This window comes from Primulina huaijiensis, chromosome 6 (assembly GCF_012295235.1).
Source record: "Primulina huaijiensis isolate GDHJ02 chromosome 6, ASM1229523v2, whole genome shotgun sequence".
Classification (NCBI taxonomy): Eukaryota; Viridiplantae; Streptophyta; class Magnoliopsida; order Lamiales; family Gesneriaceae; genus Primulina; species Primulina huaijiensis.
The window spans coordinates 13,978,399-14,081,925 of record NC_133311.1 but is presented as its reverse complement, the minus strand read 5'-3'; the positions used below and the strand labels follow the sequence as shown (position 1 = coordinate 14,081,925).

At 34.3% G+C, this 103,527-nt stretch overlaps 8 protein-coding genes and 1 pseudogene across 14 annotated transcripts; 4 read left to right on the top strand and 5 right to left on the bottom strand.

Moving 5' to 3' along the window:
* Positions 1 to 5,153: 5,153 nt before the first annotated feature.
* Positions 5,154 to 16,517, bottom strand: LOC140979561 (protein transport protein SEC23 D). The gene is made up of 13 exons (XM_073445005.1): positions 16,003 to 16,517; positions 15,055 to 15,114; positions 10,285 to 10,338; positions 10,038 to 10,210; positions 9,707 to 9,893; positions 9,385 to 9,530; positions 9,155 to 9,309; positions 8,868 to 8,949; positions 8,679 to 8,794; positions 7,622 to 7,720; positions 6,371 to 6,494; positions 5,740 to 6,232; positions 5,154 to 5,533 (listed from the first exon to the last, which is right to left on the bottom strand). The coding sequence occupies exons 1-13, from the start codon at positions 16,325 to 16,327 to the stop codon at positions 5,319 to 5,321; spliced, it is 2,229 nt and encodes a 742-aa protein (XP_073301106.1). The 5' UTR covers positions 16,328 to 16,517; the 3' UTR covers positions 5,154 to 5,318.
* A 5,339-nt stretch (positions 16,518 to 21,856) lies between these two features.
* On the top strand, positions 21,857 to 29,450 carry LOC140979559 (double-stranded RNA-binding protein 1-like). 3 transcript variants are annotated; one of them, XM_073445004.1, is made up of 5 exons: positions 21,857 to 21,896; positions 22,613 to 22,839; positions 26,260 to 26,522; positions 28,324 to 28,723; positions 28,823 to 29,450. In XM_073445004.1, exons 2-5 carry the CDS (start codon positions 22,638 to 22,640, stop codon positions 29,182 to 29,184), a joined length of 1,227 nt encoding a protein of 408 aa, XP_073301105.1. In that variant the 5' UTR covers positions 21,857 to 21,896; positions 22,613 to 22,637; the 3' UTR covers positions 29,185 to 29,450. The 3 variants fall into 3 exon arrangements, with proteins under 3 accessions (XP_073301105.1, XP_073301103.1, XP_073301104.1); XM_073445002.1 differs by having other exon boundaries at positions 28,324 to 29,450; XM_073445003.1 differs by having other exon boundaries at positions 21,857 to 21,930; positions 28,324 to 29,450.
* A 1,007-nt stretch (positions 29,451 to 30,457) lies between these two features.
* On the bottom strand, positions 30,458 to 79,222 carry LOC140979388 (uncharacterized). 2 transcript variants are annotated; one of them, XM_073444758.1, is made up of 2 exons: positions 79,219 to 79,222; positions 30,458 to 31,147 (listed from the first exon to the last, which is right to left on the bottom strand). In XM_073444758.1, the coding sequence occupies exon 2, from the start codon at positions 31,119 to 31,121 to the stop codon at positions 30,663 to 30,665; it is 459 nt and encodes a 152-aa protein (XP_073300859.1). In that variant the 5' UTR covers positions 31,122 to 31,147; positions 79,219 to 79,222; the 3' UTR covers positions 30,458 to 30,662. The 2 variants fall into 2 exon arrangements, with proteins under 2 accessions (XP_073300859.1, XP_073300860.1); XM_073444759.1 differs by lacking the exon at positions 79,219 to 79,222 and adding an exon at positions 31,628 to 31,777 and having other exon boundaries at positions 30,458 to 31,127.
* Positions 36,955 to 39,317, bottom strand: LOC140978180 (large ribosomal subunit protein uL1z). Of its 2 annotated transcripts, none has more exons than XM_073443027.1 (6): positions 39,234 to 39,317; positions 39,058 to 39,095; positions 38,165 to 38,384; positions 37,907 to 38,072; positions 37,526 to 37,731; positions 36,955 to 37,304 (listed from the first exon to the last, which is right to left on the bottom strand). In XM_073443027.1, exons 2-6 carry the CDS (start codon positions 39,060 to 39,062, stop codon positions 37,251 to 37,253), a joined length of 651 nt encoding a protein of 216 aa, XP_073299128.1. In that variant the 5' UTR covers positions 39,063 to 39,095; positions 39,234 to 39,317; the 3' UTR covers positions 36,955 to 37,250. The 2 variants fall into 2 exon arrangements, with proteins under 2 accessions (XP_073299128.1, XP_073299127.1); XM_073443026.1 differs by having other exon boundaries at positions 39,058 to 39,098; positions 39,234 to 39,290.
* Positions 42,465 to 46,335, bottom strand: LOC140978768 (cytochrome b-c1 complex subunit 9-like). The gene is made up of 3 exons (XM_073443992.1): positions 46,116 to 46,335; positions 45,817 to 45,864; positions 42,465 to 42,780 (listed from the first exon to the last, which is right to left on the bottom strand). Exons 1-3 carry the CDS (start codon positions 46,233 to 46,235, stop codon positions 42,733 to 42,735), a joined length of 216 nt encoding a protein of 71 aa, XP_073300093.1. The 5' UTR covers positions 46,236 to 46,335; the 3' UTR covers positions 42,465 to 42,732.
* LOC140979293 (zinc finger protein WIP3-like) lies at positions 71,055 to 73,163 on the top strand. Its single transcript, XM_073444638.1, has 2 exons — positions 71,055 to 71,584; positions 72,437 to 73,163. Exons 1-2 carry the CDS (start codon positions 71,138 to 71,140, stop codon positions 72,878 to 72,880), a joined length of 891 nt encoding a protein of 296 aa, XP_073300739.1. The 5' UTR covers positions 71,055 to 71,137; the 3' UTR covers positions 72,881 to 73,163.
* LOC140979105 (protein ADP-ribosyltransferase PARP3-like) lies at positions 78,851 to 82,874 on the top strand (annotated as a pseudogene).
* Positions 82,875 to 82,916: 42 nt separating this feature from the next.
* LOC140979556 (beta-1,6-galactosyltransferase GALT29A-like) lies at positions 82,917 to 84,825 on the bottom strand. The gene has a single exon (XM_073444997.1). It carries the CDS (start codon positions 84,458 to 84,460, stop codon positions 83,282 to 83,284), a length of 1,179 nt encoding a protein of 392 aa, XP_073301098.1. The 5' UTR covers positions 84,461 to 84,825; the 3' UTR covers positions 82,917 to 83,281.
* Positions 84,826 to 92,079: 7,254 nt separating this feature from the next.
* Positions 92,080 to 98,768, top strand: LOC140979555 (protein HIRA-like). 3 transcript variants are annotated; one of them, XM_073444994.1, is made up of 10 exons: positions 92,080 to 92,739; positions 93,335 to 93,610; positions 93,837 to 94,088; positions 94,183 to 94,580; positions 94,715 to 95,690; positions 96,048 to 96,258; positions 96,393 to 96,618; positions 96,903 to 97,025; positions 97,712 to 97,829; positions 98,040 to 98,768. In XM_073444994.1, exons 1-10 carry the CDS (start codon positions 92,632 to 92,634, stop codon positions 98,430 to 98,432), a joined length of 3,081 nt encoding a protein of 1,026 aa, XP_073301095.1. In that variant the 5' UTR covers positions 92,080 to 92,631; the 3' UTR covers positions 98,433 to 98,768. The 3 variants fall into 3 exon arrangements, with proteins under 3 accessions (XP_073301095.1, XP_073301096.1, XP_073301097.1); XM_073444995.1 differs by having other exon boundaries at positions 92,623 to 92,757; XM_073444996.1 differs by lacking the exon at positions 92,080 to 92,739 and having other exon boundaries at positions 93,395 to 93,610; positions 93,834 to 94,088.
* The last annotated feature ends 4,759 nt before the right edge of the window (positions 98,769 to 103,527 follow it).

Below are 103,527 nucleotides of genomic sequence, written 5' to 3'. Positions count from 1 at the left end.
ACAATCATAACCACGGACTTATCCTCTCGATGAATGATAACCACTTGGAAAGTCCGAGGGAGGGTTGTTCAGTATAATCATCATATGACTACCCATCTGTATGTTTGGACATCTCTATGCCCTTACCAAGAAACGCAGTACACAACATCACAGATGCTAGTCTCGAGCTCGAGCGACCTTTATCCCTGTTTTAGGCGGCTGAATCGACTAGGAACGAATTTAGAATATGCAGTGTTTACAAATGAGTTTCAACATCGAATTACGATTCATTTGTATTAAAGCATAATCAAGGACTTTATCTATGCTGCTTGCATGGGTATACAGATAAAGTACAACAAAACCATTAAAAAGTAAATTATATTAAAATAAAGATTGTTTATTACAACTGAGTCAATAAATTCCTTAGCCAACAGTTGGCTTACAGGGCATCTACTCTAACATCAACAATAAAAACGAAAATAATATCATGATATCAGATTTTTCATGCAAGAATATATATTCACAAATAATACGGCTTGAATGATGAGAAAATGAAGGTATAAGGCGTGCCTTTACTTGATTCATGCACGAATAATCGAGTCTAGACACGTAGGAGTGTTGCCGGAGGGACGTGCAACCCTTTGCTGTGATTTTTGCCTTCAAAACTAGCATGAGACACCCTCTGAACGTGAGTGTGTGTGCGGCTGATGCTAGGGAAGAGAGCCCTAGTTTTATTTTATTTTTAACGTGAGATTTGTGGGGGGAAATAGGCTTGGGAGTCAAGGAATTTGATATAAATATACTTAGGTAGACATCTAGGCCCAATAGTCCTAGTATAATAGGGCCATTAATGCGTAGAAAAAATATCTCGTTTAGGAAAATTTTCGAAAATATTATCCAAATCTCCAAAAAGTCCTTATTTTAGTCGAAAATCGATTACCGGTTTAAAATATGACTCGACATGTAAAAGTATCTCAGAAGACATTATTTCGAAATTTACACATTAATTATACCATTTATTAAATAATTAAAAATAATTATTTAATAAAAATATTTTTCATTCAACACACTACTACAAAAATGGCAAACGGAAAACTGTTGTAACTGAGGGTGTTGTTGAAAGTCCGTTCAACGACAACGGTTTTTATCCGTTGTGGTAGATTATATTTGCGACGGTTTTTAAAAATCGTCGCAAATAAAAATAGCGACGGGTATGAATAAAACTGTCGCTAATTCAAAATTAGTGACGGTTATATAAACCGTCGCTAGTTTAAATCAGCGACGGTTTAAAATTAGCGACGGGTAGCAATCACGACCGTCGCTAATTTTAGCGACGGTCAGCTGTCAAGATTTCCGTCGCTAATTTGTTTCGAAAAATAAAAAAATACTTTTAATAATTTAATAAATCTAAAAGAAACTAATAATCCAAACTAAAATCGTGTAAAAGAAAAAAAATTTAAGTGTTGTGTAGTAGTAAAATCGTGTAAAAGAGAAAAAATATTAAGTGTTATGAAGTGGTTAGAAAAATTTTACGTGTTGTGTGAAAGTGATAAAATTGTGTAAGAGAAAAAAATTTTAAGTGTTGTGTTAAGTGATGAAATGATGTAAGAGAGAAAAATTTTAAGTGTTATGAAGTGGTGAGAAGAATTTTAAGTGTTGTGTGAAGTGATAAAATGGTGTAAAAGAGAAAAATTTTAAGTGTTGTGGAGGAAAATGGAACGAAAATGGAGATATTTATAGACAGTTTGCGACGGATTTTGGTTAAACCGTCGCTATTGGCGACGGTAAATGATAAACCGTCGCATAGTTTTATTTGGCAACGGTTTGGATTTAAACCGTCGCTAAAATTAGCGACGAGTTCAAAACAATGTCGCTAATTTTAGCGACGGGTTAGTGGAAACCGTCGCTAAATTTAAAGATGTGACGGGTTTTTTAAAACAGTCGCTAAAATTAGCGACGATTGTTTCAAAACCGTCGCTACTTTAAACTTAGCGACGGTTTTGACAAACCCGTCGCTAAAATTAGCGACGGTTTTTGAAAAATCGTCGGTAAATATTGCAACGTTTTCCAAAACCGTTGTCAATTGTCCAAAAAAACACGCTAATCGACAACAGTTCATAGAACCGTTGTCGTTGACCCTAAAAAAACGCTCAAAGACAACGGTTCTATAAAACCGTTGTCATTGATCCCAAAAACCGTTGTCTTTGACCCCAAAAAGACAACGGTTTTCGATAAAACCGTTGTTAAAAAACATACGACAACGGTTTTTGTGAAAAACCGTTGTCGTATGTGCGTTGTTGTATGCAGAATTTCTTGTAGTGACAATCTCCGATCTCCGTTCCTAGGTGAAGCCTCATATAACTCTAGAAAACACTGATTTATGTATTCTAATAGAAATTCCTATTTTTAACATGTAAACATGTCTACTAAATTTAATTAATGCAATTAAAATAATTTAATTAGGTATTTTCTATTTTTCTTAGATTTGCATACAGTTTGATTACGTTATCGCATATTGGACCTTATAATTCATGCCTCTCTTAAATGTAACTTTGTCCTCGAAATTAAGACTTATCGAATAACTTCGGGTAGTGACTCTTCACGTCAGTCTCAGTTTCTCAAGTAGCTTCCTCCTCCGAATGATTTAGCCACTTGACTTTGACCATTTGAATAACTTTGCTCTGGAGCCTTCTCTCTTGCCTATCCAGAATCTGTGTAGCATTTCCTCGTAAGACATATTCAGTGTCAACTGCAGAGGCTCATAATTCAGTACATGTGAAGGATTCAACATGTACTTTCGCAGCATCGAGATATGAAACACATTATGCACTCCAGTCAGCATCGGTAGCAAAGCCACTCTATAAGCTAATGTTCCAATCTTCTCCAGAACCTCAAATAGTTCTATGAACCTCGGACTGAGTTTGTCTTTCTTGTCAAATCTCATAGCACCCTTCATAGGTGCAACTTTCACGAACACGTGGTCACTTACTGCAAACTCTAGTTCCCTTCTTCGCTTATCAACATAGTTTTTCTAGTGACTTTGAGCGGTCTTCATTTTATCTCGAATTTTGACTACCAAATCTGCTGTATATTTGACCAAGTCCGGCCCTAACTCACCTCTTTCACCAACCTCATCCCAATGTATCAGTGATCTGCATTTCCTCACATAAAGTTCCTCGTAAGGAACCATACCTATATACAATTGGTAACTATTATTATAGGTGAACTCAACTAGAGGTAACCTGAATTCCCAACTCCCCTGGAAATCGATCGCACAAGCTCGGATTAGATCCTCCAGAATCTGAATCACCCTTTCGGACTGACCATCGGCCTGAAGATGAAACATTGTACTGAACAACAACTTCGTTCCCATAGCCGAATGCAGACTCTTCCAGGGAGACGATGTGAACCTCGGATCTATATCTGAAACAATAGATACTGAAATTCCATGCAATCTGACTATCTCTCGGATGATCAATGCATGTAAATTTATGACACTCAAATTCAGAGATGAGAGATATTTTTCTTTCAACTCCTCCTTGAATGGTTGTACCCCCCGAGAGTTGACAATATTATATATTCCTAGGAAGCCACACATGGTCTCATCTTCAAATTCTTCATGTTGGTATAAAGGGTTAGTCCTCACATGCACATAATTCATCGTAGGCTCTGCGTTTTTATTGATGTTCTCTTGCACAGTTGATTGTTTCGTTTCATCAAGCACCTCACCCTTTCTTTGTGGTAGTGTGAACCATTTCTCCAGATTGAGGAATATAATTTCAGGGCAGTGAAAATCACCTGCCATTGAACTTCTTGAACCTTTTTCTGGATTCTTGGGTTGGTCACTCCTTTGATTCACCTCTTTGTCATTAGCAGATAGCACTGAGATTGAACAATTGATGTTACATGTCTTAGAACTCCCTATACCTTTTCTCATATCCTTGCGGTGGTTACTCTCATGATTAACTTCATTGCCACTCGCTTCTTGGTATCCCTTGATGAATGAATTTTTTTTTTTTTGCAATAGCTTCTTCATTTGTGTGACGTAGTATGTATATGTTGTCATGATCGTGGAGTGTTAAAGTTGGGTGGTGAGTGCCACCTCTCTTACCATTTTTGGGTCTTTTTTCAATCTCATTGGGATAGTTGCTCCCCCGACTTGCCTTCACATATTTGATTGTTGTCTGCTTCACCACTGCTTTCACCTAGGCTAGACTACCATCGGCCAGAATCTTTGACACTTTTACTTTTTGCTTTGGTTTGAGGCTTCTGCATTCCCTTGAATGTACCATGACCATGATGTTGGCCTTCAATCTGTTTAACTATGTCTTGAACAGAAATTTTCTGTGCACTTTCTTCAATCATATCTTATTCAAGGTTTGGTGGAACTTCCACTCTCTTCAGGATTTTCTCGTCTTTGACGGCATATCTCCGATCCCACTAGGTGTGCTAATTTTGTTTGCACAATTTCTTGAGTTGCGTGTGTGTCAGGTACTACAAGTACCATAGACAACAATTCAAAGTTGAATCATAAACCATCGATTCTTGTTTTGAAAAACAACATGTTGGGGTTCATCAAAGTATCATATTCTTATGGTTTGAGTCTTTTTTTGTATTCCATATGTTGCTTGATTTTTAAGTCTTAGGAAAATAAGACGTGTTTCATTGTTTTTATTTTATAAAACGATGTGGTCTGAGTCTTGTATCAAACATAACTCAGTTCTAAGGAAATATTTGGATGGATAGATTAAAAGAATAAATAATTTCATATTATTCAAAAAAAAAATCCACTCAAATTGTGTGTTTATTTTCTAAAATTATTGGTCTCGTTTGCATATGTCGTGAGCATGTCCAATCAATTTTTTTAAAAAAATACTCTTGTTAAAAAAATTGAAATTAAAAATAAAATTATAACTTCTCTGAGTTTTAACAAGTTTNATTTTTTGAAAGGGATACATGGATTTTAAGTCCTTTTTCGTATCCTTTTTTTTTTGGTTATTTTTAAGATAATAATGATTGATTACAAATTTTCGTCAAGTGGAGCCATATAAAAAATATTTGAGATTAAAATCTTATGAAGCTACGTTTTTAAATAACTATATATTTGCTGCATTTATGTTTTCCACTTTCACGAGCAATATAAATTCTAAAATACCATCGTCTTGGAAGTGAATTGAAGCCAGATCAATAGCCTTCTAAACAATATTTTAACAAATTACATTCAAAACTTTTGAATTCGATCCGATTGTCCATTCAACATCATTTCTCAAATGATAAAAATCCTTTCCGTGAAGGCAACAAAAGAGCTCCAAACACACGACCAAAGGTATATATAGCATCTATTGCTTTTTGTAAACTAATACACTATGACTTATCTCATCAAGAAAAGAAACAAAGCCCAGTACACTCGTGAAGCCACTTCCCTCAACATCTTGCTCCTCTATAAGATAGTTCTCGAACACCGTCGCATCGTCCTGCCCTCCCCTGATAAAAATGAGCTTAGGAGTTATACTCCTCTCTTGCTTTAGCTTGTTGATCGTGGTTCTTAACAAGCCTGTGTTAGAGAGTAGTAAAATTGTTAGTGAGCACCAACATGTTGAAAAGCAAGGCATAAAATAGATTTCGGGGATGGTTACCATATTGGGAACATTAAAAGCTAGATCTTCAAAAAATTACACACAAAAATTTGACTTTTAAAGTCGAGTGAGGGCACCGCGCTCTTAGTGTACCGATGGTAAAGTGATGAATGAGATGACTTACAGTCCTGAGGTGGAGGAAAAGCAATTGCAGGGTCAGCTGTGGTTGAATAAAATACAATGAGAGTTGTAAATGCATCGAGGAAAAATATTGGGCTGCCACTTGTTACGAGTGCTGCACGACTCAAGGAATGGCGAGGAAACGCTTGTTTATCTGGAGTTTCATACGATGTCAACAGCGGATATATAGCACGGCTAAGTGACGAAGGTTCAATAACACTGAACAGACACTGGAGATATATTCTGTAGTCTGGATGAACTCCTTCTTCATGAAGGCGAAGAAGTGGGTTCCTTAGCAAGGCAAAGACTAAGCGGGGTAAAGGTTGCAGCTGAGGGCATTGGGTGAACGCAATGTCAACATTAGCGGTCGTCATACTTCCTCTCGGGTATTCAGAAATCTTGCAAGCATCATCGTACTGAGCTGTAAGATTTACAAGCCACTCTTGAAGTGAACTCCGGCCCTCTCGAACTCCTTGCTCCAAAGAGGCCAAAATCACCTGAGAATAGTTATGCCGGATAAAAATGATAGGACCAACTGACAGTAAACACTAAAGCTAAAAGAACAGAAGTAAACTTGCCAAAACACAATCAAACTGGCTTGAAGCAAAGAAGAGTTTTTAGAGGCAGAATTTTACCTCGTGAACAAGGATAGAAAGAACAACTTCAGGATCAACACTATCATAAATCTCGTTGATGTTCCGTGCTGTTCCAAATTGTATGGTTCTGATTCTCAGTCTCCTTTTCAGGGAATATTTAGCTCTGTACACATTTAAAATGTTCAAACTCGAACTAAAGAAATGGAGGTGTAAGAAGTGTAAGATTTGCACAATTCTCCACAGGCAGAAGGTGCAAGTTTAGCTACAGTAGGGATAACGGAAATTGTCCTAGCAATTGCAATTACATCAGATCAACTTCAAAACTCCTGACCCAAAAATAATTGAAATTTCATTTGATTTCTCAGAAAGCTTTAGCACATTTCTAATTCAAAGATAGAAATTGCTGAACTCTTCAAGTTAGTTTCTTAAGCCATAAACTTGGATCAAAACAAATATTCAGCTTGTGTAGTCCAGTAACACTCACAATTTACTCAAGTATTTGTTAATTTTTGTTACATTGTACCACTCGTTCTGGGGTGGCACAGAAGATGAAAATATATGAAAAGTACATGATCATGTGCGCTGAGCCATATGGTGATACAATTTATTTTCTTGTTTCTAGCTGGTCAAGCACCTCTAGGTACATTCACTTTTTTTTAATCCGGAATGATTTCGGGCCATATGAATGTTTCCCATAATTTGATTTTTTACGGTTACACTTCTGTACCTAAGAACAGCAGTTTGGAGAGAAGATTTCACTGAAACGAGCAGAGATGGTGGATCCAGAAACAGAATAGCCCAAAGCTCCTTGATTCTGTCTTTTTAAATTCTTCGCAATTTTCTGTGTTTCTGAATTTCGTTTTGGGCTAATTTTTTTTATCTGGGAGTCAAGTAATGCTAATTCAAAATTATAATTTGATTGTTTTATATAACATTTTGATACTCTTTTCCAGTTATAGGCATTGTTTCCCAATGGTGCGAGCGGAGCATCATGCAAAATCATGCACACCCGTGTTGTGCTTACAAACGTCCTGCTTTTTTGTAGGGATTGGTTCAAAGTTATATTTTCCGAGTTGCTGTAATTGGAACACATGCCTAATAATTTAGTTTAATAATAAGTTGAATACAGCTAAGATAAGGATCGAATTTGGCTTCTATTTTGTGAAGCTAGAATTTTAACACCAAACTCCTGAATAAGCAGGTATATAAAGGACTGTATCATGATTAGACAACTCAAATGCACTTTAACATAAATGTACAAACTAATAAAATGCATCAACAGAAGCATACCTACTTGTAGGGCTTGAACCTGAAATTGACTTTTCAATGGGTGGCACAACAACAGAGTATTGAAATGCAATCTGCAATGTAGGCATTTCTTGGCTGTGTCTGCAGGCAAAATACGTACTAATCTATTTGCATCACACTGTTTTAAAAAAAGAAAAGAAAAGAAAAAAGAAAACAAAGAAGAAACCTGACACAATAAAATTGAGGAACCAATTACAGTTTTCCATCCATTCCAAGAAAAACATCATTTTATATGGTCCAAAGTTAGCACATGATAGCATCTATGGCACGATAAAATGTCGTAAAAACTTTAGAAAGGTTTTTCTTGTTTCAGTGTTCGGGAAAGGACACGGTGGGTGGGGATTGGTATAGTGACAAGAGTCTAGACATTTCAAGGCTTTTTCATTAGCCTTCCCTTTCTCCTGAAACTCACACATTGCTAGAATAATGCTTGCCACAGATCATAGAGGCACATGCTCCATTTATGATTGATAGAATGCAGGTAAAATTCCCTTGGCATTCCACTCTAACTCCTCCCCACCTTCACCAATCAGAACTACATGGTGAGCATCTTCTCCATCTAAACATACCGATGATAATAGAATGGTTACTCTAAGGATGACTGTCTGTCCTACCAAACTGCCATCCATCTAAATATGGGAATACAAAAAACGAAACCTTGGTTTCAGTAGAAAAACACACATTGCAACAACTCAAGCTTATTCAAAGTGGGTAAAGGGATTTTCTTCAGAACACTAGTAACATGTTCATGATGGGAGGGACTGGATAATGTGCTGTTTCTGGATTGTTACTGTCTCATTTTTTGGTTCTCGGTACCGTTTGCTAGTCAAATCGTACTGTTAAGCAAAATAATCTATCAGGCATTTGCTATCATCTGAAAATCAATCACTCATCGGGAAAAAAAATAATCTGCACTCTATTGCAGCATTGTTTTAAAGAACCAAGGAATAATCAGCTGACTTTGATTGTTCCAAACACAACCAAAATCACTATACCAGAGGAATAATGAACAGGACAAAGAATAAAGTATTTCTTTTACCTGGGGAATCCACTGTCATTCACGAAATCAAAATCATATGCATATGTGGCAAATGAGTCACAGCAAATAACATGCTGAACGTTTTCATACTGTGGATCAGGAAAGAAATGCCCATACTGCAGCATAAAATTGCAAGTATTAATATCTAAGTGAAGGACAAGAAATAAAAGTCGAAAGATTCAGACTTACCAAATGGCCAAGCTTAAATTCAGAAGATGTCCTTAAGCGCATAACACAATTGAACGCATATGGACGACTTAACATACGGTACCTGCAATCAGATCATGAATATAATATGAGTTGACAAAGAAGGTGAAAAAGAAAATACCTTAAATCTAGAACAGGTAAATACAAGGATTTAGTTCATTTTGTACCAAAAAAATCTGGTGCATCAACCAAGTATTTGGACAAAAACGTACTTATTATACCCTTCCCAAGTTGCAAAATAATTCTTGAAGTAGGTTTTCAACACTCACATGTCCTGAGGAAGTGTAGAATCATCGGTATTTGAATATAAAAATAAAGAGCCTCCACTGTCAATACTAAGAAATTTCAAAGATGCCAAATCAGTGTACTCATTCGTCACAGCAAATAGATCCACGCAAATGCCAGCTTGAACAGCAACAGCAGCCTGTTTGATATACGTCAACAATTAATTTCCAACAAACTTGGCAACAAAATATCTCCATTAGATCACAATAAGTACCAAATCCTTATAAAATGGAGTCTGCTCTGGGAGGAGAGCACAATCTGCGTCTTCTCCTTTGCTAGCATATTGCTCACCATAGCGTCTTGTGTCTAGCTGGCCAAGACCATAATCTGGAGGGCCAGATAGAAAGGCAAAAACTCTGGCTGCTCTTCAATTTAGTGAAACAAACAAAATGAAAATATTAGCGAATCTTTTAGCTGCTCAGACAGATAAGATATAATATAAAAATTCTCAATTGAGAGACATCCATGAATAAGAAAACTAGCCAATTTGTGACAATATACAAAGAGATTCAAAAGAATCTACATTGCCATGGTACCTAGTGCATAGGTATTTCCATATTCCGATCCAAGATATTTCAGGAGAGCTTCCATTGCAACTCCAAAACCTCGCCCACCAAGTAACACCCCATCTACTACTTGACCCGCAGCTGTTGTCCGTTCCCATGAAGTAGTCGGTTTTAGAGTTTCAAGAGCAGATGCAATACGATCCTTGCACGTGTCAACCTACAACAACGTTAATTGAACATCGGCTTATCGCATCAAAATTTTGAGCTGCAAGTAAAAGAACTAACAATATAAAGCCAACACTAAATAACCATTAAAAAACAAAGAGAAAGCTTCATTGCATGGAAAAACCAGCTAACATACAGGAGCCAAAAATGAAAATAATGGCATGACATCTTCAAGTTCCATTGCGAGCCCAACATGAGAATCAGGGTGAATAAATACATTCTTCACCATTGGTATGGGACCCTGAACATCATATAAGCCTATTTTATGGCTGAACGTTGCAAGACCAAAAAGCGATTCAGGTGCTAGAGCTGTTAAAAAAAAAACAGATATATCAGAATATCTACTTACTATTATAGCTCATACATGCAAGAAGATGACATACCTTCCAATGCCGCTAAGAGGGCACTTTTAGTAAGTTCCAAAAATTCTTCAGACGCTGCAAATTTTACACAATTCAGTGAATTAGAAGAGGCAAATAGTTGGTTAGCGGTTCATGGATTAAGTTAAAAACCACAAGCACTTTACTTTCACTTCTAGCACTGATATCTCATTTCATGGATACGGGATTTGTCCCAAAATTAGGTCCCACGACGAAATGACTGGTCATTGAAGCCCTATGATTAGGAATGTAAACGAATCAAACCGCTCACGAGTTATTTGGAGCTCGGCTCCGAAAAAAGCTCGTTCGAGATCGTTCGTTAATATTATCGAGCTAAGCTTGAACTTCAGGATATTCGGCTCGCGATTTCGGATCGTTTATCTTGTTCGAGCTTGGCTCGTCTACATATTCGTGAATGTGCTAATTTATATGGCTCTCAAGCTCAAGCTCCGCTCATTTGTTGAGTTGATGAATAAAAATAATAACACTAATGTATTTGGAATGATTTGAACACCAGATCTTGTTAAAAAAAGATGAATTTACGCTATTTAGCTACAATTACATTTTTAAATTTAATTTGCAGATCATTATACTAAAATGCTCTTTAAAACACAATAAATAAAATAACATAACAGAAATTCACCAACTTATTATGTTTTTCAACCCAAAATTTACACCACTAAGCCATGCGCTTGAGTGAATTTACACATTATTATAATAAAATATTATTTAAAAAACTAGCATAATCAATAAATAAAACTCAACAAAAACATACCAGATAATTCATTTAAAAGGACTGTACACATTAAAATAACATGAACTTGTAATATTAAGACGATTGCAAATTCAAGTAAACTTGTATATATTATGTCGAAACATTCTTTCAAAAACTAACATAATAAAGAAATAAAATATAATAAAATCTTATAATGAAATATATCGCATTGACATATCTAGAAAAATTAATTACATAATTATATATCATCAGGAGAATTCATAGAATAATAATATAACTTTATAGGTTTAGAATAATAAAATTAGACTTATCATTAATCAAATAAATTGTAAAACTAAATTTTAGTATGATTTATGAACCATTTACAATAAATAATTTTAAATCAATAAATTTGCTAAAACTAAGATATTTTAGAATAATATTTTAAATAAAGTATATTGAATTTATATTGATAAAAGAACTAAAATCTAAATTCTAAGATGGTATATTATGATGGTTAATTAAACATTTTATATACTAAATTGATACGTCATTTGACATTACCAAATATTTTAAGCTAATGATATCGAACTTATTATGATTAAAAATTAGAAAGAATTCATTCTTTTTTGATAAAATGAATCTTATTACGTCATGATTGGAATGATTAAAACAGAACAAAGGTAAGAAACGAATTTTATGATAACATGATAATAGTTTTGTGTTTAATATGTCTAATGAATGATTATTCAATCACTAAATGTTCTAATGCAATGAAATAACTGTTGGAGTGCAATAATTGTCCTTGCTGGGTAGAGCAATAGAAACGTAGCACTTGAGCTGTTGTTGTGGTTTAAAATATTTGAGTTGCACAATTACCACAAAATATAGGTTTTGGTAAAGCGGCAAGTACTCAGTCCTACAATTGTTACCAGAGTCAAAGTCATGTGTTCGATTTTCATTGATTACAAAGAGTGCAATTACTGGGAGAGAGATTGTTGGGGTGCAATAATTGTCCTTGCTGGATAGAGCAATCGAAACGTCGTGGTTAAGCTTTTGTTGCGATTTAAAATATTTGAGTTGTACTGTTACCACCAGTTATAGTTTTGGTAGAGCGGCAAGCGCTCGTTCCTACAATAACAATTCAATTTAAAACATCTAAAAAGAATAGAACTATATATAATGAATGATATTTTAAACTTTTAATAAATGAAATTATCTAAATGAAACCTATTAATGTATTGAAAATAACTACTGGGATCATACTTATATTTTTATTTATGAATGAAATAACAATTTAATTTTAAATATACAAAAAGAATTAGAATCATATACAATGAATTATTATTTTGGTAATTAAAATTAAATTATCCAATATCAATAGTTAAATACTAAAAACAAAATGAAATTATCGAATTCAAGCCAAACTCGAATATGTTCGAACTTTTTTTTTAGCGAACTCAAGCCAAAATTATTTTGATCTATAGTTCGTGAACAACTCGTGAACTTCTATTTAATATTTTTATGTTTCTATTATATAATATAATAAATATATTTTTAAGAATACTTAACTAGCTCAGGCCCAGCATTATCATCTTTTTTTTTGTTTGGAAACTATAATATTATTAAAATAGAAAAGTCGCGGTTACAGAGATAGTGGATGAGTCATCCACGGTACATCAACCTAATAATTAGTATTATAATTTTAGAGGTAAATAAAACGTCAATCCCTAACTAGATCTGATAAAAGTAAGTGATGAAACACTGGCACATTAGTCGTCCAATTTGTTACCCTGAATCTAATCTTCTCCCATAAATCATCCGACGAGTCTGCTTTGTCACTGAAAATTCTGTTATTGCGTTCCATCCATGTCGACCAAAAGATACAATGCACAATGATGTACCAGAAAATCCTTGCTCCCCTTCCAAATTTAATTCTGTTTTCCATGACAAACATGTCTCTGGAAGATGCTGGAAAAACCCACTCGAAACCCAGGTGTTGCATAACCCTATTCCAGATGCGTCTCGTAAAAGAGCAGTGTATCAGAAGATGATCTTGATTCTCCTCACTTGACTTGCACAATGTGCACCACTGTGGACCTAATACCTGACTCGGTTGTCTCTTCTGTAGAGTGTCACAAGTTTGCAATCTGCCCAGAGCAACTATCCAAGAAAAAACCTTTACCTTTTGTGGGATCGGTACTTTCCAGACGTTAGTGAAATAAGCTGAGAAATGATTATTAATATCTGGGAGAAAAGAAGAGTAAAGAAATTTGACAGAAAAAACACCCGATGAATCCCCTAACCACACCCTTGCATCAGCCGAACCCACACTCAAAGGAACTGACTCTAAAATCCCTAAAAGGGTAGTGTACTCTCCCAACTCGACGTCATTCAACCCTCTTCTGAACCTCACATCCCACTGAACAGCCGAATCACCCTGAGTACCAGAGACCGAGTAAAAATGAGCAATTGGTTTATTGATAAACGAAGAAAGTAGAAAAAGGTGAGGAAACCTATCTTTGAAAGACAACTCACCCACCCACCTATCCTCCCAAAACCGCAATAGATTCCCTCCCTTTAGCACCGTACCAATCAAGTGTTGACAAGAAGAATGGGACCGAGAAATAAACTTTCAAGGGCTTCTGAAAGTCGAATTTCTTGCCTCCCTTACATCCCTTCCATTATTCTCAATCTCACTAACGTTTTAAAACTCTAAACCCTGAAGAGTGAGCGCCGCTTCTTCTTCTCTGTTCACGCGGCCTCTCTCATCGCCTTTTACATTGTTCTCCGCCACTTCTCCTTTAGAGTTCCAAACATCTCTTCATTGTTTGGTGTGCTCTCTGCTGATTATCATAGGTCAAAACTCAAAGCTAAAACTCACATTCGTCACCAGCGATTTCACCGATCTTTGCTTCACAATTTACATGATTTCAGAGCATCCAACAGTTTTTTAGCAATTTTTTTGACAGATTTGATGGAAAACATGCTTGAAAATTCTCTTTTTATTATGGGCTGTCCGATTGTTTAACAGATTTATTGTTAATTGGTAGTATATCATCGTATTTCTATGTAATTGTGCTTTTTATAATTATTCTGGATCTATATTCTGAACCAAAATCGAGCTTAAAATGGAGTTTTTGTTTTCGAGCTGTTAACCTAGCAATGGCCGAAAAAGCTCAAATTCGAGCTTGAAAATTTCGAATCGAGCTCGAACTCGATTCGAATTCTCTTACGAATCAAACTCAAGCCGAGATAGAGTCGAACTCGTTAAACATGATAAACGAGCTTTAAACGAACGAGCTCGAGCTATTCGCAAGCTTAATAATTTCAAAATGAGCCGAGCTCGAACCGAGCTCAACCTATATAAATCTTAAATGAGCCGAACTCGAGCCGAATAGCCTCGGCTCGGCTACATCCCTACCTAAATGACTAGCTTTGAAGCCAAGACTTGTTCCCGATGAATAGGAATTTCTAGAATAAGATTCAATAGATGGGCAAAGAGCTCTAATAGCAAAGTCCCAAATATAACATCATATTAGTCCTAGATTCATCCCCATATGGAAAAGCTGGAAAAGGTAAGATTACCAAGAAGAAGGGAACAACAATCGTCAGCTAATCGAAGATGGACATTCAAAAGGAGTTTATATATGTCAGATTCATGTTCCGTAAAAACCGAACCAATACACTTGGATAAGTGCAATTTTATTTCTGTCACCATTCATTTTTATATTTACAATGAAACTCAATTAACATTAATGGATATAAAGGACTTCCAATAACAATGTAGGTATATTCCTAACTCTTCTATCTTCTAGCCAAAAAATGAGCACATAAATATGACAGATCTAACATATGGTTTTCATAAAATAAATTTCCATCAGCATAATTGCTCTCATCATTACTGTACATTCAAGCAATCAACAAGAAAATCCTCGTTCACACATTCAGTTCCAAACCATATCGAAGAGAGTAGAATCTCAGTGTTACCAAAAGATAATGAATAGGAAATAACCTAGAGCAGTTATACATTACCACAACTTAAAACAAAATCTTACAAGAGAGGTCAACTGCGGCAACATAGACTGGCCTTGGCTGCATTTCTTCTGATTCTTCCACTGCCACCATAAAACAATCAATAAAAAGTTGATCAACTACAAGACTTAATACATGGCTACTGTTGTAGGGTCATCTCAACAATCAATCTCAGAAACCCCACATGCAAGGTGAGCATGCGCATATTCATGCAGCTCTTTCCAATAATATCATTAATATATTACTGTATCCAAATCTTTGTACACTATATCAGCACACGCCAATCAATTTATGCATGTGAAATACGCTCTCCCCAATGACAGAAATATTAGAGCCAACCTACTGTCTTCCTTAGCAATGCAAATTGTTGCCACATCGTTCAATGCCTTTACAAATAGATAACATTGCAGCACACAAGTGAACACCAAGAAGTACCATAGATTCAAACCACCAAATATGTCCAAAAAACAAGTATAAAACACTCTGATAATGTAAACCCTGTTTATGCTAGATCAATATTGACAGAACAATATGTACCTTATCAGATCTCATCAAGCCAGAGCAACAGACTGATAACACAGTGACACTTAATGAACATCTAATAAAATGATACAATCCCACACTACCTAGTGGCAAACAAGCATTAAAATGGAGTTAAAGTGATCAGCTATAAAGCTGAACAACTATTCGTGGGAAAGAGATGCAGCGTTGCATCTGCCTTTCAAACGACAAAATGTACCAATGCTACAGAACCATGAAAATTTTTTTCCAGCAAGCAGCACAACAGATTCCTGGGTCCACCAGAACAATTCACACCTCACCCTAACGGAATAACAAACAATTAACTCTGCATATAGACCCAACACTATGAAATTGCACCCTCATTTGTACTGAGCAACACTCGTAACCAGCTCAAATTACATAAAATGAACTGAAATAAAGAGTTGCAAAACGAATGATGCAGCAATTACGTGGTATCTCGAGGTCAACAAAAGACGACATATTTTCTGGGCATGAGTCCGGAAGTGAGTATCTAGCTATAGACTGAGCTGAAAGCCCATTTAGTGTGCCGCAGAGTATGCAGCTCCATGACCATTGATCCTGATCACAGTAGGTATTGTAATAGCCCCAGCAATTCTCGCAGCGCGGTAACAACTCCCCGCCGGACCCGTACACCGGCGGGTTCCCGTTCTCATCCTTCGCGGCGAAAGGCATCAGCGTGATGCCCCACGGCAAGCCGCACTCCTGCTCCCTCGGGTCGGCCGGAAACCGGGTCATAGTCGCCCGAACCGCCATTGCCGATCCGGATTGTCTAGAACTAGTATATCCGTAAAATTGTGAAAAGCGAAATTGAATCCAAGGTAGGGTTTATTCCAGGTTTTAATTGAATAGAGTTGGATTGGATTTTGAAGGGCACGATGGCGCAATATGGTTTATAAAACGACGGCACTTCACAACCTGCAATCGGGAGAGGAGGGCGACCCAAGTCGCCCGTACACATAAGAAGAGCCAATAGTAAATCGCCAACTCGGTGTCAAAATTTTTTTTTTTAAGAACACCCACAACAATAAACATATCTCCCAAATATTTTAGCACTTGACATCTAGTTATGAACCAAAAATTTCACTACTCAAATATTTAAATATTTAATTAATTTTATAAGTTTTATAATAATTTGTATAAAAAAAATATGTGTTGAATAATTGTATTATTTTTGTTATTTTTACAGATTCGATAAAATAAGAATAATTTTGGCTGGAAAAATGATAATGAGATTATTCTTAAACATGTATAAAGTTGATTTAATGTCCACAATATTGAAGAAAAACATGAGATAAAATTATTCCCACAATTAAGCTCAAATTAAGCAACAAAGTGAAAGTGATGCCAATAGAATTATAGTTTTACCAAGCTTGAATATTTTGACCATATTTGTCAAAATCCTTGGTAAACGAATAATAAAATTTACCACAATTCAGAAAAATCAATTATGAACAACATTTGTTTTATGTGGAAAAATCAAATCAGTTGGGAAGATTGCCAAAGATGAAGTGCAAGATGCAATAAATGTTTGAGTCATTCATGAAGAAAAATTGCATCGATTATATGTATAAAATAATATTTTGTTTTCTCTTGTCTCCCCAAATTAACATATAAATAAGAGTGTATTGTGATGAAGGAAAGCATCCCTCATTCTATGAAATAAACTTTGATTTCATAATTTTCTTTCTTTATTTCTTCACTTTAATAAAATTATCATGTTAAGAACATATTTCAAGTTCTTCATTTCTATCATGAGTAGCTAATCTCTCAATGTCGAAATGAAAAGGTGAAGCTCTTGATATGATAATAAAGTAATTATCTTTAGTTACATTATTTAATCTTTATTTATTATTTATGTTATTTTTAGTATCTTTTATTTAGGATTTTTATATCATACTTATTAGTGGGAGTTTTGATTTATTGATACTATATGTTACACTAAATTTTGGTACCACTTAAATATTAGTTTGGTATTAACAACAATGTAAAGTGATTATCTTGATTTATTATATATGAATATTATCATAATATTAAATTTTCGATATCATTTAAATGTTAGTTTGGTATTATCAACTATTTAAAGTGGTTACCTTGATTCGATGTTTACAGAAGATATATAGTTCAATAAATACTTGATAACATTTATAAGCTTTGGTGTATTTAATATATGAATAAGAGAATAATATATGATAATAATATAAATAATGATTGTTTAATATATTGGAACCATTTTACAAGTGGATCCCAATTATATTCATTTATTCTAACTTTATTTAAATATCAATAGTGAATCCTCTAATATCGACTATTTAATTTAAAATTTTGAACGTATAAAAATCATCACTTAAGGCTAAAATATTTTTAAAAAAAAAAAACAAAAAGACATCATATTGCCCTTCTAATTACCTTAATTTTCATGTGGATATGACATTCAGACTCACTGAATTATACTACTTGTGGACAACCTGCTCTTGGGAGTGTAACAATCAAATTGTGGCACTCATCAACAAAGTCTTTAGATATAAAATTAGCCACGATGTGGAAGTATATGTGGACGACATTATGGTCAAAGCAAGAGCATCCTAGGAGCTTATCGCTGATTTGGAAGAAACCTTCTCTACTCTTCAAAATTACCGACTGAAGTTCAATATGAACGAATGCACTTTTGGTATACAAACAGGTAAATTCTTGGAGTGTGTAATTACTCGAAGGGTTATTAAAGCCAATCCGGAGAAAATTCAAGCTCCGGCCACTATAGGATCACCGCGAAATATTAATGAAGTGCAAAAGCCGAGGGGGCGGATTGAGCTGTTCTTTATATTTACTTTCTGGTCGGCTAACATGTCTTTATTTTCTTCAAAATTTTCCGAAAAGCCTCTAATTTTGAATAGAGCCCAAAAAGTGAACAAACTTTCCTTATATGTTTATTTGGTTGTCACATCCTAAGCAGTTAGCTTGGTCTTGGTTCGAATAGAAGGCTCTGATCACTAACCAATATACTTTGTCGGTCATGCTCTGAAGGAATCCGAGCTCAATTACACTACCAAAGACAAGTTGGCTCTAGCTCTTGTCTCGAAAATCGAGGTTGTATTTTATATCACACTTATCATTTTGCTCACCAACAGTACTTTGGGGAGGATTGCCTCTCATCCAGATACTTCCAGAAGATTGATCAAGTGGGTAATTGAAATCAACGAGTACGATGTGAAGTTTGAGCCCCGAATAGCTATTAAGGCCCAAGCATTGGACAATTTCATAGCAGAAACTATTTAAGTGGATGAAGAGGAGCAGTGAAAAATTTATGTAGATTACTCTTCTTTTTCAGTTTGGCAGTGGGGTTGGCATTCTCATGATTTCACCTTTGGGAGAAGAAAAAAATTTAACTATCAAGCTAAATTTTAGAGCGTCGAACAATGAAGCAAAGTACGAAGCCCTCTTACTGGAACTGAATGCCACCCAAAAATATGGGAATTTACTGAGCCATTCTCTACTTGGACTCCCGATTCGTGATTTAGAAAAGTAATAATAAGTTTGAAGTGAAGAATGACAAGACGGTCAAAAATTCCCAAGCCTTCAACTGAGCCCAGAAAAGCATTTTTCGAGCTCATCGTTCTGCACATCTCCTGAACAGAGAATGGGAAAGCATATCAATCGGCAAAAATAGCTAGTTCTGCGGATGTTGTCAACCAAGAGCTAGTCTCTTAGATAGAGAAAATTGAGAAGATTGAGATGTAAATAAATGAAAATGATTGAAGATATGATATCCATCAACATCTGACCCAAGGGACCCTCCTTATTGAGTAAAAAAGAAAATATGACATCAAGAGAAGGACTATCCGTTTTCTCCTTCTACACAATACTTTGTACAAAATTTCTTTCTCTCGACCTCTCTTAAAATATTTATAAGATGACGAGATCGACTGAGTGTTGCGAGAAATCCATGAGGGTTTTTGTCGAAAACATCTGGGCAGCATGGCTCTAGCCCAAAAAGCCCTACTGGCCAGGTTTTTCTGACCTACTATGAAGAAAGATTATATGTCCACGATGAAGAAGTGTCAAATTTGTTAGCGACATGCTAATTTGCAATGGTAACCAGTCAAGCTCATGAAGGATATGGTGTCGTCGTGTCACTTTGATCAATGAGGTTTGGAGATTGTGGGACATTTTCCTATTTCGACTGAGCAAAGAAAGTTTTTGTTGGTAGCAGTCGATTATTTCTCCAAGTGGATAAAAGCCGAGCTAAAAAGAAGTGTTAAGTTTCATCTAAAAAAACATTGTATGTTGATTCGGCATACCAAGAAGATTATCTCGAACATTGGAATGTAGTTCTGTGGGTAAAAAGTACAAGTGTGGTACAGAGAAATTAAGTTCGAGCATGTCTTCACGTCAGTAGCCTACTCGCAGAGAATCTTATGTCATTGACATTAAGATACATAGAGACATAATTCGAGGTATTCTGGATTTGTCAAGAAACCTATATCAACAAGTTTTAGAGAGATATCAGATGAAATATTTTTCACCAAGTGTAGATCTCATTGTGAAAGGTGATAAATTCAATTTTATCCAATACCCAAAGAATGATCTAGAGCAGAAACAAATGAAAAACATTCCTTATGATTATATTGTCGAAAGCTTGATGTATGCTCAAGTTTGCACCAGATCTAATATTGCATTTGTTGTTGAGATGTTGGAAATATATCCAAGTAGTCAAAGTTTAGACCACTAGAAATTTGCGAAGAAAGTAACGAGGCACCTTCAAGGGACCAAAAACTATATACTTATGTTCATACGAGTTAAGAACTTGAAAGTAACTGACTACTCTTATTCAGACTACGTTGATTGCATTGATTCACAAAAATCCACTTCATGATAAATTTTCATGCTCTGATGGAGTTGTATCTTGGAGAAATGCGAAGCAGATATTGAATGTTACTTCCACTATGGAGTTGAGTTCGTATCTTGCTTTGAGGCAATCTCACATGGTGTACAATTGAAGAGTTTCATATCGAGACTTCGAATTGTGGATTTTATATCTAGACCATTAAGAATATACTGTGACAATTCAACTGACGTTTTTATGACTAAAGATAATAAAATTGTTATTCGAAGCAAGCACACTGACATTAAATATTTAGCCATACCAATAAGAAAACATGTTAAAGATAAGACAATGGTTATCGAACACATTAGCACTGAATTGATGATTATCGATCATTTGACTAAAGGCATGCCATTATCGAAATTTAAAGATCATACAAAAAGAATGAGGCTTAGTTCTTTTATGCAGTTTTGTTGTAAGAACGAATTAATGAAACTACGATGTGATATTTTCTCATATTTATTTTGTAAACTTTCATTGATTTGAGAAATAACAATAAAATTGGAGCCCGAATAAATATAAGGTTTATTCATTAAGTTATACATGCTTGAGAAACATAATATATTGTTATACATGAAAAATAATGCTCGTTTTTGGAGGACCTATCATCATTATTCATGTATTTTGTTTTATCTTATTGTGAATGATGAATGTAAGAAAAATTTAAATTTTGACAAATCATGTTGTGGCCCAAATCGAGACAAAAAGAATGCATAATTGAGTCGACGACGACTGCATTCAGAACTCTGGACGAAAGATGCAAGTGTTGTCTCAACTTTAGACTTTTGAGATATTCATGATCATCTATTTTTTGACCACCAGGCTCCCTCATTTACTCATTGATGATATGAGAGTGTCTATAAATACCAGCATTTGAGGTCCCTAAACACACACACCTTAAAAACATCACACCATCTATGGAGGTTTGGAGTACTTAGAAAGCCTCAAACCAAGAAGAAAGCACGGTACTTACAAATCATGATCAATCTTCTCCCGCATATTTGTTTATCATGTTCATTCGAGATTGTAATTAATATTTTACAACCACTGTATACGTATGAGGAGTTATTATGAAACAAAATAATAATAAAAATTTAATATATTATTGTATCGGAATAGAACTAGATTAAAATGGTTCTTGAAAACCCAATCCGATTTAATATTGATGTCCAATTTAGTTCATTTTGAAACTGATTAGATCAATTCCAAATTAAACCAAATTAAACGGACCGGTTCTAGATTAATCCGATCCAATAAGGATTCATTTTCTCCTCAAATTGTTTAGGCAGTACCACTATGTTTTGTGTCCAAAAGTGAACGAACTCAGGCCCAAATTCAGTTGAACTCAGGCCCAATAGTTATTCCTCCTCCAGAATCCACTCCACCATTTTCGATATATACACANATTCTGTGGCACGCCCTTTTACCATATCGAACCTACGGGTCAGTTTTCGGCCTTGTATTGATTTAATTTTCGGTAATAATTTTCTTTGAGCTTGCTGTTAGAATTTTATGTGTATATGAATGGCTAATTTTTTTTCTTTTTTATTGTTTTTCCTGCGGTTAAATATAGTTCTTAGTTTTTCAGCAACAACTGAAGATGATTCTGGAATTGGGTTCCTGTAGTTGTTGATACAGCAGAAAAATCCTGGTTTTAGTCCTTTTTCTTCAAGAAAGAGGATAATAGCTGAAAGTCCGTGTTTAAAATGAAATAGATTTATTTTGATAGCAAACAATGGAAAGTGGAATGTCGGATAGGACCCCAAAAGTATTTTGGTTTTCTATGTCAATGCGTGTGAAAAAGCAGCCAAAATGATTGCTTCACTTGTGAGAGATAAAAGGTGCGAGCGGGGGAAGGTTGTTGGGTCACTTGCTCTTGAGCTCAAGATATGCTGACTGTTGTGATTTTTTGTTTCGGTTCAAATGAAACGATGTAAACAATTAGCATTTTGTTTGGACTTGAAGTAAGATTTAGATGGTCAAGAATGATGTTTATGCATTCAATGGAAATATGAATTCATGTTATTTCTCTTGAATTGGATGTAGAAGAGATTTTACTTTTGTTTGCCTAGTCTGTTTCTTTTTCCTTGCATGATTCGATGATGGTATATGTGGTTCATTGACTTTTGCCCAAATTAATTGAGTCAAGAATAACATAGGTTGGAGAAGCTGTTGATAGTATAAATGGAATCTGGCCAGCTTGAAATTGGTGGTACTGCCAAGAGTTTAGTGGGAGCATATCCTGTGGTTGCCAACCCTTCCATCCCAGTTGCCCAGGAAGAACATTATGGAAGTCCAAAGGTTGCCCCTCAACTGGCATCACCTGCAAAGAAGAGGACGAGCACAGTTGACAGTCATTTTCCAATTGAGAAAAATACACATCCAAGTAATAGCTCATTACTCTTCTGTTTCCATTATTAGTCTATTCTTTATTTTTAATAATGTAATTACAGACATATGTTATATCTGTCATTAGCTTTACCTTTCTTGTTTTATATATTTCTGTCTTTAGAGCAGCAAATATAAAAGGAAGGTCTATGATGGAATATGCTTAAAATTTAAATATAGTAGAGGACCTATCAAAGGTGTAGAATGGAGACCTATCGATGTCGATATGAGGGCTGAAATTGAACAACCATTTCTCGAGGAAGAGGTTAAGAAGGCTATTTTCGACTGTGACAGATGCAAAGCACCGGGGCCTGATGGTTATACATTTGCACTATATCAGGATTGTTGGGAAGTGGTCAAGGGGGAGTTAATGAAGGTTTTCGAGGAATTTTACGAAGGGGGATCATCTACGGAATTACTAATGAATCGTATATATGTTTGATACCAAAAAAACATGACTCACTAAGGGTTAAAGATTTCAGACCCATGAGCCTCACAACGAGCTTATACAAGATAATCGCTAAAGTGTTGGCTACAAGGATGAAAAAAGTTTTGTCACATACTTTGTCCGAATCTCAAAGTGCATTTACGGAAGGAAAACAAATTTTGGATTGTTGTTTGATTGCTAATGAGTGGGTGGAAGAAGGGAGGAAGAAGAAAAAGAAAGGTTGGTTTTTGAAAATTGACTTTGAAAAAGCATATGACAGTGTGGAGTGGGATTTCTTGGACTTCGTGCTAGGCAAAAAGGGATTCGGAGAGAGATGGAGAAGATGGATAAGAGGGTGCGTATCTAATGTTTCGTTTTCCATCATGATCAATGGGAGACCGAGGGGGAAATATAAAGCAAGTAGAGGGCTTAGACAGGGAGATCCGTTGTCACCTTTTTTGTTCAACATGGTAGTTGATGTTTTGGGGAGTTTGATTGATAAAGCAAAAGATGCGAAATTAATAAAAGGGTTCGAGGTGGGCCGAGATAAGGTGGAAGTATCGCATACACAGTTTGCGGACGACACATTGTTTTTCGTTCAAAAAGAGGTACACTTACAATTTTTGGTGCGAATCTTGAAGTTGTTTTGTGATATGTCAGGACTTAGGATCAATTGGGATAATAGTGCATTATTGGGCTTATGTTAGGATGAAGTTGAAGAAGAGGATCTAGCCCAGCGGTTTGGTTGTCGAAGGGATAAATGGCCAATCACTTACTTGGGAGTTCCTTTAGGGGGCAATCCATTGAAAGTGTCTTTTTGGGAACCAATCTTGATCAGGATTACCAAAAAATTGGCAACGTGGAAAAAAGCTTTTTTGTCCAAAAGAGGAAGAGTGATATTGATTGCAGCGGTGTTGAATGCTTTGCCTATATACTTTCTGTTACTTTTCAGGGTACCGAAAGGAGTGGCGGGGAAGATTGAAAAGATAATGAGAGATTTTCTGTGGGATGGAGACGAGGGTGAATCACATTGTCATATGGTAAGGTGGGAACAAGTTTGTAGACCGAAAGAGAAAGGACGATTGGGTATCGGAAATATTTGCTTGAGAAACAAAGCGCTTTTGGGAAAATGGTGGTGGAGGTTTAGCGTTGAACACGAACCGTTGTGGAAAAGAATAATAAGGAGCAAATATGGGCTACAAGAAAATGGTTGGCATGCAGGTTTGGCAATGAATGTGACGTTTAAATGTCCGTGGAAATTTATCTCAAGCACTTACCCGACTTATCACCAACTATTGAGATTAGTGGTTAGAGGGGGACTAAAGTCAGATTTTGGGAGGATATTTGGTGGGGGGATGTAGCTTTCCGGGATTTGTTCCCTTCTTTATTTTGTATAACCTCGGCTCGTAACTTGCAAATATCATATTTTTTCACTTTCGACAATGTGAAATGATTATTCCTGGGATTTGCATTTTCGTCGGCCTCTTCGAGAGGAGGAGGTTGTTCATTTGTCTTCGTTGTTAGGTATTTTAGAAAGGGTTAGGTTGGTAGAAGGGGTTGATGATTTTAGAGTGTGGGAGGGGGATCCGTCTGGTAAGTTCACGGTCAAGTCGTTTTTCCATTCATGCTTCTCCGCTAATAATGGTGTCCAAAATTTCGAATTTTACAACATCATTTGGAAGACTCCTATTCCTTCAAAGATTCAAATTTTCTCTTGGACGACAATTCTTGGTAAGTTACCAACATCAGAGTTGATGCAAAAGAGATGGCCTAACTGTGCTCTTTCTCCCAGTTGGTGTGTGTTGTGTCGTAATGAGCTGGAAACGCAAGATCATTTGCTAATTCACTGTAAGCTTGCTAATGAATTGTGGTCAAGGGCTTTGAATGAATTGAAATTTGTTTGGGTTATACCGAAGACAACAACTGATTTGTTCAATACGGGCCAATAAGTTGGAAAAAGAGGACGAGTTTTTTGGAGGGTGGTGATCCATGGCATATGCTGGGGCATCTGGCTAGAGAGAAATAGAAGAATCTTTCAAGACTTGGAAGACAGTGCAGAAGAGTGTTGGGACAAAATCAAATTCATGATAGTCAAATGGATTGGAATTAATAAAGATTTTCAGAGTTTATCAACACTAGATCTTTTAAGGGACTGGACTTATGTGTATTGCTAATTTAGTGTTTCATATTTGTTCTTAGTGGACCACTAGTCCACTTCTTGTAACTGAAAAACTATTTCATATTAATATAAGTAAGTTTCTTATCAAAAATAAAAAAATTTAAATATAGTTGATCCAATTTCATTTAGAGTGCTTCTTTTTCTTTGGGGTGTATTAATTTGGGTGCAGGTGCGGTGTAATATGCTTCTTGGAATCTTGGAAATAAGGATCAACTATGCAACTTTATCTGCCACTCTTTTGAATTCTGAAAATCTGTATGAGAATAACTTAAAATAATGACTTCATGGCACTTCCGGTGACTGTGGTTGTAACATCATTGTGGTTGTGTCATTGATGACTTCTGATTGATTAAGAGGGCTACAGATTTTTATATATTCCCTATTTTGCCTTAAGTAATTTTTTCTAGCATGTGAGGGAGCAGGCTGAATATCTGACGTCGTATGCGAATGGTTTCTTATGTGTAGAGTGTTGTGTTTTAATGTTGCAACTGAACATACTGTTAAAATGTCATTATTATATTTTCAAACACAATATAAATGAGTGCACATTTTTTGTTTATCCTTTTATTGTAGTAATATTTTGATTGTTATTTTTGTTTATTTAATATGGAAATCTTCTAAAAATGATATTGTGCATACCTGAGTGAATTTCTTGAAATCAACAGGATATTCTTCCAATGCAAGATTCTTCATGTTGGCTTTCTTGAAGAAAATATCCTTAGGAATTTGTCCTTAATGATCTTACCGATCCTTATGTTGAATGTACATATATACTTTGTTATTAGAGTTTAATACTTATCAATGCATTTCAGGTGTCTCAAACTGTTATTTCTTCAAGAGTCGCTTGCAAGAGTATGCTCAGAAAGCAGGTATTCGAACACCAGTTTATGAAACTATCAAGGAAGGTCCTTCTCACGAGCCTTCCTTTAGGTCAACTGTGATTGTGAATGATGTTAGATATGATTCTCTACCTGGTTTTTCCAACCGCAAAGCAGCAGAACAATCAGCTGCCGAAGTTGCACTCATGGAACTTGCCAACTTAGTCGATATGAAATTTGGCATCTCTCAACCAGTGGTAATCATCTTCAATTGATTTGCTATATTTATTAGTTTCTGCTAGTAGATAAAGCGGGGCTAATATGCCCATTTGCTTATTTCTTTAATTAACGCTATTGTGGCTAGACACTGCAGTCACTGCTTCAGCCGTTCCCATCAACCCATTGATTTTTTTGGGTTTATGTTCTTGTTTCATCTCATTCATACCTGTTGGAATTAGTTTGAAATAAAAGGTAGGTCGATTGGATAGCTTGGAAGTGAAAAATCAGTGTGTAGGATGTAGGGAGCTCTTTTAATTATTTTTTATCCCTTATGATGTTATTGAGTGATGAGATTACTAGAGATCGTACAAGAAAGCACTGTTTGAAGATCAAGCTTCATTCTGGTAGGATGTCTTCAGTCAACTCACGTACTTTGTTATTATTATTGACTTATTTCAGAAAAGCAAGATTGAAAATTATATTATGTCGTGCTCCTTGGCCCTTGCTTAACCAGTTCACCCTCTCCTTCTAGAAACACGTTGGCTGCATAATTTGTTCAAAAAATCTTACATGAAGGTGACCATGTGGATATATCCACTTGAATACTGCCACTTTGTTTAATTCAGAATTACTACTTTTCCTTTGCATTACTTTCTACATATAGTGGAGTGTAGTGACTCCAATCTACTATTTCGTGTCACTGTCATATAGGTTGGATCTTCTCCAGAAAAAAAACATAGCTTTTTGAGTTATGAACCAACAATTATATACCTTAATATATGTATTGTAGGTTATACATTACTTTGTGCATCTGAATGTTTTGTTCTTGCAAGAAACTTGTGATGTTTATAATGAAAATCGGATCATTGAACTTGTGAGATGATGCTAAAGAGGTGGCTTACTTGTGCTCTTTGTCCAAATTGGTGTGTGCTATGTCGGGAAGAAGTGGAGACTCAGAACCACATGCTTTATTCATTGTACTTTCGCGAGCTGTCTTTGGTTCAAAGCATTGGAGGAGATGGGTTTGGTATGGGTAGTTCCAAGATCTTCGCACAAGCTATTTGCTGTAGATCTTGGGCGTGAAGTTAGCTGGAGGGGTATAATTTTTTGGACATTGGTAGTTCGTTGTATTTGCAGTTCTGTTTGGTTGGAGCGGAATAGAAGGATTTTTTTACAATCTAGAAGAGTCGGTTGAAGAATGTTGGGACAAGATTAAGACTCGAGCATCTAGCTGGATTGGGAAGCATATAGAATTTAAGTATTTCCCGATCTCAAATTTATTAAGATATTGGAGATATATATGTTGTTAATATAATCGGGGCTTATATTTTTCTTTTTTTCTGTGCGGATCACTTGTCCACTCCTTGTAATTAATAGCTTTTAATTATTTAATATAATATTGTTTCCTAAAAAAATTTTGATCTTTCACAATCATCGGTGATACAGCTGTAATGAATAAAAATGGAATAATTTTCCTCTTCATAATCGATAGTCCTTGAGTATTTTTATTCTCCCCTGTGGTAATTAAAAGGTTTCTTCTAGTAGTTTCATTGGCTCAAAGAATCATTTCAATTGGAACCTAAAAACTTGGACCCGTGTTTTTTATGTCTATTAAAGTAGTGCATTTTATATCTGAAATTTTTGTGTGTACATTCCATCAGGTAATCCCTTGGCACATAGATATCATAATTCATAAATGATTAAATTTCTGAAAAAGATAAGATTGATCAACAAAAGATCACTTTATACCTTAACTCTGATGCTCATTCCTTTCCATTTTAGTTCTCCTGATTGCTAGTCGCAAGGAGTGTGAACTTGATATTTGGTTGTATATTTCAGCATGATACAGGCTTGTGTAAAAACTTGTTGCAAGAATACGCCCAAAAGATGAACTATGCAATCCCGCTGTACGAGTGCCATCTGGATAACCAATCGGGCAAAAAGCCCATGTATTCTTGTGTTCTTGACATTGGGGGTATCAAGTACATCGGGGCTTCTGCAAGCACAAAAAAGGAAGCTGAGATTAAAGTTGCCAGGACTGCCTTGTTAGCCATCAAGTCTACAACTTCTGCCTTTGAAGATGAGGTTGGGTACCACACAGTTCTTCCACATAAAAAGAAAGTGACTGATCTTGGAATCAGCACTCAGGAAACTGCTGCAGCGCTCAAACCAAAGAAAGGGCGTTTCAAGAAGCAGTGGAAGAAGAAACGTGCTATCGAGAAGTGTAACTTTGTTAAAGGTAAGATGGCTGCTGGATTGGAGGCGAATTTGAATTGTCAAACCAGGGTTGAATCTGCTGTAACTGGTGCTGTTAATTCCCAACATATTGTGGTTACAGATAACTTGGAAGTCAACATGGACAGACAGGAAGTACTACAAGTGAGTGTTGCTGATGCTGTTAGCTCCATTGTTGAGACACCTGTCGATTCCCAAATTGAGACTTCTGTTACCCATATAGGGATGCCTGTTGTTTCTGAGATAGAGACTCCTGCTGTTTCCCATGTTGAAACCCCAGTTGGATCAGGTGTAGCCAATGCTGATAGCTTCCAAGAACCAGACTCTGGACTTGCACTCATGGAAACTATGTCTAGTTTTACTCGTCCAGAAACATGCAACAAGAATCTGGAAAAGCCTGTGGTTTCATCTGATGAAGGACTTCGAAAAGACGGAGGATCCGTCGCCATGTATGTGGAACCCTGACATGGGAATCTGTTAAGGATCATGCACTCTTCTTGGGTATGGTTAATTAATCATCTAAATTTATTGCTTTTGTTTCTCTGCACATTGTTTCCAAGAAATTCGGTGATCAAAAGGATATTTTGAGGATTTGTGGATCGATTCAGAGCGGGGATTTGATTCATCTAATATTGGACTGTTTATTGGATACAGGCGATGCTACTGGAAATGACACATTGTAATGTTATGTGATGCAACATAATTTAAATTTCAGATTGTTTCTGCTTCAATAGTAATCCTAAATCTATCTTAAATGCATACCTCACTATATTCTCATACTTGTGATGTATTAGGTTATGATGGGAGTCCAAACCTCACTCACTCTCGAAGCCATGATATTTAACTATGATAGTCCACTTGTCTGTTTGGTCACTTTAGTTCTTGAATCATCAATTTGATGTTGTAATAAATGAAAAAAATAAAATAAAATAAAATCTAAAATCAAATGATGGGAATTTCTACCATACTTAAATCATTCAAGAAATGAAAACGATTTGGGAGCACTAATTTCTTAATATAACACAAGTAAAACATAAAAATGATTTGCTAAATAAAAGAATGCGACATGCAAGAATTTAAGAATGGACTTGGATGTAATAATGCAAAATCGTAAATCATGTATCGTTAAAAATCATTTTAAAGATTAAATAAGTAATTTAACAATTTAATAAATGCATGATTTTTACGTGTACTGATTTTGGGTTCTACAAACACATTTACAGAGCTGTCCGAATACATAAATATCTGAGTTATTTCATAATTGGCTACAATAGCTCAGATAATTAAAGCATCCTCGTGGGGTCGCATACCCTTCTCATATATTAAGGTCCAAATGATGTCAGCAACTTAGTCCAGACCTTTCTCTCCTCAATCTCCAAGTTATTCATCGTCCGAATGCTAGTCTTCCTTGCTCGGTTGGATTCCTCAACAGTAGGTCCTCCAGAAATCATATTTATAACTCCTCGAGGTGGAGGTGGGGAGCTTAAACTAAGGAAATTAGTAAAGGATGTGAGAAGTGTCGGATGAATTTATTGATTAAATTGTCCTTGTGATTTTTGCTCCTTTTCTAGTTGTTGGTTGTGAGTTCCCAACTCTCCACTATTTGAGTAGTTCGATGTGTATTATCCACTGCATGGTAGTTGAAGGACATGGCTTAGTGTGTGGTTTAATTGGTTAAAATCGGTTGCCAAAGTGTGGGCAATACTTTAATTTTGACCCAAACAGAGAGCATCCACAGTTTATCATAATGTTTGCCATGCTAGAGAATCGGTATCAAATCAAAGAAAAGAACATGCAGATGCTAATTAAACGGCTAGATAGCATGAAAAACATCCGACATTCATGGAGCCAATGCTGCCTCCTCTGACGCTAAAGATAGTACTGTTTTGCAACTGAACTTGACGAGAAACAAGCAAATTCACCGACATGCATGCTTGACACTTTTAATACAAATCACTCTCCCTGTGAGTGTGAACAACGCAATCGGAAGTCGGGTAAGAAACACAGGCCAGCAAGTATCCTGCCTCAATCTGATCATCATCAAGAAATGAGCCATCAGATTGGTCAACATGACCCGACACCATTTTCCCCGCACATGTGGAGCATGCACCAGATCTACAGGAATATGGAAGTTCGAGTCCTGCACTTTCGGCCGAGTCAAGGAGGTAGGCATCATCAGGGGCCTCAAACTCAGTTTCCGTGCCATCTGGGCCGATGAATTTTATCTTGTAAGTGGCCATGGCAGTTGCTCGATAACCAGAATGGGATTTCAGGCCGAAGGTTTTCCTGATTGATTTAACGGACCCTAAAGAGGATGGGATCTTCACGAATGAACTTCTCATGTTTTTGGTTGGAGGAAAGCCTCTGATCATGCAGTTGATCGGAACCTTGGAAGTAGCCATGTTCTCCTGAAAAAAAATAAAGATGTCTCAGTTTAAGATTGTACACGTAGTGACCTGTAAAAACAATATGATAAAAAATGAAGGTCGAAAGACAGCAAAAACCATGCATGGTCAGGGAAAACGACCTAATAAGAAATGACCAAGATCTTTCTGCCCGAAAGCAAAGTCTATTCGAATCTCAAAGTAAACATCGAACACAGATATATGTTGCATGACTGAGGCAAATTATTGTTGACACAAACATTTGAAGTCACAACCAAGGGGGGAACATGACATCGTAGATGCAAGATCGCTGCCTGGGTACGTTCTCCCTGAGAAAATTCCAAAGAGCTATGTAAACTCAACTTTCGTTTGAAACACAAATAGTTTTAAATCACAGGCATAGAGGAATATCCAAAAGAAGTTAATCTTTTAAAATGTTGCTGATTTACATCACGGATTATATTTTCGCGATCTGTTATCTTTCACATGGGTCGTGAATGAAATTTGGTCGCGCAAGATCACACCTTTCAAACAAGAAACACCACTCACCAAAATCTTTTCAAGAAATGAATACCAAACACTCAAGTTTGTAAATACGCATCAAACAAACAGTCACATGATCATAATGATAGTTCTTCTGCCTGCATTAAGCTTACAATGAAAGGAATCCCACAAATAACACAAGGAATTAAAAACAAATGAGTAAATCACACACTATCAAATAAACAAAAAAATAACACCTCGACTCTTCTCTTTTTAAAAAATTATGAATTGATCTAGGATTGAATCCTCACAGAACTTGAAGAATATCCAATCTTGATCTACATGGTTTGGTATATGCATGGAAGACGTGTGCCAACATGTAATTAAAATCAATTTTATTGTTAAAGATTTTCGAGATATATATGCGTATATTTGACAAAGTAATTATAAATTTTTATAAAGATAATAGTCATTTAGTTACATTATTCTCATGGAAATAATTAAAATTGAATAAAAATACGTAATTATATGATTATAATTGATTCAAGGAAATATACTGAACTAAAATTATAACACTACAATATATATAAGAGTAAAATTGACATTTTACCAATGTAATATATTAAAATTATTTTTTATATTGAAATTTCGATAAGTTTGTAGAAAATTGTTGGAAGTTTACAAAATATAAAGAAAATTAAAATAATTATAGGTTAGTTTTGAAAATACGACTTGAATATGCTAAATTTGATTTTCACAAGATCGTCTTGTTTTATTAAATTGATAATTATAATTAAACATATTTATAATCTGAATCGGTAATTAATGAATTTTTTAATGTTGAAAAGTGGATAAACTATTATGGCTATGTATAATTTATAAATTTATTAAAATATATTTTTATTTTATTTTTTTATTAAATTAAAAAAATATAATTTTCCAATATTTTTGTAGTTATAACAATAATAATATGAGTGAATATCATTTTAGTGCAAGAACTATTGATAAATTTGTACATGACTATTGTAAATGAATTAATTGATACATAAACTCTTTATAATTCGCAAATTGATACATGATCAAGCTGAAAAAAATAATTTTATTATGAACCTAAATTGCGTTTAATTCCAATTACTATTAATAAATTCAATTAGATACAATCTTTTATTTTTAAGATTATTTAATTTATTTTATTGATTAATTTAAAAAAAATATGTCTGATAAATAATTATCAACTCAAATTTACAATTAATTTTTTTATATTGAAAAAATATATATTAAATAAATAAATGTCATCAGATACTGCATGTATTGTTTTTGGACGATCGAAACAAATATAATAATCATTTTATTTTTTTAAAATATAGTATTTATCCATTGGAATTTGCAATGCTCAAAATAAAAAATATAGATCATGAAAATACAAAATGTTATGTAGAAAAACCTATGGCGTGTGATGGCCGAAACACCGATACGACAACGCATGAAATCTCATTCATTCCCGATTTACTCAATTCCAATGGCGGAAAGTTTTCGTATTGATTTAGACATTTATGATAAGTTTTGTGGCTCTTCGACTTATACTTTAAATTATATTTAAACTAAGTTTTGTGGCGTCTTTAGATGAAATATATGTATTCACCTCAATCGATTCCATATTTACGATTTACAAGTAATTTCTCATCTCATATTCGATTTAATGAGTCAGTAAAACCATTTTGGTGAATTGGGATGAAGTTCTTATTCCATGCAGATTCAGATTGCAATTTTTTTTTTCAGTAGATCTGCTTTATTTGGATTTATAGTTTGTTTAAATTTCATATTTTCCTAAAAAAATTCAAATTTTAAAAAGATATATTTTGTTTTTAATATATACACACACACTACACACCTTATACGTCAACTTCCTTCTAGCCATTTTCTTGTTCCTCGAAGCTCGAGCTCGATTCTAGCTCTATTGTAGTACCTAGGAGCTCAATTGAAGGTATCCCCAAAGCCTAGATTTTCGGATTTATACATGGAATTGGATTATTGGTCTAATATTTGATATTTGTTGTCGTGGTGGTGGTGGTTAGTTTAAAGAATTTTGCAAATCGGAGGTAAATTAAGAAAATAAAGATTATTTTCGAATTTTAGTCATATATTTGATTAAATTCTAAGAAGGTTTTGATTGGAACCATGAGTTGGTGTTTCAATTAAAGTTGTATAGCTATGTTTTATCTTCGAAATGACACCAATTTTTTTTAAAATCTATTTAGAATTGGGAGAGTTATGTTTATTTTTCTTAAGCTACTCAGCAGCTGGAATTTTTTCGCAAACTAAATGAATCCATTGTATTCGATTAAATTTTAAGAGTAAAGAAATGGAGATTTTGAATTTGGTTTCAACTAAAAAAGACTTAGATAATCAAGTTATCTGTCATTTCCAATTGACGAAACTCGATTTGAGTAAGAAATAAGTGAGATATTAATTTTAATTAGGAAAGGCGATTCCGTAATATTTCTGACCAGGGACAGGCCCTATCACAAGAATATTTTTTTGATTAGGACGGTAGCTCTGAAAAGACAAATTGCCTATCTTTTCTTTTATCTTGGGAGAAATACGATCGGAAGGAGCTAATTCAAACCCCTCCGGTAAAATAAGAACAACCCCTACATTCAAACCCCCCCTTTCTTACCATTAGCAAGAACTCGTTTCACTTGCTTATCATAAGGAATTCGAACAACTGCTTCAAATACAGTATCAAGAAGTACCGCTTGTGGATCCTCAATATCCACCAGCTTATTAGCTAAATGGCAATTTTTATATTGTTAAGTGTCGAAAATCTGTATCAAAACCTACTGTAACTCATGGTTTTTGTTGTGGTCAGTATTGGCCTAACTAAATGATTGAATCTCATTTCGATGTCTTCAGATAAAATGTGGAAAATCGAGTTAGAAATTCATTCATTTATGATATGTAGATTTTGCATAAGTATGAGATGAGTTATAACTTTAAAATCGAGTCTAGGTACAAGGTGAAAAATGGTAAACTTGTTAATGAATAAGAGTCGAGTTAAATGTTGAGCTAAATAATCCAACTTTGAATATTTGGAAACTTTGATGAATGATTTGAGTTGTTATTGACGATTTATGAATTTAATCAGCTTTATGGTTATTCAAATGGATTAGGCCGAAATCTTAGAAGTTCAAGTTGATCATTGGACAGTTGACTTGGTGTGTGTATGTTACAATTCGGTATATGACATTTAGGTTAGGGCATGATATTATGACATATATTTGAGTTTAATCGTTCTTGTTAATCATTATAGTTGTTCACGGCACTTGTTTTATATCTCGGGATCATGATGTGACTGATAGACCTAACACCAGAGACTGTAGATTCGATTGAGTAATCCCGCCTATTAGTGCAGCCATTCGGAGTGAGCGCTATAATTCAGCCATCTAGTTCTATTATGTTGTGTCATCATGTTATACCGTGAAAGATGTGTGAAAACTGAGTCGTGGGTGTTTGTATTATCATCACAACGTGTGGTATATTATCGTTGGTGTTAGTATTAGCATCACGGCATACATGACAGAGCAGTTTAGTTGCATGTAGATGTATCTCCCATGTACGTTTTTGCTCAAGTAGTACTCATGTTGTTATCGTATCGTTTATTAGCTCCTGCTACCCGTCATTATTGAGCTCAATTTCACGCATTGCATAATTTATTTTATATATGTTTATGTATAATTTATGTTTATTCTTGTTGTTTTTTAATTGTTTCATTACTATAATTCTAACATTAGTTGTTTATTGGGGGCTACTATGTCTGTTTTTGGGCATCATAGCAGGTCACCCGAGTAGTTTTGTAGCACAAGGAGAGGGTCTACTAGTGGAACTCGTGATTGAGGTTGGGTTGCATTGGTTACGTCGGTTTGGAATCTCCCAGTTAGTATATATATTTTGAGTTTGTTTTAAGTTTATATAAGATTTTATTTCCTAAGGATATCTGATTATTATTTCTTGTTTGGAGTTAGTTCATGTTGATTTTGACTTTTGTCGGCTTATTTGAACTACTATTTATGGATTGTTGGATTCTGTCTAGCCGATACTTGCATGTGATTGTTTATGAATTTAGAATCATCGTCCTTGAGTCATTTTTGAATTACACGTATTTTAATTTTTTATATGTCATATTTATGGACTGTCATGTAGAATTTTTTTTATTTATAGACCCTAATGTTCATTTTAAAATATTTAAAATCATTTTCAGCTAAAATTTTATTTTAATGAATATTATTTGATAATTAAATTGTAACTATAATAATTGAGCATCACATATGCCTTGTCTTCATTTATTTGATATAATTTATCTATGTTTTTGGTTAAAATATTATATAGCGTGATGTGTTACATTTGCAATATATTTTCTCATAATAAAAATTTATATCAAACAACTATGATATTTATTTTAGTCGGCCCAAGCAAAAAATCTTGGTTTTATCATTGACGACGACGCATAAAAAAACTCACTCATTCTCAATCTATAAATTTTATGATAATCATATTCTCGAATTCCAATAAATCAATATCAAATTTTGAAAAAAAAAATTGGTCATTATTTTTATTTCGATCGTCCAAAAATAATATATTTGTGTTCTTTTGATGTATATTTTTTTATTATATTTTTATAAATATGATAAAAAAATTTAGTTTTATATTTGAATTAATAATTATTTATCAAAATATAATTTTTTAAAAATTAATCAATAAAACAAGTTAAATAATCTAAAAAATAAAAATGTGTACCAATCTGAATGTATAAAAAAAAACCTAATAAACTATTTCACAAGTCAATTTTGTGATATATCTCCGACCCAATCTGATCATTAAAAAAATTATTTTTATGTCAAAAATATTATTTTCATTATATATATAAACTGTGTTGACGTGTCTCATGGATGAATATCTGTACTTGAATTTATTAACGGTAACAGGTAATGGAACTTAGAAGTAATCAAGTTAAAGGTAAAATAAATTTTTTTTAAATTTCATCATATATCAATTTATAGTTTATGTACCAAATAAGATATTTACAATAGTTCATGTATCAATTTATTAATAATTCATATACCAAAACAAATTTTATTCATAATAATTTAGATATCCAAATCAAATCAAATTATAATCTAAAGTAGAAAATAAAAATGAAAAAATCGGAGTCATGCATGTAGAACGAGTTGGTATCTCAGGTTGAACGATTCTCCATATCCCTTTCGTCCAAGAAGACAAATGGAAGCCCATGTTTAATATAGAACTCCCGAAGTGAAACATTATGTCGTTATCTTTTAGAAAAACACATTCATTCATCTAAGGGCCAAATATAAAATATAAAGTTTCCGTAAAGATTAAAAATAAGCTTTTTCATCCACTTAAAATCACCTAAATCAGGTCCCTAGTATTACTTCTCTTAACCATAAAAGAAAATGACACCTTCTTGCCCACATTTCGACCTGTCTTCTTGCCCACATCTTCATGGTAAAATACTAAATGAGTAAAGTAGAGTTTGTTGTCTCAAAACAAAACAAAACAAAACAATCTCCATAATCCATACTTCCAAATTTCAACTTGAATACAAGAAAACTCATCTGATCTTCCAAATTAAACAAGAATATCACCTCAGAATACGCGTTGTGGCTTCCCCATCGTGCTCTTCAAGTACAAGCACCTCACCTGATTGACAACAAAACGACCCTTTAGCAACCTTGGAAATTATAAGGTAAAATAACCATATATATGACACATTTAGGGTAAAATATTTTCAAGCTTCAACAATATTTTAGAGATATGGTACATCTAAAAAAATTTATTCCATCACCATCAGCAAACATTATAGCTAATGTTAAGCAAGATATATTTAGATGGCTAAAATATAATGGAAGTTTTTGACTCACATTTTGCCAGTTTTTCTTCAAAAGAGAAACTAGGAAGTTGACACTCATTTGCACATTTTGGAAAATTTGTTTCTCTTCCATGTCACAATTTCCAACAGCAACTCCCATGCAAAGCACCTTCTTCAATTGGAATTTGACGGTAGCCTTGGTCTCATTCACCTTGGATTCTAGAGATTCTTGGTGGGACACAAGGGTGGGAAACTTGCCTGCATTTTCATACAAGGCGACTTGAAATTTGACTCAATTTTATGGCAAAGGTTATCTCCATTGGTCACAAAGACGTTGACAAAATATGATAATCATCATCATCATTCAGAAGATGATTCTTACCTACTGCTACGCATAATCGAGTACAATCCCAGCAGGGTCAATTTCACTAACCTGCCTTGTTAAGACCAGGGCCCAAGAGACGGGGAATTTGCTTGATAACAGCTTCTGAGGCCAAAAAAGCATGGTACTTTTTTGCGAGCTTCTTGACCAATTTCTTGTTTTTGTTCAATTTCTTCAGAGCCTCCACATCCATTGATTCCAAACCAATTTTCTCGGCCTGCAAATAAATATGGGGTTACGTGAAATGAACAAGATTGCCATAGAGAAAACGTGAAAATTTTTACATCCTTAGCAAGTTAAATTGTATACCTCTTCCACATGCTGAGCATCTCCAAGCATACAGACTTTCATTTTGGGTCTTGGGATGTGAGGCAATTTTACAGAACCACTGAATCGCTTGTCCTTCTGAGGATCATAGTTCTTCAATCCAATCTGAAGCTCAATTGTCTCAGTAAAGTTGCGCTTTTTCTCCTTAACATCACTTGTTATCTGAGAAATGGCTTCCCTCACAGCATCACTTTGAAGTTTACTGCAAAAGCATTACAATCAAACCACATAAGCGTTCACATATAGATGTGCCAATAATCTCTGTATGAACCTTTAACACTTCATTTCAGTCTTGAAATAAAATCCCTTTTGTTTTCACAATTACAACTATAAACAAGGGCAAACCGCGAACCAAGGATTTGCCAAGGGTTAACAATAAGCAAGCATGTATACCACCCGAGTAAAAATTCAAATTCAAATCAAAAGTTTCACCCAGAGCCCAACGACCATCCCCCCAAGAAAAAGGTAGAATCTTGGCACCATAGGTAAAAAGAGCAGCATAAATTTAAACGAAACAATCAAAGAGATACAATATCTCATATCCTTCAGACCACATCCAACACCATAAATGATTTGGTCAATTCAAGAAATACATATAACCGGAGAAATTTCTCAATCAGAATGCCAAAAACTCATGGAGATGAAACATAAAACATAACAAAGGATGAAAATATTTGCCTACGAACAACATATCCAAGCATATCCTCATACATTGCATCACTTAAATCCTCTTAAAACTATTAAATGGGAAATACCAAGTATAGGAGGATTGATTAGGAATCATACTCGATGTTACATAGAAGCAAGAGGAACCGAACCCATTACACTTCGCTATCAAAATAAACGAAAACTACAGATAAAACAATTCAACAAACCTCATGATTCAAGAACTTCAACTCCTCCGAATCAAGGTCTGCTGCGTATCAGCAAACCAATTCCACAAATTAAAAAACATCAAAATCAATATCCCTTCAATGAATTAACAAACCAAGTACCTCTACAACAATATATACGCGCCTGAAGAAAGATTGTAAATGGTGGAAGGAGGTACCTGAGCAGGGAACCAAGATAGTGTGCTACAGGAAACAAAATGGAAACTGCAGAACATATAAATGTGAAGCGACAAAACCCTAGAGCATGTCAATTTGGGCCACACGATTACAGCCCATATGATTATTAAGCGGCCCACTAAATCTCGGGCTATCGAAATCAAATTTTTTGGAGCCCTTTTCAAAACAAAAAAAAAATCACGAAAGAAAGAAAGAAAATGACCAGAATTGTAATTGGAACATATTCAATATTTTTAGGTGCGGTTGGTTCGGACCATGAAATTATTGAATGATTAGTAAATAAATGATAAAAGAAACGATTGATAGGGAAATGTAAACCAAACCTTAAAGAATAGACTATTAATACCTAGGTTGTGGAAGAGTTTATTTACCTAACTTTAAGCACACACAATTACATATACGAGACATAGCGTGGTTTAGTTAAAAACAAACCAAACATGGGACAAAACCCAAAATAACTTACAATCTCACATTATTACTCAAACATAGGGATGACAATGGGACGGGGCGGGGGCGGGTTTGTCATCCCCATCCCCGTCCCCTAATTATTTCCCCGCTCCCATCCCCGCACCCATCCCCGGATCTATCTAATCGGGGAATCCCCGTCCCCGAACCCGCGGGGATAAAATCCCCGTCCCCGTCCCCGAACCCGTTTGAAATACCCGAATTTTTAAAATAATATATANAAAATTGCCATCCCTACTCAAACAAAACACAACCTTAAAAAATACTTGCACGAGTCTCATATATAGACACATACATGTATATTTTTTAAGAAGCAAAAAAATTTTTTTAGTATAACATCTATAAATTAATAATATCCGTAAAATAGCATTTTTTCTTAATCACGATTTGGTTCAAATTAATAAATTAATAATTTCGATAAATTAATAAGATAATAATTTTTCAAATGTTCCTTATATAAATTTATGATCTCGTCGATATCATAAATTAATTAATAATCAATAATTGTTTAACGTTACAAGCGTTACAAGGGCGATTTAATAAAATATGAAATAGGTTGGTGAGATTTATTTGGTTAGTCAATAAAATGAATATTATTTTGTTACTAAACATATGTCACTCTTTTACGATCCACTTAGTCAATCAGATCAAATGTCGTAACGTCAGAAATTTGACATACGAGAACTTCCTAGGAGGTCACACATCTTAGCACTACTCTCATTCATGGACGCTTAACCCAACAAAATTGAATATGATATGATGCTTGTGTCATATTGATTACAATCTATCATAATTTGGCCGACAATAGGAAAATGATAAGATTGATATCTAAAAGATACGAGGCAACACAAACATATAGACACACACTTTCCCAAACTCATTGGTCTAACAACTCGACCCATTAGTATCCAAGTATGTGTACTTTGCATTGCCACAAGTATAAAGAAATAAATTTGTACTTTGACTGATAGCTATAACTTTTATTAAAACGGTAAGCGCTCAGCCCTACAAAGTTTGAAATTTTTTTCTCATCAAATTCATCCGTCCGCCTAAACACAATTTCAAAAAAAAAAAGGTTTGAAAAATTCTCCCATAATTATAGAAAAGTCAAACACCAGTTATGGAGTTCAATACAATGTTATTATTAGGGGGTGATATATCATACCATACCGTACCGAAAATCATATATCGTATATCGTACTGAAAATTACGGTATAAGCAAATTCATACCGATATCATACCGAAAATTTCGGTATACTGATTTTCGGTATGCCGAAAATTTCGGTACATATAACTAGCATATCGATTATATCGAAATTAAACGGTATACCGAGATTTCGGTACGGTATCGATATATACCGTTTTATACCGAAAAAACCCTACATTTTAAATTTTTTATAAATTTATTGTTTTAAAATGTTATATATTTTAAAAATTTTGTATATTTTTTCGGTATTTCGGTATATACCGAAATTTTCAAATTACATACCGTTACCGTATCGAAAAATTCGGTATTGTTACCGTACCGTACCGTACCGTACCGAAATCTTCGGTATACCGAAAATTCGGTAAATTCTATATTTTTTGGTACGGTAATCTCGGTATACCTAAAATTCGGTATTTTTTCCCACCCCTTGTTATTATAATTTGACTGATGATCAAACCAGTCTATCTTAAAATAGTAGTTCAAGCGGTCAAACTGGTTTGAACATGCGGTCAGACTGGAACAATGTTATATTATATTAAATAATAGTATATTTCTAAAAATATTAAATGTGTATAGAAATAATAAAAAATATTTATTAAGGTTCAAAAAATAAAATAAACTCTAATACTGTCAAAATAATATTTTAACAAAAATCCAAATAATTATATATAAGACAAAAACATTAATTTTTAAAAAAATTATCGACCGCTGTCCAACTTCTTTTCAACCGATTCACTGGTTTTTGACCGATAAAACAATTGCTAATTTTTGGATTAGACCCGACTGTACTCGGTTGTCAGTTGAACCGGACAGTCCGATCAGATTATGAAAACACAGGTTCAATAAACATTATTGAGAAATTTTCCTATTAAGCTTTTGGAAGAAGTTTTCATGTGCGAACTTTATGTTGGAAAATTTTTTGAGTCGTCAAAATATATCAGATTCTTAAACAGGCCGCATGTTGTGCCAAGGCGGGGCAAGGCAAAATAGGCCACCAGTTTTTTAATAAATAAATTTTAATTTTTTCTTTATTTTTTTTTGAATTGTTACATAAAATGTTTATTTTTAAATTATGTTTTTTCCATAAATTTGAAACTAATATTTGATATAATTTTAATGTCTTACATTATTAATATTATCATAAATAAAATTTTCTTTACATTATTCATATTATTTTGACATGTGATTTTTTATACAAAAAATATAATTGTTGAAATCAAAATTTTACGTGACTGACTTATTGTAACATTTATTATTTGTTATTATGTAATATTGTTAATATCATTGTTTTAAATCTCACTTAACAGTGTTATTTCCGTATTTTTGTTAAAAAATTTGGCGGGTTAACCCACCTAGCCTACAACCCGCGGTAGGACGGGTGGAAAATTTTCCAACCCACCAGATTGGCGGACCATGGCGGGACGAGGTAGTACGTCAGTCCGTTTAACAGTTTCATGCACACACACACACACACACACACATATATATATATATAGTTTCAAACACAGCAAGGACAAGAGTTATAGACCCATTCAACCAAGACCAGAAAGGGCTAGGATTATGACTTATAATCTGATGATCGGGTAGACTGAGATCAAATTTAAGACTTCTACAATGACGCCAATGCCTTTGCAGCACTATGGTTGTACAGATTTCCCTCTCAATCTCATTTATTCACCCGTATCAAAATATCAGATGATCAAGCAAAAAACTACAAACCACAACACAATTATAGTAAAAGGTTTCGAATAAATAAGGTAACAATTATTGAACATCCCAGATTCAATTAAGCCAGAATGCATGCTACTTCATTCTGATGGCCTTTGTCCCAAGACTGGAATATCCTCGTACCGTTTCTGCAACAGAGAAGTGCAAAAAGTTGAGATGAGCAGATTGTGGAATTTTAAAGGGAAAATTAACAGTTTATTGGTAAACAAACAATAACATGGAGAGACAAAACAATACAATGGAGAGAAGGAACAAGGTAGAATGTGATGACTTTTTTTCTCCGCTTTCTGTACAGATGATACTGAAAATAGTGTCGATCAAGAATGCCCATCAACTTCATAAAAATGCCACGATCCACGAGTATTACTTTGGCCAGTGATGAGGAATGATGGAAACATGGTTATTTAACTTTTTAATAACCTGTTTGGGAGTCTCGTTTCTTTGTTTTACAAAAAAACATACAGGTAGTTAAATTTGCAAGCACCTGTTTATGGGGAAACAATTAGCAGAAACAGTCCACCAACAGAAAACAAGGTCCTCCCTGTTTCTATTTTTTAGCCTATTTCTATTTATTGTTTCTCCAAAAAAATACCATTTCTACCCTTCACATTTCATCAAATTTTACCCTTTTTTTTTATCAATTTTATTTATTTTACATCTGTTTTTTTACTTTTAATATTATATGTTTAGTTATTTTAATAATTTTTACAACAAAACTACTAATGTTTAAATGCATTATTACTTATTTTTATTTAATCTAAAAAGTAGCAAAAATAAAAAACAAAGTATTATTTAATTATATCATCTTCAGGCATTTCATGAATCAAAAACTGATTTTGATTGTCATCCCAACCAGACCAGTCATTCTATTTATAGTGAAAAAATTTTGGACTCCCCAACAGACACTTGTTTACTTGTATATCGAAAACTAAAAATCATTTCTTCAATAAGCAGAAACATGAAACACAGCAAAAGGCAAAAACAGGCCCCCAAACGTGCCCAATATTGATTAAAAATGAATCCAAAAATTTAAGGTAGTCATTGGTTAATTGGTTTATATAAATCCTTGACGGATGAAACCAAAACTGCTCTGACACCTAACATAGGGTATGCAAGGTTCCTTAACCAACCATAGATTCGTTTGATAATACTTAGCCTTAAAAAAAAAGTTCACAAGATGTTCTATTTTTCCACAGTCTATCGGGTTTGAGAAGAACTTTCACAATAGATAGAAGATTGTTTGCATAGAAAGACATAAATGGATTCATATAATACCTGCTTTGTTAAATGATGAACTTTATCCATCAATTCTACTTGGGAGTTTGGTACATGATGGGATTCTATATTTTTTAATCATAGTCGTTATAAGTGAGCGGCTGGCTGCGCCTGTCGAATTTTAATGAAGAATCTACTCCATTAGATAAGCTCTTAAGGCACATTAATCTAAAACCTAAAAAATATTTGCCAACAGTTGGTACACAAGTGGTGTTGGCCCTGACTTGGAAGGTGCTTGCTAATCTCTTGTTCCATGGTATAAAATGTTTATGTATGTGTATATATATTTAAGTGTGCACTTGTACGCATATATATATGTCAGGAATATCTTATAATTAGTTTACTAGTTCACTAATTTGGAAGTAATTGGGTATTTTCCCACAAATTTAATGTAATGTACGTACTATGATTTAATATGTATCTAGTTTGTTATCAACTTCTTTATTATCTACCTTGTTTCTCTTGAGTTTCTTAGTACGATAGACAAAATTTCCAGCTATATACATATGTATATACCGGATAATTATTGCAAAATGACTTATTCTTATACATATGATAATTTTAGACATTTAAGTATGAAAATCATTTAGGTATTGTTTTCATTGTTTGAATATTAGTCAGTATATTTTATGTTATTTTGGGTGATAAATTTATTTTAGAACGTATTAATAAATTTCTGTGTTCACAATGTATTACATAAATGTTAGAAAATTACTAAAATAAATATTGGGAAATGATAATGAATATTTGTGGTATCTTTTATTAACTCTTACGTAGTTATAATAAAAACTAAATGATATTCACATAGCATTTTAATATAAAATATATTATTTGATTATTCATTTATCTATTCAATTAGGTATCCAAGAATATGTACGGATACATATAGACAACAATAACATTTATCCATTCATTAGGAAAAAAAATTATACAGTTATTTATTTATTTATTTTTAACTATGGATATTTATGTACTGTACATATATTCAGAAAATAATACCGATAACATCTATATGCAGAAGTTTAAATCTTAATTATTAATATATTTTCAACTTATTCTTCTAATTAGGTACTTGAGATTTTAGGGATGTTACATGTAGCCACAGCCATTCAACTGACAGAGTAACAGACCAGAAGGTAAGGCAAGACGGAGTCATTTAACAACTAATCCTGGCATTCTCTAAAATCTATCAGAAGACTTCACAAATGCAACCACTTATAGCCAGAATTATATTTCCTCAATACGCCCTCATCCAGTGTTTTTGGGGATAGTATTGTTCATCCTAACTTCTAATTACTATATCAACCCAACTACTAATCACATTCCAGGAAACAACCTCATTTCCTCCATGTAACTCTCACATAGTCCCTTCTGAAACTTCTCAACTAAAGCCCAATTGTTAGATAACCACAGAACAATCTAAGTCACAGAACAAATGACATAGCAAGTACAAGCACCTACAAAAAACAAACAATTCATAACCAGAGTAAAAAAAATGGAATTTTCTATTGACAATTAATAGAAGATGACTTGAAATGGATTACTTCAACAAGAGCAGGCATATCAGAAATAAGAAAAAATTAGCATCTCATGGTTCTTTATCATTTCCTCGTCGATGCTTTTAAGATCTTTTACTGGAGGGAAAAGTGTGATAAATTTGGTGATATGCTTCAGGCAACACCAAAATGATTGACACCATTTCAATGCATTGATGCTTGTTCGCCATTTTGGCGCTCAACTATATATTTACCAACAAAAAATATCACAAATACCAAATGTTGCGAACAAAGAAGCACCAAAAATGTGATTTTGATGTTCTCAGACGCAGGATAGCAATTTAAATAAGCTAAAAATGCCTTAATCATAAGAAACGATAATTAATTACATACCCCGACATTGTTATGCTCCCAGAGTCTACGAATGCCATAGTCAACAGCCTGCAAATTTCCAAATAGAAAAACATATCAAACATAGAAGTAAATACAACCTAATCCGAAAATTAAACCAAATACCAAACAATCCAAAGCATAGTTTAACATCAACACGGATCCAGAATTTTAAATCGACAAAATAATCGATTAAATCCATTCAAAAGTATTCAGATCCAAACTTAATCAAGTCATTTCAACCATGTTTACAGAAAAATGCACAAATGTACACTCAAAATTAGACGAATAAAGATACGGACTCGTTCACCGAGAAAAGCGCCGGCGACGACGAAGGTCACGTAGATAGGAGTACGCCGCATAACCATCCTGTAGAGTCCTTCCCACATGCCGCCGCCGCTACGTCTAGCCGCCGATTCCATTTCCTCCCAGTTTTCAAAGAAAAAAACTAAAAAAATAATTCTTCTGGTATTTTGCTCAGAAATTAGAGAAATGGGTAAATATCAGTCGATCCGGTATATGTAGCTCTGCTTCATGTTTCATTGCATTGGACTTTACCCAATTTATTGGGCCTAAAGATTGAGCTGGTCCACCAACTATATTGGGCCTAACTATTCAATTCCTAATGAGATGTTAATTTTAGAGGGCTCAAATCAGTTACCATGAAAATTACGTTTTTTGTTCCACCACACTTGTTGGATTATATATATATATGTGTGTGTGTGTTATCCTTTATAGAAGAGTAAGAATAATTGGTTAAAAGGTTATCTCTCGCACGTCGGCACAGGGGTGCAAATCATGTGCCTGATTTGAACTGGAAAAAGCTTGACTTGTGTCGAGTCGTGTGAACACGACTTATGTGCGTTGAATGTCGGACCGATCAAGGCAAAAATCTTCTAGCTAGTCTATGCCACTTTTTACAATTTTTTTCACAGAAGAGACCTTTCACTTGGCTTGAATGTTGGTGCTCCATCGGCCTGTTGGTGCTTCAGCTGCCCTATTGATGGCCTTTCGTATGGCTGTTTAGGTATTCTTTTGTTCGCTAGTGTGGTGATTTGTGCAACATTACTGCGGGTCTGCACGTTGTATAATGAGAAACAGATGTCCGGTTAAATCATCGAAGCATATATCGGAGGAGAAAAACATGTTTTAAGAAAACTGTACTTGCTACAGCCCTATGTTTGATTTTTTTTTACATATACGATACTCATATTGTACAGCTTTGCCTTTACGAACTTGCTTCAATCATTCTGTTAGTTGTATATTTCGCTTACAGTTGTAATGTTATACTTTGATATGTTTCTATGATGCAAATAAGTCAAATCTATTATAGTATTGGTTTATATTCTTTGTACCAACTATAACTTGCTAAGTGATTATGGTTAATTCACCTTTTTATAATCCTTCAAGATGAGAACGAGATCAACAAAAGGGAGCATATATCATTATTTCACCTTTTATCACCTCTCTCTAAGCCACATGAAATAAAACTAGTACATAAATCTTAAATCATGTAGCTTAATCCAAAAGAAAGTCTTGTTTAGATGAGTATCAATATCCTCGAAAATCTTAGTGTTCATGGATGTACACATAAACTAGACACGCCAAAGATCTAACCTTTGTGATATGAGAAATGCTTTCTTGAACCACTTGAGAGTGCTTCAGTCATAGCAAACCTCATGTGAAGTATGCTCTACTGAACTCTGAGTCAAAAAGTAAATGATCCAAATTATCCAAACATGTCTGATAGAGCCTATGTAGCGAGTCTATCACTAAAGAATGAAAAGTATGCTTCAGGCAATAAATAGGGTCTCCAGACAACCGATGCCTCCTCAAGAATGAAGATTTAGAGAAGAGAAGAACAAGGGTTTCAAATAGGTCATTTAATGAATAGCCATACAAGTCTTTTTCATCTTTTATATCAACGGGTAGTTATATTGACCACTATAACCACTATCCTAACTAACTATTATAACAATCTTGTAATCTTTGCATCATTACCCACCCCGTCAGGACAATGTGAATTAATGTTGTAACATCCAAAGCCACAAGTCTTCCTCAAAGAAAATAAGACCACTAGAGAAAACCCATAACTCCTTCCCCATACAGAATATAAAGGCAAACTCGAGGGCTGATGAGATTTGTCACATACACCAAGTATAGCACTAGATTTAGAAACTGGCATTCCCGAACCACTTATCTTTTAGCCATCGACGCATCCTCTTTCTGATTTTTTTCAGCGTTCTTTTCCACCCTTTGGACCTTAATTGCTGCCCTAAACCTATAAGACTGGGCACCATTGGAACCTCCCCTCTTTGCTCTGCATTTAAGGAATTCTTGGTGCATATAAGTTCGACATCCCCAGTTTTCCTGCTCCATAAGCCACCAATTCCCATAGTGATCAACCAGAAATGAGTAAATGAATTTGTTCTGAGTTGACCCATGGGAAATTTGTGGAAAATCAACTGTCATTCATGACTCCCAAAAGTGTGCAGATAAGGCAGTCCAATTCCACTTTCCCGCCAATGTATTTTGTTGATAGTGTTCTTCCAATGGCAACCCGTTCCACTGAACCGATATTTGATCGATCCCAACTGTCGCTACTGTTTATGTTTCGGCAGTTAATAATGGCTAGAAGTGTAAGCAACTATTGATTTGAAGTTGAAGCCTCAAGCAACGACGATATTGGAAAATGCTCTAAACTGTCAAATCACCAGCAATAGCTGAAACAAGAAAGACAACCCTCTCCATGTCTATCGTTTTCTCGTACTCAAGACACAACGAAAGTTTAATTTTTTTTAATAATAATTTGACAATCAAATCATTCTCGGGTGTTTTATGATTTTAAATTCATCCATATGATGTTTATTGAAAGTTTGTCTTTAGTGCTTAACGCAGGTGTCCAACTATTCCAGATTTTAATTCCAGATTTTAAGTGAATATAGCTTTTCTTGTATCTCCCTACGAACAATCAACTAGAAGTTGCCTTTCTTCAATCTCTAACAATTGGGTTCATGACTGAAAGCTTTGCTCATTGTCTAGATTGCACTAGAAATCTAAACAAAATTTGCATTAAAAATAAATCACCGGAAGCGGTAAGATTATGATGACGACACGACGGCGGGACAACGACGGTGGATTGGAGGTCACAGCCGAGGGACATTCTTCAAAAAGTGGTGGCCGATTTTATTTGTTGTGAGGAGAGAGAGGGAGACTCTAGATTTTTGTAATATATTGATCTTGAAGTATTGTATGTAATCAACTTTTGATTATATATATATTTAATATCTTTCCGTGTACATGGATCCTTCTAGAAGTATGAATTTTCTTGTCAAATCTCTCGTGTTTATCTTATCAATTTTTGAATAAAGTCTGATAAGATATGATAAATCATTATCCATCCACTCGATTGTAGAACCTTCTAGCATTCTCTTTCAGCGATTTGACTAATTAAAAATCTATTATTCATTGTTTGATCAGGAAACTCCAAGTTTATTAATCAAACAATCTATTATTATGGTTTCATCATAATCTCGATCGATTATCAGACATCATCGGTGTGACTAAGGTACAAAACTCGTTGTTATGATGTAAAATCAAAAATTTGAAAATTAACTTTTTCACTGATTCATTTTCGGCAACTATCTATTTTGGAACTTGTTCCTAAATTTTAAGCAGTTGCATTCTCTTCACAAATTTAGCAGTCATGCTAACTCTCACAACTTCTAAATATATAATCTACTTATATACATCTTTATAAGCCACATGTTTTATCACTCTTAGTTATCAAATTAAACTCTTTAAATTTGACGATAAATAATTGTATATATAGTTAAAAAACTAATAATGTATATTGATGTAATTTATATAGTATTACATAGAATTTTAACATACTACAAATTTTTTTGCAATAACGCTCAACATCAGAGATACTCAAATCTATATTTTTTGCATGCATAGTATTCTCTTATATACTGTAATAAAATAAAGTGACAAAAATATATATAAATGTTGGCTCGTGCAATCACAAACTAAGAAAATTAAATCCATATGACAAAAAAGTATTGCAAGCATTGAATAAATTGAATATTTGTACATGAAAAAGGGCTTTATTTCAGCACAATAAAGTAAACACATAAGTAGCAATAACATGAAATTCCTCATTCGTAAGCCATCTAGATCTTGCAGTGCCAACCAGTCGACCACGAACTCTGATTATGATAATTGTATCTGAACAGTCCTCGTTAATGTTATGATCTTGTACTTCCATAGTTTTTCGTTCCCTCACCGTTATTGAATCACTGAAGTAATGCTAACAAAAGATTTATGTCTCGCTAACCAAGTAAGTATTGCATATGGGTCCCTCGACTCATGCCTTATTAAGCACTGTTTTCTTCAAATTACATAGAATTCATTCAAAATGATACATCCATCTGAATTGCACGGACCCCACAAAACGAGCTTCATAAGGAAGATCCATACATAGATCTTCCATGGATTCGAAGAAACTTGGTGGAAATATATTTTCCTACTTACAAAAAAATTATCTAGATCTATTCATTTAGGCACATCATATCATTTTGTTTAATATTTCTTGCATTTCAATATGCAAAAAACAAACTTAACTCAATCTAAACCTCCTGACACATCCCTTGGTAAGAAATCCCTAAATGCATCAAGGATCAAATGTTGCATGAATACATGACAATCATGAATCTTCATATCAAATGTGTGCAACTTTTTCATGCCCAGGCAACGAGACATTTTCAAAGCATAACCATCAGAGAAACGAACATTATTTATCCATCTACATAAAACTTGTCTTGCATGATTGTCAATGGTGTAACTCGCTTTAGGATATCTTCTCGTAACCTCATCAAGATGTAACTTTGGTCTGATACACATTTCAACAAGATCCGCTCGAGATTTGGCGTTATCCTTTGTACGTCTGGGAATATTCATTATCGTGTTTAACACATTGTCGAAAATATTTTTCTCAACATGCACGACATCCAATTTGTGTCTTATCAATATTGTAGTCTAATAGGGAAGCTCCTAGAAATAATCCTTTTTCTCCATCCACATTTGATACAACTACATATTTCTTTGTTTGTCGTCTCAGCTTCAACCTCGTACGAAGGCATAAAACAAATACTGTCCAACTTATTCAGTAAATATTCATCTCATTATTTAACATTAGGGGCATAATGCACCACTCTTTTACCGCAGACGAACATATGATTATTGTGACGTAGTGTGTGAGCTTTAGATAAGAGCCTCATGTGATTGTCGAATAACGAGTTCTTGCTACTTCATGGAAGAGTAAATGCCTCTGAATCTAACATGCAGTGAGGACATGTGTGGGGACCCGGACGCTAATCAATTCTTAATCATCATTAGGATCAATTTACTAATCCAGTAATTAGGGTCATAAATTTTTTTTCTTTAATTGCGGAACGTAATGGAATCAAACTCCTATACATATCAGTATGAGAGTATAAATCTGATACAACATACAAACATCTCAAACTAAGGTTCAACTACTAATGTCAAGTGTCAAAACCCTATATACATCAAAGTCCGAAGTCTCCACTCTAATCACGATCTCTCCTCATTTCCTGGACCCTGATCCTGTCCCACCTGTTGTCATGTACACATACAAACAAGACAACAGCCGGATAACTCCGGTGAGAATATAATCCCAGTATAAATCAACGAACATGCGATAATATAATCAATATAAAAGCATGCAGTAAATATCAGAAATAAATGTCAAATCTGAAACATGAATCCATATAAAACTGTAAATAAACTCGTGACTCCACGTCTCAGACTAGACTCAATCCTAGTCTAGGGATCCCGGTTTCCAGATGATGGCATTCCATATCGAATATCCGTGATAGAAGAAACTCCAATTCTAATCAACATCGATATAACCAAACATCCAGTGTCTTGACCTATCCGTCACAGACCTTAGCACTTTCGCTAATACACTATCCTGTAACAGAGTGCAATGTGCCAATGACGATTCCATCACTATCCGGCACTTCTGTCACAAGATTACTCGTCTAATACTCGCCTATAACATGCTTCCTATAAATCAATAGAAACAAGCATATCAATTCAAATCAAGGCATCTAATAACAATCAGTATGTGATTTAGGGAAACTCAAGTATGTCCTACTCAAGTCGATCTCCCAATACCACATTGACTTATACCTTTCGTTCGTAGTCTCGGTCTGAAGCAATATCAGTTCTGAACTCAAGACTGTCTCTGTAAATCTGAAACGATATATCGAGAATCATAATATCAATATTTCATTCTCAAATCAACACTGAATCTGATTAATCTGAATTAATTCAAATCAACGGCATAACGGCACAATCCCGATATCCCCGTCAATACAATATCACCAGATATCAATTACAAATCAGAACCCATATCCATTACATTTTGTAACCAACCCATAACTCAAATCTATTCAATTCCCCAATATAATCAGAAAATCATAATAATTCCATAATCAATCCGTTTTCTGATCTGACTTCGATTCTACGGTGTCTCGTATATCAAGAACATCATATATGTATTATATTCAATTCCATCAATATCATAATTTCAAATGATAATAAAACTCAATGAAACTTACGTCCAGTTGTAGCTCGTGTCGAGAGGAGTACGGTACCGTGTCCGGATTTAAATTCTGATAGCCAGAGCTTGAATAATCGAATTTCCACAATTCAAGAAGACTTCGAGGATTTCTGGAAATGGAGGTCACGATCTTGGCTGGAATTTGTCAAGGAATGCAAGATTTATATCATGTATTGCATGGTGGTGACAAGTGTCACTCAAGTGCTAATTGCACTTTAGCCCCTGAAATTTTCACTATTTGCAATTCAGCCCTCAAAACTCTTTTTAATTCCATTTCAATCCTAATTAATTACAAAAATCGTGAAATTTAATACATCATTCCAAAATTCATAAATTAAATAATCTCGAATTAAAGTGGAATAATCTCGGGCCTTACAACATGCGTGTTTTCTAGCTGTGTTCCAATATGATAACATCATGTACACTGGGATATCAATTATCGTCCACACCAACACAACCTTTAGAGTGAAATTTCTATTTGCATGAATGAAATTATATATGGGCACCATAAAATCAAAGTGATTGAAGTTCTGCAATCAGTAACTGAAGTAACACATCAAGTTTATAATTTTGGTTCTTTAGACCAAGAGCAATCACAGTCATGAGCATGTGTTCATCTTTTATTCACATCCAATATGGCCGGCTATATGACATTAAAATCACAGAACATGATAAATATTGTTGACTCATATGACCAAATGATTGGAAGCCATCGAATGGTAGTCTCGATCTCACATTTCAAATCTCTGATATGGATGCGTAGCATCAAAATGATTCCACACCGACAAATCAGATGTGTGCGTCATTGTTTTATCGTCATAATGTTGGTTATGGTGCCACCATATATGTGAAACTGTAGCAGATGGAAGCAAATAACCTTTGTAGACGAGGGGTGATGGGAAAGTAATACATCTTCCTGTATGATTGAAAAAGGCGAACATGTCAAGCTAGGGAGGTTTCGCCCGCCCTAGCGCCCCGCACTAAATTACATATATAATGTAAAATTGAACCTTGTTGAATCGTTCAGTAAAATTATAGACGTCAACCAGATCTGCAATAACAGGAAAAAAATATTAGAATATAATTTAAATGCATGAAATTTGAAAAAAATAAAGTAAAAACTCGTCCATATATACCAGAGGAAATAGATGAAAAACGCTGAAAAAACGAGGTAGATAAGGTTTTCATAGAAGATCTACAAAGGGTTTTTTTTTTTTTTTTATAAAATCATTGTTATCTACGATAGATTTATTAAAACCGCCGCTATTTATATGTGCGTCGCAAAATTCCATCTATAATTCAAAATTTGAATTATCGTCGAGAAAAACAAATAAATTCCGTCGCTGAAAATAATACCAATCAGCGACGAAAATAATACCTGAACCGTTACTGTTTCCATAATTCTCTCAAAGAATCGTCGTTACACATTTTATGACGATTTCATCTGTTCTGTCACTATTAGCGACAGTTTTTTGCATATTGCCAAAAAATCATGTACGTGAATGCTTCCCATACTCATCTAGAACCATAGAAACTCAAATGTGAACCCTCAAACAAATGAATCACATAGATTACGACATGAAATTAACCCTATATCGTTTTACCTTTTACTTCTGCGTAGAAGGTGGCCGAAATATTTGAATTTTGCAAGTATTAATATGAAACCAAGACCCAATTATTATCAATAACAAAAACATTAAATAAACACGAAATTGGTCCTCATTTCTCATCTTGGAAAAAAATTTTAGTCACCTTAGTAAAATAATCCTTCGGCTCTTTCTTTTTTCATCATCATTATATATATTTCAACGTTTGAACTTGCGAGATGGCTTTTTCACTTCGATTCATTGGTGGAGGCACGTTATAATTAATAGGAGGTCAATGGATCTAGCCAGCTTTGAAATTATAACATATTTGCCTAAAATTTATTGATTTTATTTTTATGGAAATAATTTTTTTTAAAATATTTTTGCCCTCCGAGGACTGTCAAATGCTTGAGTTGAAGATCATAGTCTAGCATGCATGGCCATGACATAACAAAAATTGTTAAAATATGGGATTGTAAAATTGAATATTCTGTAATTTTCTTCGTTTTGACTTTTGGGCATAAGTTGTAAAAGTTTTGTTTTGGTGCAATAATTAGGATTTTGTTACATTTTTTTACTTTCATCCAAGTGTTGAAATGACATTACATATGAAAACAATATCCGTCATGATTCGTTTGATGCTGGATATATATTATTACCCCCACTGCAATGAAACCATATCGTTTCAAGAGTAATGCTACATGTACAACCAAATTTGTACAACAATTCTTACAACACAAAAAATTCAATACAAAAATTCTATTTATCAACATCTCATAATAAATTTAATGCAAAATCTCACGATATAATAACCAAATCTCACGATTTAATTGTTGTAAATATCGTTGTACGATATTTTAGCTGTATCTTTAGCATTATTCATCGTTCCAAACACACGAGGTTCATTTTGAACCACACATAAAAAAAACCCCGATGTGAGCCATTTTGTTATGCTCTCAGGGTTAGGGGTTTAAAAAAAAATCAGTCACCATATCATTATCTGTAATATCAAGTGTCATACCAAAGTTCTAGAAGTGCAGAAGAAATCAATTTATTATGCTAAGAATAATTAATTTTGATTGCCATGATCAAAAGGAATAATAGCTAATTTATAGGACCACTTCTAAAATGTTTCCGTAAAAATGGTAGAAAATCATTTAAAAAAGCGATTTTAAATATGGAAAAATTATAATTTTGATATTTGATGTTTGTATTGTTGTAGTTTTTGTCTTATGTTGTCAAATTTCAGTCTTAATCTACTATCTTTTATGATTTGACTATTTTAATATTTTTTATGCGTGACACCGATGTTTCTAAAGTCACGTCCGCACTTCCATGAAAAATGACTAAAATTACAAAAAGAAATGACCGAAATTTTAAACAAAATGAACGATAAATTGAATAAGATTCAATTTTAACAATATAAAAGATCAAAATGATCGAGAAATAAACATAAAATGTGAAGAAAACAAGTTGGAATGAAATTTTATGGACCCCGGATTACACAAATTAATTAAAATGATACGTAATAACTACTAAAATTGTCACCATCAAAAGATTATTTAATTAGTTCTAGAAGTCCGAGGTTGGAAATCAGCCCTAAAGAAAATTAGGAAGCGAATATCAGTACTCGACATGAAAAAGTTAGGGCGTTTCACTTCAAATTTAATTACTTCATTGGATAAAACTTGAAAGATAATAATTTATTACTTATGTGGAACACAAAATATATTAAGCATGCTTAAATTGCCCAACAAGTTTTTTTGGTTTCAAACTAGTTTTACATGTTAGGGATTTCAACTGCTAAGAGCAATCGATCGTAGCATTTAATTTGTTGAACGTTTAAAAAAATATTGAGTTGCTTCGTTATCACCAGCTATAGTTTTTGATAAAAAACATCTAACGATTAATCCTACAATTAGTATTAGAGTCGATTATATTATTTTTGTTAGGATCAATGTTGTTGTTTAGAGGGGTAAATAAACATCTACATTTTTCTTCTTAAATTTGAGTTGCAACGATCTCAACTGGTGTTAACAGCTGAAATCGAATATCAACTTTCAAAGTTCAGTAGACAACTGGAAAGATAGTGCGGAAAGAGTCTAACCGAACTGTTAGGATCGGTTAATATGAGCGAAGTGTTTAGAAGGGAGTTGAATAAATACTTCAACTTTTCGAACTCTTTTTTGAAGATGAATCAGTTCTTTGAGGAACTGATCCTGAAATCTTGTATATATATATCGATCAGTTAGCTAATAATAGTGAGGAAATAAACTGAAGGATAACTTAAATATTTTGGTTAGGGTATCATGATAACTGAATGAATAAAAATAATGCTCACGAGGATTTTTTAGATTTTCAGAGATTTCAAATGCTTCTACGTCATATCTTCTATCTCAAGGATAAAAATTCACTAAAAGACTTTGATTAATTACAATGAATCTGTAATAATCCACTTAAGTTTAGACTTAAACACTGCCAAACTGAAACTCTTAGTTTTTCTTACAAAACTTATCAGTTGATAACTGAATAGCTCGAATGAAGATCCTGAATGCTACAAATGTATCAATGAGTTGTGAGTTAAAGATTGCGATTTGCAAACTGAATAGAAATTTGGAAGTAAGTCACAACAAACTGAAAAACTGATTCATCTTGTAGCTCGTTACAGACGGTTGTTTTTCACTTACTTCACTAAATACTTCACGAATGAACTTCTCAGCTATTTATAGTTTTCGTTCTCATTGGTCACATTGAATGTATTAATTAATGATTCGTTTAGTCGTCTTTTAGTCCATGTAGACAATCTTTTTCTGACAGAGATACGATGCATCAGACGGTTATGCTACATCTGTTTTTCTTTGATACGGAGTGGCAGTTTGTTTGATGAGATTCAAATTGAAGCTGATGACGTGGCTAACTGATCATGAGTCAAATTGGTCGACTGATCAGTTCAGTTGGTCTATATCAATTCTAATTGATGTCCTTTCAGTTTGAACGTTCTGCTATCAATTTAGTTTTGATTGTTTCGGATTAGCTATATCAGTTCTGTGAATAATATTATCGGTTCTATTTTTTAGTTCTGATATCCGATCTGTTTGTCAATCTCTGATTCATTAGTTTGAGACTTATTAATACTTATAAGAACTTAAGTATAATTACTTTATTTATTGGTCCGTTTCAGTCCGATAAGTCTCCTTCAGTTCTGAGATCAGTTGCGTCCTTTCAGTTCAGTTACAGGTCAGTTCAGGTCTTCTGTTCGGCTACTTGTTAGTTTGTTAAACTCTGAAACTTATAAATTCCAACATGAACTTTGTGAACCGAAATGAAAATCAGTAAACCATGACCAGTAGATTGGCAAAGTAAAATGCAACTAAAAGTAAAACACATAGCAATTGTTCATGGAAATTCAAAGAGGTGTTTTCAGAACCATACCAGACCGGCCGGTTTGACTGAGAAATGTCTCGAATCTGGTCCCGACATCGACCCAAATTTGTTTTATTATTCAAATCAGTCAAAACCAGTCAAGAACCGGTCAGAACATATCAAAAACATGTTAGACCAGTTCACTATTTTTTAAAATTTTGGATTATTAACAAAAATACTATTTCCGTGTGTTACAAAATTCACACAAAAATATAATATAACCTTGAAACAATTGTGAGTAAGATTCAACACAGATGATCTTTGAAATAAATATGATAAGTCTTTATGCATGTGCTTAAATATTTTCAGCAAAACTTTAAATCTCTAAAAAAATAAGTGGCATATAGTTGATTGGTTGAGCGAGATAGTTTGTTGAAGCTTGAGATGGTCTTTTATAGATGATTTCAATGTTCAGATTCGAACTATTATAATTTAATCATACCAAGGCCAAAATAGAAATAATACATGATGTCACGTGTCATTTATCATATCACAAAAATATTATGTAGCAGTCATATGATAAATTTATATCTAAAAGCCTTATCTAAGCAGAACTGGAGCAAATATTGACTCTATAAGTTGAAGAGCAGAGGATGAAACTAAAGATATTGAGGAACAACAAAAGAAGAATTTAAGGTTGTGCTCATAACAAAGAACATAGAGTGGATGAAGCTATTACAAGAAAATAAACCACTTGGAGAAGAACAATACTAGGCTAGATCTTATTCAAACCCCATCTTATGGATGAAGCAATAAGGGGGAAATCTTTGTAGTAGCTAGTTAGAGCATCTAAAGAAACCAAAGTGCTATGATAACTAGGGAATTACTTTATATATCTTTCTAGTTAGTTTTATGTACTATGATTTTATTATAAGATTATAAGGTCGACACATATCTACTCTAATGAAATAGTATCTGATGTCACGTGTCATTTATCGTATTCCAAAAATATTATGTATCGGTCAGATGATAAATTTGTATCTAAAAGCCTTATCTAAGCAGAACTGGAGCAAAGATTGACTCTATAAGTTGTAGAGCAGAGGATGAAACTAAATATATTGAGGAACAGCCAAAGAAGAATATAAGATTGTGCTCATATCAAAGAACATAGAGTGGATGAAGCTATTACAAGAAAATAAACCACTTGGAGAAGAACAATACTAGGCTAGATCTTATTCAGACCCCATCTTATGGATGAAGCAATAAGGGGGAAATCTGTAGTAGCTAGTTAGAGCATCTAAGGAAACCAAAGTGCTATGATAACCAAGGAATCACTTTATATATCTTCCTAGTTAGTTTTATGTACTGTGATTTTATTATAAGATTATAAGGTCGACACATATCTACTCTAATGTATTAGTCATTTGATGAAATTAAAATGCTTATTTCCTTATTTAAATTCATGTTTATCAATTGCTATTTGTTGGATGCTTGAGTATTGTTTCTATCCACAAAAGATGAATTTTTAAGATCAACACCATTTGAAGTTTTGTATATTGACCATACACAAATTACTTTGAACTAACATGTTTGATGCAACCAAACGAAAAATAAGAACAACCCAGTAATCAGAGCAAAACAAAATATAGAAATTTGATTGAAGATAGATATCATTAAATTTTTCCATCAATATTAAGTATAGGAGGTCAATAATATTAATCAGAGCACAAGATTATATCAACAAAGACAAATCATATAGAACAATGAAGATTGAAATCAGCGCAAACAGAAAGCCAACCAGAACAACAGAGATTAAGAAAAGTATTGGCAAGAGCAGATCAACGAATATCAGATCATATATGCAGAAGCTAGAATCATAATTCTAAATAAGAAAAGAGTTTCAAATCATAACAGTTAAAGAATCAAATAAAGATTTAGACAATAAGAGGCGTCACTAGTTCAAAGCATTGTTGACGAGATAAGAGAAATCTCCGGAGCTTATCAGATTAAACAAGTATCAATAAAAAAAGACTAAAAAGATTATCAGATAATATAATCTTTTATCATATCATAGAATAAATCAAGTCTCCTGATAAGATAAGATTATCAGATAATCAGAAGACTGAACTAAATAAGTACTAATTCAAAAGACTAAACACTTAAACCTTTCTAATTTTTCAAGATCAAGAGAATTAGTTCAGAAGAATAGATCAGAGAAAATTTTACTTAATAGCTTTCAATACTAAAATAAGTGGATTTTAATCTTATCAGCTATAAAAACAAGATCATCAAAGTATGTGGACAATCAACAATCATATTTGAAAATTTGTTAAAGAATTTAAATGACTCAAGGAAAAATATTAAAAAGATCATTAATAAACAAGACATATCGTATCATACTGTATTACAGGTACAAGACTGTCATACTAAAGATTCAGAAGAAGTCATTCATCCAGTCTCAAGATACAAAGCTATCCAACTGCTATATCATCATCAACGTGTTTGATCTTCTCAACCGCTCAAGCTTACAACTCTGTGGCATAAATATTACTCAACTGTTCACCTTATCGAAGTACATCTATAAATGGTTGAGTAAGATATCTTCAGATACAAGTCACACGTTTAACAATAATTTCACCTACTTTATCAGAAAAGTTGGTATATTGATCACGCACGTCAAACAAGATATCAGAAGATCATATTGTTCTCCTAAAAAGACATAGCACAGATCTAGTTACTTTTTGCTGTCAGTGACCGTTTCCTCTCACATTTGGTAAATGTCAAAATGCTCATTAATTAAATTGTATGATAAATGAGGAAAGGACAACGACAACAGTACTATTGCATTAATTCTCTATAGTCGAACGTTGAATGAGAAGATGTAAAAAGTACTATAAATAGGGAATGTCAAGAAGAACTGAAGGCATTGAAAAATGAGATTTTACACGCAAACAACAAACATCTAAGCTTGCATTTTCAAAGAGATTTTTGAGCACTTTTCACTCTCATCAACTACTCAACGACCCTCACTTCAAAGAATATTTATCAAATCAACAACGATCATCAAGGGCTCCCTTCTAAACTACTCACCCGTTTATGTCTAGAACATTTGAAGAGTTGAATGAGAGTTTGAATCTGAAGATCCAAGATTCATTATTTGGTACATCAGGGTTATACTAGTTGTTTGACTGTGTGTCTCAAACGACTGTAAGAACTAAACTAGGAGTTTTGATTTAGGCAGCAGATAAGTCCTAAGACTAAAACGGGTTGTTACAAAGTATTGTAAAAACAAAGTCGTCTAGCAAAATCCTTCCTCAGTAGAAGAAGTGGTGATGTAAGAGTTTGAGTATCTGAACATCCATAAATCATTATGTTATTTCCTTTACTGCACTTACTTATTTTGTTGATTTATCATATTTGAGTATAAAATCCTCATAAAAATCATCAGGCAGTTTTCCGTACTTTTTTGGTCCGATCGTTTCATAAGTGTTGAGAAAATCAGGTCTTGTATAGCTAACCCTATCAAGAACGGTAGCATTATTTGACAGTGTTTTAATAAAATTTTGAAATGTTTATTCATCCCCTCTAAAAACATCCCCGATCCTAACAAGTGATATCAGAAATGGTTTTTCTCGATCTATGATATACATATACTCAAAGGATATCTTTCAAAAATATTTCAATGTTCTCTAAAAAAGATTATGATTATTGGAAAAGTTGTATGTAGGCAAATTTATCTGTACAAGACGATGACATGTGGTATATCATCACTGGTAGCCCAATGAAGATACTAAAAGCAAACACATCCATTGCAATATATGATGGTGCTCCACAGATGGTGGAAAAGCACTGATCCGAGTAGACCACTGAGGAAAAATAAGGCCAACTTGGACAAAAAAGCCAAGTATATCCTTAGTAAAACTTTAGATAAAAATATGTTTGTAAAATTAAAACTTGTTCTACAGTTAAAGAGATCAGAGAAAAGCTGACCCAAATCTATGAGGGCAATGACCAAAAAAAAGAGAACAAGATGACCGTGATTATCCAGAAATTCAACAATGCCAAGATGAAGCCTGAAAAAACTATCAATGAGTTTGATGAACGATTTAACAATATACACTTGCATATCTCGGTAAAAAATACTCTAACAATTAAATTGCTTTGAAGGTAATGAGAGCATTACCCATAAAGTAGGATGTAAAGATGGTGGCCGTGAGAGAATCCAAGTATTTAAGCAAACTAGAGTTGCATGACTTGTTTGATGATCTCAAAGCCTATGAGTTCAAACTTGAGATATGAAGTTAAGAAGAGCCATCTACATCTCAACCGACAAAATCTCTGGTTAAGATCATTTCTACTCCTCCGGTTGAAGATACTTCAAGCAAGAAGAACTTTATTGCAGATTGTAACTTTCCTAAGAAAGATGAGAAGAAACCGTTTGAGAAGAGACGGTCGAATGATGAGAAAAGTTCTTTCAAGAAGAATAAAGATTATAAGGTTCTTTTTATGTGGAGAACAAAAGTAAATAGGCAGACTCAGAGAGTGAATCCTCTGGATCAGACACCAGCTCAAGTGAAAATAATTATGAGCCGATCTAGTGCCTGATGACAGATTCAAAACCAGAAGGAGATGATTATGAGGTACTCGATTTTGGATCTAGTGAATTTACACAAGAAGACCTTGTCACCGCACTTCATGATATGGCAAAAAAGTACAAGATTTTGTCTAAATCATTTGAGGAAGTGAAGGCATAAAAAGTAAGCGCAAAAGATAAGTCAAGTGAATCTATGACCTTGAAGCGAAAGGAAATCGATGATCTCAAGGTGAAACTAAGTATGCTAGCCACTGAGAATGATAAAACGCGGAAACTGTTCCAAGCCACTTTGGATGAAAATAAAAAATTGTTAAAGATAATCAACACTTGGAAACAATCTTCGTTTCCTTGAGTAAGATACATCAAAATCAAAAGCAAGCTGGTGATAAAACCATATTAGGCTTTGACAATGATGATTGTAGTTCAACTGAAACAGGTACTCAATTGTATCTCAACAAAGACAAGTCTAAAAAGATAAAATTTATCTTGTCTAGTAAGATATATGAACATGATAAGCCTGAAATCCAAGCAGGCCAGAATGTACTCTATGAGAACAAGGATAAGCATAAAAGACTGAGATATGTTGAACCTCAGGACTCTAAGTCTAGGAAGACCTAGCTAAATCCAAGACAAAATGGGACTGCAGGGGTAACCGGTCGAATCCCAACCGGTCTTTGAAGAGGACATTTCAGCCTAGGCAAAGTTTTCCAAGGGAAAAACCAAGACAGTACTATAATTACAGGCCAGTTCAAAGAGGTACAAACTCGATAGCAAGGACAAACAGCCTGTACAACATTTTGTTAAATCTAGAACACAACATAGCACAACACACAACTTTACTCGATCACGTGTGTTTCTGGACTCACACACGAGTAAGCCCATAAGGGTAATTCAAGTGTGGGTCCTGAAAATATTAATCTGATCTTGACCCAACTAGATGCGGGTACCAAAAGTGTTTTGTATTGTTGACACATACATAAAGCGAAAATGGTTAAAGAATCAACATGGTACGTTGATAGTAGATGTTCGAGACACATGACAATAAAACAAAAAGCTTTTGTCACAAGTTATTGAATGCAAGAGACCAAGAATCACATTTGGTGATGATTCAAAAGGTAGAACCGTGAGTAAAAATAAGATTATCCATGGTAATGTCATCATTGAAGATGTACTGTTGGTTGAAAACTTATGATATAACTTAATTAGCATTAGCCAATATTGTGATAATGATTATTCTGTTGAATTTCACCAACATATTTGCACGGCATGCCACTTGGTAAAGCGGGTGAGATACACTTTAAAAAGTAAAAGGTGCAACTCTTCAACCAAGTGCTTGGATTCACTGCATATGGATCTATTTGGGCCTATAGAACTAAAGATAATTGGGGGGATGATGTATATTCACGTGATAGTTAATGATTACTCTCAAAATACTCATGTAATCTTTCTACCATCTAAAGATCAAATCGCTTTAAATTTGATCAAAATTTTAAAACAATCGCAAAATGAAAAATATACTATGATAGATAGGGTAAGAAGGGTACCGAGTTTAGAAACAAAAATCTTGGATTCTATCTAGATAATCATGGAATCAAACATGAGTTCTCAGAGGCTCGGTCTGCTCAACAAATTGGTGTTGCTGAGAGAAAGAACCAGACTTTTTTTAAAAAAAAACATTTAGAACAATGATTGTTTATTCAAATTTTTCTCAAAGGTTGTGGGCGGAAGTAGTCAATACAGCTTGTTATACTCAAAATATATCTATGATTAACAGAAGGCATAGCAAAACTCCTTATGAGATCTGGAATGACATGAAACCGGATATCTCTTATTTCAAAAACTTTGGCTACAAGTGTTTCATTCACAACAATTGAAAAAGTCACTTATATGCTTTAAATGATAAGATGGTGAAGGAATATTTATTGTTTATTTATCGATCAGTAGATCTTACAGAGTCTTCAATAATAAGTCCCTGACCGTTGGACCGTTGAAGAAACCGTTCATGTTATCTTTGATGAATCTGCTATTTGTGCAACTCAAGAAAAAATGAATATAAATGAGCTAAATCAAAGATTGGACAATACAAATCTCATCTATGAAAGTGGTAGTGAGATTAATCTAAGGAGACACAATGAAGAGACTCATGAAATCGGTATATTAATCACATAAAACAATCTTACCAGACTAGATCAAGGGCTCGTGGAACCCGTCGTGGATAATGATCCAAGAAGAGGAGAAGAAGATATTATCCACTTGGACCAAACTACCGGTGGAGTAGAAATCATCCACCCAATTTGGTCATTAGTAACCCTTCCGCACCTCTTAGAACTAAGAAGCAAATTATTGATGAGTTTTTGCATGCAGCTTTTATCTCTCAGCTTGAGTCAAAGAAGGTTGATGAAGCATTAACATATGCTAGCTAGATAGAAACCGTGCAAGACGAAATCTTTAGTTTGAAAAAAGTTTGACATCTATTCTTTTTATAGGACATGCAAATTTCATTGGGATTAGATGGGTTTTCAGAAACAAACTGGATGAGAATGGAACTATTGTAGGGAAAAAGGCTCGTCTTGTAGTCCAAGGGTACAAACAAGAAGAATGTATTGGCTTTGATCAGTCATTTGCACCGTTTTCAAGATTTGAGGCCATCTTTTTCTTCCTTGCATATCATGTTTTCAAGAAATTCAAAGTCTATTAAATTGATGTAAAATCAGCATTCCAAAACGGTCTCCTGGAAGAGGAAGTTTATGTTGAACAACCTTCATGTTTTATCAATCTTTCTTATCCTAATTATATTTTTAAATTAGATAAAACTCTATATGGACTAAAGCAGGTAGCCAGAGCATGGTATCATAATTTCCTTAAATTTTTACTTGATCACGATTTTGTGGTAGGAACGTTCGATAAGACCTTGTTCAAGTTTACCGAAGAAGATCATATCATGTTTGTTCAAATTTATGTTGATGACATTATATTTGGTTCCACTAACACCAAATTATGCGAAAACTTCTCTGAACTTATGGAGGAGATATTTGATATGAGCATGATAGGTGAGATTACATTTTTCCTTGGATTGGAAGTCAAACAACTTGAGAAAATTATTTTCATCAATCAATCCAAATACACCAAAGAGCTCATCAAAAAGTTTGGAATGGACAAATTCTGGGTTGCTTCAACTCTCCTGAGGGCATCAATCAAGTTAGATAAAGATGACGGGGGAATTCTGATCAAGGTAACAATGTATCACGGTCTCCTAGCATCACTATTATATCTAACCACTAGTCGACCAGACATTAAGTTTTCAGTTTGTATTTGTGTTAGATTCCAAGATGCTCCAAAGGAATCTCATTATACTGCTGCTAAGCGTATACTTAAATATCTTAAAGGCACTATCAATGTGGGTCTTTGGTATTCCAAAGACTCAAGTTTTAACCTTATTGGATATTCCGATGGAGATTACGCGGATACAATAACAGAAAAAGCACAGCATATCATGTCAATTCCTTGGAAACAGACTGATCTCTTGGTTCAGCAAGAAGAAGATATTCATAGCGACTTCAACCGCAAAATCATAACAACTCACATCTGGAAGTTTTTGTGAACAAATCCTATGGATTCAACAACAGCTCAGAAACTATGAGATCCGGTCGAATGAAGCTCCCATATCCTGTGACAACACAAGTTCTATTTCCATAACATACAATCTCGTGATGCATTCAATAACAAAACACATTGTTATTAGAAATCACTTCATAAGAGATCATGTTACAATGAAGGAGATTCGACCGTAATACATCTCAACCGTTCAACAAGCAACATATATTCTTACCAAACCGCCAACGGACGTTAAGTTTTCTTATTTTAGAAATATTCTTGGCTTGCTAAATTTATCTTAGTGCATATGTTTAGGGAGAATACTCCTTGATATTTCATTGAATTATAATGAAGTACAAATGCGTCAAGTTTGATAAAACAATTGTTTTACCGGTACATAAGTTTTCAATCAAAATGAATGAATGACTTTTGAAAGCAACAATTTATCCTACCACTGATACTTAATATCTTCATTATTATATTGGGAAAAAGTTCATATTTATCTTCATTATTATATTATTTATCAAGTGATTAAAGCCATTAATCACACACGTTTATTTTAAAATGTGTAAGCACCATTTCATATGCTTTTAAAAATTTCAAAATTCAGAACCACAAATTTACTAACACATGTTTTGTTGTGGTTATCTCATAAAATCTTATCTATATTTCATCTTCATTTCTTCAAACACTTTACGCAGTTATATTTTCTACAATTCCAGTTTTCTTCTCTAAAAAATCTTCGTGCTTTTACTTGTTCTTAGAAATTTCTTAACAGTTCGAAGATGTCGACCCTAAATAATTGTCTCATAATCAACTTTGAAACTATCCTCTCCCTAAAAAAACGAGTCTATTTCGTCTGATTTGGAGAAGCTCGAGGTTTCCGGTCTGATGAATTTCTTCACTTGTGGTTTTATTCTAAATCTTTCTATGGTTAAACAGTTCTTCGCTTATGAAAGGATGGAGCATGGAAGCATCATCTGTACCATCAGTTGGTCGAACTACATCATCTCCCAACAGTCCTTCGGCGATGTCCTAGAACTGCCCACAACTTGTTTGGCAAAAGTTTCAGATCTTCCAGGAGGGAACACCGATATCTTGAGTGTTGGGTTCTCTCTGGCCGGAAGCCCTATCTCTATTCTAGTAGATAAGCATGATCTAAAGGTGGAATTCCATTTTCTGGTCATCATCATTGCCAAAGCCCTACTGGCCAAAGCAGAGACCTACGACAAGATCACCAGGAGAAGTTCCAATACATGGCGGTGATCTCATCAAAGATCGGTGTCAACTGGTCTGATATCTTGTTTGGGACTTTCTGTGAAATGATCAAGGGAAGGGTCAATATGAAGAGTTCGCTCTGTAGATCTGCTATCTGCTTGGACAGTTGAAGGTGAAGTTTTGCATTACTAAACCTTTGCATCTCAAGAAATGGTTCAATGTTGCGATTGTTGCAGAATTTTTGAAGAGGAATACTACCACCAATACTGATTCGCTAAAGATCAATGTGGTGAAAGGTGTTGAGCAAGAGGCTGAGAAGCAGAAAAAGGCACCGGCTAAGGCGTCGGAGTTGGAGTTTGAGATGCCCAAGCAACCGCTTGCCAAGACAATTGAAGTCTATTCCAGTTAAGCCCTTGTCATACTCAATGAAATGAGCGTGGTGGAAGAAGAACAAGAAGAAGAGTATGGGAAAGAAGAGAAAGAAAAATGGGATGAAACAGTTGTCCCAAACATCGCTCGCTTCAAGCGGTCGCATACCGATGATGGCCCGTCCACTGTCTATGAAGCTGAGCAAGCGGCGATTGAAGAACCTTCTTCAACCGCTACTAACAATGCAACTGGTTATCCTACTTCAACCATTGGAGAACCTCAACCAGAGGTACCTTTCTCTTCCTCCACTTTTACTAACCCTGAAATAAGTTCTTCCACTATTGTTGCGATAGATGCACCACTACTTGAGGTCCCTCTGGCCTCAGTGGATGATATGGTGAAGTCTATGACAGACTCTGACTTGGTTATTGGTCCACTCGCATGGACACTTGTCAAGACATTGGTCCCAAAAGTGCATATCTTGAAACTATATTTGAAGAAGAACTTTCGAAGTCCCGACCGTCTCAGAAGATAACTGAACAAACAGAATCTCCATATCATTCTCCTTCACTGGTCGAGTCTGACATACCAAAAGATGCCTCTCTCACTCTTCCCAATTGCGAAGGCACCTCTGGAGCTGATAAGATGGAGAATGTTGAGATGGGCACTGAGAATGAAGACGACCATTCAGGCCCTAGTGACAGTAAGGCCGACCCTTCACGCACAACTGATCTGATTGCAGTCGATACAAAATTTTCAGAAGTCAGTTTCTATCTTGAAAAGGTCCGACGCCTCATGGTCAACTTTGATGCTCGTCTAATAGTCTCCAATGTCGGTATCTCCAATCATCACCAAGCTATAATGCGAAATGTGTATGAACTCAAACGATACATCAAAATTTTCATAAATGAGTTTAAGAGTTCAAATAATCACACCAACGATGCTATAGTAACCTTGTCTGGAAAGTTAACCTAAAATAAACAAAGACTTGTGGCTCGTATTTACGGTATTTAGACAACCCTTGGCAACTAACTGCAAGAAATGCTCGATCATTTTCAGAAATGTGCTGCCAAAAAGGGGCAAGAATAACAACAAAGGCAAGAAAAGGAAAGATGGAGACAAGATGAGGCCAGGAGAAGAGCAGCTGAAGAGGAAAATAGAAAGAGAGATCAACATAAGAGAGGTGGTGGACCAAGAGGTGGTGTAAGTTCCTAGTTTAGGAGGTAGTGTGTGTTAATATTTTTTTATGCATATAGGTGTATTAGGATTTATTTCTTTCCTCTTACATTGTAACAATGAAATTCATTATCAAAAAGAAATTCATTTTTCTTATTCCTACGTTTCTAGAGCTTAGGTTTTTTCATCACCAAAAAGAGAGAAATTTATAACAAACAATGGATTATTATACTAGATCAAGCTGTCTTTTTATGTATTACACGTACTCGACTGTCCTACCGAATATTCAGAAGAAGTCATTCAATCGATCTCAAGATGCAAAGCTATCCAACCATTTTATCATCAGCAACATGTTTGATCTACTCAACCACTCAAGCATACAAGTCTGTGGCACACCTTATCGAAGTATATTTATAAACGATTGAGTAAGATATCTTCATATGCAAACCATACGGCTTACAAGGATTTCACCTACTTTATCAGAAAAGTTGGTAAACTGATCATGCACGACAAACAAGATATCAGAAGATCAGATTGTTCCTCCTAAAAAGACATAGCGCAAAGCTATTTACTTTTTGTTGTCAGCGGTCGTTTCTTATCACATTTGGTAAATGACAAATTTCTTATTAATTAAAGTGTACGATAAATTAAGAAAGGACAGTTAAAATAGTATTATTGCATTAATGCTCATTTTGTCGAACGTTGAACAGGTAGATGTAAAAGTACTATAAATTGCTAATGCAAAGAAGAACTGAAGTGCTTGAACAACGAGATTTTACACACAAACAACGAACATCCAAGCTTGCATTTTCTAAGAGATTTATGAGCACCTTTCCATCTAATCAACTACTGCTCAACATCCATCACTTCAAAGAACATTTATCAGATTATCAAGGATCATCAATGGCTCCTGTCTAAACTGTTCGACTGTTTCTGTCTTGAATGTCTGAATTATAGGATTCATTATATTGTTACATCAGTGTTATATTGGTTGTTTGATTGTGTGTCTCAATCGGTTGTAAGAATTGAACTAGGAGTTTCGACTTAGGTAGTAAATAAGCCCTTAGGTTGAAACGAATTGTTACAAAGTATTGTAAAACCAAAGTCTTCTAGTACAATCCTTCTTAAGTAGAAGAAGAGGTGTCGCAGGATCTTGAGTCTCCGAACATCCATAAATCATTGTGTTATTTCATTTACTATAATTACTTATTTTTTTGATTTATCATATTTGAGTATATAATCCTCCTAAGAATCATCGGACCGTTTTCCGCACTATTTATGGTTCGACCGTTTCTTAAGTATTGAGAAAATCACGTCTTATATAACTAACCCTATCAATATCCATCACATTATTTTACAGTGTGTTAGAGAAAATTTTCAAGTGTTTATCCATACTCTCTAAACACATCATCGATCATAGTAGATAATAATTATATAAATTTACATAATTCACAATTTGATCATAATTTAATCTCAATCTTAATCAATAAAATTAAATATAATGTTATTATTTATCTATCAATGATCCACATCAATCACATCAATTATCAAAGTATTATTTATCCTTACAATTGGTAATTAGCTTCAATAATAGCTTAAAAAGGTGATGGTTATATACACTAAAGGTGAAGGTTATATACACTCCGACGATTCTGTTTCAATCTTACCCCATCCATTTAAAATTTTGATTTTGGTAAATTAACTTTTAATGTTTAATTATTTTGATCCAATTGTGACGTGACCCTAAACTGATAAATTTTTTTTCATACCACATCAATAATTTTTGGTGTGACATCATCATTTTCTAACGTTGCATCAGTATTTCAGTGTCATGTCAAGAGACCATATTTGAGATAGGACTTACAACAAAAAAAAAAAATTTACAAAACCAAGATCAAAATTTGAATATTTAGTAAATCGAAATCTAAAATTGGACAAGTTAGAGGACAAAAAAACTATTTTCCCAAATAAAAGTTAATGTTCGAGATATTCAACAATATTAAATACTAAATATTTTGTTTTTGTGAGATGGTAAGAAAATGTAACATTTGGTTTTCAAGTTTCTACACGATTGTCAATATTTTAAATCGATTAATTATTGGCGGAGAGCATATATATAACACTCTCGTGAGAACCCGAAAAATATATAAAATTAATTAATGATATTTAAAAACATATAACACCAAATAACATATAGTTTTCAATTTTATAAAGAGAGTTTTATGGTTTTTTCCGATATTTCATGAATCATGATCGTCGTAAATGTAAAGTAAATTAATCAAGTTGATATTTAATTAGATTATTATGTATAATTGTCGGATTCTGATCATCAATATTTGGTCATTTTCCTAAAATGTACCCCACCACTAATCTCCCTTTCTCAAGGTAAATGCTCAAGTGAGGAAGAAAAGAAAATAAGCACAAAAAAAGTTTTCAAAAAAGGCAAACCAAACCCCAATATATATTCACGAGATCAAGCTTTAATTCAAGCTTTCCCACACAAAGTCCAACTATAATCATTTCCTACTTAGGAAAAAGAATCCAAACCATGGACTCAACAGAGACGAGTAGGATCAATCAAAATACCTTGGAAATTCAAATTTCTAACCTTGAATGCGTCAAAAACAACATTTCTTGTCTACTATTTAATTTAACGTACGAAACGAACATGTTTACGTCTATATANGTGCTGCTTTAAATTTCTTGAATGACACAAGGCTTCATATTCAACTATCACTCAAGATTCCCAAGAATTCGAGCTGAAAAAAACCAATGAGTTTCTTGGAATGGCCACCCTATTACAGCCAACAACAACCCGAAAACGAAAAGGAGTCGCGTTTCTACGAAACGATCCAATTCTTACCCCTACTCAACAGATTAACAGATCAGAGAAGACCATTTAAAGAAGACGAAAATGGGATTCTGATGGAAGAAGAAAAAGATCATAACCTAGAAAATGTAACAGTGGCTTTGAACATAGGGCTACCTGATCTAGGAGATTTGATGGAGACTGCTGAGGAAAAACCTTACAAGTATGTAAAGGAGGATCAAGATCGATTTGTGACGAAGAACAAGAAGAAGAGCTCTAATTCTAATGGATGCAACTTCAAAAGCGAGAGGAGATTTTGGATCCCAACTGCATCGCAGATTCTTGTTGGGCCTATGCAGTTTTCTTGCAATATTTGCAACAAGAGCTTCAACAGATACAACAACATGCAGGTAAGTAATTTAATTCTATATATAATATGAAGCCTTATATATATATATAAAATTTTATTTCGAAGCCTTTGATGATTACTAATCCATAAATAGTATATATGACAATATCGACGAAAAATTCGTAATATATATATATCTGAACATGGTAAACAAATTGCTTAAAAAACTTGAAATTTTTTTAAGGAAAAATTTCACATAGAACTTTGTAGATAAATCTCATCATGACTTTCTTGCAAATTGATAACACGTTACATGATCATACACAAACTTTCATATATAAGGTGTATTGGGAGTAAAAATAGTATCACATATCTAAGGGATAAAAGCAAATTTAGTTCTATAAAATTGGTCCTATTAAAATTCGCCAAAAAATGATGATTAAATTATGGTTAAAACACATTTTAATTAGTGTCACAATAATTGAATATTTCTGATGGAATTCATAGAACTTGTAAAGCTTGTTTAATTTGTTCGAATTTTTTTTAAATTTTATATTACTTACGAATAAATTGATTTCCAATCAAGAAATCCATACATTTTATCAACTTTAACTTTAGCACTATCTGTTCAGCGTTTTTCGACAAAAAAATAAACATTGTGATGGTAGATGGACTGAAATAGCCAAAATTCAAAAATTATTGTATCATAACCAAAAATTGAAAAGTTAGTAGACTTAAACCAAAAATTGAAAAGTTAGTAGATAAAATAAGTTATTTTTTCTTTTATTAAGCACCTTCTATGGTAGAAATTAAGTTGGACTAAAATATATATAGTAGTCGCAAAATAAGCCAGCTAAAAAAGAGATCCTAATATAAATAATAAATTTGTCGATGCTTAATCTTGATCATGCAGATGCATATGTGGGGGCACGGATCCGAATTCAGGAAAGGCCCGGAATCCCTACGAGGCACGCAACCAGCAGCGATGCTAAGATTGCCGTGCTACTGCTGCGCCATAGGCTGCAAGAACAACATAAACCACCCACAATCGAAGCCCCTCAAGGACTTTAGAACCCTTCAAACTCACTACAAGAGAAAGCATGGATCCAAACCCTTTATCTGCAGAAAATCCTGCGGCAAATCCTTTGCAGTAAAGGGTGATTGGAGGACACACGAGAAGAACTGTGGCAAGCTCTGGTACTGCGCTTGTGGATCCGATTTCAAGCACAAGAGGTCGCTTAAAGATCACATTAGGTCTTTCGGGGATGGCCATTCTCCTTACCACCCTCAGGGTTTCGAGCAAGATGATAAAGAATGCGTTTCCACGGGATCCGAGGAGGAGTTGGTCGTGGATTAATGAGGATGGTTTCGTATCGTATCGTGTCGTGTCGTTTCTGCGTCCAGTTCATGCATGCTCTATTAGATGTTCGTATTATATATATGTGGTGTTTGTACCAACGCCCCTCTTGTGCTCGGTGACGAAAAGTTCTCTAGTTTGAGTAGACGACGGTTTGTTATGGAGCACTGGATATATAAATGGTGGCGGATGATTATAAAGATTTCGAGTATTTTTATGTTGTATTTGGAATAAATATAGAGCATGGAGACATTATGAACTTGATGAATATTAATTTTTTTTTTTTTTTAATTTTGAGTATGCTATATTAAGGTCTTTCAACCACTCCAACAAAAACGAGAAAAGACTCGTTGTCGTAAGTCATTTAAAACTGTTTAACAGCTATCATATTGCGATGGTTTTTGAAAAACCGTCTCTACAATTAGCGACGGTTTATGATATACCGTTGCTAAAATTAGCGATGAATTTTGACTAAGTTGTCGCTCATTAGCGACGATTTAAGATATATTGTCGCTAAAATTAACAACTGAGTTTTGACTAAGCCGTCGCTAATTCGCGACGGTTTAGACAAAATCCGTCGCTAATTTTTTAAGTAAAATAAAAAAAATTACTTTTATAATTTAATAAATCTACCAAAAAAACTAACAATCTGACTAAGCTAATAATATTCATGATCTTAACTAACACTTGGAAATTTACCAAGAATTGAAGCGAAAAAACTTTTCCTAACTTGAAAGAAAAATTTATCATGTTGAGGAAAATGGACCGAAAACGCGGATATTTATAGACAAACTGTCGCTATTTTAAAAATTGCGACGGTAAGCAAAAATCATCGCTATTTTAAAAATTGCGACGGTTTTAATAAAACCGTTGCTAAATATAGCAACAGTTTAAGCAAAAATGTTGTCGTTTGTCCAAAAAAAAAACATGCTAATAGACAACGGTTTATAAAACCATTGTCTTTGACCCTAAAAAAACCGTTGTCTTTGCTTAAAAAAATGCTCAAAAACAAAGGTTTTCACTAAAACCGTTGTTAAAAAGTAAAAAACAACGGTTTTTTTGTAAAACCGTTGTCTTTTAAGTGTTGTGTTTTCAGTATTTTCTTGTAGTGAACAAAATACGAATTTAGTCACTAGACAGTAGCTTCAAAGTTTATTATATCATATTGGGTCAAGCGTATATGAATAAGAGTAGCACTGAGATGTGTGACTTCTCGAGAAATTTTTGTGCGTCAAGCTGTTAATGTTCCGTCTCTTGATCTGGTTGGCTAGCTTAATCGTAAAATAGCGACCTCAAATCTTAATGGGTAATACTATTTCTATCGAGGACAGGACCGACGGTACGAAATGGTAATATTGATCTCTAAGAGCTATGAAACTATGTCAACCAATAGACACACAACCCCTTAGACTCATGAACACCTAACATCTAAGTAAGTTCATTCTGAGCTACAACGAATATAATAAAGATGTCTTGCTAACAGAATTGACTTTTGGCCTAATAATAAGTGCATGATTAACACACCAAGAGATGGTGGACGCCGAAATGTTTACATGGGAAGAGAGCGAGGTATTCTAAACTTGGTGTTTTGCTTGCTTCGAAAATAGATCCATATGTGCGACCAGCCCTTGCAATGACACATGCTACGTTTGTATGTTGGGCCCCAACACAATCCGGTTACTCTCCATCCACACATTCCACCAAACCGTCACGATCATCAGCATGCTCAAAATTAGATACCCAACAAAATAGGTCCACAAAAGATCCTCTCTTGAAGCGAGACAGAAGTGGCCAAATGACATAAATTTCCAATAATATTGCGCATTCTGCACTCGAACTCCACATAAGGTTAGATGAACCCAGACCGGAAAATCGTCATATATAGAATGCCACAAATGGATATTAATTTGCTCGGAATGTGTAATTCCATAATATTCACAATCCTCAGATCCACCCTAAATTAGTCCCATGGCTACTCGCTTCCTCATGATCCGCAGCAAGTGATAACCTAATTTTATAGTGTATTCTTGGTAAGGGCATAGAGATGTCCAAACATGCAGATGGGTGGTCATATGATGATTATACCGAACTACCCTCCCTCGGACTTTCCAAGTGGTTATCATTCATCGAGAGGATAAGTATGTGATTATGATTGTACACCATTAGTTATTACGACCCGGGATAATACTGAGGCTCTATATGCTAGGGCTGTGATTTGACTCGTTTATCAACTCCAGGAGGGTCATCAGGTGGCGAGATTAGGTACAGTTGCGACACATGTAGGATCCGGTGCATTGTAGTCGTGAATTCACTGCTCACCTACGGGTGTGGATATCCTATATGATATGATGAAATAATAATATGTGGAATCTCTAGCTAGAGTATGAGATGTATGTTAGAAAAGGAATTCTCCAATTGTACATACGATGCCACTATTTATTCTCAAATATGTGTCACATAGTTATCGAATTATTATGCAACCCTCGATGAACCAATGGTTGCATATTCGATCGGGATATATGAGATGAAGGGACCGTACTGTACGTTAATCATAATCGACTGATTCTTGCTGGCACTATCAGTGATACCTGGGGAATCATGGGACGATACTACTAGACGCTCTTACCATGATTCGATGGGTTTAATCAGAAATATGATTTCTGACATTCTCATGATCAATAGTTGATACATAATGTGACAAATTATGGTAAGCCCGAATAAAGGATTATGTCTTGAATCACAAAGAGTTGTGAACTCACGGCTAGCTGTATCCCTGAACCATTGAGGGTCACACAATTACTGGTTTACTTGTTCCCGTTGAGATAATAAATTCAATGAGTTGAATTTATAAGAAATAAGTTTGATATGATCAATCGATAAGCTTATAAATAATATAGAAATTTTGAGAGCATGACTGCTAAAACAGTCAAAGGGAGTGCACCTGCCTTATTTAGACATTGATGATCTCGAAATTAAAGTGTGCATCATAATAACAAACAAGTTGAAATTGTCACATTGATGATATTTGATAACTAATCGAGATTATGATGAGATTAATGTAATGAGAGCATGGATCATGGGCTTGTAAGAATATAATCCCATCATGCTAATTTATTGAAGTTCAAATGGACTTTAATAATTAAATTATATTTTAATTGAGTTAAACTATAGCACATTAAGTTTTTATAAAATATGATATTAATTTATGTAGTCTGAAAATATTCATGATACCATAATTTTAGTAACTTGCACACAAAACATAATAAATTAATGCATGATATTTTTTAAAAAACAATATATATGTATTAAAATCGAGATTGGCATTGATATGGCATATATTTAGAACCTTTAATTAACTTAATTAATTAGATGAATTAAGTAAATTAAGGATTTTGATTCCTATTTTGAATAAAAGCATCCGAAAGTTTTTTGCAAGAACAACATTACTTTCGGCTCTTTCAAAAGGTTTCGGTGGTTGGCCTCAAAAATCCCAAATTTTGCAAGAAAAATTCGGCTTACAGTATTGAGTCGATTTCTTTTTCGTATTCTATCTCTACGCAAAATATCTTCTATACTTTCTAGTACAAGTTGGAAGAGGAATAAATATTCCAGTCGTGGACCGGATTAGTAGATCGAAAATGTTCGTAGAGATTTACAACAAGAGCTACGTCCGCTAATACCAGAGTAGTTAGAACCGAGTGAATTAATTCACTAAAGGTATATTACTAAAAATCTTTTGTATGTTTATTTTATTTAAACCATACGAGTGTCCAAAAAATATTTTGAATGTCAAAATAAAATTTTAAAACTTCCGCTGCGTTTTGGACACTAGAAAAACGAGATCCCAACAGTGGTATCAGAGTCTGGTTCTCTATATCGTATGATTTTAAATCATGCTGAATAATATTTCTAACCACACAAGAAAATTTTTCAGAAAACTTATGCACCATAAAAATTTTATTTTTATCAGATTTTCGAGAAAAAAAAAATTGGACTACCCGGAACTTTTCTAAGCAGTACACTGTGCGCGCGCACAGTGCCGCGCACACAACGTGCGTGCATGGGGCGCACAGCGGCCGCGCGCATGCTACGTGCGCCCTTCCGCACGTCGCGCGCAGGGCGGGCACGCCCGATATGATCGGGCAGTGGGCGGGTAGTGCGAACGGCTGCCCGGGAATGTCTCGACCACCGTGCTGGGTCGTGGGCTTGAATTGTTCGGCCGTAGGGTGCGATTTTCTGATTTTACAAAATTTTGGATAAAATTGATATTTTATGAAAATTGTTCAATTTTTTCTTAAAATCAAATTTTGCTAAATTTATAATTTTCTTGTAAGGTAATAATTAGAATATGATTTTAATTATTTATGATAAAAATATGTTTTACAAGAAATCAATTATTGTTTAATTAATTGAAAATTAAATAAAGGTGTTTATTTAATTTATTAATTCTTCAATAATTGTGGTGGTTAGCGATAATATTATTAGATGCATGATTTAATCAAATAATTAAATTTGTTTAATTAATTGATGTTAATATATGATATTAAATGCATGGAAGATGATCGAGAGCCTTGACCAATGTGTTAGGTGTATGTTAGGAATTACTGTTTTATTCATTTTGTTAATATTTGATATTATTAAAGTGCGCTTGGTTTATGGCTCGTTCTTATCCCATGAGATGTATCCCTTATGTGTCATGACTATTTAAATGTAATTATTAGAAATAGTGGGAGATCAAGACTGGAAGATGGTGGGCCCAATGCACAAGATGAAGACATGTAAAATATTGGAAGCTTTTGTAATAAGTTGCATTTGCATCCCTGAATTCACTTAGGTTTTGGACCTGGATCCATGTCTGGCTCACATGGATCTAATTGTGTTGGTAATCGATCATCTTTATTTATTGTTGAATTTCATATTATGATATATTTGCGATATATAGTAGTATTCATGTATGTATATTATTAAATAATATAGTTGCATGAATCCGACAAACATACATATTAATGGCACACGATTTTAAATTAAAATGATGAGACAATTTTAAAATTAAAATCTCTCATTTTAAATAAGATTCAAAATTTATATCAAACCGCAAAAGTAAAAATTAAAAGAGTTTAATTTATTCTTGCCTTCCATCAACCGTGGTTGAATGTTGATCGCTACCTGCGGACAGTTTCTGGCTCATATTATTGGGGAGGCCTAGACACCGGAAAGCTGTGACTTCCACCAGACATATGATGTGAATTGAGTGGAACTCCCATGACTTCGGCTCATATTATTGGGAGAGTGGCGACCGTCTACTACAATTCAACATTGATGGGTCGGTTTGACATGTGAAAATAAACGGCGTCATATTATTGGGTTCTTATTAAATGTGAGCCGAAACACGCGGAGGTTGCATAGGGATGCAATTGAATTCTACCTTTTATAAATTATAATTGTCTTATATTATTCGGGATTATATTTGTCTAATTGGGCTCTACGTGCCCACTAAAGAAATACGATTTCTCTTTTTCATCAGAGGGTGGTGGAAATGTCAAAATAGTGATAGGGAAATTTATAAAATAAAAATCCATATTTTATATATCAGAATTATTTTAAAATTATCAGTAACTATTTTCTGTTTCCATATCAGTATATTTTCGATTTCGTCACGTGATACATTTTTGTTATTAACAAGCTAACCGAATCTAATTTTCAAGACTGGTTGGGAAATTGTTCTGAATTCGAAGAAAATTGCATGGACACTAATGTCAGTCCTGCTGAATTGACAAAGCATGCAAGATGGTAGGACCATAGTATGCAAGCTAAAGTGTAACATGCTCACTTCTATGTCAAATGAACTGTAGGGACAGTTTGAGGAAATGTTGAAGGCTGCTGACATTCGAATACACGTGCAAGAGTTGCATGGTGCATGAAACTCATACAATGATGCACACCACTTTCAAGGAGCTCATGATTACACGCATGCAAGATGGGGCTCTGGCCCATAAGCGTGGTGTACATATGGCTGGGCTCATTGAGAATGTGGTGGACCTGAAATATGTGATTCCTAACAAGTTACTTGATGACATAAATTTGTTGTCTTTCTCTTCCTCATTTGACGGGGTTATGTTGAACTTCAATTTGAATAAGATAGATGACAGCCTTAAAGAGCTAGTCAATACGCTTATGACTTATGAGATCATTATAAAACAGGAAAATGTTGTTTTTCTAATGGACCTCTCGTCAAGACGAAAAACGGCCCACAAATTAAGGAAAATAAATGTTATGTCCCTTACAAGAAAAACAAACACAATAAGAGACAAACTCTGAAGGACACTTAAAAGGCCTACAAAGCCCGATAAGTCATAATATATTTATTTCACTGTAAGAAATACAGACATAAGAAATTATATGCGCCAAAAATGTTCTGGAAATGATAAGTGAATGTCCAAGTAAAGATTCAGTTCATATTTAGCTCTGTTATCCCCACTCTGTTTTTATCCGTCAGCTTATAAAACATTGAAACAGCAATGGATTTTCTGCATCTCGTGCCTTGTTAAGATACCGTTACATAGTTAATATTTTTTTCAGCCCTCTAGAACATGTTACTAGTGTTCCAAGGTACAAATTCTCAGGGAGAGAGGTATACCAGTTGTGGGAGAATCTTGGTTAAGTTGCAGTATTGAGAAAAAGGAGGCTCAGCCTTTGGATGCCTATGACATGCTTTGTAATCTTGTTGTAGCTGGAAGAGATGTTCCATTGGATCAGCAGGATGTAAAGGAGCAGGCTCTTGAAACCATCACTGCCCAGGTTCTTTCCAACCCCTTCATTTTGAGCTAAGCTTGCTTTAGTGTTCCAACAGTTTGATTTAAATAATTTTCGGTTCCTTAATCTCAGCTTAAGGTATATGAAAAGAGAGGTGTTCACAAGGACACCTAGTTGCATGATGGTGGAAAAATATTGGAAAAGGATGGAATCTTGTACAATTGTGCCTTTGCTAGTTGTGACCTAGTGCGATGATTGAATGAGTATACCTCTGATTTCTTGTTGGGTTTTAAATTATTGAGTTAAGTTACCAACTGAATTTTTAGATTGGAACAGATATTGCATTATGCAAGTGATCGATGTGATTGAGGATGGTCTTTACATGTACTTGAAGAGAGGCAATTTATGTGATAATGCAAGTGTAGAGGAGTGTGTAGATGAGTTGGAAAAGATCAACGTTGCCACTAAGGAGTTTGCTTAACATTTTGAAGGGTTAACTGGAAATGAGTTTGAGCCATGGGGAAGAGAGAAGAAAATCCAGAAGAAGCTGCATAAGCTTTTCCCTATTGATATGGTGCATTTTTATTTCCTTTGTAACATGTTTTTTAAAATGAGCACAAACATTCAAATCCTTTTACAGAGAAGGCTCCATTTTCACAATAGTTCTTTAATTCTTGTAGGACGATGTTGTTGAAGTTAGACATGGTGGTTTGGGCCTCCGACAATCCAGGGTTGCAGCTTTTAGTAAGCTTGAGCCAAAGGTGGAAAAACTTCTGAAAGTTATATGCAGCCAGGGCATATACAGGTTAGTATCCATAGTAGATTCAATTTTCGGTTGTTTTCTCTTGTTTGTTTATGATGTAAAAGATATTGATTCGTCTGCAGGTATGCTTTGACTGAAATTGGGAGAGATGTTACTGAACTTCCATTGGGCACGGTTACTGATATCCTCTTAAATGCATGTAAGTTCTTCTTCTGCTCTTGCTTTCAATTTTAGATGTTTGGGTTGTAGTTTCTCATGCACGCTGGTAATTCAGGTGAAAGTGAGATCCTGGAATTTGTAGATAAGCTCAAGTCCCACAAAGAAACAGGACGGGAAAGAGAAGCTTTGCGGGCCGATTTCAGCCAAAGAATCTTCACATTATGCCTTCAACAAAACCTTATAATTTTCAAGAGCCTGATGATATTGCTGATCATGTGATTATAGATAAAATTTCCAAAGTTTTTCCTTTTTTTGTGGGGAGCTTGGGTTGCTCCTACTGGATCTAGCCATGTCTGTGCAAGACTTTTTCAGAAGCTAATTGTAAAGAGCCATGCAGGTTGTATCTGCATTTGAGACTATCAGAGATATCCATGCATCTTCACGGCTCATAGGAGATATGTCAAGCTCCACTCCTGATGATCCTCTATTTGACCTGTACAAGAAATCGGTGTGCTCAATATCGAAAAGGAAACGGAAGATCACAAGATGATAGCAAAATTTCTGGAGAGAACTTATGAACCTGTCAAAGTTGGAGAAATTGTAGGACTGCCATTATGCACTTTCCCACTTTTGCATTTGCTATAGATCGTATATGTAACAAAAGTAACTGTGTTTTCTGATGATGTCTCTAGTATAGTTTTGGGTGTCCATTGAGAATGTTTTTTCTGTGGAATTGAGTGCATGCCTCTCTCTCGAGGACATCAAGAAATTACCAAACAAAATTCTGCTATGGTGTGGTAGGAATTGATATCTTGGCTTATTGTTCCTTTTGGGGTGATCGTAACTTAATGAAATATCCTAGTTCTGTATGATATCTTTTTCAATAATCAGGTACACGAAGTTCAAATTTTCTGTGTCATCTGCATGGAGATTCGTGCATGCACGGTGTCTTCTACCCGTAGGTACAGGGTAAAATAACTTGAAAATCACAGATAACTTCGAATGCAGGTTAATGGCATACTCAATTAGATGGCTGGATATTTGTAACTGATTCGCTTGCATTGGTATTCTTTATCTTTTGTTTTGCAGTTTTGCAGTTTTGCAAAGCTATAGTTTGTACAGATTCTGCAGCAGAAGCAGCCAGGTATAGTTTCACAGCAGCGGATAGGCTACATGGTTTTTTGGTCTTGGCAGTTGCATCACTGGGCGAGCATATAACCGAACTGACTGGGCCACCAGACACATATAAGTGAATACCAAATAGTGCCTTTGTTTTTTGGTAATGGTTGCAACTGTTGATTCAAATTACACCTGTTTTGTGTTGTAGGACTCAACATCACTCGAGGGGAAGAACTTGGGAGTATTGGGTGTGGCCTAAAGAGAACAGATGAATCAGAACACTTCCTTTATAAAGATGATATTAAAGTGCCTTGTGGACGACTAATTCCATCGGAGCAAAAGGATAATCCCCTCGAGTATAATAAATATGCAGTCTATGATTCACAACAGGTTGGAAGGCTAAACATTACATATAACCAAGCATAATCTAAGACGTTCCCACGAGAAAGAAAATTCTATCATATCCTTTAATGTTTCATCTACTCTTTCCAGGTCAGTATACAGTTTTTGGTGGCCGTGAAGTTTGAAGAGTAAGATGTGGGAGCCCAAAAACGACCTCAAGTGGTGAGGTTATTTTTTACCTCAAAAACAGGGAAGGTCTGTGAATCTAACTTTTGTCAGTGTGTTTTGCTCACTGGAAGGTTTAGGATTAAGGATTCATTTGGGGTATATGGAACAAGTGTTTCAAGTTTCAACTGTTAAGTTATTGCAGACAAAATATGGCCACTTAATGTGCTGTTCATTTTTCTTAATTTCCACTATATTCATGAAAGATAAATCATATGGAGTGAATCCGGCATAGGTGTTCATCTGTTACATGTGTCTTTTACTTTGTATAATATTATTATTAAATATTAGAATTTATTTTAGTATATCATTATTAAAATCACATTATTAAGACACAAAGATTGTAAATTTAATGTTACTTGATAAGGGGAGGAGGGAGGTCACCGACTAGACCTTTGGGTGTTTCTTCCATAGTTTACTGCAATTATGGCAAGTACAGGCATGAAGTTCTCCCTTGTCAAGCCAAGATATCTCAAGGGCGCAATGGACCCGAATTATTCGATTTTATACACATGGACGCAATACCAAAACTTCTATCTACACAACATGTTTATGGTTATAACTTATATCTAGATGCATCAAGAAAATGAAATAGGCAGCCAAAAATCTGCTCTCTCCTTTTTTTTTTTAAATGAAATTATTTTCATTAATAAATGTAAAAAGGTAGTACAAATACAACTACTCTGGGCATACAGGGAGTCAACAACCGTAAAATCACCTACTACATAGCATCTATAACAGAAATCTGCTCTCTCCTTGCTTCTACAAACTGCCGTTCGCACCTTCAGAATTCCAATCCAGTGAGAGTTCTGAAGGTGCACTTTCTTTCGAGTAAAAGAACTAAACTTAAGATCAGAGAGTTCAACAGACAAAAAGGGGTTTATTTCATTTCAACTTTACACCTGCACCATCTTGGACACTACAGGTCACAGAACAATACCCCCAGTTCTCACTGTGGAGCACGACACAATAGGAATATCTAGCCGTCTAATTGACCTATACACCATACAAGCACACGAGCAGCGTCTCGGAAAAAATTTTCAATGATACATTACGGTAGGAGGGAACTTGAACTTATCTGAGACAAAGGGGATAGCATCTGGTTTTTCCATCAAATCCTGGTAAAAATCATACTCAGCTTCATAATCATGTAGAGAAAGCTCAGCTTTCTGATTAGTATGATAGTGGTGCCTTGCCAAACTGGATTTCCCAAATCCGAAAATACCAACTTTTTCACACATCCCCAAAGCAAGCATGATGGCTTGCATTCCTGAGGAATAGTGGAAGTTCGATCCTTCATGTGCTGGTGCCCATTCGCCAACGTCTTTTGCAGTCGTTTCCATGAATCGTTTCAACGAGTAATACTTCACAATCCTAGCACACAACATATCAAACCTTGGATCAGTTATAATCAATGGTGCTTTATGGGAAGAATTGCAAACCAGATAATCCAAGAAATGTGCAGGCTGACACATATACATAACCAAAGGCACATTTTGTCCATAAGGATGGCAAAAGCAACCTTCCCTACGCGCACATAAGTGCAATATGTTACTATTGACAAAAGAAATGCTTGTTCTTGATCCTACAAACTGCTCAAAACTTGCGGTCCTAGCATTGTTCAGCCGAATAACGGCCTCGTGACTATCGATCACCTTGCCATAATCAGTCTTTACAAGAATCCCACTATTTCCCACCACAGCACAACTTTTATATTTCTTGCCCAACACGTGATTTATGCCATGGTATTTATCAATCACACATTTGATCTCATTAACCAAATCTAAAATTGCATCGGAGTGAAACCTCCGGTTTCTCGACCAATCACCCAAATGCCGCCGAAAACTCAACCACAATTGACGAAACTCCGGAGAACGAAGCTGCAAAGTAACCCCTCTACCTGATCTTACCCTCGCATCAGTACGATACTTACCAGAAGACAAAAAAGATATATGCCGGCCCCGATTTCGAAAATTTCCCTCCAACAACTCCCCAATCTCCTGCCTCATCTTGGGTTCACCAATGTCAAGAGAAGCATATTTCAAAAGGGTAGCATTGAAGATTGGTTTTTGGGAGTTTTTAAAAAGCGTGCTTCCATTTTTCAGTTGAAAAGATCCATTTTGCTGAAACATCACCCTAATAGTGAGAGTGGCGGCCACCACCATCAGCAGTAAAATGCTGTGCAGAGGGCGGAGGGTGCGCTTCACTGAAGAATACATCAATGGATCCTACAAAAACACAGACAGATCCCAAGTTTCTTACACTATATGCTAATTATGTGCAAGAACTTTGAGGAAATAAGAAGGGTTCTGTTCTGATTCATGTTCAAACACAAAATGATGGTGAAACACAAACACCCATATCAATATTTCCTGCAAAAGATGGGATCTTTGAGCTTCACATTTTGTGGGATCTGCTTCAATCACATCTGTGAACACAGAGGGAGATGGGTTTGGTGTAGGAGAAAGATCTGAGTGGAAATTGCTGGTAAAAAGATTCAAGATTGGTGTCCAGAAAAGACCTAGACATAAGGATAAAGAAACACAGTGGTGTTAAAAATAGGTCACTGCTTCATACAAGAGACTTGTAATATATTATTATCTCACGAGTTTTTTATTCTGTTAAAGTATTATTATATATTAAACAAAACTATCTTGATGTTTAAAAATTCTTTTAACCTTTAAAAAACAAAAAAAACTTTTCATGTGCTATTTTTTTTGTTTTTTGTTTATCTTAGACTTTATTTTGGTGGAGATTGTGTCATCTCATATTGTGTTTTTAAAATCGGATAGATCGATTCGACTGAGAATCGATCATGAGTCCAATCAGAACAATTCTATAAATCGTTTTTACGGTCAAAATATATCATTTAGTATAATATATTATTATTTTATATAATATAATGGTTTTTTGTTCCGATCTGTTGAACCCTTTTTAATATAAAACGATTCAATCACCGGTCCGATTATGAAAACACTGCTAGATCTCACAAGAAAATTATTATTTTTATAAAAAAAAAAAAAAAAAGATAAGAATGCTAGTTTTGTAAATATAATAAATTGTGAAAATGATAATAAGGTAACAATAGTGATGGATAAATAATAATAACGTGATTCTTATGATTTATATTTCAATAACTATAAACAAATTGGAGTCGTTTTCACTTGTCGGCAGATTCCCCCTAAATTTTATGATGTGCACTTATTGTTCCATGCCTTTAATATTTATACATACTAGTTACTCAGCACACGTTATATATGTATGTACAGTTTTTTTTCTAATTATTGATGGACTAAAATAAAATTTGACAAATTATCGAAAGACTAAAGTGCTATTTGAATTGACGAGATTTAAAAAAAATATTTGTTTGAATTTAAAAAAAATTGTAATATTGATATAACATAAGAGCAAAGTTGGAAAAGAAATTCGGTGTCCTATGTTGTCTCTATTAGGCTCAAACTTAATATATAGTATAGATGTTGCGTTGCGTAGCCAATATATGAATTAATAAATCATGAACACAAAATTTAATAGCATGCAGGTTATAAATTTTCATCTTCTAAAGAATTTATATAAAAATTTTAAAAAAAATTCAGCAATCTACCTAACTCTATTTATCAGTGAGATCATTGTATCAGCATCTATTTTATTCGATAAAATTATATTTTTTATCAATAATATTTAATAGACACTACAAGAAAAATCTTTGTTTAAATGACGGTTTAAAATTTTCATCGCTAATAATCAAATAATACAAAAAATTTAATTTTTTTCCAAAAAAAAAAAAACAAATTAAGATACATTATCGTCTGACTGAATACATCACTTTAAAAAAATCTATATATAGTGATAATAATGAAATTTTTAAATTTTCAAATTGTATAACAAATCAAATATAATATTATTGCAAAAAAAATTATTAGTTCATGTTAGTAGATTCGACATATATTGCCTTTAAAAAAAGCATTATTTGAAAAACATTAAATAAATATCCAACATGTGATATAACTGTTGAGTCAATGTGTTTTTCATGACATAAACTATTTTAGTATTTTTAAAATATATATATATTGACATTTAATAAAATTGATAACTATGTCAGGCTAACTAACATAAACTAGAAATATAAATATATTATGTTTTTTGTGAGAAGTTCTCGTTACGGTCAATTATATTTATATTTATAATAATAAATAATTTTTTGATATAAGAATTAATATTTTTTATGAATGATCAAATAGAATATCTGTCTCTCAAAATTGACTTATAAAATCGTCTTACAAAAATTTGTGATATCAATAACATTCTCCGTTAGATGTTTCATGTTGTTTCAATGTATAGGAATGGCATTTAATATGAGCTATCAACTATATTTTACATTTTAAATGATATTTAGTTTTATTTATATTTTAATTTTATTACATGTCTTGTGAGGGTACATGTTCTAATTCGGTTATAACGAGTAAAAAAATTTATATATATATCAATATATGCTCGATATAAAATACTGAAAAATATAATTTTCTAGTTTAATATTCATCCTTTATACATAATCGTATACATAAAACGAATATCCGTTGTACATATACAGATATACTAATCATCTCCTTGGAGACTATCATATAGCATTTCTATAATATACTAGTAATCGAGACACACGACGTTGCATATGCAATATTATATATGACTATTATGCGTCATTTGATAGAAGGAACTCATGAGCGAGAAAACTTAATCTGGAAAACCAATTTTATTTTAAAAAATTTATACGTTGTTGATGGTGGAATTAATAATGTCAGGTGGTTCCTTAATTCGAAGTATCCGATTGAAAGTCATAGGAATCATTGGTTTTCCTCAAATTTAAACATGAATAGAATGATTCTTGATGTTTTTGAAATCTCAATAAATTGTATACGAGACATATATTTTGAGAAAAATCTGACTCGAGGTTGGATATTGAGCATGATATTGCATATTGAGTCGGTTATAGTAAAATTCTTAGTTTTGACGATAACAAACAACATCGAGTTGTTTCAGATATCGGCTCTTATTTTATTGTATTTATATGTTTCGAGTTGGATGTCTTGAACTCAAGCTGAATCGCTTCTATTTCAAGATTATGGGTGACTGTCTGTCAGACCAGCTAGAAATTCTAAAGCCGATTTATACAACCTTTATAAGGTTTGAGTTGCTTCCAGGATTCATTTTAGAATGCTCAAACTGCATATGATCTCCAACTGGTTCGCTCGCATAATAAAGTTATCTCTTCTATCTACCAGCAAGACTTGTCAGAAGATCGTTTGAACAATTATGCACAATATCAAAGGTCTTCCAGTGATTCAAGAATGTCTTTTAAATAAGAAAGAGATATGTGCCAATAGCGGGATCACTACTGTAGTTAGATAGATGACAATGAACATTAATTATAGCGTACTATGAAGAGAAAAGAAACAAAAGACAAATACTTTTGTATCGGCTAAAGAAAAATTGAACGTTGGAGGTGATTTGAGCGTTAAAGAGTTCAACTATATAAAGAAGAATTTTTCTTCATCAGAAACTGCTGAAAGATTGAACAATAATCTGAAACACAAGATCTCGAGCACTTTATATGAACATATTCAAGTTTTTCACTTATGCACGCATTTCAAGAAATATTTTGATCGCCAAGGATCATTCTATGCTACACAACAACTAAATCTATCATTGACAAGGTATCTGATTCGAGTGTTGTGATATTGGTTGAATCTAAGGATTCACAATAGCCAAGTGTTTGTATTTATTATATTTGAATCTAGGAGTTTCAATGTAAACAGTGTATAAGTCATAACTAAAATGAGTTGTTGTAAAGTGTTGCAAAATCAAATTCTTCTAATGAATTCTTTCTTAAGTGGAAGGAGTGGATAAGTAGATCTACAAGTGTAGCTCCTGACACCGGTCCAACTGCACAAGAATAACATCTAGTCAATCCTGATCATAAAGAAGATCAGTTGGTAGGGGATAAGTAGATACAAGCGCATCAAGAGGAGAATCTTACAGATGTCATTGATGATCAACCTATTCAACAACAAAATCCAAATTTCTTTGGACCTATCTACCAGTGGAATAGAAATCATCCACCCGAGTTGGTCATTGATAACCAAGACGCATCTCTTAAAATTTGTAGACAAATGATTGATGAAATTTTGCATGTTACTTTTATTTTACAGTTAGAACATAAGAAGATATATAAGACATTAACATATTCTAGTTGGATAAATGCCATGGAAGAAAAAAAATAAACTAATTTGATTCAAATTATGTTGACAACCCAAATTTTCATTGATCGTGTATTGCAAATTTACTTTCAATATATATTTTTATCCTTTTAATGTTTTTTTTAATTGTTATTTGTCCATATTGAGTTTTATATTTTTCGAGTACTGTCTTATTGTGTGTGCACGACAATACGTGGTACAAGATCAACTTTAACAGAGAGCAACTAATATGATCCTCGGGCAACTTCGTTTGATAAACTCAAATAAATACCGGAATAGTAATTAAAATATTAAATTTTCCTAGGAATTAAAAATCAAACAAGACTCGGAATTAATAAATAATGACAATTTATTTAACACATGACATAATGAAAACGACTCACACGATAAGAACACGGTCTTTGGAAAAGAACTCCGACACATTGCTAATCCAAGTAAGAACCTCGGTATATGATTTTGTCTTGACCTGTTTTCTATGATTGAGACAAGAACCTCGACATATGAAATCGCACCTCCACCATCACTTATGTCAACAATTAGCAACACTATGTGTTCACTACGAACCTCGACTCATTACCTATAAAGAGGTAAGAACCTTGGAATATTAGACAACACATACACACACGCGAATGCACGATGATGATAAATCAATATCGAACATCACGAGAATCACATATATATGCTCAAAGGGATGAAATCTCGCCCGAGGCTTGCAACCCTCCAATTGAAGGATGTGTGTGTATAATTTTGATATGTTGTATATTCATCGTGTCCATCTATGAGGTGACACTCATTTATTGGATATATAATTTGGATATTGATACTCACGGAAAATTTAGGGTCCGATTCCAGCAAGTGTCACTAGTCCAGACGCAGGTTTCGAAATTGTCTTGAGCCTGAAATCACGAATAAGACCGTTAGAAGGGGGACGAGATGGAGTCCCTGTGTAGCCCCTCCGACGCTCAAGTCAGAGACTGAGGATATGAGGTGAGAGCAGCTAAGGGTGCTGCTGAAAAATAATATATTGAATCCCTGAACTGAACACTCAAACCTGATATTTATAGGAGGGTACCAATGATGAGTCTGTCTTCTATTTGGGCTAAGGATGAGCAAGAGGTAATGAGCTCATCCATGGGGTATCATATATACTTCATTAAATTTTGGTTTTAAACATTAAAAGAAATTAAAAAACACTCTTGACATTGGATTTATATGCTCTAACAATCAATCTTCTAACTTTCCCAATCCATGTATTTCTTCAAATTTTGGACAATCATTACTTCAATGTTATCCAAAAACACCAAGTTTTTTCTTTGTGGCTCATCCATGATATCACATCATCAACTCGAGAAAAGAAAAAGAAAAAGATCAGAGTGAGACATCCAGATCATAAGTTTTTCTCATGATTACTGATACGATTGTCTTTCGCTGATTATAAACATATTCGAGATTTAATTTATAGATTATGTATTTTATCTGCCATGTTGTGAACCGAAATATATATTTTACTTATGATGTTGATTTCTGGAGTATGCTTATTTGCTGTATCAGTATTTGTATGTTCTTACAATTATGTTTCCACCTGTTTTTGCTTGTTAGTTGTCATGTATTATGTTATCTTTATATGCTCAAATTTTAGATGAAATGTTACCCGTTTTATTATAAGAAATAATAATAAATAAATTTTAAAATTTTCCCATATGTTTCACACGTACGATCCTGGCTCATAATCGTATTCTAAGTTTTCAAGTAAAAACTGAAAATATGAATGAAAAAATAATGTGAAATAGGTGAAAAATGCTTCAAATCCAATCCAATTGAAACAATGGGAAATGATGTTTTGGCAATCGTGTCATGAGTTCCCATGGAAGGCCGCCGGTTTACCAGATTTTGTTCCGCATCGTTAGGTCAATGGTTAAATTAGCGGTCCAATCGAGATCGAACTTGTAGCTCATTTGGTCTCACTCTTACCCTAATTAGCCGGTATTTGATAATGAATTTGAATCCGATACAAACGAGTATCATATGTTAAAGTTTAATTCCATAAACTAACTAGTTTGATGTGTTGGTGAACCTTCTTTCAAAACCTAAAAAATATCTTAAAACATCTCCACATTTTTTTACCAATTTAATATTACTCAATATTTCTCTTCAAATCAATTTTAAATATTGAAAAAAAAGTAGTTAGATACATGTAAGAAACTTTATTTATTTAAAATTAATTTCTCATAAATATCTTTTTATCTTTCTTGCATATTTTTATCAATTTCAATCATGTCTCAATGATTTTGTAAAACAACTTAATTAAACTAAATACTTTAAAAATAAGTATTTATCACACAAATAAATTTAATAATATTTATATATTGTTTTGTACACAACAACAATGAACATGGTTGTTAGTTACCTTTTAATTTAGGGGTGATCACGGTATAGTTTAAATTTTTCTCGGTAAATTTATTTCGAATAATCATATACAGGTCGGGTATAAATTTTATTTTTTAAATATAAAAATAGTTGTGATTAAAATCGATCCCGTTAGTGGTTGAAAATTTGAAAAATATTTTTTAGTCCATGAAAATAAGCTGTCATATTAGTCTTCAAAAAATTGACGTAGTTGAATTCTTTTTTGCACAAGAACATAAAGATTCCTTAGGCAAAACCAAAAAGTCTTTAAGAATTTTATTCAAAGTGAAATATAAATGGTGCATGCATGTTTGTCAAAATTAGGACTTAGTTATGCATTTTATTTATTTATTTATTTTTGGCAAATTTAGTTGTTACTTTTTTTAAATCTTTTTTTTTTTATGTGACATACAACATATAAATTGAAAANCAGTTTTCAAATGTAATAAATATACAAGATTGGGAATAACCAACTCATTATGGGATATTGTGTTTTTTGGTTTTCACTTTCTAACTTTCAAACATAGTTTTGTTAATTTAACCAATACAAAATACATTGATTATTTTTGCAAATCAAATTTTACAATTTGATTAAAATATAAAGTCAACCTTGGACATAATAGATCTATTATCTAATTAAACAAAATAAATCGATAATAAATCAACCAAGTTTCTCGTGAAATTGATTAACTCACACTCTAAAGATAGTTTATTTGTCAAAACCGCTATACCAATATATAGACAAACAAAAAACTAGCAGCAACATATAATAGAATAACATCAAAAATATAATCCAACAAAACTAATTTGTAAGAAAAAGATAATGAAACAAACGATCCAAGACCTGTAACGAAGTACACTTTTTTTAAAGCAGATTCGTCATCTCCACGAGGTGCTTGAAGATCAATAAAGAAGTCTGTTTCCCATGATACAATGATTGAATCAGTAGCAAATTAAGCACCAATTCATTAGTCTAACAAACTCAAATCGTATGTACCTTCACTTTATCACCAAAACTCAATGGAGATCAAATGAAAAGCCAACAGTATGAAATATAAGAGAAAATGGAAACACTTATTTATCGATAAATCTAGACGATGAAATTAATATTGAAATTTCCCAAATAATTACATACTCTCTTTTCATGTGACTACAAGTTTATTTCCTTTGAGTTGTCTTTCATCTCACGGTATTTGCTTTGTTCTTAGTCTTCCATTAGATTTCAACCCTACATCATATTCGCACGAACAACTAGGGTTTTTGGCGTTTGCTATTTCCCCGATTTACTGTCTAATTCTCTCTGGGTTATTTTTCCAATTAACTGAATAGTATTTATTTGCTTCTAATTTTCTATTTTTCTTGAATTTTGGCTGACCTATACCATGAATCGGTTGCCAAAATTACTCTATTCTGAAATTGGTTCTTCCTCGTCTTTGTTTCGTCCATTACTCCATTATGCTCAAGTTAATTTTTTCAGTATACTTACACTCCTTTCTTAAATGAAATTTGGCTCCAACTTCTGGGCCTTACAGTTTTCGCTTGTGAGGTTATATGGGTGGTTGTTATAGCTTCTTCTTCTTCTTTAATTGAACTTTTGGGTGACGGGGATATGAAACAGGCGAGTCTTCGGCCTTCGAGTGAGTTTTAAGCGAAAAACCGATTTTCTCTCTTTTTGGAGGCAAAAAATTCTGGCTTTTTGTGAATTTAATCAAGTTTTCCAGTAGCGAAATATGATAGCGGAGAAACCTAGTTGGATAAAGCATGGGGGCACCCAGATATTCTCCATTGATATTCAGCCCGGTGGCCTCAGGTTTGCCACTGGCGGAGGTGATCATAAGGTTTGTTTTCCTTAACTGGTATACGTTGGTGCCCCTATTTTTTTTCTACCTTAATTTCTTTTCTTGCTGGTAAGAAATTTTCCAGAAAGATTAAATATTTGGAGTCTAGGACTATATAACGTTTTCCATCATGTGTCTTCCAAATTAATTTCAATTTTCTTATGTAAATTTTTTATGCTTACAATTACTGTTTGTTCCCGTGGACATTTTTTTAATGTATCAGTTTTCCAAACTAGACTGAACGTTCTACTGAACCATTGATTAGTCGCTAAAGAATATGTAGTGAATCTTCTCCCCAGGACCTTTGAATCTCTTAATTATTTTTGTGATATGATGCAGAAAGTGGGATGCTTATTATTTACCATTTCTAGATGTGATAAGAATCATGATTAAACATGCGCTAGTATATTGCAGCTATCTGTGGGTTTTGACATCAGTTAACTGGGAAATGAATAGCTTTGAGAAGGAAGTAGCTTCTATTTGAAGTGTGTGTGAACTAGTCGTGTACGCGTGATGGCCTAATAGGCAACATGCTGTGTTCATTAGGTTTTATGTTTTCTCGTGTGAAATAAAGTAATCTTTGCTGTATGTTCAGGTTCGCATTTGGAACATGAAACATGTTGGCAAGGAACTGGCATCAGACGATTCAGCACCTAAACTTCTGGCAACCTTGCGTGATCATTTTGGTTCGGTTAACTGTGTTAGATGGGCTAAACATGGTCGCTATGTTGCATCTGGATCGGACGATCAAGTTGTTCTTATCCATGAGAGGAAGCCTGGTTCAGGAACAACGGAGTTTGGCAGTGGAGAGCCACCGGATATTGAAAATTGGAAAGTTTCAATTACTTTGAGAGGACACACAGCGGATGTGGTAATAAGAGTCTCTTAATTGTATATCTCGAATCTCAAATTTTTTCACTTGTCTTCGAGTTATCTACTCGAGGTTGCAGAAGAGGAAGTTTTTGTTACAACTTACAACTAAAAATCACTTGATATGATAACATCAAATAGATTGTCAATTTTGTCACATCTATAGTTAGCCATTAGTCTGTTTGATTTTTAACCAAGGGGTTGATTCTTTTCCATGCCTAAAGTAGGTGGATCTTAACTGGTCTCCTGATGACTCAGCACTTGCTAGTGGAAGTCTTGATAATACAATTCATATTTGGGACATGAATAATGGCATCTGTACTGCTGTTCTTCGAGGTCACTCAAGCCTGGTCAAAGGAGTTGTTTGGGATCCAATTGGTTCATTCATAGCGAGCCAATCAGATGACAAGACTGTAATAATTTGGCGAACTACTGATTGGAGTCTCGCCCACCGAACTGATGGTCATTGGTCAAAATCTGTATGTTAACCATGTATTGAGATGAACCCTTGTTTGTTTTCTAGTGTTTCCAATTTCCATGTTCCCTTACCTGCTGTACGATGTCATTTTGCAGCTTGGATCCACCTTCTTCAGGCGGCTCGACTGGTCACCTTGTGGCCATTTCATTACTACAACTCATGGTTATCAAAAACCTAGGCATTCTGCACCTGTTCTTGAAAGAGGCGAATGGTCTGCCACTTTTGACTTCTTGGGGCACAACGCTCCAATTATCGTTGTCAAGTTCAACCGTTTAATGTTTAGAAGGAGTTCCTCCAGTTTTCGGGACTTGAAATCTGCATCATTTGGGTGGAATAATGGTTCTTCTAAGACTGAGGGAAAAGATTTTCAGCCATACAATATTATTGCTATAGGAAGTCAGGACCGCAATATAACTGTGTGGACCACTGCAAGCCCTCGTCCTCTTTTTGTGGCTAAGCATTTCTTTACTCAAAGTGTTGTTGATCTATCTTGGTAATTTTACTCACCAGTGTCTATAAGTTCATTTTTTGGAATGTGTCCCAGTTATGCTTGGAGTTGCATTCCTGAATTGCATAATTCCGTTTCCTCAGTCCATACTTAATATATTGAAGATTGTCTGTGTGCAGGAGCCCTGATGGATATTCACTGATTGCTTGTTCTTTGGATGGGACAGTTGCAACATTTCATTTTGATGCAAATGAACTTGGACACGCATTAACTGATGCTGAATTAAATGATTTGAAGAGAAATCGCTATGGTGATGTCAAAGGCCGGCATGGAAACTTGGCTGAAACTCCAGCACAATTAGTGTTGGAAGCAGCATCTATGAAGCAATCTGCCAGTAAAAAAGTGAATTTAGTTGTCCCAGAGAAGCAACCATCTTTAAAACTTTCAACCGATTTAGTTTTGGCTACAAAAACCAACAAGACCCATGCTGACAATGGAAAGAAAATCAAAGACGCAGTCATTGGTGGGTCAAATAAAGGAACTTGTGCTCGTATGTCAATTCCTGTAAAGCAAAAAGAATATAGACGACCTGACGGTCGAAGGAGGATAATACCTGAAGCTGTCGGAGTTCCTGTACAACAGGAAAGAATGCCTGTTGATGACCAGTCTGAATCTCTTGAATTTTCTACAAAATCTTTACATCACATGAAGGATGACGGTGGTGGACCTATAGAAGCATCCATCAGAAAATCTGCGAGCAAAAATGCTGATTTGAGAGAGAGATTCGATATAATGGCTAGGGCAAGTATAAGTGAAAGTTTGGTCATTGAGAAGGTTCCTGCCTCTGGGATTGATGAAGGAAGAACTATTGTTGAACAGGCTGGTCATGTAGTGTCTGGTAGTATTCTTTCAATTAGAGTGTTTGATAAGAAAGAAGGGGAAGGCTCATTGCCTGTGTGCTTGGAAGCTAGTCCGATAGAGCATTCTGTAAATGACATTATAGGAGCCGGAAGTACTTTTTTTATGAAAGAAACGGAACTATATTGTACACGTGGAACTCAAAATCTTTGGTCCGATAGGATTTCTGGAAAGGTCACAGTTCTTGCTGGAAATGTGAACTTTTGGGCTGTTGGTTGTGAAGATGGATGCCTGCAGGTTAGCACAATAGCAGTTCTCTCTTCCCAGTATCATTATATTAGGTTGAATTTTTTGATGGATTTTACGTGATGCCGAGCTCCAAATTCCAATCGGTAGCTTGTGCCACTATTTATTACCAAAATTTCATTTGGGTTTTGAACTTTAACATTTAAACTTCTGAAAATGCCAATTGTTTTCCTTTTAGAATCTGTCAGATTTTTTTTACTGCATCAGTTTTTGACTGGTTTCATTATTTCTGATTGTCTTATATGTGGTTTGGTTTCATTTACTTTACCATAAAATCTTACCCCCTCCCAAATTATATGGTTTAACAAATAACACTTGTGAAATATTAATATTTATTTTTTTGGAAAGGTTTATACTAAGTCTGGCAGACGTGCCATACCAACCATTATGATGGGATCTGCTGCTGTGTTCATTGATTGTGATGAATTTTGGAAATTGCTGGTTGTCACGAGGATGGGGTCCTTGTATGTTTGGGATCTCTTCAACAGGAAATGTCTCCTCCATGACTCCTTGGTTTCTCTGATAACTATAGATTCGAAGTCCAATCCTAAAAACACTGGTAACCTGGTTTCTTGTAGTTGATTCTATAGAAGTTCTATGGCTCTCTGTAAACAATGATGAAATTTTAACTATTGTCGATTTGAATTCATTTTGACGGCTCTATTATTTTTCCTTTTTTTTAATGAACTCTAGTTACAATCAAGGTTATATCAGCAAAACTATCCAAATCTGGTAGTCCCCTTGTTGTTTTGGCTACACGTCATGCGTACCTCTATGATACTGGTCTAATGTGTTGGTTGAGAGTGGCGGACGATTTTTTTCCCACATCTTGGAACCTGGGCTCAGCTCATGGCGGCGAGCTGGCCGGATTGCAGGTTGATGTCAGGAAATTTCTTGCCCGGAAACCCGGTTGGAGCAGGTTTGTATATGATTCTTGATCTTGAATCTTCAAATTGAGCTTTCAAAGATATCCGTAATCTTGGAAATATATAATTGGTGATACGACCTTCGAAGAGTACATAAATTTAACCTCTGAAACTTCTTATGAAGCATTCTGGTCGAGTCTCGTGTTATTTATCTGTGTTAATGCATCCTGATTCCTTTTGGCCATGGTTAATTGCGTTTGTGCTGCTTTATTTAGTGGGTGGGTGGTTCTTTATACTTTTTGCATGAGCTTTATCTCAAATTGTTGTCTTACTGCAGAGCGACTGATGATGGAGTGCAGACACGTGCTCATTTGGAAGCTCAACTGGCATCTGCACTGGCTTTGAAGTCTCCAATGGAATATCACCAATGCCTTATCTCTTATGTTCGCTTTTTAGCAAGGTGTGGTGTGTTTTTACTGGTATATTGTCTTATCACTCAATCTGATTGCTGATATCATTTTCCTATGATGACCTGTTAATAACGGATAATCAGATTTTTGTTCGGTGAGCTCTTAGAATAATCTTCCAATGGTATTCATTTTTTTTATTTTTTTTCTTTTTTTTAGATAATCAATTAAAGCTAGTTTTATAGAATTGGAAGAGTATTCTGGTGTGGACTTGTAGTGTCATATTTTTTGGGAAACCAAAAATGTTTTACGGGAGATTGCAAAGGATGAGTTAGGGAAGTTAATAAAACTTGTATGAAATATCGGATCAAACATTATATTTTAGTAATGTTTGGTTTTATTTTTGGGTTGTTTCTTGTAAATTTTTTCTCTGAAAATTTGTATTTGTTTTATATTCCTATTCATTTGACAAAATGAAATTTGTATTTGTTATACTCAAAAATATAAATTGTTGGGGAGCTATAAGTAGCTACAATTATCTCTACTAGATTGTATGGTTGGCTATTTTAATCGTTGTGCTTGAGGTATTATATAATATCAGATCTTGAGTTAAAATCATTACGAACAAATATAGGTTTGGGTACTTCAGCAAACATAGTTTTGATCTCTCATTTATGTTTTCTAACATATTGAATAGCTTTCATGATAATCTAAATTTTTTGATATATTTTCAATATAGAGAGGCAGACGAGTCCCGTCTAAGAGAAATTTGTGAAAATTTTCTGGGACCTCCAGTCGGAATGGCTGAAGCTGGATCTTCAAATCTCAAGACACGAGAATGGGATCCTTCTGTTCTTGTAAGGCCTTTTCCCACTCTTAGTTTAGTTATTGGAGGCATTCGCTGAATTTAATTGGATATTACTTTCTTTGCAATTTGCATTTATTTAGTTAATCTCGACTCATATCTCCTCCCTTCATGAAAATCAAACAAGTTGGCCAAGTCTGGGGCTCGTGTCTTCATCTTTTTTACCTTCTGTAATCGTATAGATTTACATGCTCCATTTCAGGGAATGGACAAACATAAGCTCCTGCGAGATGACATTCTTCCATCAATGGCATCCAACCGAAAAGTTCAACGTTTGCTTAATGAGTTCATGGATCGCCTGTCTGAATATGAAGCTGCTGACACAACCTTAGAAGAAAAGAATCTCAAACCTGCAATTTGCGCAACAAATTCAAATTCAACAGCTGCAGATAAAACGAATCCCATTGAACCTATTAGTCATCCAGTCGAGCCAACTTCAGAAACAACTGAGCTATTAGATGATATATGTCCAATAACCACTCATAAAGATTCCATTATCGAAGACTTGAATCAAGAACGAACAGGAGGACAACCCACATCAGAGAAAATGAATCTGGGTCCTCATGCCACGGATCCATTGCAGTCTGACACCTAATCAGGCCAAGAGAAGGATTCTTGACTTGAAAATTTGTTAGGCGATTCTACGACGTACTCTAACAATCGTGCATCGTTTTCTTTCGATTATCATATGATAGCAGATAGCTTCTTACCATTGAGCACATATAGTCCCTAGGTCTAATAGGTGAAATGGTGTGGGATCTTGAATTCTGTGTCGAGCAGGAGCAGGAGCAGTTTTTGGGTATTTTGTAGAAAGGTTATCTAACCAATTTGAATTAATTCTAATGGTAGAACTCTTTTTTTTTTCTGTTCATAGGTTTACCAAATAGTCGACTTGTTTCTTGTACTATTTTTTCATGGTGAAATGTAAAGTTTAATTATAATCTTGTAGGTTTCGGCAATCAATTTTATTAGTCTTTTTGCATCTAAATCATGTAATCAAATACCTAATGTCATTATTAAATTTGTATAAATTAGTATAGCAAGTGTTTTTATCAACGTAATTATAAAGATTCAAAAATGATATTAGTTATTTAATTTTGTTGAAAAAGACACATTGATTTTTTAGTTACAAATTTATAATTGATTTAAAGAAATACAAACTAAAAATAAATAATTATAGTCCAGACTAAATTTATAGTTGGCCTATATTTAACTTTCTGAATATTTATGTTATATTATTTAAAATTGAAAGTTTTAAAAAGATTATTTGTTTTTATTTTATATATTTTTCGTTTTGGAGTGAATGCAATTAATTTGTCATATTACAAGTCGGACCAGGGCTGTGCTATGCCGCTTTTGATTGAAATCTTTTGAGTATAGTTTGTGAATAATTAAAATGCATCAAAAAACTCTTTCCATTAAGTTTAGTTTTATTAGTGTTTTTTCAAGAAAAAAGAGAATGTATTTTAAAATTTTTATAGAATATTTGTGCAAAATGGAGAAAAATCAAACCTGGTTTTGATAAAAAGTAATATGAAAATAATAAAATGTCAAATAAATGTCGCCTAAAATTCCATTATTCCTCATCCTGGTTACTTAGCAACTATCACTCCATTTTGAAGGGATGCTGAATTATCAGCACAATTAATTATGATGATATGGTTCTCTACTGGACTCGCAAATATAGAACCAAACAAGGAATGTAGTATTAGAAATTTCGAAAAACTGTCGTATCATATAAAATAATAATATATTTTAAATTATAAAAATCATAAATGTGTATATAAAAAATAATAATAATAATAATATGTTTATCAAAGTTTGAAATCTAAACAATATACATATATTAAAATATAATTGTTGTACCCAAATTCTGACAAACCCAGAAAACTAAAGTTCATTGGGTTAAAAGCCCATTAGATGAAGATTCATTCGGTTGTAGAAGTTGGACCTATGTCTGCATTCGTTGAAGAAGTTGAGACACGACAAATTATCGTTGAAGAAGGGTTATACCGCTTAGAGCAATGAACAAAAGTAGGGAGAATCATCTAAGAGAAGACTACACAACTCATCATTCAACACAAATTAAAACAAAATGCTCTACAAATTTCATCAAGTCTAATTGATTTAGTTCACTTATTTCCAATATTATGATCTTAATTCTCATAGTTTGTCGTGTATTCCTTCGTTTTTATTTTCACTTCAAGTTTTAAAATATAATGATCCCAATTCATAATAGCACAATTAATTTTGTTGTTCTTCATGAATTTTCCTTCAATTTCCCGATTTAGTTTCCTAGTTTTCTGGCTTAAACTAATGATCGAATTGGGATCCACATGGCTGATCATAGAAGTTGGATTTTAAGTTGGCACAATTTCATGATGGCATGCCCTCAAATTTTCAGTGCAAGTAGTGTTGGCACGCCTCGTGGGATAATGCTTCCAAGAAAGCTAGAAAACACCGAGAATGACGAAAACATGTTGCAAAGTCCAGTAGGTGTTGGTCCCACGTGCGGAATTCGAGATAATAAAACCCGAAAATAAAGAATAAACTGAACACCGAGATTTACGTGAAAAACCCCTAAAAATTATTAGGGTAAAAACCACGGACAAGATGAAAAGAATTTCCACTATAATATTTTGTGGTGTACAACTCACTCACTGTGTTTCCAAAGAGAACACACTCTCTTAATACAGGAGAACAAAACACCTCACAAATATTATAGAATGCTATAAGACGAGAGAAAACTCGAAGAAGGGATGATTTCATAATGAAGGGGGGAGCTCTATTTATAGGGCCCCTTGACCGTGTGAAGACACGTATAAAACGCGTCTTCTGAAATTTCCACGAAATTTCTGCGCATCCCATGTTTTCAAATTCTCCGCCCAACTTTGACAAATCTTGTCCCCACCTATTAACTTCTTTGTCGACATTTCTCCCACTTGGAGATTTGATTGAGAATCAAACACATCTCCACACATCTTTTCAATCTTGCCATTACATGCTGCTTACGTTTCCGCTATGCCACTTGAGGATCTACATCACTCAAACTTATCAGCGTTCACTGGCTTGGTCAGAAAATCAGCTATGTTATCCTTTGTATGGATCTTCTGCATATCCATGCTTCCTTCTTCTACTACTTCTCGCACAAAGTGAATTGGACACCAATGTGTTTCGTCCTGGAATGAAAAGCTGGATTCTTTGCGATGTGCAAGGCACTCTGACTATCAGAAAACAAAGGAACATTCTCTTGTTTGTGCCCGATCTCCTCCAATAACCTTTCAATCCATATGGCCTCATTGCAACCTTGAGTAGCTGCCATGTATTCTGCTTCTATTGTAGATAACGCCACAACTGTCTGCAGTTTTGAAACTCAGCCTACTGATCCCCCTGCAAGTGTAAACACATAACCAGTAATAGATTTCCTCTTATCAGAATCACCTGCATAATCTGAATTGACATAACTCCTGAGTGTAAAATCCGATCCTCCATAACATAATGCAGCATTCTAGGTACCCTTAATGTATCTAAGGATCCTCTTAACAGTGCTCCAATGCTCTTGTCCAGGATTCGCCATATACCGACTAACTGCTCCCACTGCTTGAGCAATGTCTGGTCTTGTACAGATCATGGCAAACATCAAAATTCCCACTGCTGATGCATATGGTACTCGAGACATCTCCATCCTCTCTGCTTCACTGCTAGGACACATCTCTGAGGATAACTTGAAGTTAACAAGAAGAGGGGTCGATATTGGCTTACTATCTTACATGTTGAAGCGTTGCAAGAATTTCTTCAAATAAATTTTCTGAGAAAGCCAAATCTTTCTGTTACTTCTGTCTCGGTGAACTTGCATGTAGAGCCCAAAATTAGTACACGTAAATCCCATGCATTTATTTAATTGTTAAATTATTTGATCAAGTTTAAAATGATTTTAGTGATGCATAATTTGTGTAATTGCATTATTTCAAATAATTTATGTTTATGTGATGCACATTCAAATATTTTCTTGAGTTTCATGTTTCAGGTGATTATTCGATGCGGGATCGAGGAATGGAGAGCGGCGACGATTTTGGCAATTTTAAAATGTGGTATTTTATTTTAAGTTAGGATTGGGGCATTTTTTTAAAGATTTATTAAATTTAAAGTATTTTGAAGCATAATTTAAGTATTAGGTGAATTTTAGATTTTTAAAACTTATGAAGATTTTCAATTGTGTATTTTAAAAATCTTTTAGTGGATTAGCATTTTATTAACATTTAAACTAGCATTTCCTGTAGCAATTTAATTAGTATTTTAATGAACATGTTAATTGTGTGATTAATTATTTTAACTCCTAATTACTCACACTAAACTCAAGCACACACACCATTAACACACACACATTCACGCCTACACGCACATCCACAATTCATTCCTTCCCGTTTCTTATTCTTGGGAAAACCTAGGGTTCTTAGTAAGAGAGAGCAGCCGCCCCTTCATCTGAAATTCCAGCAAGGTTTCGTTGAGTTTTCTTCAAAGAAAATTGTTCCACGATCGTCCCGGATCAACCCTCGCTTCTTTCCCGTTTCGGTATCATCGGTTCGGTATTTTTAATTATCAAAAAGCATGTATATTCTTTCATTTATGCATCGATCTCCTCATAATATTTGTTTTTATGTTTATTATGCGTAAAAATTCATGTATGTTGTAAAAAGTTTGAGCAAAAATTTGTTGGATCGGTTTTGAAACGATTTTAGATCTGAAAACTCGAAATTTGCTGTCATTTTAAATAATGCGACTTTTCGGTCGATTTTCTGGAAAACATTTCAACATATAAAATGCAGAACTTTTTGATACCTTCGATTTGACAGTAAATTCGAAATATTTGGATAAGAAATGAGTGAGTTATGATCTTTTTCGTGGGACTCCTAAAAATACGTTTTTCTGAAAGTGTGTTCTTGACTTGTTCTTGAGTTTCTTGTGTTGCAGGCTTCGTTGGAGGTCGCCGAGTGTTCCTTGCTGTGTTTAGGAGTGTCCATTGGGGTGATCATGTGAATTTTGGGGTGTTGTTTCGAATTGGTGAGGTTGTGCATACATTAGAAGTCTTCCGGAACTCTTGTGCTGAATTTTGGGTGGATTTGCGCAGAACCAGCGCCGCAGTGCTGCTGGTACGCACCAGGCAGCACTGCAGGGCAGCGCGTAGGCACCAGCCTGGCTGCTTCAGACGGATTTTAGGCTTCGAATTTAGGTGTACTTGCTTCATTTGGGTACTATTAAGTCGTTACGTCCTAGTATACTAAAAGTTAATTTAGATGTTATGAAGTTTGATTGGGGAACGTTGAACTATGTTTTACGCAAGGTCCGTGCCTTCCATTGTTTGGGGAAATTCATACTTCTTGACAAGTTTTGTTTCGGGGTTGAGTCGGGGTTAGCATGTTGTTTAGCACGGTCAAGTCCCGAGCATTTCCAGCAAGTCATAAGTTAGTAAGCCAATGGGTGATGCATTCGATAGGCATGATTAAGTTGTTGAAGTTAAGGTTCATGGTAGTGCGTTAGCATGTGCAGCAAGGACTCGAGCGAGATCCAACGAATCCCTCAACACCATGTAAGTATGTTCAACGTGCAAAAGAAAATACTTTTAAGTTTTTGAGGTATGCTAAATGTCTTGTGAGCAAATTATGAATGGGTTTGGAAGTCGGTGAATGTGA

What these genes read in the sequence shown, in the direction of transcription:
- LOC140979388 (XM_073444758.1), bottom strand. Translation starts at nt 31,121, where the DNA reads ATGGCTACTTCCAAGGTTCCGATCAACTGCATGATCAGAGGCTTTCCT.
- LOC140979559 (XM_073445002.1), top strand. Translation starts at nt 22,638, where the DNA reads ATGGAATCTGGCCAGCTTGAAATTGGTGGTACTGCCAAGAGTTTAGTG. An exon ending in TGAGAAAAATACACATCCAA is followed by an intron (nt 22,840 to 26,259) that starts GTAATAGCTCAT and finishes AATGCATTTCAG; the next exon opens with GTGTCTCAAACTGTTATTTC. An exon ending in TTGGCATCTCTCAACCAGTG is followed by an intron (nt 26,523 to 28,323) that starts GTAATCATCTTC and finishes TGTATATTTCAG; the next exon opens with CATGATACAGGCTTGTGTAA.
- LOC140978768 (XM_073443992.1), bottom strand. Translation starts at nt 46,235, where the DNA reads ATGGAATCGGCGGCTAGACGTAGCGGCGGCGGCATGTGGGAAGGACTC. An exon ending in GCGCTTTTCTCGGTGAACGA is followed by an intron (nt 45,865 to 46,115) that starts GTCCGTATCTTT and finishes GGAAATTTGCAG; the next exon opens with GCTGTTGACTATGGCATTCG. An exon ending in GGGAGCATAACAATGTCGGG is followed by an intron (nt 42,781 to 45,816) that starts GTATGTAATTAA and finishes TCTCTGTTGCAG; the next exon opens with AAACGGTACGAGGATATTCC.
- LOC140979561 (XM_073445005.1), bottom strand. Translation starts at nt 16,327, where the DNA reads ATGGCGGTTCGGGCGACTATGACCCGGTTTCCGGCCGACCCGAGGGAG. An exon ending in TATTTTCATTTTTGGCTCCT is followed by an intron (nt 9,894 to 10,037) that starts GTATGTTAGCTG and finishes ACGTTGTTGTAG; the next exon opens with GTTGACACGTGCAAGGATCG. An exon ending in CTCCATTTTATAAGGATTTG is followed by an intron (nt 9,310 to 9,384) that starts GTACTTATTGTG and finishes TATATCAAACAG; the next exon opens with GCTGCTGTTGCTGTTCAAGC.
- LOC140979556 (XM_073444997.1), bottom strand. Translation starts at nt 84,460, where the DNA reads ATGTATTCTTCAGTGAAGCGCACCCTCCGCCCTCTGCACAGCATTTTA.
- LOC140979555 (XM_073444994.1), top strand. Translation starts at nt 92,632, where the DNA reads ATGATAGCGGAGAAACCTAGTTGGATAAAGCATGGGGGCACCCAGATA. An exon ending in GAGGACACACAGCGGATGTG is followed by an intron (nt 93,611 to 93,836) that starts GTAATAAGAGTC and finishes TGCCTAAAGTAG; the next exon opens with GTGGATCTTAACTGGTCTCC. An exon ending in CGGAAACCCGGTTGGAGCAG is followed by an intron (nt 96,619 to 96,902) that starts GTTTGTATATGA and finishes GTCTTACTGCAG; the next exon opens with AGCGACTGATGATGGAGTGC.
- LOC140979293 (XM_073444638.1), top strand. Translation starts at nt 71,138, where the DNA reads ATGAGTTTCTTGGAATGGCCACCCTATTACAGCCAACAACAACCCGAA. An exon ending in ACAGATACAACAACATGCAG is followed by an intron (nt 71,585 to 72,436) that starts GTAAGTAATTTA and finishes TTGATCATGCAG; the next exon opens with ATGCATATGTGGGGGCACGG.
- LOC140978180 (XM_073443027.1), bottom strand. An exon ending in ATGCTCAGCATGTGGAAGAG is followed by an intron (nt 38,073 to 38,164) that starts GTATACAATTTA and finishes ATTTATTTGCAG; the next exon opens with GCCGAGAAAATTGGTTTGGA. An exon ending in CCCTGGTCTTAACAAGGCAG is followed by an intron (nt 37,732 to 37,906) that starts GTTAGTGAAATT and finishes ATGAAAATGCAG; the next exon opens with GCAAGTTTCCCACCCTTGTG.